At 39.5% G+C, this 144,179-nt stretch overlaps 2 protein-coding genes and 1 non-coding gene across 3 annotated transcripts; 1 reads left to right on the top strand and 2 right to left on the bottom strand.

The window, feature by feature from the left end:
* Nucleotides 1-30,183: 30,183 nt before the first annotated feature.
* On the bottom strand, nt 30,184-70,899 carry LOC101122120 (phosphatidylcholine transfer protein-like). The gene is made up of 6 exons (XM_042255243.2): nt 70,687-70,899; nt 40,490-40,604; nt 36,837-36,916; nt 35,018-35,189; nt 34,008-34,075; nt 30,184-32,908 (listed from the first exon to the last, which is right to left on the bottom strand). The coding sequence occupies exons 1-6, from the start codon at nt 70,816-70,818 to the stop codon at nt 32,855-32,857; spliced, it is 621 nt and encodes a 206-aa protein (XP_042111177.1). The 5' UTR covers nt 70,819-70,899; the 3' UTR covers nt 30,184-32,854.
* Nucleotides 70,900-83,269: 12,370 nt separating this feature from the next.
* LOC114112509 (U6 spliceosomal RNA) lies at nt 83,270-83,376 on the top strand. The gene has a single exon (XR_003587879.1). It is a non-coding gene; the product is annotated as a U6 spliceosomal RNA (small nuclear RNA).
* A 12,301-nt stretch (nt 83,377-95,677) lies between these two features.
* On the bottom strand, nt 95,678-135,071 carry LOC101121870 (phosphatidylcholine transfer protein-like). Its single transcript, XM_004013164.6, has 6 exons — nt 134,902-135,071; nt 104,156-104,270; nt 101,608-101,687; nt 98,958-99,129; nt 98,014-98,081; nt 95,678-96,902 (listed from the first exon to the last, which is right to left on the bottom strand). The coding sequence occupies exons 1-6, from the start codon at nt 135,061-135,063 to the stop codon at nt 96,825-96,827; spliced, it is 675 nt and encodes a 224-aa protein (XP_004013213.5). The 5' UTR covers nt 135,064-135,071; the 3' UTR covers nt 95,678-96,824.
* Between the last annotated feature and the right edge of the window lie 9,108 nt (nt 135,072-144,179).

The raw sequence follows: 144,179 nt of genomic DNA, 5'->3' as shown, positions 1-144,179 counted from the left end.
TGGGGACAGGGATTGTCCACACCTCTGCCACCCAGTGCTCCTCAGCTGAGCCATGTGTGGGAACAGATGTCCAGAGAAGATGTAGCAGCTAGAGGAGCAGGTGAAGCTGATCTCTGTGTTCTGAGTGAAGTAGTTGATGCTGCAGAAGTGGCAGCCCATGGTGCAGCTCAAGAGCCGGAGATTCATAGGCACCCCGCAAAGCCGTGGGGGGAAGTGAGCTCTGCCTGGACCTCCCTGAGCCCCCCAGGAACCCAGTGGAATGTGGGCACCTGGGTCCAAGAGCAGGGCTTGGGCATGCCGGAAACTGAGGCAACTTGCTGCTAAGGTTGCTGTGCTAGATATTCAGCTCAAGAAAATCCTCCAGGAACCACTAGCAGCTCATGCATGGCAGGCTGACCTCCAGCCTCAGACCTGGCCACCCCCAAAAGCCCAGTTCCTGCAGACACCGTTGGGGTGGCGGAGGGGCCGAGGGAGGTGGAGATGGTGACCAGCACAACTGCTGAGTCCCCTGCAGAGTGGCCCCAGAGTCTGCAGCCCTATGGGGCAGGGCCTGGCAATGTTAGCAGGGCTGAGAGTCCCACTGGGTAGTCATAAGGTGGTGGAGACAGTAGGTATGCATCGCCCACTGCACACACCAGCAACATCCACCTGGTGAAGATCAGCATCACAGAGCACAGCTGCCGTGTGGTGGCAGGCGAGTCACAATTGGCTGGGTCAGATAGTGGAGGGTCCTTTCTTATTCCTCTGAGTGCTGGGTTCTAGCCCCAGCCCTAAGTCCTTCAACCAGCTCTCAGAGCCTTGGTCTCTTCATCTGAGAAAAAAAGGACAGTTGTGCAGTTGACTCAGTGCCTCTAGCAACCATGTGAAGAAACTGGGTGTCTGTTAAGTGAATGTGCTTATGTCTAGCACATTGTAACTGTTTAGAAAACAGGAGATATTTGGGGAGGTCCCCAACGCTGTTGGTTGCTGGGCAAAGAATCATCTCTGTTTGTTCAGTAAGTGGCAGGAACCAGTCTTAGATCATGAAAAGGAAGTGTGTTGTTCATGTAACTTAGTTACAGCTTCAGGCAGAGTTGGATCCAGGCTTACAGTACAGTCAGGATTCTCTGACTCCCTCTCTTTCTTCCTCTGTGCACCCTGGAGGTTCTCAGACAGGCAAAAGTGTCTCCACCACTCTGGACATCTGTCCCTGCAGCTCAGTAGAAAGGGAGCCACTCAATCCAGATAGCACCAATAAAATTCCCAGAGGTGGTCCTTCTTAACTGGCTTGGGTCATATGCCCATTACCAAGCTAATCACTGTGTGTCTCTCACTGACCAGGCTAAGGTCCTCGGGTAGAAGAGCCCCACCCAAGTCCTGAGGGAGGAAGGGAGTGCTCCCTGGAGGAAGTGCTGAGTCCTCATGCCAGGAAAGGGCATGTGGAATGTGCAGAATGGCAGCCGCCCCACCACTGCCACCCTGAGGCCCCTGGGAGAAGCTGCCAGAATGATTCATAATTACAGCTGCTCTTTATTGAACACCAGCCTTGTGCTAAGGGCTCTGGTAAGTGTTCCACCCATGGAGGAGCTATGCAGTCAGACAACCTGGGTTCAAATTCCACTTCTTACTGTGTAACTCTGAATAAGCACTTCATCTCCCAGGCCTCAGCTTCCCTATTTGTGAAGTGATATATTAGTGCATACAGTAAGCACTTAGTCAGTGCTTGTTGCTATTTCCATTGATCATTTTTCTTTTTATCTCAGGTTACAGCTCAGAGATTTATTCAGCAAGCAAAGGAAAGTACACCCTCCAGGCATGGGGCGGGCAGACCCCAAAGGAAAGAGGTCTCAATCTGTCTTGGCTTTCTCTTTTTATACATTTTGTTTCCTCTCCCCCCCCCAATCCCCCCCCCACCCCATCCAGTTTATTGATCATTTTAAGGTCACATATTTATAGCTGAGAAAACAGACTAGAGGAGAAGTTTTACTTGCCCTGTATCACACAGTCAGGATTCAAGCCCAGGCCAGCCAGACCCCCCAGAAGGATTCAAAGGTGGGGCCTGGATCCTCACCCCAGACTTGAATGTCAGGCCAGAGCCCATGGAGGGACCAGAGGGCACAAGCTGGAGGGCAGGGAACAGCTCTGTTTTCTTGATTCCCCTGCTATTCCTGGCCAGCTCCAGACTCCACCCTTCTGTTCTGTGTTTATGCTAAACAATAAACACCCAGCCCTAAGACTCTGGCCCCCAGCCACAGACCCCACCCGGCCCAGCTTCAGAATTTTTGAGAGTCAGCCTCCATTCCAGACTTGCCTCCCAGGGCAGCCATGGGGCCTCCTGCCTGCAGGGTACACAGACATGGCTATACCCCGACCCTGTGCAAGCTGGTGTCTCCAAAAATTCAATCTTTGGTCCCACTTAACTCCCTCTTGCTGTAACCAGACCCAGTCTATGCCTTGCTTGGGAAGAACAGTTCAGTTCAGTTCACTTCAGTCGCTCAGTCGTGTCTGACTCTTTGTAACCCCATGAACTGCAGCAAACCAGGCCTCCCTGTCCATCACCAACTCCCAGAGTTTACTCAAACTCATGTCCGTTGTGTCCGTGATGCCATCCAAACATCTCATCCTCTGTCATCCCCTTTTCCAGCCTTCAGTCCTTCCCAGCATCAGGGTCTTTTCAAGTGAGTCAATTCTTCACATCAAGTGGCCAAAGTATTGGAGTTTCAGCTTCAACCTCAGTCCTCCCAATGAATATTTGGGACTGATTTCCTTTAGGATGCACTGGTTGGATCACCTTGCAGTTGAAAGGACTCTCAAGAGTCTTCTCCAACACCATAGTTCAAAAGCATCAATTCTTTGGCACTCAGCTTTCTTTATGGTCCAACTCTCATATCCATACATGACTACTGGAAAAACCATAGCCTTGACTAGATGGACCTTTGTTGGCAAAGTAATGCCTCTGCTTCTTAATATGCTATCTAGGTTGGTCATAACTTTTCTTACAAGGAGCAAGTGTCTTTTAATTTAATGGCTGCAGTCACCATCTGCAGTGATTTTGGAGCCCCCAAAATAAAGTTTGTCACTGTTTCCACTATTTCCCCATCTATTTGCCATGAAGGGATGGGACCAGATGCCATAATCTTAGTTTTCTGAATGTTGTTTTTTTAAAATTAATTTATTTATTTTAATTGGAAGCTAATTACTTTAGAATATTGTAGTGATTTAGCCAACTTTTTCACTCTCGTCTTTCACTTTCATCAAGAGGCTCTTTAGTTCCTCTTCACTTTCTGCCATAAGAATGGATGGCATCACTGACTCGATGGATGTGAGTTTGAGCAAGCTCTGAAAGTTGGTGATGGACAGGGAAGCCTGGCATGCTGCAGTCCATGGGGTCACCAAGAGTCGGACATGACTGAGCAGCTTAACCAAACTGATATTATAATACAGTGGAAATGAATTTGAAAATGTAGATGAAATGGATTCTTTTCAAGAAAAATACAAATGAATAAAATTAATAAAAATGAGTAGATATAAATAGACTAGTAGCTTTGAAGAAAATAGTAAAAGTTGTAAACAAACCTCCACTCCCCCCCCCAAAAAAAAAAAAAGAATGGTGTTATCTGCATATCTGAAGTTATTGATGTCTCTCCTGACAATCTTGATTCCAGCTTGTATTTCTTCCAGTGCAGCATTTCTCATGATGTACTCTGCATATAAGTTAAATAAGCAGGGTGACAATATACAGCCTTGAGCAGAACAGGCATGTGCTAATTCACTTCAATATCTTCTCATCCTCCAAACATGTATTGAGTACTTGCTATTTGTCAGACTCTTCCAGGCACTGGGGACACAGCAGTGAACAAGACAGATAAAGACCTTAACAACAAACAAGAGACCACTGGAAGCAAGTGAAGAAATATCATTCAAAGAACACATGTTTGAAGCAAATAAATCAAGGGCATGGAATGGCTGGTGTTTGCATGGAGTTGTGGTCTGGGTTCAAATTCTGGTTTCCATGTACTCAGGCTCTGTGCCTTCTCTGTGTGGCATTTGCAAATTAGTGGTCCCGGCAGTCTGATGTCACCAGATCAGTGTAAGTTTAAAAGCACCAGTTGGTGCTGAATGTTCAGCACGGTACCAGGTGCTGGAGGTGATCAAAGTTTAGCTGTTGGCTCTTTGAACCAAGATGTGAAAGGAAAGAAACAGCCAGATGCCTGCTTGACAAATGCTTGGACTACTTTTTCTTTCAAGTCAGTAAGCTCAATGGATAGATCAAATGTAGGAGGCAGGGAGGAGCCCAGCCTTTCTTGCTGCAGCCAAGGGCAGGGGAGGTGACTGGCAGGCTTCCCCTCAGGCTGGCAAATGTGGGTGGGTAAGACAGAGGCCTGGAGACCCTACAAAGTTTCCTTCACCCTTTATCTCTCAAAGGCACCGCAGAGAGAGAAGGGGCAGTGGGATGCATGCATCCATGGGGTCTCTCCAAGGCTTTGACATTTCTCATGATTTTGTTTGAAACATTCCTATGAAAGCAATTCTTTGTGGAAATTTTGAAAAGTACAGAGGATTCTAGAATACAAAGTAAAGTGTCCATACCCCTTCCCCCCAACCACCAAAAATCCCAAAATCAAAAACCTTGAATCTAATATTCACTGAAACACAATCTTTTTCTCTCTAAAATAATCCTAATTTCTACCAAATATAGCAAAATTTTGATGAATATTTTTTGCAAAAGAATTCTGGTTTCAGTACTTGGCCTGATGAGCTACAGAAGTGTAATTGATCATACAGGCTGTTTTAAAACTGGTTTTGTGGGAATCTTTTACAGGGAAACTCAAGAGTGAATTTTTTAAATGTTTATCAAGGCCAGGAAAGCCACACTAAAGGCTTGTCACAGATTTCACTTGAGATAACTACAAATTTGGGCAAATTCCTCCATGTTCAAGGTACCTCAAATGCTTTAGGATTCTTGTACGTGTTGGGAGATGAACCTCCTAATTTACATGATTTTTAAAGTTGTTGGGAACCTAAGAGTTTCCAATCAAAGGAAAGATCAGTTACATAAAAAAGACAAAACTTTTGATTCTGCTTACAAAAGGATAATTTACCAAATTGTTGTAAGTCATAATTAGCTTGAGAGGAAATCTCTCTTTATATCTAGAAAACACAGATTAAAAGTCAGTAATATTTCACACAGAAACCATAAATTTATAATGACATTTCAGTTCCCACAGTCCTATATAAGTGATCCTTTTGGTTAATAACTTTATAAAGCCATCAGATTTTCCATTAGAATTCTTTAATTTCTTATTCAGTTCAGTGGTACGATCAGAAAGTTGTCAGAATCTTGTACCTGTCAAAAAGTCCTTGCTAAGTGTCTTCTTTTCTTTTCTTTGCCTTTTTAAATTTTTTATTTTTTTTTAATTTTTATTTTTACTTTATTTTGCTTTACAATACTGTATTGGTTTTGCCATACATTGACATGAATCAGCCACGGGTGTACATGAGTTCCCAATCCTGAACCCATCTCCCACCTCCAAGTTCAGTTCAGTTCAGTTCAGTTCAGTTCAATCACTCAGTCATGTCCAACTCTTTGTGACCCCATGAATCGCAGCCTGCCAGGCCTCCCTGTCCATCACCATCTCCCGGAGTTCACTCAGACTCACGTTCATTGAGTCCGTGATGCCATCCAGCCATCTCATCCTCGGTCGTCCCCTTCTCCTCCTGCCCCCAATCCCTCCCAGCATCAGAGTCTTTTCCAATGAGTCAACTCTTCACATGAGGTGGCCAAAGTACTGGAGCTTCAGCTTTAGCATCAGTCCTTCCAAAGAAATCCCAGGGTTGATCTCCTTCAGAATGGACTGGTTGGATCTTCTTTAAGTCCAAGGGACTCTCAAGAGTCTTCTCCAACACCACAATTCAAAAGCATCAATTCTTTATCACTCAGCCTTCTTCACAGTCCAACTCTCACATCCATACATGACCACAGGAAAAACCATAGCCTTGACTAGACGGACCTTAGTCAGCAAAGTAATGTCTCTGCTTTTGAATATGCTATTTAGGTTGGTCATAACTTTTCTTCCAAGGAGTAAGCGTCTTTTAATTTCATGGCTGCAGTCACCATCTGCAGTGACTTTGGAGCCCAAAAAAATAAAGTCTGACACTGTTTCCACTGTTTCCCCATCTATTTCCTATGAAGTGATGGGACCGGATGCCATGATCTTCGTTTTCTGAATGTTGAGCTTTAAGCCAACTTTTTCACTTTCCTCTTTCACTTTCATCAAGAGGCTTTTTAGCTCCTCTTCACTTTCTGCCATAAGGGTGGTACCTCCCACCCCATATCATCTCTCTGGATCATCCCCGTGCACCAGCCCCAAGCATCCTGTATCCTGTATCGAACATAGACTGGTGATTCGTTTCTTACCTGATAGTATACATGTTTCAATGCCATTCTTCCAAATCATCCCTCCCTCTCCCTCACAGTCTAAAAGTCCATTCTATACATCTGTGTCTCTTTTGCTGTCTCTCATACAGGGTTATCATTACCATCTTTCTAAATTCCATATATATGTGTTAGTATACTGTATTGGTGCTTTTCTTTCTGGCTTACTTCACTCTGTATCATAGGCTCCAGTTTCATCCACCTCATTAGAACTGATTCAAATGTATTCTTTTTGATGGCTGAGTAATACTCCATTGTGTATATGTACCACAGCTTTCTTATCCATTCATCTGCTGATGGACATCTAGGTTGTTTCCATGTCCTGGCTATTATAAACAGTGCTGCGATGAACATTGGGGTACATGTGTCTCTTTCAATTCTGGTTTCTTCAGTGTGTATGCCCAGCAGTGGGATTGCTGGGTCATAAGGCAGTTCTATTTGCAATTGACTTTTGCAAAAGCGTCATAATAAAACAATAACTGTATGAATGACTATTTAAGAAGGTGCAGTTGAAGACCTGTTCACAACGCATTTGACAAAGAAACCTGCTTACTGCTGTGACATACAAGATTTTCAGATAATGACTAGAATTATGACAGATAATATTTTACTAGGAAATATGAGAGTTTTAGGAGTTCCATTTAATTTCTAAAATATCTAGATTGATAACATTTACTCATATAATATAACCTAAGGAGATTTATTACTCATTTGACAATGCTTCTCATGTAATTTAACATAGCAAATACACCTAGTTAGTTTAATGTCTCTCTTTGGGATGTTTCAAGTTCCTTTGAAGCATTCTAAAATCAGCTAGACTGGACAGTTACATGTAAAAGAATGCAACTGGGACACTTCCTAACACCATACAGAAGGATAAACTCAAAATGGATTAAAGACCTAAATTTAACTCCGAAATTATAAAACTCTTAGAGGAAAACATAGGCAAAACACTCTATGACATAAATCATAGCAAGATCCTCTATGACACATCTCTTAGAATAACAGAAAAAATTTTTAAAATGGTACTTAAACTTAAAAACTTTTGCACAGAAAATAAAACCATAAATAAGATGAAAAGATGAACCTCAGAATGGGAGAAAATAATTGTAAATGGATTTCCCAAACATACAAGAGTTCTGCTCATGAAGTTATACAGTTCAATATCAGAAAAACAAATAACCAAATCAAAAAGTGGGCAAAAGACTTAGACACTTCACCAAATAAAACATACAGATGGCTAATAAATACATGAAAAAATGCTCAACATTGCTTATTATTAGAGAAATGCAAATCAAAACTACAATGAGGTATCACTTCACACTGGTCAGAATGGCCATCATCAAAAAATCTACAAACAATAAATGCTGGAGAGGGTGTGGAAAAGAGAAACCTTCCACTGTTGAGAGGGCAAATTGGTACAGTCACTATGGAGAACAGTATGGAGATTCCTTAAAAAACAGGGAATTGATCTACCATATGACTCAGCAATGCCACTACTTGGCATATATCCTGAGAAATTCACAATTTTAAAAGACACATGTACCCCAGTGTTCACTGCAGCACTATTTACAATAGCCAGGACATGGGTGCAACCTAGATATCCATTATTGGATGAATGGATAAAGAAGTTGTGGTACATATATACAATGAAATATTAGTCATAAGAAAGACCGAATTTGAGTCAGTTGTAGTGAGGTGGATGTATCTAAAGCCTGTTATACAGAGTGAAGTAAGTCAAAAAGAGAAAAATAAATATTGTTTATTAGCACATATATATGGAATCTAGAAAAATGGTAGTGATGAACCTATCTGCAGGGCAACAATAGAGACACAGACATAGAGAACAGACTTATGGACACAGCAGAGGAAGGAGAGGGTGGAACAATTATTATATATATATATGTGTGTATATTATATATATGTGTGTATAATATATATAACCACATGTAAAATAGACAGTTAATAGGAAGTTACTGTGTAACACAAGGAGTTCAATCTGGTGCTCTGTAATAACCTAGAGGGGTAGGCTCGGGTGGGAGGGAGTTTCAAGAGAAAGGGGTCATATGTATACCTATGGCTAATCCATGTTGATGTATGGCAGAAACCAACACAACAATGTAAAGAAATTATCCTCTAATTAAAAATAAATGAATGTATTAAAAAATAAAATTAGCTAGAGATCAAAGGAACTTCATTAGATTTTGATTTGTGAAATTTGTCAAAGATACCAAAAAGTTGCAAAACACTTGCTCAAATAGGATCACAGATCACTGTGAATCAATACTTATTCACTTAACCAACCAAAGTGACAAAGATTTCAAAGCAAAATTAGAAAGCTCTAACAGATTAGTGTTGTTGTTTAGTCCCTCAGTTGTATCCAACTCTTTTGCTATGTCATAGACTGTAGCCCACCAGGCTCCTCTGTCTGTGGAATTTTCCAGAAATGATTACTGGAGTGGTTTGCCATTTCCTCCTCCAAGGGACCTTCCTGACACAGGAATTGAACTTACTTCTCTGCATTTCCTGCATTTCAGGCAGATTCTTTACCATTGAGCCACTGGGGAAGCCCCAACAGATTACTGGTTAAAGGTAAAATAAGCTTCATAATCTGTTATCAAAAGCAGATCAATATTTTAAGAAAACTGTTCTCTTAACAGAGGAAAAAAAAAAAAATTCTGGTTTTGCACCAGCCTACTTCTAAAATTTACTCAATTGAACTGATTCTAAGTTTTCTCTAGCGGTCCAGTGGTTAAAAATCTGCCTGCCCATACAGGGGACATAGGTTCAATCCCTGCTCCATTAAGATAGCTCCTGCCCATGGGGAGATACCTCCTGCCCATGGGGACGACTAAGCCTCTGTGCCACAACTACACAGCCTGCACTCTAGAGCCCATGAGCCTCAACTATCAAGCCCAAGTGTCACAACTACTGAACCCCGTGCACCCGAGAGCCCACGCTCTGCAACAAGAAACGCCACTGCAGTGAGAAGCCCGTGCACCACATCTTGAGAGTAGCCCCCGCTCACCACAGCTAGAGAAAGCCTGTGTGTAGCAGGAAAGACACAGCGCAGCTAAAACTAAACATAAATGAATTAAAAAATTATTTGAAACTTAACTAATTCTGACCATGTGCAAAGCTCTTTTCTCAGAGTTCCTTTTCCACAAACCTTCCATAACTTTCTGCACCCATATTACTTTGTCACTTATTTTTTTATATCCAGAAACTACTAGCTCGAAGACTATATTACTTACTTTTCTCTTAATAAAATGTAACTCCATTCCTCATACCTTATTTATGAAAACACACATCCTACTTTGCTACTGTATACTGAAATATTTCTCTAATTTTTTCTAGTAGCTTTAATGGCATATTTTAAATTCGAATCCTCAACTCTTAGAAACATTAATTTCCAGTAAAAACTAAGACATAAGCAATTATGAACTGTTTTTTACATTAGCATTCCATAGACAAGTAATCATAAATACCAATAATAATTTCTAAAAACATGTGCTTTCTTATAAAAAATTTCAGTATAGCATTAAGCATATTTATTAATGGTACTAAATACCTTTAGTTTGTTTGTAAAAGGAAACCAATTGTTCAGTAATTAGTGTTTCAGTGTCTTATCTTATTTGGAAATGACCTTGCTATACCATAAACTTCTATCATTTAGCTTAATTTAGCACGACTCTAAGATTTCAAGTTACCAAAATCTGTAGAGGTTATTTTTAACTAAATACTCCTAAAGCATAATTATTCTTAAAGAATTCACACAACTGTTACCTCATTTAGAGATAATTTACTTATAAAAATTTCATCATACCAAGTTTTTTTTTTCTAGAAAATTTGGAACAGATATAATAAGATCTTATTTGACCTCTATTAAACCTAGGAAAAATAAAAGTATTATATAGAAAGTTGATGACTCTAAAAACATTCAAATATTAATTAAATCAATAAACTTTAACTTTAATACAGGTACTAATTTAATACCAACTATTTCACAGTTCATATGAACCTAAAATTCATTCTGTCCAGTTTTCTTTCATATTTCTTAGAGTTTACGCAAGCACTTAATTCCCTTTAAGTCAATTGTGCATGCTAAGTTGCTTCAGTTCTGCCCAACTCTTTGCAACCCTGTGGACTGTAGCCCACCAGGCTCCTCTGTCTATGGGATTCTCCAGGCAAGAATACTGGAGTGGGTTGCCATGCCCTACTCCAGGGGATCTTCCCAACCCAGGGACTGAACCCTCATCTCTTATGTCTCCTGCATTGGCAGGCGGATTCTTTACCTCTAGCAACACCTGGGAAGCCTTTAAGTTAATTAAGTAAAACTAATTTACAAATTAATTTTTATAATATTGCACACATAGATATAAAGACAGACCCAACCAGAGATTTCATAGCTTCATTCTGTAAACCTAGTCATGAATCAATATTACAATATAAAATTCTCTACTTTATAAATAGCAATTAGAATATGTTAAATTTTAAAAGTCCTCTTTCCCTCTTTTCTAGTCCCTTAGTTTCTAGATAAGATAAGCATTCCTGAGAAGTGTGGTAGAACAAAACATCTCAAGGCGCAGGGAGGGAAAAGCAAGTTCTCCTAGAAGGATTTGTTCCCTCAGAATCAGGATTCTGAAAAAGATGTTTAATCAGGCCAGCTTTCTCCAGCAACTTGTACAAAATAATGAAGCCGATATCATCCACTTTCAGGGCAAATTTATCCTTTGCTTCCCAATTGAGTAAGTAAGAGTTTTGTATGTACGTAAACCTAACTGAGTATTAGTCAGAGGCTGGTTTTCTAGCACCCTGCATCTCTCTATTTGATAAGCTTCATTCCCATTTTACAGTTGAATTTGTTTGGGAATAAAAGTTACTAATGAAATTGTGTGATGAGCTGGTGTGCTGCTTATGAGCTTAACTCCATTAACCATTACCCCAGAGTTATTTCGCTTCCCCTTAAAGTGCCTTAGTTTCTTCCTTTGGTGCTTAGATATTGGTTTCATCATGGGTGCTCAGATCACTGAATGGCCAGTTCTTATTCATCCCTAGATGATCAAGTCTTTTTTATTAATGAATGAATTTCCCTATGGTACCACTGCAAGGTATGAGGACTCTGCCTCCAGCACACTCTTGTAAATTTCTCAGTTGGCTTGAAAGCCATAATTAACTGGGAGGAATCTTGTCACTCTTATTTGGAAAGAAACTAACATCTAATACTTCACTTTATCCCAGTGAATTCTGTTAAGGCACCCAAATTGAGGAAATGCATCAGATCAGCCTCTCTTACCACTCTGTCCCAGGTCATTCGGGGTCTTTAACCTGAGCAAACTAATTTCTTTCAACTGGGTAGGCAATTTCCCCAGTGTCTATCAACTGCTCCCCTCCCCCCAGTACCTTTCAACTGGGGGCCAGATACCTGTTATAGACCACCAAATAGAACTCAGGGTCATCAACAGATACGAGAGATGCAAGAACCAGGAGAGACTCACTCTAAATTCATCTGAACTCTCTGAGGAGGTGGATGGGCACAGGAGGTCTCTATTGGTACCAACCTCTGGTTATTCATAATGTTCAGAAGAAGGCAAGAAGTCTGCTCTGGGTCTCTGTTGATTGCCAAAGTTGTCAACAACAACAAAAAAAGCACAGTGTGAGAGCTGTTAGTTAAGTTTTACTTGAGACAAAATGAGAACTATAGCCCAGGGTTCAACCTCTCGGATATCTCCGAGGAACTGCTCTGATAAGTAGGCAAGGGAGGTCAGTATATATGTGATTTTAGTGAAGAGGGATACATGCAGTCAAGCAAATATTTTGGCAGAGGGTTTCCACTAGTCTCAGGAAGATTGCTGCTATTCATGTGGAGCAGATGGATGTCCAATAATAGTTTTAGTGATTTTCTAGTTCCCAACCCAGGGATAGAACCCAGGTCTCCTGCATTGTAGACAAATGCTTAACCGTCTGAGCTACCAGGAAAGTAGATATAAGAAAAAGCAAGAAATTGGGCTAATAAAATCTTCTCCTGAAAATAGACAACTATGCAAAAATCTGTTTTGCCAGAACTTCCCAGAGCACTGAATGCTTCATTCTTAATTTCTGCCTCAAACTCCTTTCAAGGTCTATTGAAGGTCAGTGACTGCAGTAGCTGGGGACTTCCTTCTTGTAGTGCCAGCTGGCGAGTGACAATTTTTAGTTGGCAATAGAAAAGAAAAGATTTATTTTATGGATGAAGGAATGTTTTATAGTAATTTAATTGGCTCCTATTGCTGAACTACTTCTTGGTTAGAAGTTTGGGCATATAACCAGATTAAAATGAGGGAATTTTCCACTGTTTTTGTAGCACCATTCAATTGTCCTTGTAAAATAGGTTTTATTTACCAAATATTATCCTAGATCACATGAATCTGGAATACATTTGGGTTAGTTTCTATATTTCTGATAGTACACTTGATTTGTATATTTCTTGTAGAACTTCAAGTCAATTAACTGGAGCCTTTAAAAATAACTTTGGAAATATCATTCAGAAGTACAAAAAACTTACTATAGCATATAGATAGAAAAAGAAATAAACAAGCATAATAATATGAAACTCAGTGGTTTATAGAAGAAGACTTGAGTCCATTGTGATTCTGGAAGAGGGAATAAATTAAGGTTATCTGCTCAGATAGTTTTTTACTAATATTTCTGAGTGAGACTTTGAAGATGTTTCCTACTCCTAATTATCAAAATGGACTTTTTTCTCTCCTTTTTATGAGATTCCTTTGTATTCTAGAGAAGACTATGTAGAATGTTTATTTCTCAAAGACACAAAGAAAGAATGGAAGTTGCACCAAGGACTTTTGTTCCTTAAGTTCATAACTTTTAGAATATCTGCAAACATTCTGAGATGAAAACGGTACATTTGGGCATTGGTAAAAAGGACAGGTGGGCTTTGAATTCTTCCTAGAGCCTCCTTTTCAGTTATAATAAAGGCCTGGTTTGTAAGATAATATAGGTTTCTTTAATTCCTCACAGAACTGAGTGACAACTTGAACAATATGGAGGCCAACCCGCCCATCCATCTTTATTATCCTCAATTTGCTTCTTTACATCAGGGAGAAGATCTTCAACTAAGATGGAAATCAAAAGATTCCTAAGTTCTCAACCTAGAGGGGTGGGATGGGGAAGGAGATGGGAAGGAAGTTCAAAAGGGAGGATGCTGCTGCTGCTGCTAAGTCACTTCAGTTGTGTCCGACTCTGTACGACCCCATAGATGACAGCCCACCAGGCTCCCCTGTCCCTGGGACTCTCCAGGCAAGAACACTGGAGTGGGTTGCCATTTCCTTCTCCAATGCATGAAAGTGAAAAGTGAAAGTGAAGTTGCTCAGTCGTGTCCAACCCTCAGCGACCCCATGGACTTCAGGCTTCCAGGCTCCTCCATCCATGGGATTTTCCAGGCAAGAGTACTGGAGTGGGGTGCCATTGTCTTCTCCATTAAAGGGAGTGTATGTATATATATATATGGTATATAATATATATATGGTATATAATATATATATGGTATAATGGTACATATATACACACACACACACACACACACCATTCATGTTAAGGTTTGACAGAAAACAACAAAATTCTGTAAAGCAATTATCTTTCAATAAGAAAATAAGTTATATATATATATATATAATTCCTATGTTCTTGATTTAGAATTGTATGTCTTTGGAGCATTTTGGTAAGTCCATTCACAAAGATTTCAGAGTTTTTCTTGCCCTCTTGGTGTAAAGTTTCATTTTAGCTTAGTAGGGAAGGCTTAAAAACAAATTCCCATCATGCACTTATTATCAGCTTCAAATTTGGCCAGTTTCCTACAAGAGAGCCTACTTAAAAAAAAAAAGAAAGAAAGAAAAACCCTGCCAAATACATTGTCATGTTTGAGCTGGACAAGCAGTACATATTTCTGGTAGTATTGAACATTTCCCTGAGAACAAGAGAAGTCCCCAAAGAGAGTGCAAAAGACATTATCCTCCCAAGATCTAGAGCAAATCCCAAGGGTAAGCAAAGTGAAGAAAGGGCTGAGAGCTGGCAACAGGGACAAAACCACAGCTGCACATGGAGCACAACCCACATTCCTTCCAAGTCAAACATTTTGGGGATCCCAACCTGGCTTTTGCTAAGCCAAGTTCTCATAACAAAAGTTAGGCAAGCAAGAAGGAAATGACTGTCTTTGAGGTAGAAGGGATCTACAATGAATGAGGACACAAAAGCAAATTTGAGAGTCACAGTTCAAACATCTAATACATTTAAATGTTTTCTCCCTGTCAATCTAAATTTGGAAAGGAAGGGAGAAAGTGCAATTTAACCTTGCTCTGTTAAATAAGCACCAGAGGTGGAGATAGAGATGAGAGAGCTGACTTTGGTAGGAACCCTCACCTGTGCTGTCTGAAGGCTCTGGAGTAAGAAGGATGTCCCAGTGGGTCCCATCCTGATCACTGAACATTTTTAGAGAAGGAGAAATCATTTTTCCTCTACTTTTTATCATTAGATCACTTTTGTTCTAGAGAACATCATAAATAAGAAAATCTGGGGTAAAATTTCTCCCCTGTGGCCACCAAGATCAAGATTATTTTTGGTAAAGGGAGCTTATATGTCCAGCTTTAAAGCAAAAGTTTATTCTCCTGAGGACTCACATTGGACTCAGCCCAACTTGAATAAGACCCCGTCTGACTCTGGACTGACTCCAGTTTCTAAGCTGGACCAAGTCCAATCCGAGACCTAGACCAATTTCTAAGTCAGATTTAGTCTCTTTCTGGACAACTTTGGGGCCCCAGTCCAGAGAAACAAATGCTAAAATAAAGTATGAACGCTCATGTAAAACTGCAGAGCTAGAATTTGAGAAGGATCTGCTCACCACTTCCAGAAGCAGTGGGAGAGCAGTGAGCTCAAAACCTCAGCAGACATCCAAGTATCCTTACTTTGCTGCTGGGGTCCTTTTGGCTCAATTCATTCTTCTGACACCAGAGCTGTTAAAAGATAAACTGAAGAATATTAAGATTTTTAAGAGTTTTTTTGAGCAAAAATCAATTAGAACTGGCAGCATCCACCCTAGCAATAGAAAGGAGCCCCAAATGATACTTTCAGCCCCTGAGGAGAGGCAGACCCTGAGGAATACAGATCAACCTCCAAAACACCAGTTCTATGCTTTTTAGGCCCCTGACATTTGCTATATGCCCCTTCATGGATCAAAGTCTTGTCTTGCATAAGGGACTCGCATAACTCAATGAAGCTCTGAATCATGCCATGCCATGCAGAGCCACCCAAGACAGGTGAAGAGTTCTGACACAGTGGAGAATTCTCACAAAATTTCATCCATTAGAGGGAGGAAAGGCAAATAACTCCAGTATTTTTGACCAAAGAACCCTATGAGTGCCATGAAAAAGCAAAAAGATATGACAATGGAAGATGAGTTCTACAGGCATCAGTAAGGTATCAGAAAGGTATCAGTAAGGACCTAACAGAAGCAGAAGAGATTAAGAAGAGGTGGCAAGAATACACAGAAGAACTATACAAATAAGGTCTTAACAACCTGGACTCCCACAATGGTGTGGTTACTCACCTAGTGCCAGACATCCTGGAATGCGAAGTCAAGTAGGCCTTAGAAAGGATTGCTACAAACAAAGCTAGTGGAGGTGATGGAATTCCACCTGAGTTATTTGAAGTCCTAAATGATGATCCTGTTAAAGTGCTGCTCCCAATGGCAGCAAATTTGCAAAACTCAACAGTGGCCACAGGATGGGAAAAGGTCAGTTTTCATTTCAATCCTAAAGAAGGGCAATGCCAAAAAATGTTTAAACTACAACACAATTGCACTCATTTCACGTGCTAGCAAGGTAATGCTCAAAATCCTTTAAGCTAGGCTTCAGTGTACACAAACCAAGAACATCCAGATATACAACCTAGATACATTCACTGGATGATAGAGAAAACAAGGGAAATCCAGAAAAAAATAAACAAAAAAGCATATGCTTCATATACTATAGCCTTTGACTGTGTGGATCACAACAAACTGTGGAAAATTCTGAAAGAGATGGGAATACCAGAATAAGCACTTTACCTGCCTACTGAGAAACCTGTATGCAGGTAAAAAAGCAATAGCTAACACTAGACATGGAACAGATGGACTAGTTCAAAACTGGGAAAGGAGTATGTCAAGGCTGTATATTGTCACTCCGCTTAGTTAACTTCTATGCAGAGTACATCATGTGAAATGCTAGGCTGGTTGAAGCACAAGATGGAGTCAAGATTGCCAGGAGAAATATCAACAACCTCAGATATGCAGATGATACTACTTTAATGGAGAAGGTGGAACCTCTGGATGAAGGTGAAAGCAGAGAGTGAAAAAGTTGGCTTAAAATTCAAGATTCAAAAAACAAAGATCATGCCATCCAGTGCCATCACCTCATGGTAAATAAAAGGGGGAAAAGTGGAAACAGTGAAAATTTTATCTCCTTGGACTCAAAAATCACTGTGGATGGTGACTGCAGACATGAAATTAAAAGATGCGGCACAAAGACAGACATATAGATCAATGGAACAAAATAGAAAGCCCAGAGATAAATCCACACACCTATGGACACCTTATCTTTGACAAAGGAGGCAAGAATGTACAATGGAGTAAAGACAATCTCTTTAACAAGTGGTGCTGGGAAAACTGGTCAACCACTTGTAAAAGAATAAAACTAGATCACTTCCTAACACCGCACACAAAAATAAACTCAAAATGGATTAAAGATCTAAATGTAAGATCAGAAACTATAAAACTCCTAGAGGAGAACATAGGCAAAACACTCTCAGACATAAATCACAGCAGGATCCTCTATGATCCACCTCCCAGAATTCTGGAAATAAAAGCAAAAATAAACAAATGGGATCTAATTAAAATTAAAAGCTTCTGCACAACAAAGGAAAATATAAGCAAGGTGAAAAGACAGCCTTCTGAATGGGAGAAAATAATAGCAAATGAAGCAACTGACAAACAACTAATCTCAAAAATATACAAGCAACATCTGCAGCTCAATTCCAGAAAAATAAACGACCCAATCAAAAAATGGGCCAAAGAACTAAATAGACATTTCTCCAAAGAAGACATATGGATGGCTAAAAAACACATGAAAAGATGCTCAACATCACTCATTATTAGAGAAATGCAAATCAAAACCACAATGAGGTACCACTTCACACCAGTCAGAATGGCTGTGATCCAAAAATCTGCAAGCAATAAATGCTGGAGAGGGTGTGGAGAAAAGGGAACCCTCCTACACTGTTGGTGGGAATGCAAACTAGTACAGCCATTATGGAGAACAGTGTGGAGATTCCTTAAAAAATTGCAAATAGAACTACCTTATGACCCAGCAATCCCACTTCTGGGCATACACACGGAGGAAACCAGAATTGAAAGAGACACATGTACCCCCAATGTTCATTGCAGCACTGTTTATAATAGCCAGGACATGGAAACAACCTAGATGTCCATCAGCAGATGAATGGATAAGCAAGCTGTGGTACATATACACAATGGAGTATTACTCAGCCGTTAAAAAGAATTCATTTGAATCAGTTCTGATGAGATGGATGAAACTGGAGCCGATTATACAGAGTGAAGTAAGCCAGAAAGAAAAACACCAATACAGTATACTAACACATATATATGGAATTTAGGAAGATGGCAATGACGACCCTGTATGCAAGACAGGGAAAGAGACACAGATGTGTATAACGGACTTTTGGACTCAGAGGGAGAGGGAGAGGGTGGGATGATTTGGGAGAATGACATTCTAACATGTATACTATCATGTAAGAATTGAATCGCCAGTCTATGTCTGATGCAGGATGCAGCATGCTTGGGGCTGGTGCATGGTGATGACCCAGAGAGATGTTATGGGGAGGGGAGGTGGGAGGGGGGTTCATGTTTGGGAACGCATGTAAGAATTAAAGATTTTAAAATTTTAAAAATAAAAAAACTAATAGATTAAAAAAAAAAAAAAGAAATTAAAAGATGCTTGCTCCTTGGAAGATGGAGAAAAATACCATGTTCATGGATCAGAAGAATCAATATAGTGAAAATGAGTATACTATCCAAAGCAATCTACAAATTCAATGCAATCCCTATCAAGCTACCAGCGATATTTTTCACAGAACTAGAACAAATCATTTCAAGATTTGTATGGAAATACAGAAAACCTCGAATAGCCAAAGCAATCTTGAGAAAGAAGAATGGAACTGGAGGAATCAACCTGCCGGACTTCAGGCTCTACTACAGAGCCACAGTCATCAAGACAGTATGGTACTGGCACAAAGACAAAAATATAGATCAATGGAACAAAATAGAAAGCCCAGAGATAAATCCACACACCTATGGACACCTTATCTTTGACAAAGGAGGCAAGAATATACAATGGAGCAAAGACAATCTCTTTAACAAGTGGTGCTGGGAAAACTGGTCAACCACTTGGCAAAGAATGAACTAGAACAGTTTCTAACACCACACACAAAAATAAACTCAAAATGGATTAAAGATCTAAATGTAAGACCAGAAACTATAAAACTCCTAGAGGAGAACATAGGCAAAAAACTCTCCAACATAAATCACAGCAGGATCCTCTATGATCCAGCCCCCAGAATTCTGGAAATAAAAGCAAAAATAAACAAATGGGATCTAATTAAAATTAAAAGCTTCTGCACAACAAAGAAAAATATAAGACAACCTTCAGAATTGGAGAAAATAATAGCAAATGAAGCAACTGACAAACAACTAATCTCAAAAATATACAAGCAACTCTTGCAGCTCAATTCCAGAAAAATAAACGACCCAATCAAAAAATGGGCCAAAGAACTAAATGGAGATTTCTCCAAAGAAGACATACAAGATGGCAGAGGAATGGGACGGGGAGACCAGTTTCTCCCTCACAAATTCCTCAAAAGAACATTTCAATGCTGAGCAAACTCCAAAAAACAACTTCTGAATACTGGCAGAGGACATCAGGCACCCAGAAAAGCAGATCATTGTCTTCAAAAACAGGCAGGGAAAAATATAAAAGATGAAAAAAGAGACAAAGAAGGTGGGGAGGAAGCTCCGTCCCGGGAAGGGAATTTTAAGAAAAGAGGTTTCCAAACATCAGGAAACACTCTCCCTGCGAGCCTTGGAAGCACAGAGGGCAACATAACAGGAAGGGAAAATAAATAAATAATTAAAACCAACAGATTACAAGCCCAACAGTAACTCCCCCAGCAGCAAAGCAGCACAGACGCCTGCATCCGCCACTAACAAGTGGGGGCAGGGCAGGGAGGCACCGGGAAGCGCGGGCTGCAGTGTAAGAATCGGGCAGGAATGCCCCACGCGTAACCAGAATGAACTTACTTGGGCTAGCAAACCAGACTGTGGGATAGCTACCACGTGAAAAGCTCGAACATAAGACACTGCCAGGACCGCGCACAGAACAAAGCACAGAATGGAAATAGCTGGCTGCAGTCCATCCCCCGCCGGGGACAGGCAGCCAGAGCCGTAAGGGCTGGAAAGGGGCAATCGCAGCCCAGGAGAGACTTTACCTACCAAGCTGCAAGCAGCCTTCTTTGCTAAGACTTCTGGGGGTGCTGGACAGTCACCATCTACCTCACAAGGGGCGCCAGCGGTACACCCAGAAAACTGAGCAGCAGAGACATGAAAGGTGACAAGTCACAGTGACTGCGCTCACCAAACTCCTGAGCTACTCGGACCTGGGAAGGGCACAAAACGCAGTCCCAATCGAATCTGCGCCTTTGAGGGCTACCTGAGCGCTGAACCTGAGCAGCTTAGACTGGGGAGGTGCATGCAGCCTAGGGCCAGCCTCAGACGGTTCCCGGCTGAGCATCGTAGAGCTGGAGCGGTTTGTGCACCGTGAGCAGGGACAGGCCCAGCGGAGCTGAGACACTGCGTGCACACAACAGTGTTATTTGTTTGCAGCATCCCTCCCTCCCCACAGTGCGACTGAACAAGTGAGCCTAAAAAAAAAAAGTGTTCACCACCGCCCTCCCGTGTCAGGACGGAAATCAGACACTGAAGAGACCAGCAAACAGAAGAAGCTAAACAGAGGGAACCACCTTGGAAGTGATCCCACACTGCCCACAACACCAGAGAAAGGGCCAGATATATCTTTACTATTTTTACGCTCATTCTTTCTTTCTTTTTTTTTTTTTTTTTTTTTTTTTGCATTGATGCTGTTGTGGGGTGGTTTTTTCTTCTTTTCTTTTTCTTCTTCTTTTTTGTCCTAACTTTTTAAAATTGTTAAGTCCTGTATTTCTCCTCTAATTTTTATTTCTATAACTTACTATTACTTTTCAAAAAAAAAAAGACTTTTTTAAAGTAAACACCATATATAGTATTTGTGTGGTTGTTGTTGGTGTTTTTAATAATTCTTGTGGCTTTGTTTTTTTGTTTTGTTTTGTTTTCTTGTTTTTTTTTTTTTTCTTTTCCTTCTTCTTCTTTTCTTTAATATGGTATTTTTGAAAATCCAACCTCTACTCTAGATTTTTAATCTTTGCTTTTTGGTTTTTGTTGTCAATTTTGTACATTAAAAAAACCCAAACTTCACTACCCAATTTTACCTGAGAGTGAGATTACTGGCTTGACCACTGTCTCCTCCTTTGGACTCTCCTTTTTCTCCACCAGGTGGCCTCTGTCTCTTCCCTCCCCCTTCTCTTCTCTATCCAACTTTGTGAATCTTTGTGTGTTCCAGACGGTGGAGAACACCTAAGGAACTGGATATTGGCTGGATTTATCTCTCTCCTTTTCATTTCCCTCTTTTATCCTCCTGGCCACCTCTGTCTACTTCCTCCCTCTCCTTTTCCCTGTATAATTCCGTGAATACCTCTGAGTGGTCCAGACTGTGGAGCACACATAAGGAAGTGATTATTAGCTAGCTTGCTCTCTCCTCTTTTGATCCCACCTCATCTCATTCCAGTCACCTCTAACTCCCTCTTCTCTTCTCCATGTTACTCAGTGAACCTCTCTGGGTGTCCCTCAATGTGGAGAAACTTTTCATCTTTAACCTAGATGTTTTATCATCGGTGCTGTATAGATGGAGAAGTCTAGAGGCTACTATAAAAACAAAACTGAAAACCAGAAGCAGGAGGCTTAAGTTCAAAGCCTGAGAACATCAGAGAACTCCTGAATTCAGGGAACATTAATCAAGAGGAGCCCATCAAACACCTCCATAACTACACTGAAACCAAGCTCCACCCAAGGGCCAACAAGTTCCAGAGCAAGACATACCACGCAAATTCTCCAGCAACACAGGAACACACTGCTAAGCTTCAATATACAGGCAGCTCAAAGTTATTCCAAAACCATTGATGTCTCAGAACCCACTAATGGTCACTCCATTGCACTCCAGAGAGAAGAAACCCAGCTCCACCCACCAGAACTCCAACAAAAGCCTCCCTAACCAGGAAACCTTGACAAGCCACTGATACAACCCCACCAACAGTGAGGAAGCTCCGTAATAAAGAGAACTCCACAAATTCCCAGAATATAGAAAGGCCACCCCAAACACAGCAATATAACCAAGAGGAAGAGAGAGAGGAATACTCAGCAGGTAAAGGAACAGGAGAAATGCCCACCAAACCAAACCAAAGAGGAAGAGAGAGGGAATCTACCTGAGAAAGAATTCCGAATATTGATAGTGAAAATGATCCAAAATCTTGAAATCAAAATGGAATCACAGATAAATAGCCTGGAGACAAGGATTGAGAAGATGCAAGAAAGGTTTAACAAGGACCTAGAAGAAATAAAAAAGAGTCAATATATTATGAATAATGCAATAAATGAGATCAAAAACACTCTGGAGGCAACAAATAGAATAATGGAGGCAAAAGATAGGATTAGTGAACTAGAAGATAGAATGGTAGAAATAAATGAATCAGAGAGAAAAAAAAGAAAAATGAATTAAAAGAAATGAGGACAATCTCAGAGACCTCCAGGACAATATGAAAAGCTCCAACATTCGAATTATAGGAGTCCCAGAAGAAGAAGACAAAAAGAAAGACCATGAGAAAATCCTTGAGGAGATAATAGTTGAAAACTTCCCTAAAATGGGGAAGGAAATAATCACCCAAGTCCAAGAAACACAGAGAGTTCCAAATAGGATAAACCCAAGGCAAAACACCCCAACATACTAATCAAATTAACAAAGATCAAACACAAAGAACAAATATTAAAAGCAGCAAGGGAAAAACAACAAATAACACACAAGGGGAATTCCATAAGGGTAACAGCTGATCTTTCAATAGAAACTCTTCAGGCCAGGAGGAAATGGCAAGACATACTTAAAGTGATGAAAGAAAATAACCTACAGCCCAGATTACTGTACCCAGCAAGGATCTCATTCAAATACAAAGGAGAAATCAAAAGCTTTCCAGACAAGCAAAACCTGAGAGAATTCAGCACCACCAAACCAGCTCTCCAACAAATTCTAAAGGATATTCTCTAGACAGGAAACACAAAAAGGGTATATAAACCTGAGCCCAAAACAATAAAGTAAATGGTAATGGGCATACTTATCAATAATTACCTTAAATGTAAATGGGTTGAATGCCCCAACCTAAAGGCAAAGACTGGCTGAATGGATACAAAACAAGACCCCTCTATATGCTGCTTACAAGAGACCCACCTCAAAACAAGGGACACATATAGACTGAAAGTGAAGGGCTGGAAAAAGATATTCCACACAAAAAGAGGCCAAAAGAAAGCAGGAGTGGCAATATTCATATCTGATAAAATAGACTTTAAAACAAAGGCTGTGAAAAGAGACAAAGAAGGCCACTACATAATGATCAAAGGATCAATCCAAGAAGCTTTAACAATTATAAATATATATGCACCCAACATAGGAGCACCGCAATATGTAAGACAAATGCTAACAAGTATGAAAGGGGAAATTAACAATAACATAATACTGGGAGACTTTAATACCCCACTCACACCTATGGACAGATCAACTAAACAGAAAATTAACAAAGAAATGCAAACTTTAAATGATACAATAGACCAGTTAGACCTAATTGATATCTATAGGACATTTCACCCCAAAACAATGGATTTCACCTTTTTCTCAAGTACTCATGGAACCTTCTCCAGGATAGATCACATCTTGGGCCATAAATCTAAACTTGACAAATTTTTTAAAAATCTAAATCATTCCAAGCATCTTTTCTGACCACAATGCATTAAGATTAGATTTCAATTACAGGAGAAAAACTATTAAAAATTCCAACATATGGAGGCTGAACAACACGCTTCTGAATAACCAACAAATCACAGAAAAAATCAAAAAAGAAATCATAATATGCATAGAAACGAATGAAAATGAAAACACAACAACCCAAAACCTGTGGGACACTATAAAAGCAGTGCTAAGAGGAAAGTTCATAGCAATACAAGCATGCCTCAAGAAACAAGAAAAAAGTCAAATAAATAACCTAACTCTACACCTAAAGCAACTAGAAAAGGAAGAAATGGAGAACCCCAGAGTTAGTAGAAGGAAAGAAACCTTAAAAATTAGGGCAGAAATAAATGCAAAAAAAAAATAATAAAAGAGACCATAGCAAAAATCAACAAAGCCAAAAGCTGGTTCTTTGAAAGGATAAATAAAACTGACAAACCATTAGCCAGGCTCATCAAGAAACAAAGAGAGAAAAATCAAATCAATAAAATTAGAAATGAAAATGGAGAGATCACAACAGACAACACAGAAATACAAAGGATCATAAGAGACTACTATCAACAATTATATGCCAATAAAATGGACAATGTGGAAGAAATGGACAAATTCTTAGAAAAGTACAACTTTCCAAAACTGAACCAGGAAGAAATAAAAATCTTAACAGACCCATCACAAGCACGGAAACTGAAACTGTAATCAGAAATCTTCCAGGAAACAAAAGCCTAGGTCCAGACGGCTTCACAGCTGAATTCTACCAAAAATTTTGAGAAGAGCTAACACCTATCCTACTCAAAGTCTTCCAGAACATTGCAGAGAAAGGTAAACTTCTAAATTCATTCTATGAGGCCACCATCACCCTAATACCAAAACCTGACAAAGATGCTACAAAAAAAGAAAACTACAGGCCAATATCACTGATGAACATAGATGCAAAAATCCTCAACAAAATTCTAGCAATCAGAATCCAACAACACATTAAAAAGATCATACACCATGAACAAGTGGGCTTTATCTCAGGGATGCAAGGATTCTTCAATATCCACAAACCAATCAATGTAATTCACCACATTAACAAACTGAAAAATAAAAGCCATACGATTATCTCAATAGATGCAGAGAAGGCCTTTGACAAAATTCAACATCCATTTATGATAAAAACTCTCCAGAAAGCAGGAATAGAAGGAACATAACTCAACATAATAAATGCTATATATGACAAACCCACAGCAAACATTATCCTCAATGGTGAAAAATTGAAAGCATTTCCCCTAAAGTCAGGAACAAGACAAGGGTGCCCATTTTCACTGCTACTGTTCAACATCATTCTGGAAGTTTTGGCCACAGCAATCAGAGCAGAAAAAGCAATAAAAGGAATCCAAATTGGAAAAGAAGAAGTAAAACTCTCACTGTTTGCAGATGACATGATCCTCTACATGGAAAACCCTAAAGACTCCACCAGAAAATTACTAGAGCTAATCAATGAATATAGTAAAGTTGCAGGATATAAAATCAACACACAGAAATCCCTTGCATTCCTATACACTAATGAGAAAGTAGAAAAAGAAATTAAGGAAACAATTCCATTCACCATTGCAACGAAAAGAATAAAATACTTAGTAATATATCTACCTAAAGAAACTAAAGACCTATATATAGAAAACTATAAAACACTGATGAAAGAAATCAAAGAGGACACTAATAGATGGAGAAATATACCATATTCATGGATCGGAAGAATCAATATAGTGAATACGAGCATACTATCCATAGCAATCTACAAATTAAATGCAATCCCTATCAAGCTACCAGCGATATTTTTCACAGAACTAGAACAAATCATTTCAAGATTTGTATGGAAATACAGAAAACCTCGAATAGCCAAAGCAATCTTGAGAAAGAAGAATGGAACTGGAGGAATCAACCTGCCAGACTTCAGGCTCTACTACAAAGCCACAGTCATCAAGACAGTATGGTACTGGCACAAAGACAAAAATATAGATCAATGGAACAAAATAGAAAGCCCAGAGATAAATCCACACACCTATGGACACCTTATCTTTGACAAAGGAGGCAAGAATATACAATGGAGCAAAGACAATCTCTTTAACAAGTGGTGCTGGGAAAACTGGTCAACCACTTGGCAAAGAATGAACTAGAACAGTTTCTAACACCACACACAAAAATAAACTCAAAATGGATTAAAGATCTAAATGTAAGACCAGAAACTATAAAGCTCCTAGAGGAGAACATAGGCAAAAAACTCTCCAACATAAATCACAGCAGGATCCTCTATGATCCACCTCCCAGAATTCTGGAAATAAAAGCAAAAATAAACAAATGGGATCTAATTAAAATTAAAAGCTTCTGTACAACAAAGAAAAAATATAAGACAACCTTCAGAATTGGAGAAAATAATAGCAAATGAAGCAACTGACAAACAACTAATCTCAAAAATATACAAGCAACTCTTGCAGCTTAATTCCAGAAAAATAAACGACCCAATCAAAAAATGGGCCAAAGAACTAAATAAACATTTCTCCAAAGAAGACATACGGATGGCTAACAAACACATGAAAAGAAGCTCAACATCACTCATTATTAGAGAAATGCAAATCAAGACCACAATGAGGTACCACTTCACACCAGTCAGAATGGCTGCGATCCAAAAATCTACAAGCAATAAATGCTGGAGAGGGTGTGGAGAAAAGGGAACCCTCCTACACTGTTGGTGGGAATGCAAACTAGTACAGCCACTATGGAGAACAGTGTGGAGATTCCTTAAAAATTGCAAATAGAACTGCCTTATGACCCAGCAATCCCACGCTGGGCATACACACCAAGGAAACTAGAATTGAAAGAGACACATACCCCAATGTTCATCGCAGCACTGTATATAATAGCAAGGACATGGAAGCAACCTAGATGTCCATTAGCAGACGAATGGATAAGAAAGCTGTGGTACATGTACACAATGGAGTATTACTCAGCCATTAAAAAGAATACATTTGAATCAGTTTTAATGAGATGGATGAAACTGGAGCCAATTATACAGAGTGAAGTAAGCCAGAAAGAAAAACACCAATACAGTATACTAACACATATATATGGAATTTAGAAAGATGGCAATGATGACCCTGTATGCGAGACAGCAAAAGAGACACAGATGTGTAGCATGGACTTTTGGACTCTGAGGGAGAGGGAGAGGGTAGGATAATTTGGGAGAATGGCATTGTAACATGTATACTATCATGTAAGAAACAAATTGCCAGTCTATGTTTGATACAGGATACAGGATTCTTGGGGCTGGTGCACGGGGATGACCTAGAGAGATGTTATGGGGAGGGAGGTGGGAGGGGTGTTCATGTTTGGGAACGCATGTACACCTGTGGTGGATTCATGTCAATGTATGGCAAAACAAATACAGTATTGTAAAGTACAATAAAGTAAAAATAAAAATTTTTAATCTAAAAAAAAAAAAAGAAGACATGCAGATGGCTAACAAACACATGAAAAGATGCTCAACATCACTCATTATCACAGAAATGCAAATCAAGACCACAATGAGGTACCATTTCACACCAGTCAGAATGGCTGCAATCCAAAAATCTGCAAGCAATAAATGCTGGAGAGGGTGTGGAGAAAAGGGAACTCTCTTACACTGTTGGTGGGAATGCAAACTAGTACAGCCACTATGGAGAACAGTGTGGAGATTCCTTAAAACACTGGAAATAGAACTGCCTTATGACCCAGCAATCCCACTGCTGGGCATACACGCCGAGGAAACCGGAATGGAAAGAGACACATATACCCCAATGTTCATCGCAGCACTGTTTATAATAGCCAGGACATGGAAGCAACCAAAATGTCCATTAGCAGACAAATGGATAAGATAGCTGTGGTACATATACACAATGGAGTATTACTCAGCCATTAAAAAGAATACATTTGAATCAGTTCTAATGAGGTGGATGAAACTGGAGCCAATTATACAGAGTGAAGTAAGCCAGAAAGAAAAATACCAATACAGTATACTGACACATATATATGGAATTTAGAAAGATGGTAACTATAACCCTGTATGTGAGACAGCAAAAAAGACACAGATGTATAGAACAGTCTTTTGGACTCTGTGGGTGAGGGAGAGGGTGTGATGATTTGGGAGAATGACACTGAAACATGTATAATATCATATAAGAAATGAATCTCCAGTCTAGGTTCAATGCAGATACAGAATGCTTGGGGCTGGTGCACTGGGATGACCCAGAGAGATGGTATGGGGAGGGAGGTGGGAGGGGAGTTCAGGATTGGGAACACATGTACACCCATGGCAGATTCATGTGATGTATGGCAAAACCAATACAGTATTGTAAAGTAAAATAAAGTTAAAAAAATTAAAAAGCAGAGACATTATTTGCCGGCAAAAATCCATATAGTCAAAGTTATGGCTCCTCTGGTAGTAGTATACAGATATGAGAGTTGGACCATAAAGAAGGCTGAGCACTGAAGAATTGATGTTTTCAGATTGTGGTGCTAGAGAAGACTCTTGAGAGTCTCGTGGACTGCAATGAAATGAAACCAATCAATCCTAAAGGAAATCAACACTGAATATTCTTTAAAGGACTGATGCTGTAGCTCCAATACTTTGGCCACCTCATGCTAAGAGCTGACTCATTGAAAAAGACCCTGATGCTGGGAACAATTGAGAGCAGGAGAAGAAGCAGGCTACAGAGGAGGTAATATTAGGATAGTATCAAATAACTGAATGGATATGAGTTTGGGCAAACTCCAGGAGATAGTGAAGCACAGGAGAGCTTGGTATGCTGCAGTCCATGGGGTCAAAAGAGTTAAACATGTGTTAATGACTGAACAACAAGAAGTTTACTGTTTGCTCAGGTGTTCTCAGTTTCCCATGTAACCTCAAGTTTCAATGCTGTGTAGGACTGTCTTCCCTGATTCAGAAATCTTGAATGCCAAAAGAACCTTAATTTTTTTAATGAGAGCAATCTTAGTGACTTAAAAAAAATCTCCTACCTAGAATGTCAGTATTCTTAGTAATCTCAGTGTTTTTAGCAGATCATCAAATACTGTTTAAATATATAGTTTGCCTGATAGCATTTCATGTCAACTCTCTACTCAAAGGCTATAATTTCAGTACTTGTCTTTCAGTGACAAATGACTGGCAACTTGACCTCAAGTACATGAGACATTCACACTTACTTTACCTAAAATTAAATTCCAGCCACCTTACTGATAGTGGTATTTCAATGACACATTTATGAAGTAATTGTTAATTTGCATAGTTCTATCCATGTGACCACAGTGACTATAGCAGGGATTGACATATGCTTTAGAGGGAAACATAGGATGGTTCTGGATCTACTGGAAAGAAATGCTGTCTTTTGTTGACTTGGCATGAACCTGGGAAGATGCAGGCCTACCCTTTGCTAACAGAATTGATCCTGCCAGCAAAAACAGCCTAACATTAAAGAAAGCTTAAAGAACAGAGTTGATTCCAAATGCCAGTTTGAGCACCCATAAACCCCTACCTGAGACCACTCTATATTTGATCTTACATGTAAGTGCGTCTAAAATATCTTTTATATTCAAGTATGTGAGCTAGATAGGATGTGACTTGTGAAGAGACTAACAGATGCATTCACACAAAAGGAACAAAACAGGAAGGAGACTGAAGACAGGACAAGTATAAGTCACTATTTATTTGGTATTCAATGCACTACCCCTTCTAAAGAGAAAAGACAAAATCTAAGGTATCCCATTAATATTTTTGCTGCTTCTGGGAATTAATTGCTGAAATTCTATGCCCATTAATCAAAGTGTAGTACCATCACACACAGTAATTAAAATGTTACCAAATATTTTAAGACTGTCCCTTTGTACAGACTATCTTTCCTTCCAAATTTCAAGAGAAAATTAGAAAATCGGAAAGTCTTCTGGTGGTGGGAGAAGTGGACAACTTAGGTAGAATTCCTGAGAAAAAACTATAGAGTCAACCACAATACTAATTCAATAATAAGGGAACTATTATCCCTTTCCAAGGCTAGAATGCTGAAGTGGTTTGCCATTCCTTTGTCCAGTGGACCACATATTGTCAGAACTCTCCACCATGACCTGTCCTTCTTGGGTGGCCCTGCATGGCATGGCCACCTGCCTGGGTCCAACCCCAGTGGATCCAGGGAATTCGAAGTGGGGACAGAGTCGGAGTCTGGGAAAGGACTATTAGAAATATAAAGAAATTAGGAAAGAATAGTGTAGTAGGAAAATTAGTGGAGAAAAGAGGCTGAATAACTTGGTTTACGCAGAAAACTAATAAAACCTCAAGACAAGAGGTTTGCATCATCTATGTCAGGCCACCGGCGCCCACTTGAATAGCAGAGGGTGCCCCACCTTGGGCTCCCTCTCGAGTGGATCTTAGAAGCCAGGGCAAGTAAGTAGACTTGGTGAGCTTCCGCACTCCAGATGGGAATTCAGCCGGAAAAGGGGAGGAAAAAAACAACATGGGGGAGCCCAGCATTGGTGCAAGACTCACGACTTTATTTTCAAAAGCAGCTTATATACCCCAAGTTGTGCATAAAGAAATAATGGAATATGCAGAGTTATGCAGGGGCAGTAGTCCTGACCCTCATTGAGACTAGGCTTTCTTTTTGCATACCTTCCAGTATACAAAAGGTCTCAGGTGGTTTACATTATCTTCTGGCCAATAGGCCTGTTAACATTTTTATGGCTTCTTCCTGGATAAATGTCTATCAACAAGAAAAACTCTTTTTCCCTAGAAGAGTTTTTTCTTTACTCTGCATCACCCTCAAAGTACTAAATAAAGTTACATTCCTGTAGAACAAAGGTGAAATGGGTTACAACAAAGAAAGTACTTAACTCAAAGATCTAATGTTGCTAATACCAGGTCTACTACCTGTTTTTTCTATATACCAACTATATCTACAAATAAAAGATATGAAAACTTGGCAGCAAGTATTGGCTCAACAAATGAAACCTTTAATCAGTCCTATTCTAATGATTTTGACTCCTTGGAAGCCCCTACATTCCTAGGATGTTTTAAGCTTCCTGAGCCTCTCGCAGTCGGGAGGCCACAAACAATCACATGAGCAGCTGTAAGAGTCTGGCAGCCAGGCTAGAAAGCCATCAGAGGGGCTTTTGGATTGAAACACTCTTATTATGCCCAGGAGATTTATTATCTAAAAGCTCTAAATTAACTTTTTCCAGAAAAAGGTGGTGGGCGGACAGCCCCCTGTTAATGTCAGAAGAGTAGGTGGAAAGCATAACACGGAAAAGCAGGCAGACTCTGGTTTTGGGGGGTGGATGCTCAGGAAATTCTAGGGGGAACCCCTGAAGCCTGATCACACCCTTGCATTCTGTCAGGCTTCTTTCCTCATGACCTTTGCCATGGGCGGGATTTCTCACACTGGCTCCCGGCAACCACCTGAGAAGGTGGTTCAGTTTCACTGAGTTACATAAGACTGTGATCCATGTGATCATTTTGGTTAGTTTTCTGTGATTGTGGTTTTCATTCTGTGTGCCCTCTGATACATGAGGATAAGAGGCTTGTGGGGAAAACTGGGACTTGTTCTGGTGTACAGGGCCACGCTCAGTAAATCTTTAACCCAATTTTCTGCTGGTAGGTGAGGCTGTGCTCCCTCCCTATAGTCTGGCCTGAGGCAGCCCAGTCCTAGAGTTTGCACTCTTTATGGTAGGCTATAGGCTCTATGATAGGGGTAATGGCAGCCTCCTCCTAAGGACTTATGCCAGTATGCCTGCCATGCCTCCCAGGACTGCTGCTGCCAGTGCTCCTAAACCTGCAGCAGGCCACTGTCAACCCAGTGAGATATCCAGACAATACATTAAAAAGCAGAGACATTACTTTGCCAACAAAAGTCTGTCTAGTCAAAGCTATGTTTCCTATCCAGTAGTCATGTACTGATACAAGAGTTGGACCATAAAGAAGACTGAGCACCAAAGAATTGATGCTTTTGAACTGTGGTGTTGGAGAAGACTTGAGAGTCCCTTGGACTGCAAGGATATAAAACCAGTCAATCCTAAAGGAAATCGATCCTGAATACTCATAGGAAGGACTGATGCTGAAGCTGAAACTCCAATACTTTGGTCACCTGATGCAAAGAGCCAACTCATTGGAAAAGACCCTAATGCTGTGAAAACTGAGGGTAGTAGGAGGACAGGGACACAGAGGATGAGATGGCTGGATGGCATCATTGACTCAATGAACATGAGTTTGTGCAAACTCTGGGGGATGTGTGAGACAGGAAGCCTGGCATGCTGCAGTCATGGGGTTACAAAGAGTCAAACACAACTGAGCCAACTTAACAACAAAAACAATTATCCCTCCAACATCTCCAAACATTCTAGAAGAGAAATTCATTTCTTGCCTAAAAGAAAATTTATTCAATGCTGTGTGTAAAACAGGTTAGTTTCTTTTAACTGCCAGAGCTGTCTTGATACCTCAATGTTCAGAAATTCAGAGCTAATGAGGTACAGACAGCCTTCTCCAGTGGCAGAGAAAAACCTAGACACCAGTATTGAGATAACTGTCATCACACTATACATGTAGTCAGGTCTGCAACATTTTTCAAAATGATTTGAAATCGAAACTGCTCATGATCCTCTACAAATAGAAATGGGGAGAGGCTTAGTAGATTATTGTCTCAAATCAGGCAAATCAAGTCAGCAAAGCAAAAGGGAAATGGACATGAGTCTTCCATTCTTTCTGTACTGCGAGTCAACTCTGAAGGTAATGCACCTGCAACAAGAAGTCACCCTCTTGTGTTGCAAAAACTCACATGTGGGAAGGAGACAACTTGCTCAGGTCAGTCACTCTTAGGCAGTGTTACCACTCCTCCACCAACCATCCCCCGAGAATGCAACAATGGAATGACTGGGTTCCTTCCTGAGGATTCCCCTTTTAAAAACTAAACAATCAAGGGTTTTCCAAATCTGATCCACATTCTACAGTGAAACAAGGCAGTGTGTCCCAGAGTGGGGTGAATGGGAAAGGAAGCTAGGCATCAGGCTGGCACACTTGGGCACAAGGTGCTGGAGAGGGTGCAGGCTTCTGAGATGGAAAAATGACAGGCATGCTGAGCATCATAGTTGTGGCACTTCCAGGGACATCATGCATGAACAAAAAGCTTCCAAATCTCTCTTAGGTTCTTCTCTAGTACCTCAGACAGGCATCCTCCAGGTCAGCCAGGAAGCCAGGAATTCCATTCTGCAAAGAAAAGGAGATTGTCATTACTCTGTCCTCACAGCAACTACTCTTGATTCTCAGGATGTGGCAAAGGTGAAGGAAGATGCCTTGGGGAATAATAAATATGACAATAGGGCTCCTGATAAGATTTCAACAGAAGGTTGTGACTGATGATGAAAAAGGTAAGACTCGGGGCACAGGTAAGGTAGGGGCCACAGTTGTCAGACCTTGCATGTTTTAGCTTTTGCTAGTAGAAAGCTATGACAATTCTAAGACACTATTTTTGAAAAGAAAAAGAAAAACTCAGGAAATGGGACTGGGCTGGGCTGTGTGATTCTTCCAAAAAGACGAAAGAAAGAACTTGTTTTACAAAATTAGAATTTGGTAAGAATTGGGAGCAAGAGGTGGGATATGTCACCCCTTAGGTAGTGTTGAACATTGCCCAGACTTTCCCCAAATGTTGTTTTGGTCACTCCTTCTCTACATTGTGGAAATATCCATTCCCGTTTTTTCTGGAGGTAAGATACTGATAGCTTCCCTAGATTACATAGTCAGAAGTAGGGACCAGAATTCAAACTATGATGTGTTTTATTCAAGTTTGTGTACTTTTTCACTCTCCCTGGGAATTGGTGAGCCCACCAGCCCATAAGTAGGACCTCATGAATGGTCTCCATGGGTGATCTGCATACCACTGAAGTCCCTTCTCCTTATAGAAAGAAAACACAAAAATGAAACTGGAGGCTTCCTCAAGCTTGAACATATCTCATTGTCTCCCAAGCCATGTTGGCCTAACTCCTCCATAAGCAGATACAGGGTCCACAAGCACCCTTGTTCCTACAAGGAGCAGGTTATTGCCCAAAGGTTCCAGAAAGTGATGCTGGCAGGATCTTGGTGGGAAATTAGTAGGGGAGATGATATTCCAGGTTAAGATTTTGGTCTTTTGTCCCAACCTCAGTCCTGGGTGTTGGCAACCCCAGTCCTAACCAGAGTCAGTCAAACATGCTGCTTCGTAAAACAGCATCATGAGGCCTGAGATTGCACGTCTCCTCAGTCAAACAGCCCCACAGGATAAGTCAACATTTGTCAAACACACTTCCCCTCCTGCCTCTGGGGGTCTCACCTTGACAACCAAGTTGATGATCCAGGATGGAATACGGCCACCAGGGTTTATGAAGCAATAAATTAATACTAGAGAGGGAAAGAAAGGACAATTCAAAAGGAGGAAAAATACAGCAGCAAACATCCAGGTTTATATTCAGGCCAAGAAATTAAGGAGGGAGGTAGCACACAATTTAAGTGGACTCTCCCATCTCCTTTATGGGAGACTTATATACACACTTTGGCAAACAGTCAAGGCACATTCTGCTGCTATTTATTAAACCCATGGCAAGTGCTAGATGGGGAGGGCATGGCAATCCACTCCAGTATTCCTGCCTGGAGAATCCTCATGGACAGAGGAGCCTGGTGGGCTACAGTCCATAGAGTTGGACATGACTGAAGTGACTTAGCATAGCACTGCATAGCATAGCATAAGTGCTAGATATTTGGATATATATCTCACTTCGTTATTCCTCTCAATTATCTTAATTATAAAAGTTGATAGGGGGTAATGCATCCAAGGTGGCAGATCTAACACACATCAGAACAACTGTTCAGATTTTACTGCAGTCTCAAGGCCACACCCATTCCAGTCCAGCAGGTGGCCACATGAACCCCTCCCAGATTCTCTCCTGAGTATGGAACTCAAGGCAGACAGGTCCTGAGTCCTTTAGTTTTGCTGAGTGAGAGGTACCTCCTCAGAGATGATCCCATTAGCCTTCCTGCTCACCTCCAGCCAGAATGTGCAGTACAAGGGCAGCCTGAAGTGAATTCCTAACCCTTTTGGTTCACTTCGATGTTCTGATTTCATTCGGACAATGCAAAAGTAAGTAAAAAATAGATTGATCAGATTTAAACATCCACGTTGCATTGTAGCCAAACTTCAGGGGTGAACTGAATCTCCTCTGTTTCCTTGGAGCCCATGCCACGTTCTCTGACCTCAGGGAAAACGCATCATGCATTTTCTGAGCCTCACAGTCACCACAGCCTTCACAGGGTGCACCAGCACACCGACAGCTGCCTTCTTTTTACCTTTGCTCCGGTTACTGCCATCACTCTCCATGGCCAGCTTCACCTGGCACTGCCTCACCCGGATGAATCCTGACCTCTCTGGAAACTGTGGCACTGAGGTGCCCTTGGCGAGGACCACCTGAATCTTCCGCCCTCTGAAGTCCAGTTCTCGCCGCTGCTGCACATAGACGCACTACACTGCCAGTCAAGGCAAGACCATCAAACCTCTCAGATGGATAAAAGGAAAGCCCACCAGTCAGAAACAAAAGGCAGTTATTTTGTTGCCTCCACTTGGTGTTTGCTCCCTTAAACTGCCAGTTCACTTCCTGCTTGGTCTGCCTAACTTCCCTGCAGAGCCCTGTCGCCTCCCACCTGGTGTTCTCTTTTCATAGCAGGCTTGGTGTATTTACTCAGTTCCCAGCTGGTGTCTGACTCTTTGTGACCCCATGGACTGTAGCCTGACAGGTTCTTCTGTCCATAGGATTTCTCAGGCAAGAATACTGGAGTGGGTTGCCAGGTCCTCCTCCAGGGAATCTTCCTGAGCCAGGGCTCAAACCCACAGCTTCTGCATATCTTGTACTGGCAGGCAGATTCTTCACCACTGAGCCACCTGGGAAGCTCAAGAGCATGCATTACCTACCTGTCAATGATTCCTTGCTGCTCTAATTATGAGGGAAACCCACTCCTCCTTTCTCCAATAAAGCAATTAGATCTCAGAGGATTGGTCATTTATCAGCTGTTATCCTGGGTAACTTAATTTTTCTGAGATTCAGCTTCACTTCACTTCCCTGGTGGCTCAGAGGATAAAGCATCTGCCTGCAATGCAGGAGACCCGGGTTCGATCCCTGGGTTGGGAAGATCCCTGGAGAAGGAAATGGCAAACCACTCCAGTATTCTTGCCTGGAGAATCCCATGGACAGAGGAGCCTGGCGCGCTACAGGCCGTGAGGTCGCAAGGAGTCGGACATGACTGAGTGACTTCACTTTCACTTTCACTGTGTAAGAAAACAGAGTAACACTGCCTGTAGACAGTCTTGGTGGGGGCATTGGAGAAAGACTGGAGCAGACTCTCACTCAGGAAACAATGGGGTCATTGCTCTCTGTCCTCCCCTTAAGCCCTAATCATTGACCTCTGGGCACAGAGGATGGCCAGGCAAGCTTATTTACACCTGGTGACCACAGAAAGATATGTAGATATACAAATATTAGTAGGCAAATGTCCTCAATGGTTCTGGTTCAGGTTCACCAAGAGTAATATAATCATTTCATCTCAATAAAGATTCACAGACCAGCCACTATGTCTATGGCACTATTACAGGGAAGGTAATTCAATTTAAAAAAACTGAACAGGAAACACACACACACACACACACACGAGGCCCAGAGCCAATGCTGGGGGAGGAGGGGTGGTGGAGAGAGCTGGAAATGCGGGGCCTGAGTTCCATCCCCGAGTCGGCTGCTAACCACCTGACTGTGCGCCTCAGTCATCTTAACTCTCTGGGTCCCAGCTTCCTCCTCTACAGACTGAGGGAGTGTATTGAATACTCTTGAAGAAAAGTTGTTTTCAGGCCCCCAAATCTGTGGTACAAGGATTTTCTAGGTAAATTCTCAGGAAAGTATGAGCTGCCTTCCCACAATTATAGATGCTCCATGTCATCAGACCCAGAAATCACACTGAGATGTCTGAAAGCTACACAAGAAGTAGCAGCTTTAGTAGATGCTTATGCAGGAGACAAAGACAATGTTGTCCACACCTTCTGGATATACTGCCATTGGGTCATGGCCATGGGGAACAAAAACACTTAGAAAGCTGAATAATAGTATGTGTTCAAAAAGGATACATCTCTGTTGGACAGTAAAAAAGGGAACACCATTTTCATGTAGATCACTGTTTCTCCATTGCATTCTGTTTCATAGGCTTCTATTAGACAAAGCAAAACAAAAAAACAACACAAAAGACGTTATTGCATCTGGCAGTCCCTTTGGCTTCAATTAACAAGAAGATTTGATATGACAACCTTGTAGGGTGATAAACCACTAACTCACGAGGCATTGAATTTTAGAGAAAGTCAGGTATTTAGAACAACTGAAATCTTGTTGTCCAGGGACAGTGTCTGGTAGATTGAAAGACACAGTAAAAATAAAAGAACCCAACAAAACTTGTTCATTGTATAGCACAAATAGCATTCTAAGACAGAATGCAGTGAAACAACATTGGGCATCCAAAAATAAATTTTCAAGTTCTAAAATCTTGGTAATCATCAGGTGTCACTACAGTGCCAATAATTTTTCTGTTGTGACCTTTCTTCTCATCTTCAATTTTGTGACATATTACAGGTGTCCTGGAACTGAGCAACCCAGTTTAGAAATGAAGTTTCCAGAGAGGTTACTGTTCTTCCCAAAAAGCTAGAAAGTGGCTAAACTATGTTAACTGTAAGATTTTTGCCTCTCTCCCATGTTGCTTTATGTCACAGTTACAGGGACCAAATCTCCTTAATATCCACCATGCTACTGTGTGCAAATAGCATCAGCTCTTGGAGAGAGAGAGCAAAGCGACGCTATGAAGTGCACAGCCTCTGTGCTCAAGCTGTGTGGGAAGATTCCAACTAACCATTTAGAGAAGGAGCCAAGCCTAAGTTTCTGAAGGGAACAAGAAAATCCCTTGAGAAGGTGCTGACAGCACAGAAATGTATTATCTAATTCAGCTTTTGAAAGAAAGAAAACCTATTAGAAGGAGACCACAGAGTAAAGAATTTATCAGTCCGTTACTACAAGAGGTTGAAGATGACCTTGAAAGGAAGAGAATGAGTAGACATCTGCTGCTTTTACCTGCTCAGCTATGACTCTTGCACCAGAATCTCATTCTCCTTCAGGGCATCACCTTTTGCCTCCTTCTCCACTATGTGGTTTAAGCAGGACTGCTCAGTTCAGTTCAGTCACTCAGTCATGTCTGACTCTGAGACCCTATGGACCGCAGCACAACAAGCCTCCCTGTCCATCATCAACTCCCGGGGTTTACTCAAACTCATGTCCATTGAGTCAGTGATGCCATCCAACCATCTCATCTTCTGTCCTCGCCTTCTCCTCCCGCCTTCAATCTTTCCGAGCATCAGGATCTTTTCAAATAAGTCAGCTCTTCCCATCAGGTGGCCAAATTATTGGAGTTTCAGCTTCAACATCAATCCTTCCAAGGAACACTCGGGACTGATCTCCTTTAGGATAGACTAGTTGGATCTCCTTGCAGTCCAAGGGACTCTCAAGAGTCTTCTCCAACACCACAGTTCAAAAGCATCAATTCTTCAGCGCTCAGCTTTCTTTATAGTCCAACTCTGACACTGGAAAAACCATAGCTCTGACTATGCAGACTTTTGTTAACAAAGTAATGGCTCTGCTTTTTAATATTCTGTCTAGGTTGGCCATAACTTTCTTTCCAAGGAGTAAGTGTCTTTTAATTTCATGGCTGCAGTCACCAACTGCAGTGATTTTGGAGCCTCCCAAAATAAAATCAGCCCGTTTCCACTGTTTCCCAATCTATTTTCCATGAAGTGATGGGGCCAGATGCCATGATCTTAGTTTTCTGAATGTTGAGCTTTAAGCCAACTTTTTCACTCTCCTCTTTCACTTTTATCAAGAGGGTCTTTAGTTCTTCACTTTCTGCCATAAGAGTGGTGTCATCTGCATATTTTAGGTTATTGATATTTCTCCCAGTGATCTTGATTCCAGCTTGTGCTTCATCCAGCCCAGGGTTTCTCATGATGTACTCTGCATATAAGTTAAATAAGCAAGGCGACAATATACAGCCTTGACATACTCCTTTCCCAATTTGGAAGCAGTCTGTTGTTCCATGTTCAGTTCTAACTGTTGCTTCCTGACCTGCATACAGATTTCTCAAGTGGCAGGTCAGGTTGTCTGGTATTCCCAGACTGACTCAGTGTTCATTTCAAGGCTGGGAAGATCAGCAGAACGTGGTCACAGTGATTAGTTCAGGGAAGGCATATGTGGACAGAATCCTGGCTTGCCACTCTAGCAAGTTTAGGCCCAAAAGCTTCTCAGGTAGCTTATAGAAGATCTGGGAGGACCACAGTTAGGTTAAGAACCTCAGGATTATTCCAGAAAAGTCAAAGTACTGCAGCCTCTGGACCATCCTCCATAGTGTGGACTGTTGATAGCAAGTACCACACATCAGAGGCCCTGTAAATGGCTACAGCACATGACTGAATCACAACTGGTAGGGAGATGGACAGAGAACATCCGGCTTCTCCCTCAACTATATGGCACCACCATTACCCATAAAGTAAGAGTATTTGAAAACAGTCTGTGGCCCTAAACCATGACAAACATGCCAAAGGAAATAATATATGATCCAGGCTGAGGCGAGAAGAGCCAATCCTGAGACTCTGGATGCCATCAGTAGGAAAGTTCCTATTCCTCAGGAGTTGTGTACCTGGTTAAAATGTAAGCCTGCATCTTCTGGTGGCCTCTCTGCATGACATAGAATCTGCCTGAGAATGTGGTCAATACAGAAGGAAACAGAGTCAAGCTGGAGAAATGAACTATTATGTGTAGCTATCGTGGAAGCCAGACAACCATGGATTTTCTATGTCCTGAACCAATACACACTTTTTCCTTTCATTACACTGCACTTTGTTAGCTTTTCTTCCTTGCAACCAGGATTCCTTACCGCAGCAAGTGCCTGTCAGGGTTTCTGGCCCCTGAGCTAGCTGTATCTGTTCCACTGTGCCTGGAACAGTAGAGGTCACTCCCTACTCTAAGTGCCAGAAAGATCCCCTATCTAATGCCACTCATAATTCTCCATCATTTCTGGGAAAAATAAGAAGTGTAGCTAGGTGACCAGCCTAGGCCCTTGGGTCTCTGGGCTCTCCTCCCAGCCTAATTCCAGATTCTGCTACCCCAACAAATCCAAAAGCATCCAACTGCTCACAGATTTAAAAAAAATAAAAAATTCATGTTGTTTCATGACTTCCTCATTTTACTCATACTGTTCCCTGGGCCAAATGTCCTTAAACCACTCACACTTCACTTTTCACCTCACCATGTATATATATGCTTGCTATTTATAAAACTTTGATTCAATTTGTTAAACAAAGCTCAGACACCACTTCCTCCAAGAAGCCTTCCATGCTTTTCCAGGTGTATGTGTGTGTGTGTGTGTATGTATATGTATATGAATATGTGTGTGTGTGTGTATATATATATATATATATATATATATATATGTATATGTATGAGATGACAACAAACTTGTAGTAAGTTCAAACAGGAGCAACAGGACAGTGAATCTATTAAAGTATAAAAAGGAAGTCCTAGAAATATTGAAGGCATATTTCAGCACAGCACCTCAGATATTTAAGCCAAAATTTAAAATGAAACATAGTATAACAGAAAGTAAACCTATTGATCTCTGCTGGTTAGAGAAAATAGCAATAGATCCTACCTTCTAATTGCTTTTTTTAAAGGAATACATGTCACTCACCTGTAACTTGTGGGATCCGCCGTTTTATATAGCCTAAATTCGTAAAGGTATCTGCAAGTAGATCTGGTGGAGCTCTCAGAGTACCAATGAGCTTATACTCATAAAGTCCAGTTGGCTGTAAAATGAGAACAGATAGAAACAGCCTATTGATTCCCAAGTTGCTATTACACAGCATATGAAAAATAGTTGCTTGTGCCATCTCACTACTGGGCATCTCCTCTGCAGTCTTGGAAATGCAATGGTGGAAAAACAGGTGAAGATCTTGCTGATCTTGCTGTCATAGTTCTATTTGTTCTTTGCCACAGGTGCTGGTGATAGCTATCCAGGTAATTTAAGTAGGATAAAAGAAGGTTATGTGATAAATGGTGTCTAGTTTTGGGGGGCTGGTGGTTTGTTGCATATCACCAGGTGTTCAGGGAATGTCTCTATGAAGGATTTATCAGAAGAGTTTGTTCTGAGTGTTAGAAGGAGCTGGCCATGGGAAGATGAGAAAAGCCCATTCCTGGTAGAGAGAAGGCCCACAGGCTGATGGATTGATTGTCTTACTCAAAGAACAGAAAGTCAGGGAGACCACAGAATTGTGATGGGGGAAAGTGATAGGAGCTGCTCTCAGAGAAGTAGTGGGGGCTGGATCCAGAGGGCTTTGTGAACCAAGGCAATGGGCAAAAAGATTTTATTCTAGTAGCTATGGAAAGCCAGTCCATAACTTAAAATAGGGAATTTATTTTTTTAATAGTTCTTGCTTCTTGGTAGAAAATAGAGCATAAATGAGTAAGGATATGGGTTAGAAGACCAGTACAATGATCCAGAGAAGAGAGGTTGATGATTGGCCAGAGCAGTAACAATAGTGATGGGGAAAAGTCAGTAATTTGGGGAAACATTTTGGAAGTAATGTCAACAGAAATTGCTGACAGGTTGGCTGTAGAGACAGAGATAGCTAGAACAAATCTTGTAACATTTGCTTAAACAACCAGGTAGATGGGAGATTCATTTTCTGAGAGAGAGAAAGCTTGCAGAGGTGGTGATCTGAGGGCTGACCAAAAGTTCTATTTTGAGCATGTTGAGTTCGAAGCGCTTATTAAACACTCATGTGGAAATGTCACATAGGCAGAGTTCAGACTATTTTAGATAACCATGGGCCATAATGAAACCCAAAACATTATTGTTTTACCAATTCCAAGATGGAATTTTTCAGCAACTGCTTTTTTTTCTCTATAAAAAACTTGCGTATTAAAGAAATAAATTTTTTAAGAATGAAAAAGGTATACATGTAGCTAGAGAACAGATTTGTGGATAGAACAGAAGAAGGAGAGGGTGGCACAAATTGGGAGAGCAGCATTGAAACATATATATTAACATATGTGGAATAGAAAGCTAGTGGAAGCTGTTGTATAACACAGGGAGCTCAGCCTAGTGCTCTGTGACAACCTAGAGGGATGGGATGAAGTGGGGGAATAATGGAGGAGATGTATAAGAGGGAGGGGATATATGTATGCACGGCTGGTTCATGGTGTTGTATTGCAGAAACCAATACAACATTGTAAAGCAATTATCCTCCAATTTAAAAATTTTTTTAAAGATAAAAAAAAAAAAGAACAAAATGGGGGAAGAAACGCCAGCTTCAAACCATGCTGGTCCTTTTTATTCAGAAAAAAAAGATTATTTCTAAATTTCTAAGTACAAGAGATTTTCTTTGTTTTCAAGCCATATTCTGTGAGGATGTAGGCTGGAGGGGATACACTTCACTCTCTGTACAATGGCAGCTAATTCCTGACACCCCTGCCAAAAGGTTTATTGTACAATTCCTGAACCTCTTAGCAAAGTGTTCTGTGTTAAGATTAAACTAATGACTAAATTCCGATACAAAAACAAACAAACGAAACAAAGATGAACCTTTTAAATGTACCTATACTTCCAGATGCTAACGCAATCCTAATGGCTAACCAAAGATGAATGAACCTACATCCTTGAACACTGTTCCAAGAACATATATGAAGTCAAGGTGTAAACGTGAAAATCTTTCTAGAGATCCTGAGGCTTCAAGGGTCTCCTGACTTAGGTGGCATAACAATAATTCTCAGTTTAGGAATCTCAGATGTCTATGAAAGTACCTGGCAAAAAATGGAAAGTAAAGTTGAAACTGAATTCATAAGGATGTTTCAGCTCTAAGAGTATGTGGCATTATACCAAGACTTTTCAATCAGCAAATGAGAAACTGATAGGTCTGACCTCCATGTGTGCTGTGCTATGGATGCCCCACAGGAAGAACAGGATTCAAGGGAAAAGTCCTCCTTCTCCTTCTGTCTCCTCCCATCAGCTTCACAGATGGGAAGAGGATGAGGCTTTATACCCAGCACACATCTACACCCATACACATTTTAGTTAGCTTGGGAAGACAAAGAATTAGCTTCTGTTCAAGAATAGTGTGGCCCCATTTTCTATACACAGTGAGCAAGAAAGATAGCTAGGTATAGAGATTATGATCTCCCCAACTTCACATGAATCAGCTTTGGTTATCTGGATAAATGAAGACAGACTGCTTCCTGGAACTAGTTCCCATCCCTCCTGAATGTATTGATAATTTTAACCCTTAGTGACTTCAGTCCTGTCATATTACAGAAAAGAAAAAGCCCTTGAGGAAGAGAAAAACAAAACAGTGTGATTTATGTGAATACCCAAGAATGAACTATTATGACAACTTTCTTTAAAAACTCCCTTCATGGCAGGACTGAGAAATGCCAGAACACCAGAGGACAAATTGTGGGATGACATCTTTCCTTGTCCATCAGCAAAATGTTCTTTACAGGTATTTAGAAGCCTCATCCAAATTCTTGCGTCAAAGACTCATTTCCTTTGAAAGAGGACATATTCACAACTTCATTTTGTCTTTGAAACAATAAAGTGAATTTTTACAACTATAAAACTAATTCATATTCATTAAGAAAAATTATAAAATCTGAAGAAAATTTAAATAACATGTAATGCTAAAGTCCACAAATATCTAATTGCAATATATGATATATTGCTTCTCTTTTGAAAACTTTTTATTGAAGTACAGTTGATTTACAATGTTGTATTAAATTCTGTTTAGTAAAGTGACTCAGTTATAGATATACATACCTTCTTTTCTATAGTCTTTTCCATTATGTTTTAATGTATCACAGGATATTGAATGTAGTTCCTGGGCTATACGGTAGGATTTTGTTGTTTACCCATCTTATATGTAAAAGTTTGCATCTGCGAGCCCCAAACTCCCAATGCATCTCCCCCAGGCAACCACAAATCTGTTCTCTATATCTCTTAGTCAGTTTTTGTTTCATAAACATGCTCATTTGTGTCCTACTTTAGAGTCTATATATAACTGGTAACATATGGTATTTGTCTTTATCTTTCTGACCTGACCTTCACTCAGTATGATCATCTCTAGGTCCATTCTTGTTGCTGCAAAGGGCATTATTTCATTATTTATAATGGCCCAGTGATGATTATATATATACATTTACATATACACACCACATCTTCTTTATCCATTAGTCTGTCGGTGGACATTTGGGTTGTTTCCATGTCTTGACTATTGTAAACAGTGCTGCTATGAACATACAGATGCATTTATCTTTGTGAATTATAGTTTTTCTGATTATATGCCCAGGAGTGGGATTGCTGGATCATATGGCAAATCTATTTTTAGTTTTTTGACATCCTCCATAATTTTTTCCATGACTGCATCAAATTACATTGCCACCAACCCTGTTAAGAGGTTCCTTCTTCTCCACACTCTCTTTAGGATTTATTATTTGTAGATTTTTAATGATGTCCATTATGACTGATGTAAGGTGGTACCAGTGTTGTTTGGATTTTCATTTCTCTAATAATTAGTGACGATGAGCATCTTTTCATGTTCCTATTGGCCATCTGTATATATGTTCTTTGGAGAAATGTCTATTTAGGTCTTCTGCTCATTTTTTGGTTGGGTTGTTTGGTTTTTGGTTTTGGTTTGGTTTTCATCATTTCAGAAGTTAAGTCATGTCAGTGGTATCATTTGCAAATATTTTCTCCAAGTCCATATTTCATCTTTCTGTTTTGTTTATGGTTTCCTTAGCTGTGAAAAATCCTGTAAGTTTCATTAGTTTCCATTTGTTTATTTTTGCTTTTATTTCCATTGCCTTGGAAAACTGAACTAAGAAAACATTGTATACTTTAAATCAGAGAATGTTTTTCTTCTTCTAGGAATTTTATGGTGCCTTGTCTTATATTTAAGTTTTAAGGTATTTTGAGTTTATTTTTGTGTATAGTGTGAGGATATATTCTAACTTCCTTGATTTACATGTGGCTGTCCAACATTCCTAACACTGGCTTGCTAAAAAGACTGCATTTTTCCCATTGCATATTTTTGTTTCCTTTACCAAAGATTAATTGTCCGTAGGTATGTGGTTTTATTGATGAGCTGTCTATTCTGTTCCATTGACCTGAATGATTTATTTACTGTAGCTATGTAGTATTGTCTGAAGGTTATGCCTCCTGCTTTGTTCTCTGTCCTCAGAATTGTTTTGGCAATTCTTTGTCTTTTATGTTTCCATATGAATTTTAGAATTATTTGTTATAGTTCTGGGAAAACTATCATAAATATGTTGATAAGCATTGCATTAAATCTGTATATTGCTTTGGGTAGTATGGCCACTTTAACAAAATTCTTCCAATCCAAGAGCATAGGGTATCTTTCTATTTTTTTAATCCTATTTAATTTCCTCTATTGATGTTTTATATTTATCAGTATGTAAGTCTTTCAACTCCTTGGTCGTGTTTATTCCTAGATATTTTACTTTTCTGGTTCATAATTTAAAGCTTTTTTTTAAAATCCCCTTTCTGATATATGACTGCTAGCATAAAGAAATGCAACTGATTTCTGTATGTTCATCTTATATCCTGCTACTTTGCTGAATTCATTTGCAAGTTCTAATATTTTGCTGTGAAGTCTTTAGTGTTTTGTATATGGGGTATTATGTCACATGCATATAATGACAATTTTATCTTTTCCCTACCATTCTGAATTATATTTTATTCACTTTTCTTGTCTGATTGCTATGGCTAACACACGTCTTCAATAATATGTTGAAGAGAAGTGGTGAGAGTAGGCATCCTTGTTTTGTTCCCTATTTTATTGGGAAGGCTTTCAACTTTTCACCATTGATTTTTATGTTGGCTGTAGGTTTGTCATAAATATCTTTTATTATATTGGGACTTGTTCCCTCTATATTCACTTTCATAAGGGTTTTTATCATGAATTGATGTGAAATTTTATCAAACTCTTGTTTTGCATCTATTAAAATTATTATGTGGTTTTGTCTTTTCTTTTGTTGATGTGGTATATCAGATTTATTTCTATATGTTGTGCCAGCCTTGTGGCCCTAGGATGAATCCCGCTTGGTCATGGTGCATGATTTTTTTATATGTTGTTCAATTCAATTTATAAATATTTTATTAAGCATTACTGCATGTATATTCATCAAAAGATATTGGTCTGTAATTTTCTTTTTTGGTAGTGTCTTTGTTTTGTTTTAGTAGCAGGGTGACGGTGGCCCTATAGAATGCCTTTGGGCATGTTCCTTTCCCTTCAAACTTTAAGATGAGTATCAGAATGACCAGTCTAAATTCTTCTTTGTGTGTTTGGTAGAATTTGCCTGTGAAGCCATCTGGTCTTGGACTTTTATTTGCACAGATTTTTTTTTTTTCTAATTAAAGATTCTGTTTCACTTCTAGTGATTGGTCTGTTCAAGCAATCTATTTCTACTGGATTCAGTTTTGGTGAGCTGTACGCTTCTAGAAAGTTGTCAGTTTCTTCTAATTTGTCAAATTTGTTGGCATATAATTGTTCATAGTCATATATATACATATATATATTTCTTCAGTATCAGTTGTTTTTCCTCTTTCACTTTTATTTTATTTATTTGGTCTTCTTTCTTTTCTTCTTCATGAGCCTGGCCAGAGGTTTATAAAAATTTTTTTATCCTTTCAAAGAACCAGGTCTTGGTTTTATTGATTTTTCCATTATTTTTATCTCTATTAATTTCTTCTCTCAACTTTATTAACTCCTTCCTTAAGCTTCCTTGAAGTTTTGTTTGTTCTTCTTTTTCTAATTATTTTAGATGGTGAGTTTGACTATTCACTTGAGATTTCTTATTTCTTAAAGAAGGCCTGTATCAATACGAGCTTTTTCTCTGAGAACTATTTTGCCACATCCCATAGTGTTTGTATAGTTCTGTTTTCATTGTCATTTTCCTTGAAGTATTTTTTAGTTTCTTCTTTGATTTTATAATTTAAACACTTTTTAGTAGCATGCTGTTTAGTCTCCATGTAATTGTTTCTTCCCTTTTTCGTTTTTCAGGGATTGATTTCTAGTTTCATGTCATCCTGGTCAGAAATGATGCTTGAAATAATTTCTATAACTCTTAAATTTGTTGAGGCTTGTTTTGTGCTCTAGCATGTGGTCAGTTGTAGAGAATGTTCCCTGTGCACTTGAAAAGAATGTGTATTCTGCTTTTTTGGAATAATACATATTTCTTTTAAGTAAATAAATAATTCTTTGTAACACATGTTACATAATGAAAGTAACATGTTATAAATGGGTGGTGTTCTAATTTTGAAAGTGAAAGTCACTCAGTCATCAACAAAGATCATGGCATCTGGTCCTATCACTTCATTGCAAATAGATGGGGAAACGATGGAAACAGTGACAGACTTTATTTTCTTAGCCTCCAAAATCACTACGGCCAGGAAATTAAAAGATGCTTACTCCATTGAAGAAAAGCTATGACCAACCTGGATAGCATATTAAAAAGCAGAGACATTACTTTGCCGACAAAGGTCCATATAGACAAAGTTATGCTTTTTCCAGTAGTTATGTACGGGTGTGAGAACTGGACTATAGAGAAGGCTGAGTGCCAAAGAATTGATGCTTTTGAACTCTGGTGTTGGAGAAGACTCTTGAGAGGCCCTTGGACTGCAACAAGATCAAACCACTTAATCCTAAAGGAAATCAGCCCTGAATATTCATTGGAGGGACTTATGCTAAAGCTGAAACTCCAATACTTTGGCCACCTGATATGAAGAACTGACTCATTAGAATAGACCTTGATGCTGGGAAAAATTGAACGCAGGAGGAGAAGGGGACAACAGAAGATGAGATAGTTGGATGGCATCACTGACTCAATGGGCATGAATTTGAGCAAGCTCCAGGAGTTGGTGATGGACAGGGAGGCCTGGCATGCTGCTGTCCATGGGGTCACAAAGAGTTGGATATGACTGAGTGACTGAACTGACTGACTGTTCTTATTTTAAAGAATATAATTTTAAAGCTATAGAAAGATCATGCCTAATTTATTTTCATTAGTTATTTCTGTTTCCAAACAATTTTACAAATGTGAATATTGTGAAATAATTATTCCATATAAGCCTGGTCCATAATTATATTTTTTTCATTTTGAAAGCGATGTTTTATTAGAGATAAATTTTAGAGTAGAGGACATTAATATTTGAAGTGTCTTTATACATTTCATAAATCTTTAAGATAGTTGTTTCCTCTATACAGTCACCAGTATCAAAGGAGCATATCATCAAGATTGAGTACCATTGTTTGTACCAAAGAAAAGACAATATTATTTGGGCAATGTTTTTAGTATTGATGTGTAAGTCTCTTTCAAATTATATAAACTCTTTCAAACTGGTTGCTATACTTGTCAACTATATTAACACTTCAATGACTTCAAACAAGTTTACTCAAGATGTTCTTGGCTTTTCCTAAAGCTCCTCCAGAAAACCAGTTCTAAGAATGGTTCATTTTTTCTTAATTTAAAGTAAAACATATTGCATGGCTTTCTATATTCCATTTATAGGGTATTTCATTTGCTATACTTCATATATCTAGATAATTTTTCAATAGTAGAGAGTCAGTGACTATAAAATGTATAATACAATTAATAGAAGAAATAAAATATTTGTTAGAGCACATACTATATTTCTTAGAGAGAAACCTTATGGTCCTATGCATAGTTAATAAATTTTCTGGTTTCCTACGCAGGTAGAAGTGGCTATATGGCACTTCCTTTCTGTTTTGAATATACACATGATATCTACAACTGCAAAAGCTATTTTGTGACAAGAGAAAAAAGGATGGGGACTAAAATGATTTAAAGAGTTTTCCCAGCCACATTGATAAGCTGATCCAAATCAGAAACTGGTGACCTTTAAACTACTTGTTAGCTAGAAAAACAAACCTCTCTTTGATTGTCATTTTTAATTCAGTTTTATTTTACTTGCACCGATAAGCAATTCTAATTATTGCAAGTGGACCTTACTGGTGATGAATTTTACTTCAGTTCTGTGATCCTGGAAAACAGTAGTTAAGAAACTCTTACTCACCCTTTGTATTAAAAAAAAAAAAACAGTTTACCACTAAAAAGTCACCTTTCCCTCATGATTTGGATGAGAGTCATATACACACCCCTTGTTCACTTGTCACAAGGCCAGACACAATGCTTCTACATTCCCTTTCCATGTCCCATTAGTGATCAGCTAAACTGCCTACTCTACTGACCAGTAGGGTCAAAATGCTTGTTAACTGAACTAAAGTGTCTGTCCTCCCTCCAGAACCCTAAACTTGGCCCAGCCTCGGTCTGAGCAGCATCACATCCAGCCACCACTGAGAATAGGTTGGCTCTAGGGTAAGAAATTCTCTGTTACATTTTCCAGTTATATCACCTCATTTCACTCCCCACATGTGGCTTCAACCTTGCTGACTTAAAAAAGACCTTTCTGCCTCACTCCTGAGATACTCTGAAGTTGATGGTCAAAGCACTCTCCCTACTGTGGTAATCCCCAAACCCTTGGCAAATAATCGTTTTGAATGAAAGTCCTCTTACTAAGTGAAAGTTTTTTTTTTATTTGACTTTAAAATACACTGTCAAATACTTTAAATATAAATACTCTATTAAAATACTTAGAGAAACACTGCTGCCTATAGTACATTTATTTATCCTAAGAAGAATAAATTATGTAAGAGGTAATATGTTTATATATGAGAAATGTCCAAATGTCATAAAGCATGCATTTGACATTTGCAATTCCTGCATGGGAGTAATTTCTACAGAGGAGTAATCCCCACTGTTCCTACACCCTGACCTCGAGAAAGGCATCACTCATTTTCTTCAATTATGGTGTTTATCTGTATTTACATAACTAACTACAAGATAGCCTTGATAAATCACATCTCTCTAATCCTGTCAATATGTACTTGAGTGTACATTGAATTTCCTTTGCCTCTCCTAGAAGGGCCCATTTCCATTCTCCATGGGCCAGGAAGCCTCTCAAATCTACCACTGTGGCAGCTATCCAGCACCGACTTTCTATGGCATGTAACAGGCTCAGAAGGTATGAAAAGTAAACATTTTTCATTAAGGAAAATCACTCCTAATGGCAGGTGTCAAAGCTGCAGCTGCTATTGGGAAGTGTGTACCATGACAATTAAGAAGAAAGACAGCTGACTAAATCTGATTCAACATTTGATATCTCTCCAAAAACACATGGCAAATTTAATCCTGAAGGACTGCAGAGAAATAGATAAAATAACACTGATAGTTAATGTTTACTGCATCCTTACTGAATACCTTACCCTGGGTTAAGTGCCTGACAGGGTTCACTCCACTTAATGTACAAAATGAAAACATGAGGTATAGACCATTAGTAAACTCAATTACAGACAACAAAAAAGAGGTTTAAAGAAGTTCTGAGAAATTCCCAGAAAAGTTAATTCTGTAGAGATAAGTAGCTTGGTGTTTGTCTGGAAATGGAAATGGGAACAGCAAGGGACTGCAAATGAGCAAGACATTTCTTTGGAGGTTACACAAATGTTCCAAACTTAAACTCTTGTGAATGTTGCATAACCCCATAAATTTACTAAAAATAATTGAATTGTACACTTTAAATGAAAAAGAATTTATAGGACTTAATAAATCTGTAAGGCTTTTAATTATATTATGAAATTCACCCAATGTTACACAACTAAGGAACCTGACTTGAAGTTCATTAGTTGCAACAGAACCTGGACTTGAAGCCAGTGATGTGATGGCAGAGATCAAAGTGTGTTATCCTGTCTTCAAAGAGTCACTGACCTCTCCCAACATATTATTAGTTAATTAATAAGCAGCTGGACTGCACACAGCCATAGCCAGGGCACCTTATAATTTATCATTTCAACCATAACTTTTTCAAATAATAGGGGTGTTATTATATTTTTCAACAGGAAAAGGGTAAGCTAAGCCTAAGGTAGATATGTTGGGACACAGATCACACTAGCTATAGTTCACAGCCAGCCAAACACCATTTAATTTATTAGGTGCTTCAAAATGTATCTTCAAATTGGATCCCTGTACAAACTTGGCAGAGAAGGATTTCTCTCCACTTTATAGACTGAGCTAGGGTTTTAGGTTCATAAATCCTTAACTTACAGAGCAACTTGGTATCAAAACTACCCTTTAAACTGGGGGTTGCTGAATCTGCCATGTTAGCTAATACTGAATAGTCCTTAGTCTAAGAAAAGCTTTTACATTTTATGTAGTTACAAAAGTCTGTACAAAATAACCATCATTTTGCCTTTTAGCCTGTAAAGCCTAAAATATTTTATATTTGGCTCTTACAGGGGAAAAAAAGACAATCTTGGCTTTAGATGATTGTCACCATCCATTCTAAAACAACAACCCAGGAAAGCTCTGAATTACTAGAGTCATGTTGCAATTCCACATATAGGAGAGGAATATTTGTGTCATAAGTCCAAATATATTATATTTTATTTTGAATCACATAGAAGGTTATTATTTAAGTTCAGGCTGCCCTTCAAGTAGATCTGTCAATCTTTAGCAAGCTATACAAGATAAATACCAAAAATCTTAAATATATCATATAAAAAGAGAAAAATAAAATCTTGAAAGAAGCCATGGAAGGGAGAATGGGGGATTACTTTATCAGTTGAGGAATACAGATGGAAATTATAGCAGATATCCCATCAGAAACCTGACAAAAAAAAAAAGAGTGGAGTGAAATATATAGCATTTTGAAAGAAATAAGCCAATTATATGCCAATAAAATAGACAACGTGGAAGAAATGGACAAATTCTTAGAAAAGTACAACTTTCCAAAATTGAACCAGGAAGAAATAGAAAATCTTAACAGACCAATCACAAGCATGGAAATTGAAGCTGTAATCAGCAATCTTCCAGCAAACAAAAGCCCAGGTCCAGACGGCTTCACAGCTGAATTCTACCAAAAATTTCGAGAAGAGCTAACACCTATCCTACTCAAACTCTTCCAGAAAATTGCAGAGGAAGGTAAATTTCCAAACACATTATATGAGGCCACCATCACCCTAATACCAAAACCTGACAAAGATGCTACAAAAAAAGAAAACTACAGGCCAATATGACTGATGAACATAGATGCAAAAATCCTCAGCAAAATTCTAGCAATCAGAATCCAACAACACATTAAAAAGATCATACACCGTGAACAAGTGGGCTTTATCCCAGGGATGCAAGGATTCTTCAATATCCACAAATCAATCAATGTAATACACCACATTAACAAATTGAAAAATAAAAGCCATATGATTATCTCAATAGATGCAGAGAAGGCCTTTGACAAAATTCAACATCCCTTTATGATAAAAACTCTCCAGAAAGCAGGAATAGAAGGAACATAACTCAACATAATAAATGCTATATATGACAAAGCTACAGCAAACATTATCCTCAATGGTGAAAAACTGAAAGCATTTCCCCTAAAGTTAGGAACAAGACAAGGGTGCTCACTTTCACCATTACTATTCAACATAGTTTTGGAAGTTTTGGCCACAGCAATCAGAGCAGAAAAAGCAATAAAAGGAATCCAAATTGGAAAAGAAGAAATAAAACTCTCACTGTTTGCAGATGACATGATTCTTTACATAGAAAACCCTAAAGACTCCACCAGAAAATTACTAGAGCCAATCAATGAATATAGTAAAGTTGCAAGATATAAAATCAATACACAGAAATCCCTTGCATTCCTATACACTAATAATGAGAAAATAGAAAGAGAAATTGAAGAAACAATTCCATTCACCATTGCAACGAAAAGAATAAAATACTTAGGAATATATCTACCTAAAGAAACTAAAGACCTATATATAGAAAACTATAAAACATTGGTGAAAGAAATCAAAGAGGACACTAATAGATGGAGAAATATACCACGTTCATGGATCAGAAGAATCAATATAGTGAACATGAGGATACTACACAAAGCAATCTATAGATTCAATGCAATCCCTATCAGCTACCAATGGTATTTTTCACAGAGCTAGAGCAAATAATTTCACAATTTGTATGGAAATACAAAAAACCTCGAATAGCCAAAGCAATCTTGAGATACAAAAATGGAACTGGAGGAATCAACCCACCTGACTTCAGGCTCTACTGCAAAGCCACAGTCATCAGGAAAGTATGGTACTGGCACAAAGAAATATAGATCAATAGAACAAAATAGAAAGCCCAGAGATAAATCCACACACATATGGACACCTTATCTTTGACAAAGGAGGCAAGAATATACAAGGGAGTAAAGACAATCTCTTTAACAAGTGGTGCTGGGAAAACTGGTCAACCACTTGGCAAAGAATGAAACTAGAACCCTTTCTAACACCATACACGAAAATAAATTCAAAATGGATTAAAGGTCTAAACGTAAGACCATAAACTATAAAACTCCTAGAGGAGAACATAGACAAAACACTCTCTGACATACATCACAGCAGGATCCTCTATGACCCACCTCCCAAAATACTGGAAATAAAAGCAAAAATAAACAAATGGGACCTAATTAAAATTAAAAGCTTCTGCACAACAAAGGAAAATATAAGCAAGGTGAAAAGACAGCCATCTGAATGGGAGAAAATAATAGCAAATGAAGCAACTGACAAACAACTAATCTCAAAAATGTACAAGCAACTTATGCAACTCAGTTCCAGAAAAATAAACGACCCAATCAAAAAATGGGCCAAAGAACTAAATAGACATTTCTCCAAAGAAGACGTACAGATGGCTAGCAAACACATGAAATGGTGGTCAACTTTACTCATTATCAGAGAAATGCAAATCAAAACCACAATGAGGGACCATTTCACACCAGTCAGAATGGCTGCGATCCAAAAGTCTACAAGCAATAAATGCTGGAGAGGGTGTGGAGAAAAGGGAGCCCTCTTACACTGTTGGTGGGAATGGAAACTAGTACAGCCACTATGGAGAACAGTGTGGAGATTCCTTTAAAAACTGGAAATAGAACTGCCTTATGACCCAGCAATCCCACTTCTGGGCATACATACTGAGGAAACCAGAATTGAAAGAGACATGTGTACCCCAATGTTCATTGCAGCTCTGTTTATAACAGTCAGGACAAGGAAACACCTAAATGTCTGTCAGCAGATCAATGGATAAGAAAGCTGTGGTACATGTACACAATGGAGTATTACTCAGCCATTAAAAAGAATATATTTGAATCAGTTCTAATGAGGTGGATGAAACTGGAGCCTATTATACAGAGTGAAGCAAGCCAGAAAGAAAAACACCAATACAGTATACTAACACATATATATGGAATTTAGAAAGATGGTATTGATAATGATAACCCTGTACGCGAGACAGCAAAAGAGACACAGATGTATAGAACAGACTTTTGGACTCTGTGGTAGAGGGAGAGGGTGGGATGATTTGGGAGAATGGCATTGAAACATGTATAATATCATATATGAAATGAATTGCCAGTTCAGGTTCGATGCATGATACTGGATGCTTGGGGCTGGTGCACTGGGACAACCCAGAGGGATGGTACCAGGAAGGAGAAGGGAAGGGGGTTCAGGATGAGGAACACGTGTATACCTGTGGTGGACTCATGATGATGTATGGCAAAACCAATACAATATTATAAAGTAATCAACCTCCAATTAAAATATATAAATTTATATTTAAAAAAAGAAACAAGCCACAGACCTAGTGTTTTATATCCAATAACACTGTTCTTTAAAACTGAAGAAAAAACAAACAAACAAAATAACTTTTCAGGCAAATAAAGACTGAGCAAGCAGCAGATCACCTGCTCTGAAAGAAATGCTTAAAGTAGTTTGTCAGGGAGAAAAACAATGGTTTGGGTCAGGAACTCAGATCTACATAGCACAAAAAGTGCCTGTTTTAGTCTTACAGCTTCTAGAAGGCATGGACTTTGTCTTGTTCATCAGGCATTACTGGAGCTCAGCAAAATACTGGCATACAATAGTCCCTGAAAGACTGGTTGGCTAGACCATGAACCAATATTCTGGAGTTTTTGTCTCACTAGAGTATATTCAGACAACCCAAAGGCAGACACAGAAAGATGTCTTTCCTACACTAAATGCCAGGATAAGGAAGCTGTACTATGTTTTTAAGCCTTTTTATATCTTAACAACACATTAAAACTCCCAGGCTAAAACTCAAAGTTTTATATTCACACAATTCTCCCTTTCTTGCAAAAATATATTCATCTGCATGGTTTCCATGGAGAGCAAAATAGTTTGCCAAAATAGTGTCTGGAGTGGTGAGCTTGTGAAGTAACAAAGTACCCCCACTGGAGAGCCTGATAGAATTCTCCTTCTGCTCACAGTTGATGATTTTGATGTTAAAGGCAGGTTAGAAGACCAAACAAGAACCATTTTCTATGTGACATTGTCCCAGTTCTAGCCCTGATTAGCCCATGAATTGGTGTAATAATATGTCTGCTGCTGCTGCTAAGTCGCTTCTAAAGATCCAGAATATCCAATTCCTTCCTACAGGTCATCTTACCTGTCAAGGTTTCCAAAGGCCCAGTGATAATAAAAGTTCTTGTTGATTAATAGCCACCTGGTGTGATCTTCATGCAAGGATGTAGTAAAAGACAGAGTGGCAACACAAAGCTATACCTGCAGACAAATGTGGGGAATCCTCTCAACTCACTCACTTCATTCCCTCAAAGCTACATCTTGGGACCAGCATCTTCATACTGCCTTGTACCGCACCCTCCTCCTGAGAGAGAACCAAGGCTCTGACATTTCTATCCAGTTGTATGCTCAGGGATGTTGGAATAGGACAGAAAGAGACACACAGAGGGAGGTGGCCTCAATCAGTAGCAGGAAGTAAGAGGCTGCATATGATTTTCAGTTTTAAGCCCTGGAGACCCTACTCATGAGTAAATAGGGTCCATAAGTGTCCTGCATGGAAAAAAAAAAAATTGTTCCGTGAATCATACTGGTACACAGAAGGGTGAGAGAAGGGAGAAGAATAGTCCCATTATCCAGAAGTAAAGAAGACAATGATACTATCAGATTATGATTCTACCTGGAGAATGAGAGTGGAAGCTTCTCTTTCATGGAGGTAAATGGCAACTAAATATCTGCTTCCCTCTGAAAGGCCAAACTTCCTCTCATCCCAGCCTGGAGAACCACAGAGTTTTCCCAGAGAAGCCAGGCTCCTAATAGTTAACAGCATAGGAAAGAACAGTCCCTGGGAAAGTGCAATCTGCTCCTCACCAAACTTACTGATTAAAAGATCTATGAAAGGATAAAAACAGCTTTATCTCACAGTGAAAGACATCTTAAAAAACATAAGAAGTCAAACCATCAGCCAGATCTTTGTGTTTTGCTGCACTGAAGGTCTTGTGGGATCTTAGTTCCGCTATCAGAGATCAAACCTGCGACCTCAGCAGTGAAAGCACGGAGTCCTATCCCCTAGATCCCCAGGAAATTCCCCAGATCTTTTTACACCAACATTTCCCTGGCCTAAATCAATGATGTGCATGCTGCACACGATCTGCATGCTGGTTTCACGTGATCTGCTGTCATGTCACCATTTCTACTGGCATGGGAACCAGCCTAAAGCTCCCGGGAGAACTGGCTGCAGATCCCTGGTAAAACTTTTGTGAGTGACTCGTGGTCCTACTCTGCCAGGAGAACTTCTCAACATTGTTCAGGGAATGTCATGCACTACCAACTGGTGACTATTTTAAAAATCAGTGAGAGTGAGTCTAAAGTGGATGTTGCCTTTGTCTTAAGATACTCTTACTTTTGTGCTTATCTTTCAGTTCCCACTGTTTATCAGCTCCCACCTCCAAATTCAGAACCCTTTTGAGAACCATGCAAGATGCTCCTCACACATCAGTTGTCCTCAAATCTGGTCCCTGGACCAGAAGTTTCAACATAAGTTGTTCAGTTGCTCCGTCATGTCCAACTCTTCATGACCCTATGAACTATAGCATGCCAGGTTTTCCTGTCTTTCACCATCTCCTGGAGCATGCTCAAACTCATATCCATTGAGTTGGTGATTCCAACCAGTCATCTCATCCTCTGTCTTCCCCTTCTCCTCCTGCCTTCAATTTTTCCCAGTATCAGGGTATTTTCTAATGAGTTGGCTCTTTGAATCAGGTGGCCAAAGTATTAAAGCTTCAGAGTCAGTATCAGTCTTTCCAATAAATATTTAGGACTGATTTCTTCTATGATTGACTGGTTTGATCTCTTTGAAGTCCAAGGGACTCTCCAGAGTCTTCTCCAACACTACAGCTCAAAAATATCAACTCTTCAGTGCTCAGCCTTCTTTATGGTCCAACTCTCACATCTGTACATGACTACTGGAAAAACCATAGCTTTAACTGTACGAACCTTTGTTGGCAAAGTAATGTCTCTGCTTTTTAATATGCTGTCTAGGTTTGCTTTCCAAGGAGCAAGCACTTTTTAATTTCATGGCTGCAGTCACCATGTGTAGTGATTTAGGAGCCCAGGAAAATAAAATCTATAACTGTTTCCATTGCTTTCCCATCTATTTGCCATGAAGTGATGGGACTAGATACCACGATCTTCATTTTTAGAATGTTGAGTTTTAAGCCAGCCTTTTCACTCTCCTCTTTCAGTTTCATCAAGAGGCTCTTTAGTTCCTCTTCCATTTCTGGCATAAGGGTGGAGTCATCTGCGTATCTGAGGTTATTGATACATCTCCTGGCAATCTTGATTCCAGTTTGTGCTTCATAAAACCCAACATTTTGCATGGTGTACTCTGCATTGAAGTTAAATGAACAGGATGACAATATATAGCTTTGACATTCTCCTTTCCCAATTTGGAACCAGTCCACTGTTTTATGGCTGGTTCTAACTTTTGCTTCTTGAGCTGCATACAGGTTTCACAGGAGGCAAGTAAGGTGGTCTGGCATTACCATCTCTTTAAGAATTTTCCAGTTTGTTGTGATCGACACAGCATGGGAAATGAGTGCAATTATCTGATTGTTAGTGAATTCTTGAGTACTACCCTTCTTGGGAACTGGGATGAGGATTAACCTTTTCCAGTCCTGCGACCACTGCTAGGTCTTCCAGATTTGCTGACATATTGAATGCAACACCTTGATAGCATCATCCTTGAGGGTTTTGAATAGTTCTACTGGAATTCTGTCGCATCCACTAACTTTATTAACAGAAGTGCTTCCTAAGGCCTACTTTACTACACTCTCCAGAATGTCTGGCTCTGGGTAGCTGACCACACCATTGTAGTCATCCGCTTCATCTGGATCTTTATTATACAGTTCTTCCGTGTATTCTTCCCATCTCTTCTTGATCTCTTCAGCATCTACTAAGTGTCTACTGTTTTTGTCCTTTATCGTGCCCATCTTTGGACAAAATATTCCCCTGATATCTCCAATTTTCCTGAAGAGATTTCTAATCTTTCTCCTTCTGCTGTTTTCTTCCAGTTTTATACACTGTTCATTGAAGAAGGCCTTCTTTTCTCTCTGTGCTGTTAGCACATGTTTAGTTTAATATACCTCTGTGTTAAGTTTAATATGCCTTTCCCTTCCTCCCTTGCTTGGCATATCTCTTCTTATTTTTAGCTATTTGCAAGGCTTCCTCAGATAACCATTTGCCTTCTTGCTTTTCTTTTTCTTTGGGTTGGTTTTGTTCACTGCCTCCTGTATAATATTATGGACTTCTGCCCATAGTTCTTCAGGCACACTGTTTACAAGTTCTAATCCCTTGAATCTATTTGTTACCCCCACTGCATATTCATAGGGGATTTGATTTAATTTGTGCCCACTGGCCTAGTGGTTTTCCCCCACATCCTTTAGCTTAAACCTGAATTTTGCTATGAGAAACTGATGATCTGGGATTTTCCATTCTATTTTTAGTATAAGTTGACAACTGGCTAAAAATAGAATGGAAAATGGAAAACAGGAAGAAGGAGGAGAAAAAAAGCAAAACGTGAACTCCTTAACCACACCCACTGAATTAAAATTGGGAGTTTAGTTCTACTGTGAATTTTAACAGGCCCTGCAGGTGATTCTGATGCACTAGCATTTCAACATACACAAAAGTAGGGAGGACAGAATAATCAACCTCTATATGAAAGGGGAACTTTTTAAATGGACCATCCCCCCTAAGCTCTACTGCATCTCAATTAAATCTGGATTCTAAGTAAAGTTTGGTGATGTCCTTAGAGCTCCCTAGACAATTCTAATGTGCTTGAGCTTTGAGAAATAGTCTCTAGTCCATTTCTCCTCCACATATTTGCATGACACAATCTTTCATTTTACTTCTATTTCCACTCAGTTGTTACCTCTGGAAAGGGGGCTTTCCAGATTCCCTTTATCTAGAGCATATCACATCACTCCTAGATACCCCCATCCCCACCATAAAATCTCTGTATCCCTTCATCCCACTTTTCTTTCTTTGTAGCATTTTTTCAACTGCCATTTCATTATATACTGATAGCTTACAGTGAACGATGTTGGATTTATGATTTCCAAAGAAGAAGATTTAGTTTTGGAATGAGAAACCAGGCTTGGCCACTCTGGGCTCTTGTGTGGCAGAAGATTTATTACAATGAAAGGGACAGAGAATGCTTCTGACATAGACATCAGAAGGGGGAGGAGAGTGCCCCCCCTCACTAGTCTTAGCAAGGGAGCTATAAGCTTTTTCAATTGGCTATTACAATAAATCAAAAGAATTTCTCAAGTTTGTAAATATCTTTCTAGACCCACTCCCACAATGTAAATTTAAGATGACAGGATTAGAACTAACAATAGAAAGATCTTATGAGACTCACTCCATGAACAGTATGAAAAGGCAAAAATGATAGAAAACTGAAATATGAACTCCCCAGGTCTGTAGGTGCTCAATATGCTAATAGAGATCAGTAAAGTAACTCCAGAAAGAACGAAGAAATGGAGCCAAAGCAGAAACAAAGCCCAGTTATGGATGTGACTGGTGATGGAAGCAAGGCCCAGTGCTGTAAAGAGCAATATTGCATAGGAACCTGGAATGTTAGGTCCAAGAACCAAGGCAAACTGGAAGTGGTCAAACAGGAGATGGCAAGAGTGAGCATTGACATTTTAGGAATCAGCGAATTAAAATGGACTGGAATGGATGAATGTACCTCAGATGACCATTATATCTACTACTATGGGCAAGAATCCCTTAGAAGAAATGGAGTAGCCATCATAGTCAACATAAGAGTCCGAAATGCAGTACTTGGATGTGATCTCAAAAACGACAGAATGATCTCTGTTTCCAAGGCAAACCATTCAATATCACAGTAACCCAAGTCTATGCCCTGATCAGCAATGCTGAAGAAGCTGAAGTTGAGGGTTCCATCCATGAAGACTACAAGGGTTTCTAGAACTAACACCCCCCAAAAGATGTGCTTTTCATTATAGGGGACTGGAATGCAAAAGTAGGAAGTCAAGAAACACCTGGAGTAACAGGCAAATTTGGCCTTGGAGTACAGAATGAAGCAGGGCAAAGGCTAATAGAGTTTCCCACGAGAATACACTGGTCATAGCAAACACCCTCTTCCAACAACACAAGAGACAACTCTACACATGGACATCACCAGGTAGTTAACACTAAAATCAGATTGATTATATTCTTTGCAGCCAAAGATGGAGAAGCTCTGTACAGTCAGCAAAAACAAGACGAGGAGCTGACTGTGACACAGATCATGAACTCCTTATTGCCAAATTCAGACTTAAATTGAAGAAAGTAGGGAAAACCACTAGACCATTCAGGTATGACCTAAATCAAACCCCTTACAATTATACAGTGGAAGTGAGAAATAGATTCAAGGGACTAGATCTGATAGACAGAGTGCCTGATGAACTATGGACAGAGGTTCATGACACTGTACAGGAGACAGGGATCGAGACCATCCCCAAGAAAAAGAAATGCAAAAAAGCATAATGGCTGTCTGAGGAGGCCTTACAATTAGCTGTGAAAAGAAGAGAAGTGAAAAGCAAAGGAGAAAAGGCAAGATACACCCATTGGAATGCAGAGTTCCAAAGAATAACAAGGAGAGATAAGAAAGTCTTCCTCAGTGATAAGTACAAAGGAATAGAGGAAAACAATAGAATGGAAAAGACTAAAGATCTCTCCAACAAAATTAGAGCTACCAAGGGAAAATGTCATGCAAAGATGGTCTCAATAAAGGACAGAAAAGGTCTGGACCTAACAAAAGCAGAAGATATTAAGAAGAGGTGGCAAGAATACACAGAAGAACTATTCAAAAAAGATATTCATGACCCAGACAATCACGATGATGTGATCACTCACCTAGAGCCAGACATCCTGGAATGTGAAGTCAGGTGGGCCTCAGGAAGCATCACTAAGAACAAAGCTAGTGGAGGTGATGGAATTCCAGTCGAGCTATTTCAAATCCTGAAATATGATGCTGTGAAAGTGCTGCACTGAATATGCTAGAAAATTTGGAAAACTCAGCAGTGGCCACAGGACTGGAAAAGGTCAGTTTTCATTCCAATCCCAAAGAAAGGCAATGCCAAAGAATGCTCAAACTACCGCACAATTGCACTCATCTCACATGCTAGTAGAGTAATGCTCAAAATTCTCCAAGCCAGGCTTCAGCAATACATGAACTGTGAACTTCCAGATGTTCAAGCTGGATTTAGAAAAGGAAGAGGAACCAGAGATCAAATTGCCAGCATCTGTTGGATCATCAAAAAAGCAAGAGATTTCTAGGAAAACTTCTATTTCTACTTCATTGACTATGCCAAAGCCTTTGACTATGTGGATCACAATAAACTGTGGGCAATTCTGAGAGAGATGGGAATATCAGACCACCTGACCTGTTTCTTGAAAAATCTGTATGCAGGACAGGAAGCAATGGTTAGAACTGGACATGGAACAACAGACTGGTTCCAAATAGGAAAAGGAGTACGTCAAGGCTGTATATGTCACCCTGCTTATTTAACTTCTATGCAGAGTACATCATGAGAATCACTGGGCTGGATGAAGCATAAATTGGGATCAAGATTGCAGGGAGAAATATCAATAACCTAAGATATGCAGATGACACCACCCTTATGACAGAAAGTGAAGAAGAACTAAAAAGCTTCTTGATGAAAGTTAAAGAATAGAGTGAAAAAAGTTGGCTTAAATCTCAACATTCAGAAAACTAATATCATGGCATCTGGTCCCATCACTTCATGTCATGTATATGGGGAAACAGTAGAAATAGTGCAGATTTTTTTTTCCTGCTCCAAAATCACTGAAGATGGTGATTGTAGCCATCAAATTGAAAGATGCTTATTCCTTAGAAGGAAGGTTATGGCCAACCTAGACAGCATATGGAAAAGCAGAGACATTACTATGCAACAAAGGTCCATCTAGTCAAGGCTATGGTTTTTCATGTATGGATGTGAGAGTTGGAGCACCAAAGAATTGATGCTTTTGAAATGTAGTGTTGGAGAAGACTCTTGAGAATCTCTTGGACTGCAAGGAAATCCAACCAGTTTACCCTTAAGCAAATCAGTCCTGAATATTCCTTGAAAGGACTGATGTTGAAGTTGAAACTGCAATACTTTGGCCACCTGATGCAATGAACTGACTCATTTGAAAAGACCCTGATGCTGGGAAAGATTGAAGGCAGGAGGAGAAGGGGACGACAGAGGATCAGATAGTTGGATGGCATCACTGACTCAATGAACATGAGTTTGTGTAAACTCCAGGAGTTGGTGATAGACAGGGAGGCCTGGTGTGCTGCAATCCATGGGGTCACAAAGAGTCAAACATGACTGAGTGACTAAACTGAACTGAACTACCAAACTCACTCCCATAATATAAATTTTAAGATAACAGAATTAGTCACAAGGTTTTCACGAACGGGAACTGTCCTAAACACTATACATTGTTGTTATATAATCTTTAGTACAGAGCTAAGCTGAGTTATTTTGCTGTGTATCATCACCTCTGGGCTTAAAGAAATATGTTTTATGTGACTAAGACTAAGGAATGTAGAAGAAGAAGAAAAAAAAGTTTGCCCTTTTCTCTTCCTTTGAATTTCAGACCCCTATCTCCTCTTCGAGAGCCCCCGACCCTCTCTCCTCCTCAAGGACCCCAGACTTCTTATCAACTTATCTAGAAATTGAGTCTTTCATTGCTATGAGTTTATTCTCATCATCAAATATGCTTTATTGTTCATTCATTGAAGCAGCAGCTCTGACTTCCTGCTCTGAGGCAGTGCCTGCCAAGGCAGACTACCTAGGAGGCATTTGATGAGTATCTCCTGAGTAAATGGCAACCCACTCCAGTATTCTTGCCTGGAAAATCCCGTGGACAGAGAATCCTGGCAGGCTACAGTCCAATGGAGTCTCAAGAGTCGGACACGACTTAGCAACTAAAACACCACCACATCCTGAATAAATTCATGAGAGAGTGAAAGTGTGGTGGAGCAGAAATGACTATCTGACTGTAACCCATGTTCTTCCCCCAATACCACTTGGAATAGCATGTAGCAGCTTCGCATTAGTTTTGCTTAGTTTGGGGAAAGAGAAGATACTTCCAAATTGAAGCAAGCTTTATATTTCGGTACTGAGTTTATCAAAGTAGACTGGTTCATATCTGGTTACTAGTTATGAGGTCTTAAATGGCTCACTTAACAACCCTGGGTCTAATACCATCTGTAAAGTAAGAAAAGAAGCCTATATCTGTCTATCTTCTAGAATTACTAAGAGAGATAAATGAAAACATATGCAATAGCATTTTGTATATTAAAACACCATGTAAAGTTATTACCATTGGTAATAGTAAGTTATTACCATTACAACATGGAGAGGAAAAAAAAAGGAAAGGTGAGAACAGGGAAGCTGAAAAAAGAAAAGAAAGTAAAAGAAAAGTGAAAAGAAAATGTGATGGTATTGGACAGAATGGTTTCTAAGATTTTCTAAGTCTAAAATTCTCTGATTCAATAGAAAGAGAAATTAAAAATATTATCAAAATGTTGTCTATCAAAGTAGCTATTTGTCCAAGAATAAGGTTCAGTAATATTTGTATCTACTCAAACCACAATCGGTTTTACTTTAAAAATATATATATATATATATATATATATATATATATATATATATATATATATATGTTACATTGCAAACCCTTTCAAATGCCTCTACACTTATTTTAGTCTTTTTAATTCATGTAAAAGTAGCATTCTTACAGCATCATTTAGCTCATGATCACATCTCCTTGTGGCTTCTTAGCTAATTGTACATAACTATACATGATCCCAACTCATTGCAGATTATTCCCTAGGAATACCCATCTTGGTTCTACTGGATAAAGGCCGCTGAAAAGTCTGAGAAGGGGGACTCTCTGATTCTTCTCAACCTACAAATTCCAAATAATAAACCCCTGATGAAGCAGATGATATGATTTGTATGTAAGCCATGATGAACTGCCTTTATCATGATCAGGACATTCATCCATTGACTATCCGCCTTACTCAGCAAACATTTGGCAAGAACTTTGATGACAAGGGTAGCCTACTGCAGCAAACTCCAGCAATCCAACAAGCCTTCTTGGATTACCTGTCTCAGCCTCCCCTTATAGGTCTTACATTAACAAAAATGGGGAGAGACAGTAAAATCAAGGGACTCATTACAGCAGGAAATCTTTTGATGATTATTGAGAAATAAGATGATTGACATGGCTATTGATGGTTGGAAGTAAAGATCCTAATGTAGACTTTCAAAAGTCAGGTGGTATAATCGTTTTCACAATATTGATTCTTCCTACCCAGGAAAGTGGAATATCTCTCCATCTCTTTATGTCATCTTTGATTTCTTTCATCAGTGTCTTATCATTTTCTGTGTATAGTTCTTTTGTCTCCTTCATTTCAGTTCAGTTCAGTAGCTCAGTCGTGTCCGACTCTTTGTGACCCCATGAACTGCAGCATGCCAGGCCTCCCTGTCCATCACCAACTCCCAGAGTTCACTCAGACTCACATGCATCAAGTCAGTGATGCCATCCAGCCATCTCATTCTCTGTCGCCCCCTTCTCCTCCTGCCCCCAATCCCTCCCAGCATCAGTCTTTTCCAATGAGTCAACTCTTCACATGAGGTGGCCAAAGTACTGGAGTTTCAGCTTTAGCATTATTCCTTCCAAAGAAATCCCAGGGTTGATATCCTTCAGAATGGACTGGTTGGATCTCCTTGCAGTCCAAGGGACACTCAAGAGTCTTCTCCAGCACCACAGTTCAAAAGCATCAATTCTTCGGCACTCAGCCTTCTTCACAGTCCAACTCTCACATCCATACATGACTACTGGAAAAACCATAGCCTTGACTAGACGGACCTTAGTTGGCAAAGTAATGTCTCTGCTTTTGAATATACTATCTAGGTTGGTCATAACTTTTCTTCCAAGGAGTAAGAGTCTTTTAATGTCATGGCTGCAATCACCATCTGCAGTGATTTTGGAGCCCCCCAAAATAAAGTCTGACACTGTTTCCACAGTTTCCCCATCTATTTCCCATGAAGTAATGGGACCGGATGCCATGATCTTCGTTTTTTGAATGTTGAGCTTTGGGCCAACTTTTTCACTCTCCACTTTTTGTCTCTTTAGGTAAGTTTATTCCTAGATATTTAATTCTTTTTGTTGCAATGGTGAATGGAACTGATTCCTTTATTTCTATTTCTGATTTTTCATTGTTAGTATGTAGAAATGCAAGTGATTTCTGTGTATTGATTTTGTATCCTGCAATTTTGCTAAATTCACTGATTAGCTCTAGTAATTTTCTGATACTATCTTTAGGGTTTTCTACATGCAGTATCATGTCATCTGCAAACATTGAGAGCTTTACTTCTTCTTTTCCAGTCTAGATTCCTTTTATTTCTTTTTCTTCTCTGCTTGCTTTAGCTAGAACTTTCAGATGTATGCTGAATAATAGTGGCAACAGTGGAGACACTTGTCTTGTTCCTGATCTTAGGGGAAATGCGTTCAGTTTTTCATCATTGAGAATAATGTTTGCTGTAGGCTTAACATATATGTCCTTTACTATGTTGAAGTAGGTTCCTTCTATGCCCATATTTTGAAGTTTTAATCATAGATGGGTGCTGAATTTTGTCACATGCTTTTTCTGCATCTATTGAGATGATCATATGGTTTATATCTTTCAACTTGTTAACATGGTGTATCACATTGATTGATTTGCATATATTGAAGAATCCTTGCATTCCTGGAGTAAACACAATTTGATCATGGTGTATGAAATTTTTGATGTGTTGCTGAATTCTCTTTGCTAAAATTTTGTAGAGGATTTTTGCATCTATGTTCATTAGTGATATTGGCCCGTAGTTTTCTTTTTTGTGTTGTCTTTGTCTGGTTTTGGTAGCAGGGTGATGGTGATCTCATAGAATGAGTTTGGAAGTGTTCCTTCCTCTGCAATTTTTTGAAAGAGTTTTAGAAGGACAGGCATTAGTCCCTCTCTAAATGTTTGATAGAATTCTCCTGTGAAGCCACCTGGTCCTGGGCTTTTGTTTTTGGGAGATTTTTGATCACAGCTTCAATTTCAGTGTTTGTAATTGGGTTGTTCATAATTCCTATTTCGTCCTGGTTTGGTCTTGGAAGATTGAACTTTTCTAAGAATCTGTCCATCGCTTCCAGGTTATCTGTTTTATTGCCGCATAGTTATTCATAATAGTCTCTTATAATCCTTTGTATTTTTGCATTGTCTGTTGTCATCTCTCCTTTTCATTTCTAATTTTGTTGATTTGATTCTTCTCTCTTTTTCTTGATGAGTCTGGCTAAAGTTTTGTCAATTTTGTTTATCTTCCCAAAGAACCAGCTTTTACTGTTATTAATCTTTACTATTGTTTCTCTCATTTCTTTTTCATTTATTTCTGCACAGATCCCTATGATTTCTTTCCTTCTACTTATTTTGGGTTTTGTTGTTGTTGTTGTTGTTGTTCTTCTTCTTCTTCTTCCAGTTGTTTTAGGTGTAAATTTAGGTTGTCTATTCATTTTTTTTCTTATTTATTAAAGGAGGGTTATATTGCTATAAACTTCCCTCTTAGGACTGCTTTTTCTGCATCCCATAGGATTTAGGTTGTTGTGTTTTTAATATGATCTCTATCAAATGACCAATGGCATTTTTCACAGAACTAGAACAAAAAAATTTCACAGTTCATATGGAAACACAAAAGACCCTGAATAGTCAAGGAAGTCTTGAGAAAGAAGAATGGAGCTGGAGGAATCAACTGTCCTGACTTCAGATTATTCTGCAAATCTACAGTCATCAAGACAGTATGGTACTGGCACAAAAACAGAAATATAGACCAATGGAACAAGATAGAAAGCCCGGAAATAAACCCATGTGCCTATGGGTACCTTGTTTTTGACAAAGGAGGCAAGAATATACAATGGGGCAAAGATAACCTCTTCAATAAATGGTGCTGGGAAAACTGGACAGCTACATGTAAAAGAATGAAATCAGAGCACTTCCTAACACCATAATAAAGATAAACTCAAAACAGATTAAAGATCTAAATGTAAGACCAGAAACTATAAAACTCTTAGAGGGAAATATAGGCAGGACACTCAATCAAAGCAAGATCGTCTATGACTCACCTCCTAATATAAATAAGAAAAAAGAAAACAAGTGGAACCTGATTAAGCTTAAACTCTTTTACACAGGAAAGGAAACTATAAGCAAGATGAAAAGACAACCCTCAGGATGGGAGAAAATGATAGCAAATGAAACAACTGACAAAGGATTAATTTTTAAAATATACAAGCAGCTCATACAACTCAATACCAGAAAAACAAACAACCCAATCAAAAAGTGGGGAAAAGACCTAAATAGACATTTCTCCAAAGACATACAGATGGATAACAAACACATGAAAAGGTGCTCAGCATCACTCATTATTAAAGAAATGCAAATAAAAACTACAATGAGATATCACCTCACACCGGTCAGAATGGCCATCATTAAAAAGTACAAACAACAAACGCTGCAGAGGTTGTGGGGAAAAGGGAATGCTTTTGCACTGTTGGTAGGAATGTACATTGATACAGCCACTATTGCAGACAGGATGGAGATTCCTTAAGAAACTAGGAATCAAAGTACCACATGACTCAGCAATCCCACCCCTAGGCATACACCCCGAGGAAACCAAAATTGAAAGAGACACATGTATCCCATTGTTCATTGCAGCACTATTTACAGTAGCTAGAACATGGTAGCAATCTAGATGCCCATCAACAGATGAATAGACAAAGGAGGTGTGGTACATATACACAGCGGAATCCTACTCAGCCATGAAAAGGAACACATTTGAATCAGTTCTAATGAGATGGATGAGCCTAGAACCTCTTATACAGAGTGAAGTGAGTCAGAAAGAGATAGATAAATACCATATTCTAATGCATATTTACGGAATCTAGAATAACAGTACCAAATAATTTATTTACAGGGTAACAGTGGAGAAACAGATATAGAGAATAGACTTACAGACCTGGGGAGAGGGGAGGAGGGGGCGAGATGTATGCAAAGAGTAACATGGAAACTTTCATTGTCATATACAAAGTAGATAGCCAATGGGAATTTGCTGTAAGGCTCAGGAAACAAACAGGGGCTCTGTATCAACCCAGAGGGATGGGACAGTGAGGGAGATGGGAGAGAGTTTCATAAGGGAGGGAATATATATGTATACCTATGGCTGATTCATGTTGAGGTTTGATTCATGTTTGACAAAAAACAACAAAATTCTGCAAAGCAATTATCTGTCAATAAAAAATAAATAATTTTTTTTAAAGTTGGGTGGATCATTGAGACCCTCTGCTTGTCCCCCAATATTAGTAAACTTTAAACAAGTCTACTCTGAGTACGCTATTGGAGGAATTTATAAAGAAGGCAAAGATTGCAAAAACCTGATTTGGAATTTTATAGATAATAGTCTGGTATGTTAATTGAGGTAGAGATTGCCAGAGGGGCAAGGCTCTTCTGTTTGATCTCCAATCAAGGACCTGGAGACCAAAAGACATACCTATATGCATAGGTAAAATGGCTGCAAGCAGGGAAGTGCATGGCTGTGGAAAAATGACATAATGTTAACAACATACATGGTAGGTGAAACCACACAGATCTAGAAGACAGAAAAGGGCAAAGGCCTTTAGAGGAGATAAGTGCAGGCCTAGAGAGAGTATGGGATAAGCTGAATTCACTTTTGGTTTGGAGTGGTATTTGGAAGGCAAGACTTACTAACTGGAGATTAGAGGGAATTCTCTTCCAGGAGGAAAGTGAAGGATAGACTTTACTTGGAAAGAAAATGAGGCTCTAGCAAATGGGTCAGGTAGCATATAATACTAGATGTGGACTAAGGTTGTAGGAAAGGGCTTGCACCTGATACAACAGGGCCTGTTGATATTTAACACAAACGGAAATCAAGGTGGCATGGTACAGTGGCCCTCCAACCTAGCTGCTAAAGCTCAAGGGCACACTTATAGGACCATATGGCCTCCGACATCTGGAAGTTCTCTGGAAAGACTTGCAGCTTGCATCAATGTACCATGACTGCTCTCATGCCCAGGACAGGTGGAAATAAGACTTATATTATAGTTGATAGGGATAGGAACCATTCTGAATACCCATCCTCCCCCCAAGAGAGAGGTGGGCCTTTCTACATATCAATACACAATGGAAATAATACACAGTACAAAGCCAGACACTCTGTCTCAGTTCAGGGGATGAAAGCCACAAAAATAAAGGAGCAAAAAGCCTTCTGGGGGAGGTGGGGGGAATGGTCAGTGTTGACTAGAGGGCAGAGGGAGATGGGTTAGTCATGGGAGATATAGCACCTAGTTCCACATGCATAGCCCACCTGACAGCAGTTGCCCTGTTTCAGAGTCAATGAAAGAGCACCTTTATGGCACAAGTCTGGAGTTAGACAGCCAAGTCACTCTTGAGAAATCAATTTAACTGTTTCACATATTCATTTCCATATAAGCAGAAAGGTGACAATCCTAGTACTTTATGTTGGGATTGATTTGAGGATTGAATAAGTCAGTGTCTGCAAAGCATTTGAACAATGCCTGGAACCTAAGAAAGCATACAATACATTAGCTATTATAGTCACTATTAGTATCAATAATTCTATAATCAACAGTGCCACAGGCAGGGGATCGATTGATCACAGCCTCTCTCTTAGGTGCTTGACTGAGCTCTACAATGTAGGATGGAAGGGATAGAGTGGGGGAAGGCCAAAAAGCTAGTTAGAAAGTCATTGGATTTCTTCATGCACATCGCCCTGCACATCCATTCTCTGAAAAGTTCAGTCTCTTCTCTGCTGCTGCTGCTAAGTTGCTTCAGTCATGTCCAACTCTGTGCAACCCCATAGACGGAAGACCACCAGGCTCCCCCATCCCTGGGATTCTCCAAGCAAGAACACTGGAGTGGGCTGCCATTTCCTTCTCCAAGTCTCTTCTCTACCTGTATTTAAACCTAAGATATGCTATGCCATGCAAACACCACAGGCATCAGCCAAACAGAGTGGTTCCATATCTTTTGCAGGCAAGTGCATGGGGCTGAGAATCAGGCACCCACACATGTTAAGTTTACCATTAACCTCTCTTACAAACCACTTGCCCTTGTCAGGCAGGCCTCAGATATGAGAATAAATTCAATTGTCCTCTCCACCCACTACGACCCAAAAGTGGCAAAGCCAGCTGGAGGCACCACCCAAGTGCTTGTCCCTCCTGGCTCCAGAAGGTGTCTAGGGCCCAGACAGGCTGCAGCTTTCCAGTATCCCCTGTGTGCTGCCACCCTAGCGGCCTGCAGCAGGCCAACGCCTACCCTGTTTAGCTTCTGGTAGAAGGTAAAGCCCCTGGATTCCACCTGCCAATTCCAGCCTGATAGCCTGGGATTCTGAAGTTCCGCACAAGCCTCCTGGAATTGCTCCTCAGAAAAACTCCTGGCAGAGGCCATTCTTCCATAGCCACAATTTTTCTGCCTGCAAGGGAGGCCACACACAGCCTTAGTATGTGTTAAGGATCAGGGCAGCAGTGTGGCCAAGCATGATTGGCAGGAACCAAAGAAGAGATAGGGTAGAAGACGGACTTTATCTATGCACTTGCTGGCAATGTAGCCCACTTTGCTAAGTTAAGAGACATCTGGTTCTCTAAACAAGCTTCTGAACTTCACTTTCACTTTTCTCCCAGATTCCTTCTTCCCATTCACAAATTTGTGCACCAAAGTTTTTTGTTTTTTTTTCAAGGAACCATTAGAACAGGGATGAAAGAAAAAAACTGGAAACATTAAAAGGACTGGTGATTATATGAAATCTATCCCATATTATGGATGCACCAAAGAATCTAGAGTTGTGGTTCCCAGGAAGTTCCCAGAGGAAGACTAATGGGGTCTTGAATTAGCCCCAGAGAAGCCACTCCTGTTTTCAATGCCTTGACCTTCTTCAGGAAGCTGGGATAAATATAAAATCCAGATCTGTCTATTTCTATGATCAGGGACAAAGTGATCTACAGAATATTTAACAGCTAATAAATGTTGACACCAAAAGCATCTGTCACTATCATGAGGTAAGTCCTATTATAGATTATCCCCACTTGAGATTTGGAACTTTTTACTGATATCTTCAGTATTATCAGCTGGGGATGGAGCAGTTATTAGCTTGAAATGAACACCGATGTGAGACAAGGGACAACTCCAGAGGCATTAGAAGTCAGGTCATGCCCAGTTTTGCTAGGGCTGTATCTGTCTCCATCTTTAATTTCAAAATGGCTTTCACAGTGAATTGCATCTGGAGAGTGGAACAAGAGTTAGACTGGTGGAAATTGACCAATCTAACAAGCCAGGTGGACACAATATCCAAGGTCTTGTTCACAGCAAGAATATCCAGAGTAGTAATTAGATAACTAGAGCGAGAATCTTGACTAGTAAACTAGAGGTGTAATCTCATTTGGAAAAGGAGAGGGCATCAGAATTGCAGTTCTGGATTGCAGCCTGGGTGCACGTAGGGGAAAAAGGTAGAAGTGAACTGCAACACAGATGTACACAAGTCCTCCGAGTAACCAATCTTGCTAGTACACCTCAAAACAAATTAGCGGCAAGCAGCGTAGGAGTTCCTCAGTCATCTAGGGTCATGAATTTGGGGTCAAGGGTAATATAATACCAACCTGGAATGGGAGTGGTGATACATTATTCATCTTCATCAGGAAAAGGTAAGAAGCTGACCCTGTACCTGGGGAGCATCAGCAGAAGCAGCTGTGACCAGGTGGGAACTCAGAAGCAGTGAAAGCAAGGCTGGGGCTAAGGTAGCACTGAAAAAGCTATAATACCTGTTAACCTGTCCACAGTGAGTACTATAAGGTGCTCTGTCCATAACTGCAGGGACTAGAATCCACTAAAAATGACTCTTCCTACCATAAAGAATTTGTATATGACATTGACATGCAGAAGTAGAAGAAAGACGAGACTGGGAAATAGCTTTTTGCCTTGAAGTAAAAATACAAGGCTCCTGGTTATTTCTTTCATGAGATTCTATTTTGTATCTTAATTTTCAAATTTTACTTTCTCGAGCATAAAAAAAATCTGATGATGAGAAGATAAAGAGACGGAAAGAAATGATCATGAAGGAAATTTTACCTCCATATTAATGTAAGCATTTCCCAAGCTCTATTTTTCAGTTATTTGGGGGAAAACATTTTAAAAGATGCATCTATTTGTTTTTCCTTCTCAGAAGATGCAACTTTGAGCACAAGATATTATTTTAATGGTAAAGACAATGTATTCTATCCAAGATAACAGTGGAGGTCGATGTTAAAATTTTTCAGCAAAATAGACTAAATATTTGTAGTACTAGGCTTAAAAGTCTGACAGGGAATTAAGCTGCATATAGGAGACCAACTCAGCAACTGACTTTTAGGAACAAATAATTTAATATTATATCTCCCAAATGATGATGTTTTTCTGTTTTCTTTACCCATTGCAAAGTGAACTCCAGGAGGGCAAGGAATTTTGTCTGTTTTATTTACTGCTGATGATTCAGCTGGTAAAGAATCCAACTGCAATGCAGGAGACACAGGAAACTTGAGTTTGATCTCTGGGTCAGGAAGATCCTCTGGAGAAGGAAATGGCAACCCTCTCTGGATACCCTCTTTGCTTCTAGAACTTACGCCCAATACTGATATCATCTTCCATTTCACCTCCTTACCAGTCTCAACTGATTGTATAATCTTTCTTAACACACTATTGACAAAAGACTTATTAATGCCACAGGTGTTAGTTTCTGAAAAATAAAAAGATTCCAGTTAAAAATGTGTTAATTAATGACCATTGCTTTCCCCAGGTTCATATCTTAAAACTCATATGATTCATGAAGTCCTCTAAATGCATTCAGTATATATAGATTACATAAAATCTTTAATAGTAATTTTATGTATTTAGTGTGTATAATATAAAATCTTTAAATATGCTCCCTTCACCTCTCACTTACAAACTAAGATTGCTGTTATTTATGTTTTATGATTTCTCATGTAGACTTTGCCAAAATCTTGATAGCTCAAGAATGGCAAATGCTCAGCTTATGCCTTCTTTTCCCTACTTACACTAATGACAAGTTAGTTTCCTTATTACTAGACTTTCCTGCTGAGTCCGGATGAAGTTCTGAAGCCCTTCTCAAAGCAGCATTTCATAGAGAGAGTACTAGACTTGATAAACAAGTGGAATCCCATCTGTCCTCTCCTCTCTGTCCTCCTCCACCAGATGGTGTGTAGATAGTATAGATTGTCCCAGCATCTGGCCCTGGCTGTGGGGACTCAGTGTAGACGGCAGTATGGTTCTGCAGGCCAAGAGAGAAACCAGAGGCAAGGGTGGTGTTTCCTCAGAATGCTGTTACTACTTGTATTTGCTTAAAGCCCATGGTCTCCCCCTGTATTGTACCTGTTAAGCATCTTACATTTCACTCCCTGTCTGGGTGGAGGGAAACCTCTTTGCAGGTTGGGTGACAGTGGTGGCCTCACTGTGACATGACTCTGATTGCTGAGTCTACAGCAAGATGCTGTTGTTGTTCTCCTCCAGACTTTCATGAAATATTGACATAAGTCAATACCTGGCTTATTCTTGATTGTCTTAGCTCCAGGAGTCTCTATTGCATTTTTGGTGTTTTCTTATAGTGCACCTCAACACAGCTGACTCCAGAGATATCAAGAAAGAGAGGTGGACATTGATTATAAAAGTCCTGCAGGGTATGTAGTGGTAGTGTGTATGCCCAGGTCACTCAAGATGGCTGTTCTCTTGCTCTTTGTACATGCCCTGCTTAAGAGTCCATGCTTTGACTACACCATACTCACAAGAATGTGCTTGACCCCTTGCACGAAAGATGCATCACTACAGGAAATCTGATCATGTCACTTCCATGTTTAAAAGTATATGAGGATCTCTTGCTTACAAAAGAAGGTGACAGCTCACTAATGGAGTATATAAGGCTTTATACAATCCAATTCTAATGGAAAAGTTCAGACTAACTTGTTCTTACCGACACAAGTCCTCTAATTGTTCATGGCAACACATTCTATTTCTACAATCTGAAAGTCTTTTACGTTTCTTTTATGTTTCTTTTGTTTATGTCCTTACTTTTACCAAAATTCCCTTCCTCATTCATCACAAGCCTGTTGAACTCCTATAGATTCTTAATCTTTCCTAAATTTCTCTAAACAGAATGTTGATTCTTGCTCTGAATCTCCAAGAAATTCTTTTTAACCTTTAATATAGAATATGGGGCTTTTCATTATTATGTTCTTAATTATTTACATACATGACTAGAAGATCATTCCAAGTAACAACTGTATCCTCATTCAAGGCAAAAATGTCTGGGTGTCCAGTTAATATATCTTAAAATAATACATTCAAGGCTATCCTCTTTTTTTCTTTGTGAAGAGTTTGTGACAACAATGTTTGCTTATTTCTCTTTGCTCATTTATTTTACAAATACATTATATATATATGATAAATATCTATCTATATCTATATCTATATATATACTATGTGTTAGTCATGAGCAGCATCCATGACAGAAATCTGCAGTTCAGCCAAAACCTCGCATTGTATCTAAAGCAGGAGAAACTGAGTGAGAACTTTAAGTGGCCTTTGTGCTGACATTTCAGTCTGCTGTGCTCCTCCCAGGGGTGGAGAGACAGAAAATGAAGCATTTGGCTCTCGAGCAGTATGGCACAATTCTTGGCTCGCATTGATAAATATTGATCTTATACAAATTCCTCAGGAGAGGCAATTGATGGTTCTTTGAGCAACACATACAAAGTCCCCACTCTCTTTTATGCAAAGACATAAATCATTTGTGAATAGAGCCCAACATCTGTGAATAAGTCCAAGATGACTGATAATCAGAGATTTTTCTCATTTGAGCCCAAACCTAAATTTAAGCAAGCAGTCGGACTGCATGAAGTTACAATGCCCTTTTGTTCACCCTGACGGCTCAGAGATTAAAGCGTTTGCCTGCAATGTGGGAGACCTGGGTTCGATCCCTGGGTCAGGAAGATCTCCTGCAGAAGGAAATGGCAACCCACTCCAGTATTCTTGCCTGGAGAACCCCATGGATTGAGGAGCCTGGTGGGCTACAGTCCACAGGGTGGCAAAGAGTCGGACACGACTGAGCAGCTTCACTTTGTTCACTCTATCTTGAGGGATGCATAATACATTTGCAAGGGTAAACATCACATGCTTCCAAGTAAACACCATTAAGTGTGACTACACATCTGTGTCTTTAATAAAACTGAAGGCAAAGGATAGCTCTTTAAAGATCTCATGTCATGATCACTCAATTTAAGTTTCAGTTGCTGATGGGAAGTGGATTGTTAGTGTATGTCTGTGTGTAAGATTGTGCAGAATTCCTTTTCTTTGACTACAGTTGAATCACACCTTGGTTTTCATCTGGAAAGTGTGCGTAGCACAGTGAAGAGTATGTGTATGGTGAGAAGTTATTGAGATTAAAAACCAAAGGGCAGCAAACACTGGTTTTCAAGGCTCTAGGGGTGAGATTCCTAGAAGGTTGTTAATCCTCTGGGGACTTAATCACAGAACGGACAGGAGGAAGATAAAGAGAGACTGACAAAAAGTTTGAGGTCACTTGGCAGGAGCTGGAATTTGTCATTCAAGTTCACACAAAGGGTCAAGATGCTGACTTCTTTGAAGAAATAAAAGAATACAAATTATGCTTCTTGGTACCCTTATTTATGTGGCTTTCCTCAACTGGGAATGTTTTTTGCCCTTCCATTAAAACTTTTCACATTTTCTGCATTTTTGTCAGTTTTGTTCACAGTTTAAAAGGCATATAACCTGTGACAGAAGAAATCCTACTTTTAGGAATTGATAGAAAAATCTTTAATGAGGACTCATATATATATATATATATATATATATATATATTCACACACACACATACATATATATTGTTGTTATTCAATTGCTAGGTCATGTCCAACTCTGCAACCCCATGACTTACAGTATGCCATGCTTCCCTGTCCTTCACTGTCTCATGTGTACTTCTCCTCTTGTCTGGGTATACACACAAGAGAATTATTGCAGAAATATTTAAAGCAGAGAAAACCACCTGAAAGCCCACAACACGAAAGTGATTAAACAAATTACAGAGCATACCTAAAGAAATGAAATGCAGCAGTTTAAAGTGTAGTAGGTAAGTATAAGATTGGAGGCAGGAGAAGGGGTTGACAGAGGATGAGATGGTTGGATGGCATCACTGACTCAATGTACATGAGTTTGCGTAAATTCTGGGAGTTGGTGATGGACAGGGAGGCCTGGCATGCTGCAGTCCATGGGGTCGCAAAGAGTCAGCCATGACTGAGTGACTGAACTGAACTAAAGGTGATAGAAAAATTTACCTCTTCTGACACCAAATTTATGAACCAAATCATCTAACAACACATGAAAGGTATGAGTTACTAAGAATTTTATTTTTCAAAGGGTAAAGGAAGAAGAAAGCTTGAAGGGATATTAACTGCTTAATTCAGATTTTTTGTAAAGAAGGAAATGATGTTTATGTGCCTGGTGTATAAGTTCAGAAAGTAGCAGAAGTGTGGTAGATGCATTTTAAATATGGTAAGTGATTATGTACATAATTTTATTTATTTTTTAAACAGCTTAGAGTGTTAATATTATCCCATTTTAGGGATGCAGAAAATCGAGGCTCAGAGACATTCAGTGATTTGTCAAGGGGCACAGAGCCAGTTCATGCTAGGCTCCTACTTTGAGTCATAGTCCATCTTTACTTTGAGTGTTCTTTATGTTATGTAATAATTTTACCAGGAATTCTGGGGGACAGAGGCTGTAGCATCCTGAAGTTCATAAAAAGCAAGTAAAGCTATCTAAGGAGTTTAAAAAAGAGATATGCACAATTCCATGGCTTGTGAAAGACAAGTAAAATTTACCCCAAAACTTTATTATGAAAAATTTCAAATATATATATAAAAGTAGAAAGAAATATGGGGCTTCCTTGGTGGCTCAGCAATAAAGAATCCTTCTGCCAGTGCAAGAGACATAGATTTGGCCCACGGGGTCAGGAAGCACCTCTGAATAAGGAGCCACGCTGGGATTCTTATCTGGGAAATCCCATGGACAGAGGAGCCTGGCAGGTGGCAGTTCAAGGAGTTACAGAGTCAGACATGACTGAGGGACTAAACAAAAAGAAAGAAATATACAGTGAACAACCCAACTATCCACCACAGAAATTCTACAGTTAGCATTGCACTGTTTTTGCATTATCAAGATGAGTACTTAAAAAAAAAATAAAATTCTGAATATAAAAACTTAGAAATTATAGTATTGTCTAATAAACTGTTCTAAAAATGTGAATAATAAGCTTAAGTTCCATGAGGTCAAGAATTACGTTTGTTTGTTGATCTCTGTGTATTCAATGTCCAGCTTGGCTCTTGGCACAGAGTTGACCCTTGATACATCTTTATTGAATAAATGGGTGACATAATCCCAGTGAGTAAAAAGTGGGCTTTACAGCTAAAAAAGCTAATATAGTATGCCTTCTGATAAGTTAATGAGAGGAAAAAATGTCATATAGATTGAAGAAATAGCAGTTCACCAGGGATAAATATATCAGAAGATTGACAGTTAAGTTAAAACAGGAATTAACACCTGATGCGAAGAGTTGATTCATTTGAAAAGACCCTGATGCTGGGAAAGATTGAAGGTGAGAGAATGGGATGAAAGAAGATGAGATGGTTGGATGGCAACACCAACTCAATGGACATGAGTTTGAGTAAACTCTGGGAGTTGCTGATGGACAGGAAGGCCTAGCATGTTGCAGTCCATGGGGTCACAAAGAGTCAGACACGAATGAGCAACTGAACTGAACTGAACTGGTCTTTCTGCACAGACTGACATTCTTCAAAAGGGTGTGAGAGGTTAAAACTAACATGGTAAAACTCAGTAGAGACTAGTGTGAAGTCTTTAATTCTGAAATAGAGGAGTGTGCCATTGCTTGGCAGAGTTTAATATTTAAAATATGGACAAGGAGTAGCACACTCCATTACTAAGTTGATTATTATGAGCTGGTTGTATAAATATATGGTTAAAAAAGATAAATCAGACAGCACTAACAGAAAAATAGAGTACAAGGAAGAATAGTCCCACTGTACTGTATTCCTCTCACACTGGCAGCCGTATAGTGCTATTGAATGAACTCTAACATATCTACTGGAATAGAGGAGGGAGTTTTGGTAATAAAACATAACAACATTATTGGAGATTAAAGTCATTAGAGAAATGATCATTTTAGACATAGGAAATGAGAATATGGGCTGATGTGCTAAAGATCTTCAAATACTTGAAGGGCCAATGGAAAGGAGGTAGAGATAATAGTTTCAAGATGGGAGCTAAGTTGACTACGTATACATATACATATGTGTATGTAAAATATAAATATAGTCATATTTTATACAGACATCACTATATACAGAAGTATTTCAACATAAGAATTGTTATCCTTTGTGGTCCAGAAACAGACAGCAAATGGATGGAAGCTTGCAGAGAAAGCTCGAGGTCAGGACTCTTTAAAGAACTCAGTTGTAAAAATGGAGCAACATAGATGATCCATGTTCAGAGGTTGTCTATCTTGGTGTATCTTATGAGAGTAGGAAAATAGCCAGGTCAAAATAACCACCACTGACAGTGCACACACATACAACAGGGGTAGAGGACTCTGTCTTGAGATAAGAAGAGTGACTGTGGGAGCTTCAGGCAGACACACAGGTTCATCAGTCTGGTGATGCAGGAGATGGTTCCTGGGGGTCTGGTTAATGGCATATGAGCCTGCCCCCCTCCTTCCCAGTGGAAGCCAGGAGAAAGTGAGCCTCAGCAGTAGCTCCCACACCTCCTCTAAGGAAGCAGAGAGTTGAAATGGAGTCTCAATGGCAAGGTGAACACCAAATGAGGAAACATCAAGCATCCATTAAAAGTCTACAACGTGAAATAAATTTATTTTCTACATCTATGGGGGATGGATAAATTCGAAGACTGAGACTGACACATACACCCTCCTATATATAAATTATGTAACTAACAAGGACCTACCATATAGCACAGAGAATGCTACTTATATTCTTGTAGTGGCCTCCATGGGAAAAGAATCTAAAAAAGAGTGTATGTATAACTGATTCACTTTGTTGCACACTTGAAACTAACACATTAAAAATCAACCAAACTTCAATTAAAATTTAAAATATACTAAAGTAAAATTCCCATGCTTAAACTCCAAAAAACTCTACAGCATACAAAATACATTTAATAACCAGATATTATACCCACAAAAGTAGAGTTAACAGAACAATTAGAACTGGGTTTGTGGAACAGAATTGATATGTTCTTTATTATTTCTGAGAGCAAAACTAAGGCCAATGGCGATATCTACCAGTCTATCTACATCTATTTAGAAATTTACTGACCTAGATACCAGGGAATCTGTAATCACTGGACCTGGTATATACCAGCCCTGTAATAAGTATTTGATGAACATATCTAAGCAGCATTGGGGCAGATATATATTCATCTTATTTACCAAGAAAATGACAGAAATGGTGTTCATTGGATTTTCATTCTAGCAGGGAAGCCAGCTAATCAATAAATATGTAATATAAAAGTAAGCAGCAATAATTTTCCATAAGGAAAAATGAAGATGAGCAAGGATATAGAGGATAATGGGGGATCCGTTTTGCTGGCCTTCTTGGTTCAGGAGGCAAGAGACTACTATAAACAGGGAGACACTTGAGCAGAGACCTGACTGTAGTGAGTTGCCTATCATTAAGTAGCCAGAATTTATTGACTATAAACAACATTTCTTATCTCAGAGTTTCAGTGTGTCTGGAGCCTGGGTGTGGTTGAGCTGGTCCTGGTGTCTGGCTCAGCGTCTCTCAAGGCTGCAGGCAGGGGTCCTCTGGGACTGCAGTCCTTGCAAAGCCAGACAGCACAGAGATGGATTCTCTTCAGTCTCACTCAGAAGACTACTGGAAAGACTCAGTTCCCCCCAGCCTGTTGGGCAGAGGGTCTCAGCTTCTGACTGGCTGCCAGTCAAAAGACCACACTCAGCCTCTCCAGACAGCAGCTCCCAAATGGCAACTTGCTTCATCAGAGGAAGCAAGAAGCTCCAGAGAGAGAAAATGAGCAAGAAGGACATCACAGTTTTTCATAGTCTAATCTCTGGATGACATTCCATCACTGTTGCTCTTCTTTACACCAATTCTAGCATGGTCTGCTCTTTATAAGCAAGTCGCTAGGTCCTGCTCAGACAAGAAGTGTTGGGGGTGGAATATGGTGAACGTGATCCTGACTGTACCCAGGGAGCTGTGGTGGAGATTCTCCTAGAGCCCTGGGATATTCAGGGAATGCAGGGTCTAACTCCTCCTGGAGAATAAACAGGCTTAAATTGCTGAGTCCTTCTTCCTAGTTATCTGGATGAGTTAATTCCAGCTCAGATCTGCCAGCTGAACTCTTCCCTGGCCAAGCTTCTCTACTTAGAAAATCTGCAGGCCTCACCCAGTGATGTCAGGAGGTGTGTGTGCCCATCAGTCCTCCCCTCTCATGAGATGCGAGTGCTCTGACTTTGCATCAGGAAACATCTGGTTGATCTCCTAGTCCTCCAGCAGATTGCTGGATGTTTCATAAATTAGTGGAATATAATTGGATGGGAAGACATGGAGCTTTAGTGATTATTCAACCCTGCCAGCATGTTATAAACCAAATGAGACGTGAGAAAACAGTCTCCTTGCACACCCTCTCCAAGGACCCAGCACCTTGGCTGCACAGGCACATTTCCTAGCTTGTGATGGAAAGCAAATGCTATTTACAAGAGCCTGAAGTAGCTGGAAGCAAACAGGAGCTCCTATTTGGATGCTTTCAGCAATCCAGCAATTATTCAACACCAGCCTGAAATTAGGCTCCTAAGAAAGAGTTTATTCACGGTCCCTAGGAAAATGAAACTCCAAGTTCATTGGTAAGCAGAAACCATGACCACTTAGAAACAGATCTGGTCCCTCCTAAGCTTTCATAGAAGAAAAGTTGCTGTGTATCCTTCACTGAGCTCTAAGTACCATTTTTGGCCTGCTTGGTTTTCACTGGCTTCTTCTCAGTTTATGAACCACTAGAGAGGAATTAAGTAAAATAGGTAGGAGAAAATGGGTTTAATAACAGCTCCCCTCCCCCACCAAGCTCCACACCTGTCCCTGAGAGAATCAGATTTCCTTAACTTACAGCATCCTGACCTGAAAATGAAAAACTATTTTCTTGAAGTGTTTTGCCTCTCTCTTCCCCCATTCACACCAATGATAACTTCGAATGTGTCAAGTTCTAAACAGTCATTATACATCCTCCAAAGGTATTCAAACAGAATGCAGAATCATTTTTTAATTTTTAATCGATAAAACTAAGCAAAAAATAACTAAAATGCAAAAAACAATCTATTTGTTTAAAGTTCTAAAAGTTCATTGTTCTAAGAGCTCACTCTTTTATTAAGAAATAAGTGGAACATGAGATAAAGTTTTAATTTTTATATCCATCTTTCTGCCATAAGGTCAGATGGAGATCCTAGGGCTTTTAGGGTGTTGTTCCACTTTTGATTCATTCATTTATTCATCAGAGAGTTGAAAATTGTGTGTGTTCTATATATGGAGTGTATAGCTGGGCACAAAATAAAGTTCCCTGCTCTATTACAGTCTTTATACCTACAGCTGTGTTAGGATGAAACATTCTAATGAGTGAAATGTTCAGAGTGTGCTTGGCATTTTGAAAGTGGTAAGTAAACCTTCACTATTATTACTTACTTCTGTGCTTTGACTGAATCTAGTTCTTTTACTTTCTCAAATTGTAAAGGAAATTCTCTGTGTTTTGACTAATGTTTATCCAAATTCAACTTTATCACAGGGATTTGACTCACACAATTATGTAGACTGGGAAGTCCCAAAAAGATTGTGGAAATACTTGCTGCACAGGCCTTCTCTAGTTGTGGTGAGTGGGTTTACACTTCATTTGCAGTTCACATGAGCTTCTTATTGCTGTGGCTTATCTTGCTATGGGTTTCCCTGATGGCTGGGTGGATAAAGAACCCGCCTGCAACACAGCAGACACAGAAGATACGAGTTCAGTCCCTGGGTCTGGAAGATCCCCTGGAGGAAGAAATGGCAACCCACTCCAGGATTCTTGCCAGTAAAATGCCATGGATAGAGGAGCCTGGTGGGCTACAAAGTGTCTCAGTGAGTCGGACCTTTGTTGCAGGGCATGAACTCTAGAGCACACAGGCTTCAGCAGCTGTGGTGCACATGCCCAGTTGCACAGAGGCATGGTGAATCTTCCTGGAACAGGGATAAAACCCATGGCCCCTGCGTTGTCAGGAGGATTCTGAAACACTGGACCACCAGGGAAGTCCAGCTTGCTATCTTTCTTGCTACAGATTCTGCGATAGAGATAATACAAACTTATATGAATTTCAGCAGACAAAGGTAGAATAAAAGTATTTAATGCTGAAAAATCTAAAAATATGCTTATTTAATTAAGCTAAACTAAAACTAGCTTTATTTGACAAGTGGACACAAAGCTTTATGGTGAATCTTGCTTTTCTTTTAGTGATAGAGCGCAATGCTACACACCATGACTTACATTGTCATACTCCTTTATGTCTATTTTTCAAAATGATCCTCCATTGAAAGGGGAATCTTAGGGATGCAGAAAACTTTGGATTTGTTTTTGGCCCAACCTTCAAGAGACCTTAGAGCAATGACTGCCTTAAATTATGTAGGATACAAGAGATGGTGGTACAGTTGCTTATCAAAAATGAGAACATTTTATTTAACATTTTTAGTCTGAAGGTGTTGACAAAAAATAATACAGAGTGCTCGCTTCGGCAGCACATATACTAAAATTGGAATGATACAGAGAAGATTAGCATGGCCCCTGCGCAAGGATGACACTCAAATTCGTGAAGCGTTCCATATTTTTACAGAAATCCCTTGCATTCCTATACACTAATAATGAGAAAGTAGAAAAAGAAATTAAGGAAACAATTCCATTCACCATTGCAACAAAAAGAATAAAATACTTGGGAATATATCTACCCAAAGAAACTAAAGACCTATATATAGAAAACTATAAAACACTGATGAAAGAAATCAAAGAGGACACTAATAGATGGAGAAATATACCATGTTCATGGATCGGAAGAATCAATATAGTGAAAATGAATATACTACCCAAAGCAGTTTACAAATTCAATGCAATCCCTATCAAGCTACCAGCCACATTTTCACAGAACTAGAACAAATAATTTCAAGATTTGTATGGAAATACAAAAAACCTCGAATAGCCAAAGCAATCTTGAGAAAGAAGAATGGAACTGGAGGAATCAACTTGCCTGACTTCAGGCTCTACTACAAAGCCACAGTCATCAAGACAGTATGGTACTGGCACAAAGACACAAATATAGATCAATGGAACAAAATAGAAAGCCCAGAGATAAATCCACACACATATGGACACCTTATCTTTGACAAAGGAGGCAAGAATATACAATGGAGTAAAGACAATCTCTTTAACAAGTGGTGCTGGGAAAACTGGTCAACCACTTGTAAAAGAATGAAACTAGATCACTTTCTAACACCGCACACAAAAATAAACTCAAAATGGATTAAAGATCTAAATGTAAGATCAGAAACTATAAAACTCCTAGAGGAGAACATAGGCAAAACACTCTCAGACATAAATCACAGCAGGATCCTCTATGATCCACCTCCAAGAATTCTGGAAATAAAAGCAAAAATAAACAAATGGGATCTAGTTAAAATTAAAAGCTTCTGCACAACAAAGGAAAATATAAGCAAGGTGAAAAGACAGCCTTCTGAATGGGAGAAAATAATAGCAAATGAAGCAACTGACAAACAACTAATCTCAAAAATATACAAGCAGCTTCTGCAGCTCAATTCCAGAAGAATAAATGACCCAATCAAAAAATGGGCCAAAGAACTAAATAGACATTTCTCCAAAGAAGACATACGGATGGCTAACAAACACATGAAAAGATGCTCAACATCACTCATTATCACAGAAATGCAAATCAAAACCACAATGAGGTACGACTTCACACCAGTCAGAATGGCTGCGATCCAAAAATCTGCAAGCAATAAATGCTGGAGAGGGTGTGGAGAAAAGGGAACCCTCCTACACTGTTGGTGGGAATGCAAACTAGTACAGCCACTATGGAGAACAGTGTGGAGATTCCTTAAAAATTGCAAATAGAACTCCCTTATGACCCAGCAATCCCACTGCTGGGCATACACACCGAGGAAACCAGAATTGAAAGAGACACATGTACCCCAATGTTCATCGTAGCACTGTTTATAATAGCCAGGACATGGAAACAACCTAGATGTCCATCAGCAGATGAATGGATAAGAAAGCTGTGGTACATATACACAATGGAGTATTACTCAGCCGTAAAAAAGAATTCATTTGAATCAGTTCTGATGAGATGGATGAAACTGGAGCCGATTATACAGAGTGAAGTAAGCCAGAAAGAAAAACACCAATACAGTATACTAACACATATATATGGAATTTAGGAAGATGGCAATGATGACCCTGTATGCAAGACAGGGAAAAAGACACAGATGTGTATAATGGACCTTTGGACTCAGAGGGAGAGGGAGAGGGTGGGATGATTTGGGAGAATGACATTCTAACATGTATACTATCATGTAAGAATTGAATCGCTAGCCTATGTCTGACGCAGGATGCAGCATGCTTGGGGCTGGTGCATGGGGATGACCCAGAGAGATGTTATGGGGAGGGAGGTGGGAGGGGGGTTCATGTTTGGGAACGCATGTAAGAATTAAAGATATTAAAATTTTTTTAAAAAGTAAAAAAAAAATAATAATAATACAGAGCATGAGAGTTGTGAGTTAAGTTTTTCGGGGGGGAGGGGCAAAATGAGGACTATAGCCCTGGAGAAAGTTATTCAAATCACTCTGAGGAACTGCTCTGAAGAGCTTGCGGAAGGGGAGGTCAGCATGTCTGTGATTTTAGTGAAGGAGGATACATGCAATCAAGCACACATGTTGGCAGAAGGTTCCTGTCAGTCACAAAAATGTTGCTATTCGTCATGAGGATCAGATGTGTCTATTAAAGACTTCAGTGATTGTCTAGATAGAAGAAGATGAAAGAAATTGGACTGATGAAATCTTCCTCTGAAAATATCTGGATATCTGAAGGCCTGTTCTGCCAGAATTTCTCAGTAAGAAAGAGTGCCTTATTGCTGACCTCCACCCTGAACTCCTTTCAGGCTGTGCCGAAGGTCACCAACTGCAGTGGCTACTGATATCTTACTTGTAGTGACAGGTTGCAAGTGCCAAGTTTTAATTGGCAGTGCCTTCTCATGGTCACAAATTGGACCATAGCCTAGGAGGCATTTCATGATTATTTTGTGTCAGAGTGCTAGGATTGCTTGTTCCTAGGTCAGGCCAAGATTTCATTCTTAGGCCTCTCAGGGTGCTATTGCTGGACTAGGCCCTATCGACCACTGCCAAGTCTCAGGACCACCTGTCTTACTAGTGCGTCATGGTCCAGAAAACGACTCCCCCTGGTTGCTTCTTCCCACATTTGAAGTTACACTATTACTATTATTGATCTTATATAAAACTATATGTCCTGTCAACTGCTTCAAGTCATCTAATCATTATTTTATCAGAGTACGAAATAGGCAGAATATAAGTAATAGAGTTAGTAGTATTTGTAAGGTTATAAGTAAGAATTCAAGATAAGAACTTCCATTAGGTGCTACCCAGTATATCCACAGCTCATCTGACTTAATATATTCAGTACCAACCCTTATCTTTGAAGGAAATGATATTTTGGCATTGTTCATAAAGCTGCTGCTGCTGCTAAGTCGCTTCAGGCGTGTCCGACTCTGTGTGACCCCATAGACGACAGCCCACCAGGCTCCCCCATCCCTGGGATTCTCCAGGCAAGAATACTGGAGTGGGTTGCCATTTCCTTCTCCAATGCATGAAAGTGAAAAGTCAAAGTCAAGTCGCTCAGTCGTGTCCGACTCCTTGCGACCCCATGGACTGCAGCCTACCAGGTTCCTCCGTCCATGGAATTTTCCAGGCAAGAGTATTGGAGTGGGGTGCCACTGCCTTCTCCAGTTCATAAAGCACCCAGTCACATTTCTTCATACTATTAAGCTGGTCACACTTACTATTGTTTAACTGTTTCCAACAGAAGGGGGAGGATCTTTTATATTTATGACAATGATCACAGCAGCTATGATTAATTGGCCAAATGAGAGAATCTCATCCAGTAATATCAATATCAAAAGACCTATAGCTTCTTCCTTCTAGAATAATTTCCCAAGGGTCATCCATTTAGAGCCTTGAGTGGAGAAATCCACTAAAGTTAATCTAGAAGTATTGGAAATAAGCAATTGGCCATAAACTCAACAATTCAGCTAACTTTATCTGTACATAAGATCATGAAATACATTCATTTCATATGCAAGTACGAGCAATTATCAGTCTGCAGACCTGCTTTGGCAACTTAGATCACCTGTCTACTTCTTCCTACCACCCTGTCTGGTAGTTTGCCCTCTGTGTGAACACTGTTTTAAGGTGATTTTGAGATCAGTAACCTGAGTATAGTCCAGTACATTGTAAGGTCCCTCTCTAAGTGAAAGCAGTAACCAAAGCATCAATTTCCTTCAGATGAAATATGCCTGAGCTAGTGAAGAGTACCTGATAAGAATCCTTCCATCTTCCCTGGTGGCTTAGACAGTAAAGCGTCTGTCTACAATGCGGGAGACCTGAGTTCGATCCCTGGGTCGGGAAGATCCCCTGGAGAAGGAAATGGCAATCCACTCCAGTACTATTGCTTGGAAAATCCCATGGACAGAGGAGCCTGGTAGGCTACAGTCCATGGGGTTGCAAAGAGTCGGACACGACTGAGCGACTTCACACATACACACAGGTTGGAGATGGTCCTTTAAATCATGCCTTTTCCAGCATGAATAATCCTTTGGTTGCAGGTCATGGGGCATCTGATCTTCATTCAAAGACATACTAATGAATGGCACTTCAGAAACAAACTAGAGTGTCCTTTTAATAATTCGACTAAAAGTTACAACAATGTAATAGCAGAGCTATGTGGGAAGTGATTCTTGGTAAATAAAGATTTCTATTAACACAACTTGAATTTACTATCCACATAAACATAATCTTTTTCTCCCTAAAATTACCCTCATTTCTACCAAAACAAGACTAGTTTGTTTGCAAAATAACTCTGGTTTCAATAAACTTGGCCTGATGACTTATACACATGAGAACATACAGGCCTTTTGAAATAGGTTTTGCTAAAACCTTTTATATGGAAATTCAGACTGAATTTTTTTTTTTAATTTTAGTTTTTTATTTTTTAAATTTTAAAATCTTTAATTCTTACATGCATTCCCAAACATGAACCCCCCTCCCACCTCCCTCCCCATAACAACTTTCTGGGTCATCCCCATGCACCAGCCCCAAGACTGAATTTTTAAAAGGCCTCCTAAAGCCAGGAAAGTCATGCCAAAGTCTTGTCACAGATTTCACCTGTGTTAACTACAGATTTGAGTCAATCTCTCCCTTTTCAAGGGCCCCAAATACTTTGAGATTCCTGAACGTGTTAGGAGGTTGCTTTCCTAACCTGGTTGATTTTAAAAGTTTCTGTAAACCCGAGTTTCCAGTCTCTGGAGGGATCAAGGAAAGAGAAAAGATAAACATTTCAATTCTGCTTAAAAGTTATAATTCACCAAGTTGCTGTAACTCATAATTAGTTTGAGGGCGAGAGTCTTTTCCAGATAAGTCTTTTATAAAGTCTTTTTTATAAGTCTTTTATAAAGACTTTTATAAAAGACTTATCTGGAAAAGAAAGATTGAAAGTAAGTAATACTTTAGATAGAAACCATAAATTTATAACCATATTCACTATTTCACACAGTGCTATATAAATAACCCTTTTTGTTACCAGTTTTAAGAAGGCATGGTTAAAGACCTGCTCACTGCACAACTGACAGACGAATTTAGTTACAGCTGTGACATACAACATTTTAAGATAATGACTTAAATTATGACTGATAAATTTTTTTGTTGTTTGTTTTGCCATACATTGACATAAATCCACCATGGGTGTACATGCGTTCCCAGACTGATAACATTTTACCAAGACATACCAGATTCTTAGAAATTCCATATAATTTCTAGATTAATAACATTTATTCACACAATAAGAAGATTTTTTACTTATTTGACAATACTTCCCATGTAATTTAGCATACCAAATAAACCTAGTTAGTTTATATCTCTCTTTGGGATGTTTCAATGGTCCTTTGAAGTAACCAAAATTTGGCTAGAGGCCAAAGAACTACAATAGAATTTGATCTGGGAAATTTTTCATCAAAAATATCAAAACGGGATCATAGTTCACTGTGAATCAGTGTTTATTCATTTCACTAAAATGACAACCGAAGATTTCAAAGTCAAAATAAGGAAGTTATAACAGATTCCTGGTTAAAGGGAGGAGATCAGTATTTTAAGAAAACTGTCCTCAGCAGAGAAAAAAACAAATTCTGCTTTTATACAAACTTACTTTTAAAATTTACTCAATTAAATTTATTCTAAGCCAATCATTTCCATGCACAAAACTCTGATCTCAGGGTTGTTTCTCTCAAATCTTCCATAAATTTCTGTATCCACGTTAGTTTGTCTTTTTTTATTTTTTCCAATCTGAACAACCAGCTCTAAGACAAAATTACTTTCTTTCTTTTTTTTAACATAATGCAGTTCCACTTCTATCTTTTTATTTATTTTACTGAAAACACACATCCTACTTTGCTATTGTATACTGAAATGTTTCCATTATTACTTCTAGCAACTTTAATTTCATATTTAAATTCAAATCCTCAATTCTGTAAACCTTAATTACAAGTGAAAACTAAGAAGTAAGCAATTATGAACTTTTTGCATTAGCATTCTGTAGATTGGCAAACATAAAACCAGTATTTTTTTTTAATATGTGCTTTATCATAGAAAATATCTCAGTGTGGCACCAAACATATTTTTAAATCACCCTAAATACCTTTAATTTTTTGCAAAAGGAAGCTAGTGTTCAGTAATTAATGTTTTGGTATTTGTCTTATTTGGAAATGACCCATTTAATGAACTTTCATCATTTAACTTAATTGATCACAATTCTTAATTTCAAGTGCCTAAAATCTGGAGAGATTGTTTATTAATTTTCTATATAAGTGGAGTTGATTTACAATGTTGTGCTAGTTCAGGTATACAGCTAATTGATTCATATGCTTCCATAGTAGCTTATATGGAAAGATATGGAGTATAGTTCCCTCTACCATATAGGAAGTCCTTGTTGGTTTGAGAGATTATTTCTAACTAGGTATTCCTAAAATGTAATTATTCCTAAGGAGTTTACTCAGAAGCTCTTATTTATATTTAATTTACTTACAAAAATGTTGTCATATGGTAAGCAATTTTTCTTTTCTTTATAAGCAAATGTAATTTTATTAAGGACTTTTTTTAAAATTTCTCAATAACAGTTAAGTTCTAACATTGAGAAAGAGTTTGACATTTCACATGAAGCAACCACAGGCAATAATTTTTAAATTTATTTATTTTTAATTTAAAAATAATTGCTTTACAATATTGTGTTGGTTTCTCCCAAACATCAACATGAATCAGCCATAGCTTTATGCATGTCCCCTCCCACTTGAACATCCCTCCAATGTTTATTGCAGCTCTATTTACAATAGCCAGGACTGAGCCTAAGGTAAATACATAGATCATTAACTAACTTAAGAAAAACATTAGCTCAAGGTTTGAGAAAAGTTAAGTTCAGGTGGAAACAGGTATTGTCATGACAACACAGAATTTTAAAAGAAACCTCCTTTAAATTTTGTACAGAGAAAGAGGAAAAAACTTCTGACACTTGCAGTCTATTTCCTCCCACTTGGGGGCCCCTAGAAGCAACCTAGATATCCATTGACAGATGAATGGATAAAGAAACTATGGTACATATATACAATAGAATACTATGCAGTTATAAAAAGGAACACATTTGAGTCAGTCCTAATGAGGTGGATGAATCTAGAGACTATTACACAGAGGGAAGTAAGTCAGAAAGAGAAAAAAAATAATGTATACTAGATGGGCTTGATAAAGGACAGAAATGGTATGGACCTAACAGAAGCGGAAGATATTAAGAAGAGGTGGCAAGAATAGACAGAAGAACTGTACAAACAAGATCTTCATGACCCAGATAATCATGATGATGTGATCACTAATCAAGAGCCAGATGTCTTGGAATCTGAAGTCAAGTGGGCCTTAGAAAGCATCACTACAAACAAAGCTAGTGGAGGTGATGGAATTCCAGTTGAGGTGTTTCAAATCCTGAAAGACGATGCTGTGAAAGTGCTGCACTCAATATGCCAGCGAATTTGGAAAGCTCAGCAGTGGCCACAGGACTGGAAAAGGTCAGTTTTCATTCAAATCCCAAAGAAAGGCAATGCCAAAGAATGTTCAAACTACAGCACAATTGCACTCATCTCACATGCTAGTAAAGTAATGCTCAAAATTCTCCAACCCAGGCTTCAGCAATACGTGAACCGTGAACTCCCTGATGTTCAAGCTGGTTTTTGAAAAGGCAGAGGAACCAGAGATCAAATTGCCAACATCTGCTGGATCATGGAAAAAGCAAGAGAGTTCCAGAAAAACATCTATTTCTGCTTATTAACTATGCCAAAGCCTTTGACTGTGTGGATCACAATAAACTGTGGAAAATTCTGAAACAGATGGGAATACCAGAACACCTGACCTGCCTCTTGAGACATCTGTATGCAGGTCAGGAAGCAACAGTTCGAACTGGACGTGAAACAACAGACTGGTTCCAAATAGAAAAAGGAGTACGTCAAGGCTGTATATTGTCACCCTGCTTATTTAACTTCTATGCAGAGTACATCATGAGAAACACTGGACTGGAAGAAACACTGGACTGGAAGAAACACAAGCTGGAATCAAGATTGCCGGGAGAAATATCAATAACCTCAGATAGGCAGATGACACCACCCTTAATGGCAGAAAGTGAAGAGGAGCTAGAAAGCCTCTTGATGAAAGAGAAAGAGGAGAGCGAAAAAGTTGGCTTAAAGCTCAACATTCAGGAACTGAAGATCATGGCATCTGGTCCCATCACTTCATGAGAAATAGATGGGGAAACTGTGGAAACAGTGTCAGACTTTATTTTTTGGGGGCTCCAAAATCACTGCAGATGGTGATTGCAGCCATGAAATTAAAAGACACTTACTCCTTGGAAGAAAAGTTATGACCAACCTAGATGGTATATTGAAAAGCAGAGACATTACTTTGCCGACTAAGGTCCATCTAGTCAAGGCTATGGTTTTCCCTGTGGTCATGTATGGATGTGAGACTGAAGAAGGCTGAGCACTGAAGAATTGATGCTTTTGAAACTGTGGTGTTGGAGAAGACTCTTGAGGGTCCCTTAGACTGCAAGGAGATCCAACCAGTCCATTCTGAAGGAGATCAACCCTGGGATTTCTTTGGAAGGAATGATGCTCAAGGTGAAACTCCAGTAATTTGGACACCTCATGCGAAGAGTTGACTCATTGGAAAAGACTCTGATGCTGGGAGGGATTGGGGGCAGGGGGAGAAGGGGATGACAGAGGATGAGATGGCTGGATGGTATCACGGACTCGATGGACGTGAGTCTGAGTGAACTCCGGGAGTTGGTGATGGACAGGGAGGCCTGGTGTGCTGCAATTCATGGGGTCGCAAAGAGTCAGACACGACTGAGCGACTGAACTGAACTGAACTGAACCACATAATCCCAAAATATCATGCTTTCCTTCTGTATGGTGGTGATCACAGTTTCTCATTACTGTAAACTGTGTGCATGTCCTCTGTAGTCTGCTCATTCTCTACCAGAAGAATTAATCAAACTTTGTGAACTCCACTGCCTAGCACTTAACCTGGCGCATCAGGTAGAGAACTTGCAAACTCACTCATAACATGCTGCCTCGTTGTTGCTCCGTTATTTTATCTGAGGAAATGGAACATGCATTATATGTATCCAAGCAGACACGCAAAACCCCATACACCTAGATTAGCAGTACAAACAGCTTTTCTGAAATCCTCCCATTTTTGTGGTTCTAAACTCTTAGAACCTAATCAGACAAAGTGTGTTCATATTCTCAAAAAAAAATTATTCTTCCTTGTAGTTGCAGAGTTGTGTACAAAATTGAACTTTGGTGAAGGTAGCCCTGCTTACATGTTGCCTGACTTCCTTTTTTCACCACCACTTCTGGCTCCTGCACTGACTCTGCTCTCACGAGGTGCATGGTGCACTCACATTGGAAGGCATGTTGACAGCAGCATGGGCCAGGTGCATCAGGGCGATGGGCATGGATGTTCCCTTTTTCTCCAATTAAGTTTCAGAGCCTGATGCTCTACCTTAGAAATTAGGTTTGGATGTGGACTACTGAGAGTGCTGTCTCACAGTGGGAGTGATTCAGAGTGGCAAGGCTTACAGCCTCTTGCAGAGCACCTCCATGACAGTGCTGGAGGGACGCTGGAGATGGTGGAGAACCATGGGGGGAAGTGAGCTGGTGTTAGGAATGACTATGCTTTATTGGGTCACTGCTCAGCCTTAAATTCTTCAAACTTCACTCACATTCTGGCTAGAAAGTCCAAAATCCTTGCCGTAGCTCTCATGATCTATAGCTTCACTGCCTCCTTCTTCAGCCACATGTGAGCGATGTCTTCCTCCACTCTCATTGTTCAGATCCTTTGGAAGTTCCTGCAACTGGCTCTTCTGCTTAAGGAATTTTATGGAAATGGTTCCTTCCATGTGGAAGAGTCTTCTTTTCCAAACTTTATCCAGGCAACTCCAACATGTTCTCTGCAACCCCTCAGATTTGGTTAGTGCCCCAGGTCCCAGGTTTAGACTCTAACCCACTTTATTTGCCCTTTCTCACAATTTGTCATCTTTCAACAGCTTCTCCACTGTGTCTTCCTCACTAGATCATAAGCTCCTTGAGAATGGACCCCAAGCCCCTTTTTATCCAAGGAGCTACCATGCTGTCCCCTGGACAGATGGATGCCAGACCATTGAGAAATACCTGTGAAGTGAATACAGATCTCAAAGCATTTCAAGATAATTCTCTGAGCCAACTGGGTGGTACCACCAGAAACGTGAGGATTGAATGGGCTCTTCCTGCTTTCTCTCTTTCAAACCCAGCTGATAAGAAGGAGTTTTGAAGAGCAGGCCCTCGAGGTAGGGATCCTTGGTGAGGAATCTCAGCCAGGAGCCAGGCCAGCATGCTCAATGTAACATAGCAACATTTTCATGAAGTGATAGTCTACTGGAATTCCTCAGTTCCAAGGTCGTCATTAACTTTAAACTGTTATGCAGTATGAATAATTAGACTGTGGGAAAAAATTAGCACTGAGAGTAGTTGCTACTTTAGTCATCAAAATCCTGAAATCCTGACTAATCTCAGCTGGACTGTCTAGACAGGAAGAATTTTGTAACATTGAAGTATAACCTATAGCCACATCAGAAAAGTCACCCCATTATAAGCAAAGGACTGGAGCACTTTCAAAGAAAGACCCTAGAGATCCTGAGGAATCAAGAACCCCTAAAATGATGATGTGGGGAAAATTGCCTTGAATTAGATTATTAGATATTAAAATGGCATTTCATGTAATCAAATCTAACCTCTGTATCTAGATATGTTTTGCCTTCTGGATATGTGTGGTCAGTCTCCTTCAGACCGTTAAAGCCCCTCATTAGATACCATTTGTGTGCCTAGGATATACTCACTTAGGGGTCAGTAATCTAAGAGAAAGAAGAGTTTGTACTCAAAAAGATCTTATTATCTACTCAGAGGGACAGATGAAATAGGTGAAACAAAGAGTTAGAAGAATGAGAATATAATTATAACATTAAATTCCAAATGATACATTCAGCCCCTGCAGCAAGTCACATTATAAAAATCTAGCTCAAACTCCAAAGTGCCAGTTCCAAGTTTTTTGGTCCTCTGGCATTTACCGTTTGGTCAGGGGTTCTATGCTTCCCACTATTTGGTACTATCTTCTCCAATTTAGTAAACTTGAATGCCAAAGGGTTTTAACTCTGCTAATTATAGCAAACAGTGATTTTAAAAGCTGCCTTACCTAGAAACTTGGTGGAGAATCTGCCTGCAGTGCATGAAATCTTCCTGCATTGGGAAGATCCCCTGGAGTAGGGAATGGCCACCCACTCTAGTATTTTTGCCTTGAGAATTCCATGAACAGAGGAGACTGGCAGGCTACAGTCCATGGGGTCACAAAGAGTTGTCAACTAATGCTTTCACATACACTTTCACTTTCACATGTAGAAACTCAGCATTCTTAGTATTCTGTGTTCTTAGCAGATTATCAAACACTGTTAGTTTGCATGATACCATTTCACATAGATTCTCTGCTGAAAGACTATAATCCTAGTGCTTGTATTTCAATGACTTTATATATAAATAGTCAACTTGACCTCTATTACATGAGACATTCAGATTTGCTTTACCTAAAATTAAATTGCAGCTCCTCTGTCCATGGAATTCTCCTGGGAAGAATACTGACTGATGTGGATAGCCATTCCCTTCTCCAGGAGATCTACCCAACCCAGGGATTGAACTCGCATCTCCTGCATTGTAGGCAAATTATTTACCATCTGAGCCACAAGATAAGCCCTACTGATAGTGCTATTTTACTGATAGTGCTATTTTAATGATACATTTCTGAAGTATTCACTTATTTGAAGGATTCTATTCACATGACTAATCACCAGGACAGGGATTGGTGCATGGTTTAAAGGGAATCATGGGATGGTTCAGGATCTACTGAAAGATTTTTATTTTTTTTTGACTCGTTGTGAACCCAGGAAGATGCAGGTCTTTCATTTTCTATTAGCAGTGATCCTGCCACCAAACCTGGCCCCAAATCAAAGAAACCTCAAAGAACAGAGCGGATTTCTGTCAAGTACCTGTATCAACCACTACCTGAAGCCACTCTACACCTGACTTTGCATGTAAGTGAGCCTAAAATTCTTTTTTATGTTCAAGTCCATGAGTTAGGTTGGATTTCACTTGCAAACCAAAGAGACCTAACAGTCTCATTCATAGGGAATAAGGCAGAAAAGAGACTGTAGACAAGACAAGTATAAGTCACTGTGTATTTATTTGATAGTCAACACACCTCCTTTTCCAGAGAGAAAAGACACAGTCTAAGTTATCCCATTTTAATAAATCCCATGCTTCTGGAATTATATCCTGAATTTGTATTTCCAGTAATCAAGATTTGATACCATCACACAAAGTGATTAAAATTTTTCCCTGAGATTATAAGGCTGTGCCTTTGTCCACAGAATAGCTTTCCTTCCGAAATTCAAAAGAAAAGTAGGAAAAGGGAAGTCTTCTGTTGGTGGGAGAGGCAGATAATTTAGAATTCCTGAAAAAAGGTGTAGAGTCAACCACACCACTAAGTCATATTTCCCTGGCTGTGAACACTTTCAACATGTCCAAATGTTATAGAAGGAAATTACACATAAAAAAATTAATCTCAATGCTGCGTGCAGAGCAAGTTGGCTAACGCTAACCACCAGAGTTATCTTAATGCCTCATTGTCCAGTAAAACATGGAACTAGAGAGGTACAGGCAGCCTTCCCCAGTGGCATGTGGGAAAGAGAAAAATCTAGGCATGGATGATGAGACAAAAACTGTCTCACACTATAGGCATAGTCAGGGCTGTTTCAAAATGCTTTGAAATCAATACAGCTCATGATTTTCCCCAAGTAGGAATGGGGAGAGGTTTAGTGGATTATTATCTCAAATCAGCAAAGCATAAGGCCAATGGACATACGTCTTCTGGTCTTGGCACACTGAGAGTCAGTTCTGAAGGCAAAGCAACTGCAACAGGAGATCACCCTCTTGAGTTGCAATGACCCGGGTGTGGGGAGGAGCCGGCTCATTGGGATCAGTCACCACGAGGTGGTGGTATCAATCCTCCACCCATAACACCCTAGAATGGCATAATGAAATGACTGTGCTCCCTAGAGGACTCCCCTTTTTTAAAAATAAACAATCAAAGTTTTCCCTAACATCACCCACATTCAACAGTGAAAGAAGGCAGTGGGTCCCAGGTGGGGATAGCGGGAAAGGAAGTGGGTCTCAGGCAAACACACTTGAGGACAAGGTGATGGAGAGTGTGTGGGCCTCTGAGGATGGAAAAGAGAGAGGGAGGCTGAGTGTCAGCGCTTGCGGCACCTGCAGACATCATTCTATGGACATCACTCCAAGGACACAAGGCTCACAAATCTCTCTCTTCGGCTCTGTGGTACTTCAGACAGGCATTCTCCAAGTCTCTGAGGAAGCCAGGAATTTCACTCTGCAAAGGAAAGAAAACTGTCACTTCTATGTCCTCACAGTGCTCACTCTCGATTCTTCAGGAAATGGCAAAGATAACAAAGATGGCTTTTGGAATAATAAATGTGACAATAGGGCCCCCAAGTAGATTTCCACAGAATGTGGCCACAGATGATGACACAAGTTAAGACACAAGGCACTGGTAAGGCAAGGTGGCCACTGTTGTAAGACCGCGTGTATTTTACTTTTGCTAATAAAAAGCTCAGATATTTCTGAGATATCATATTTTGAAAGAAAAAGGAAGATAGGAGGTGGGATTTGCTTGGGTTGGGGGACTCTCCCAAAAAAGTGAGAGAAAGGACTTGCTTTACAGAATTAGAAAATGGTAAGGATGGGGGTGGGCAGGGGGATGAAGCAGGATATGTGATCCTTCAGTTAGCATTGATCATTTCAATCTTCCCAAATGTTGTTTTATTTCATCCTTCTCTATAGAGTGGGGATTTCTATTTTTTGGAGGGGAGAAACTGATGGCTTGCCTAGATTGCAGAGTCAGAAACAAGGTCAGGATTCAAAATATCTTGTGCTTAATTCAAAGCCTATGTGCTTTTTCATTCCCCCAGGGAACTGGTGATCCCTCCAGTCAGTAAGTAGGACCTTACAAAGCAGAATGAATGGCAGGCATAATTCCAGGTCCTAGGCAGTCTCTAGTGATCCGGGTCAACTGAGGCACCCGCTCCTCAACAGAAAAAGAAAACAAGAACAAAGCTGGAAGTTTTCCCAGGCTTGGACATGCCTCACTGCCTCCCAAGTCAGCTTGGCCTAACGCCTCCATAAGCAAATACAGGGCCCGCAGGCACCATTGTTCCTACAAGGAGCAGGCTATTGTCTGGAGGTTCCAGAGAGTGATCCTGATGAGCTCTTGGTGGGCAAGCAGGGAGGGCTGCCATTCCAGGTAAAGACTCTATGCCTTTTGTCCCGGCTGCTGTCCTGGGGGTTGCAACTCCAGTCCTAACCGGAGTCAGTCAAACAAGTTTCCTGAGGCCCGAGATAGCGCATCTCTCCAGACCGACGGCACCACAGGCCAAGTTAACATCTGCCAAACACACCTCCCCTGCTGCCTCCTGGGATCTTACCTTGGTGAAATTGTTAAGGATCCAAAACGGAATTTGGCCACCTGGGTTATTGAAGTAATACATGAAAACTAGAGAGGGAAAGAAAGCACAATTTACAAGAAGGAAAAATAGAGCCAAACCCCTGGAAATATCCAGGCTTATATTCAGTCCAGAAATTAAGGAGGGAAGCAGCACTGAATTCAAGTGAACTCTTGCCTCTGCTTTGTCTGATGGGAGACTTACATATATACATTTAGGAAAACAGCCCAGGCACATTCTGCTGCTTTTTATTAAAGGCATGACTAGTGCTATTAACTGATGCTTATTATCTATATCTAAATGGGATATATCTCCCATTTAATTATTTCTCTCATTAACTATCTCAATTGTAAAACGTTGATAAAATTGTAAACCAGTTTATAAATGATAAAATGTGTAAAGTGACATGTAAAGGTGGCAGATTTAACACATGTCAGAACTAAGTTCAGAATTTACTGCTGCCTCAAGGTCACATCCATTCCAGTCCATTAGATGGCTGCATTGACCCCTCACAGCCTCTTTCCTGAGGCTGGAACTCAAAGCAGACAGGTTCTGAGTCCCTGGGTTTTTGCTGAGGAGGAGCTGCTTCCCCAGAGGTGGTCCCACCAGCTCTCCTGCCCACCCCTGTCCAAGTTGTGCATACACAGGACCTTCCTGAAGTGAGTTTATAAACCTTCTGGTTCACTTGGATGTTTTGATTTCATCTGGACAATGGAGTCAGTAAAGAATGGACTGATCAGATTTAAACATCCACCTTGCATTGTAGCTACACTTCTGGGGTGAAATGAGTCTCATTTGATTCTTTTGCACCCATTCTCAGTCTCTGAACTCACCAAAAGAGCATCCTGCATTTGATAGGCCTGCAATCAGTGTGGCCTTCACATGGGTGGCCCAGGCAGGTGCACCAACTTATGCCCGGTATTTACCTTCACTCCTCCAAGAGTCATAGCTCTGGATTGCCAGGCTCTGCTTGTACTGCTTCACCCGGATCATGCCCGACTTCTCTGAAAACCATGGCACAGAGATGCTCTGGGCCAGGATCACGTGGACCTTCCACCCTTCAAAGTTCAGGTCTCGCCGCTGCCGCACATAGACACACTACACCACCAGTCAAGGCACAACATCAAGTCCAGCATCTCATACGAGTCAGAAGCAAAGGGACATGATTCTGTTCCTCCACTTAGTGTTTGCTCCCTTATACTGTTACTTCACTTCCTGCCCTACCTACACTGTAAAACCATGGCTCCTCCTACCTGGTGTTCCCATTTGAGAGCATGCATTGAGGGAAGCATCACTACAAACAAAGCTAGCGGAGGTGATGGAATTCTAGTTGAGCTATTTCAAATCCTGAAAGATGATGCTGTGAAAGTGCTGCACGCAATATGCCAGCAAATTTGGAAAACACAGCAGTGGCCGTAGGACTGGAAAAGGTCAGTTTTTATTCCAATCCCAAAGAAAGGCAATACCAAAGAATGCTCAAACTACCACACAGTTGCACTCATCTCACATGCTAATAAAGTAAGGCTTAAAATTCTCCAAGCCAGGCATCAGCAGTACGTGAATCGTGAACTTCCAGATATTCAAGCTGGTTTTAGCAAAGGCAGAGGAACCAGAGATCAAATTGCCAGCATCCACTGGATCATGGAAAAAGCAAGAAAGTTCCAGAAAAACATCTATTTCTGCTTTATTGACTATGCCAAAGCCTTTGACTGTGTGGATCACAATAAACTGTGGAAAATTCTGAAAGAGGTGGGAATACCAGACCATCTGACCTACCTCTTGAGAAACCTGTATGCAGGTCAGGAAGCAACAGTTAGAACTGTACATGGAACAACAGACTGGTTCCAAATAGGAAAAGGAGTACGTCAAGGCTGTATATTATCACCCTGCTTATTTAACTTCCCTGGTGGCTCAGAGGATAAAGTGTCTGCCTGCAATGCAGGAGACCTGGGTTCGATCCCTGCGTTGGGAAAATCCCCTGGAGAAGGAAATGGCAACCCACTCCAGTATTCTTGCCTGGAGAATCCCATGACAGAGGAGCCTGGCGGGCTACAGTCCACAGGGTCGCAAAGAGTTGGACACGACTGAGCAACTTCACTTCACTTCAGAGTACATCATGAGAAATGCTGGGCTGGAAGAAGCACAAGCTGGAATCAAGATTGTCAAGAGAAATATCAATAACCTCAGATATGCAGATGACACCACCCTTATGGCAGAAAGTGAACAGGAACTAAACAGCCTCTTGATGAAAGTGAAAGAAGAGAGTGGAAAAGTTGATTTAAAGCTCAACATTCAGAAAAAGAAGATCATGGCATCTGATCCCATCACTTCATGGTAAACAGATGGGGAAACAGTGGAAACAGTGGCTGACTTTATTTTGGGGGGGCTCTAAAATCACTGCAGATGGTGATGGCAGCCATGAAATCAAAAGATGCTTACTCCTTGGAAGGAAAGTTATGGCCAACCTAGACAGTGTATTAAAAAGCAGAGACATTACTTTGCCAACAAACGTCCATCTATTCAAGGCAATGGTTTTTCCAGTGGTCATGTATGGATGTGAGAGTTGGAGTATAATGAAAGCTGAGTGCCGAAGAACTGATGCTTTTGAACTGTGGTGTTGGAGAAGACTCTTGAGAGTCCCTTGGACTGCAAGGAGACAGTCCATCTTAAAGGAGATCAGTCCTGGGTGTTCATTGGAAGGACTGATGTTGAAGCTGAAACTCCAGTACTTTGGCCACCTGATGCGAAGAGCTGACTCATTTGGAAAGACCCTGATGCTGAGAGGGATTGGGGGCAAGAGGAGAAGGGGACGACAGAGAATGAGATGGTTGGATGGCATCACCGACTCGATGGACATGGGTTTGGCTGGACTCCGGGAGTTGGTGATGGACAGGGAGGCCTGGTGCTGCAGTCCGTGGGGTCACAAAGAGTCAGACATGACTGAGCGACCGAACTGAGCTGAACTGATTGCAGCCCCAAGTCAGCGGCTCACCACCTGTCTGGTCGCCTCTGTCACCTTAACTCTCTGGGTCCCCACTTCCTCCTCTGTAGCCTGAGGGAGTGTATTGAATACTCTTTATGAAAAGTTTTTTCAGGTCCTCAACTCTGACACAATAACATTTCCTAGAAACATTCTCAGGAAAGTGTGAGCTGCTGCCCACAATTACTGATGCTACATATAGTCAGGCCCAGAAGTCACACCCTGAGGTCTCTGAAAGCTACACAGGAAGCAACAGCTTTAGCAGCTGCTTGCACAAGAGTAAAAGACAGTGTTGTCCACAACTCCTGGCCATGCCACCATTGGGTGATAGCCACGAGGCACAGAAACACTAAGAAAGCTGATCAATGTTACACCAGGATGGGCTTCCCTAGTAGTGCAGATGATAAAGAATCTGCCTGCAATTGTAGTCCAATCCCTAGAACCAGAAGATCCCCTGGAAAAGAGAATGGCTACTTACTCCACTATTCTTGCTTGGAGAATTCCACAGACAGAAGAGAATGGCAGGCTACAGTTCATGGGGTTGCAAAGAGTTGGACGTGACTGAGGGACTAACATTTCCCTTTTGCAAAGGATACATCTCTGTTAGACATGGGAAAAGGGTACTTCATTTGCCAATAGACTGCTTCTTCTCCATCGACTTTTATTTCACGGAGTTCTAACAACAACAACAAAAAATCAAATGACGTTATTCAACCTGGAAGTCTCTTTGGCTTCAATTAACAAAAAGTTTTGATATGACAATCTTGTAGAGGATGATAAACCACTAACTCAGAAGGCACTGACTTCCAGGAAAAGTCATTATCACTGAAAGCTTATTGCCCAGGAATAGTGTTTACAAGACTTAAAAACACATTTGAAATAAATGAATCCAACAAAATTCATTCATTGGAAGCTACACACATTCTAAGGTAGAATGTGATAATAAAAATAGGCTTCCAAAAAATAAAATTTCAAGTTATTAAATCATGGTAACCATTGGACGGCACTGCAATACCAATAGTTCTGCTGTTGTGACTTGACTCCTCACCTTAAATTTATTGACATATTACAAGTATCCTGGGACCCAGCAGTGCAGTTTAGTGTTTACAGTTATTTAATGGAAGTTTTGGAGAGGTTAGTGTTCTTCCTAAACAGGAAGGAGCTTAACTATGCTAACACTATGCTACTTGACTCGCTCCCATTTTGCTTTATACTACAGAGATAGGAAGCAAATCTGCATAACGTCCACCATGCTATTGTATGCAAATAACATCAGCTCAAGGAGGAGGATAGAAAAGGGATACTATGAAGTGCACAGCCTCTGCCCTCAAGCTGTGTGGGAAGCTTCTAACTAAACGTATAGAGGAGTCAAGCTAAGACTGCTGAAAGAGCCAAGAGAGCCCCTTGAGGAGGTGCTGACAGCAGAAATGTGTTTCAATTCAGCTTCTGAAAGAAATACAACCTATTAGAAGCAGACTATGGAGTAAAGAACTTATCAGTCCATTACTACAAGAGGCTGAAAATGCCCTTGAAAGGAAGGGAAGGAGGGGACATCCGTTGCTTTTGCCTGCTCTGCTATGACTCTCCCCTTCTTGCACCAGAATCTCTTTCTCCTTCAGATCATTGCCCTTCCCTCCTTCTCCTCAATGTGATTTAAGCAAGACTGACTCAGTGTTAATTTCAGGGCTGGGAAAATGAGTCAAACATGATCACAGCAATTAGTTTAGGGAAGGCATGTGTGGATAGTCTTGGCTTGCCACTCTAGCAAGTTTAGGCCCAAAAGTGGTTTTGTAAAGGCTCTCAGGAAGCCCAGAGAAGATCTAGGAGGAATAGAGTTAGATTAGGAACCTCAGGATTGCTCCAGAGAAGTCAAGCTACTGCAGCCTCTGGACCCTACTCCATAGTGCAGACTCTTAATGCCAAGTACCACACATCAGAGGCTCTGCCAGCGTCTACAGCACATGACTGAACCACGACTGCTAGGAAGATGGACAGAGAATGTGTGACTTCTCCCTTCAATTAGTGGGCATCACAGTGAACCCTAAATAGTAAGGGTATTTGGTAACATTAAATGACCCCAAACCATGGCAAATATCCCCAGGAAATAAGCACATGATCCATGCTGAGGCAATAGATGCCAATCCTGGGAATCTGGATGCCATAAGTAGGAATGTTCCTGTCCTCCTGTGATTGTGTACGTGGTTAGAATGCAAGCCTACATCTTCTGGTGGTATTTCTGCCAAGACACAAGAATCTGCCTGAGATTGTGGTCAACATGAAAGAAAACAGTCAAACTGGAGAAATGAAGTACTGAATACAGCTGTCCTAGAGGCCAGATACTCATGGATTTTCAATGCCATGAAACAGTAAACTTTCCTTTCCTTACACTGCCATTTGTTAGCTTTTCTTACTTTCAAACAAAATTCTTGACCACAGCAAGGGTCTGTCAGGATTTCTGTGCCCCTCAGCTAGCTGTGTATCTATTTCACAGTGACTGAGATGGCAGAGGCCATTGCTCACTCTAAGTGGGAGAAAGATACCTTATCTATTCCCCCTATAACTCTCCATCACTTATAGGAAAAATCTAAGAAGTATAGCCAGGTGGCCAGCCTAGGCCCTTGGGGCTAATTCCAATTCTGCTACCACAACTATGCAAGAACACAAAACTGCTCATAGTTGTCTTCCTTTTTTAACATTTCATGTTGTTTCAGGTCTTTCTCATTTTACTAATGCTGTTATTTGGGCCAAATGTCCTTATTCCACTCACCCCCTCACCTCTCTCTTCCCCATACGCATACATTCTTGACATTTATAAAACTTTGATTCCACTTCTAAAGCAAAGTTCAAACATGACCTCTTCCAAAATACCTTTCATGAATATCCAGGTATATATTACCAGGTACGTATACCTGGATATTCAGGTGTATATATACGAGATGACAACAATCTTGCAGGAAGGGCAAAATATCACATTTAAGCCCAGCACTTCAGATATTTAAGCCAAAATTTTAAATGAAACATAATATAACTAAATTTATTGCGTATATAACATAATATAACTAAACCTATTGCATTCTACTGGCTAGAGTAAATAGGAATGGATTCTACTTTCTAATAGTTTTTTTTAGATCAGGTGTGACTCACCTTGGACATACTGGTCCCACTGTTTTCTATAGTCTAAGTCCATATAGACATCTGCAAGTAGATCTGGTGGAGATCTCACAATACCAGAGACCTTGTACTCATGAAGTCCAGTCAGCTATAAAATGAGAGCAGACAGAAATAGCCTATTGATTCTCAAGTTGCCATTACACAGCACATTAAAAATTGTTGTTCTTGCAACGTCATTCCTGAGCACCTCCTCTGTAGACTTGGTGATGCAATGCTGAAAAAGCATGTGAGGATTCTGCTCTCATCACCTTTGCCACTGGTGGTAACAGCTACCAGGGTAATGTAAATAGGATAAAAGAGAGCTATGTGATAAATGGTGTCTAGTTTTGGTGGGCTGGTGGTTCATCTTATACTGTCTGGCGTCCGGGAAATGTCTCTATGTTGGACTAATCAAAAGAATTTTTCTAAATAGTAGAAGGAACCAGCTATGGGAAGATTAGGAAAGCGCATTCCTGGTTAGGAAAGGGCCCTCAGGTTGATTGATTGTCTTGCTCAAAGAACAAAAAGTCACAGGGTCCCGAGAACTGTGATGGGAGACAGAAAGAGAAGCAGTGGGGGCTGGGTCCAAAGGGCTTTGTGAACCAGGTAAAGGCATAAGAGATATTATTCAAATTGCTATGGAAAACAAAGAATTAATTAAAACAAGGAAATAATTTTTTAAAACATGGTTCTTGCTGCCTTAAAATAGATCATAAGGGGGCAAAAAGATGGATTAGAAGACCAGGGCAATGATCCAGAGAAGAGATGTTGGTGATTGGAAAAAGAGGTAGCAGAAATGATGGGGAGAAGTGATTTAGGGATACATTTTGAAGTAATGTCAACAGGAATTGCTGACAGACTGGCTCTGGGGACAGAAAGAGCAAGAATTTTAAAAAAATCTTATAACATTTGCTTAAACAACCAGGTAGACAGGAGATCCCTTTTCTGAGATAGCTACAACTTGCGGAGGTGGTGATCTGATGGCTGTGGGGTAACCAAGACCTTTACTGTGAGAATGTTGAGCTTGAAATGCTTACTAAATATCCATGTGGAGGTATCATATAGGCAGCTAGCATCCAGGCTTCAAACTACTTTAGATAACCACAGAGAATAATGAAATTCAAAATATTGTTTTACCAATTCCAACACAGAATTTTTAACCAAGTGCTTCCTTTTTTCTATAAGCAACACATTTGTAGAAAAGAATGAAAGGGGGGAAGAAATACCAACTTCAAACCATACTAGTCCCTTTTAATCAGAAAAGGGCCATTTCTAGATTCCTAAGTACAAAAGATATTCCTTGTTTTCATGTTAAGCCATGTTCTGTGAGGATGTGGGCTGGAGTGGATACACTCCAGTCTCTGTACAATGGCAGCTAAGAATTCCTGACCTTCAGCTTGACTAAAGACTATATTGTTAAGGTTAAACTAATGACTTAATTTGGAGAAGGCAATGGCAACCCACTCCAGTAATCCTGTCTGGAAAATTCCCTGGGCGGAGGAGCCCATGGTGGGCTGCAGTTCATGGGGTCGCAAAGAGTCGGACACGACTGAGCAACCTCACTTTCACTTTCATTCATTGGAGAAGGAAATGGCAACCCACTCCAGTGTTCTTGCCTGGAGAATCCCAGGGACGGGGAGCCTGGTGGCTGCCATCTATGGGGTCGCACAGAGTCGGACACGACTGAAGCGACTTAGCAGCAGCAGCAGCAGCAATGATTTAATTAATTTCAGTGCAAAAGCTAATGAACTAAACAAACAAAGTGAACCTTTTAGATGGACTCATACTTCCAGTTGCTAATGCAATGTTACTGGCTAATCAAACATGAATGAACCCATGTTCTCAAGCACTGTCCCAGGGACTTCTGTGAAGTCAAGGGGTAAACATGGAAATCTCTCTAGAGATTCTGAGGCTTCAAGGGTCTCCTGACTCAGGTGGCATAACAATAATTCCCAGTTTGGGAATCTCAGACGTATGTGAAAGTACCTGGCAGAAAATGGAAAGTAAACCTGAAACGGAATTCATAAGGAAGCGTCAGCTTTAAAAGTAAATGGCTTTATACCAAGTACTTCCAACCAGCAAATGACAATCTGGTAGGTCTGACCCCCTTACATGCTGTGCCATGGATGCCCCAAAGAAGGGCAGTTCAGTTCAGTTCAGTTGCTCAGTAGTGTCCGACTTTTTGCGACCCCGTGAATCACAGAATGCCAGGCCTCCCTGTCCATCACCAACTCCCGGAGTTCACTCAAACTCATGTTCATTGAGTCGGTGATGCCATCCATCCATCTCATCCTCCGGGGTCCACTTCTTCTCCTGCTCCCAATCCCTCCCAGCATCAGAGTCTTTTCCAATGAGTCAACTCTTCACATGAGGTGGCCAAAGTACTGGAGTTTCAGCTTTAACATCAGTCCTTACAAAGAATACCCAGGACTGATCTCCTTTAGAATGGACTGGTTGGATCTCCTTGCAGTCCAAGGGACTCTCAAGAGTCTTCTCCAACGCCACAGTTCAAAAGCATCAGTTCTTCGGCGCTCAGCTTTCTTCACAGTCCAACTCTCACATGACCACTGGAAAAACCATAGCCTTGACTAGAAGACCTTTGTTGGCAGTAAGGGCAGGTCAAGGTAAAAATATCTCCTTCTCCTCCTCCCTCTCCCCTCCCTCTCAAGGATGGGAAGACAGTGAGAGTTTATAGACAACACACATCTACACTCACACACACTTTAATCAGCTTTGAGACAGAGACAATTAGCTGCTCTTCAGGAATAGTGTGGCCCCATTTTCTACACACAGTGAGCAAAGGGAATAATTATGTATAGAGATTATTATCTTCCCAACTGCACATGAGTTAGCTTTGATTATTTGAGTGAATTAAGGCAAACTGATTCCTCTAGGAGTGTTTCCCTTTCCTCCTAAATGTGTTGATAATTTTAGCTCTTAGTGACTTCAGTCCTGTAATATCACAGAAAAGGAAACAGAAAGCCCTCTAATAAGAGAAAAATAGAATGTTGTGATTTATGTCAATACCCAAGAATGAACTATTATGACAACTTCCTTTAAACATTCCCTTCATGGTAGGACTGAAAAATGCCAGAACACTGAAGAAACCAAATGCTTAATGACTCCTTTCCTAGTCTATCAGCAAAATGTTTTTATCAGGCACTTAGCAGCCTCACTCAAATTTGAATCAATGCACTTTTTTAAACCATTATTTCTTTTAAAAAATAAATTCAGCAAACACAATAATATTTTCATTCTGTCATTGAAAAAATAAAGTGAATTTTTATAATTATAAAATAATTCATAATCATTAAGAAAAATTATAAAATGCCCAAAATAACAAAGTTAAAATGGCATGCAACTCTATAGTTCACAAACACCTAATTGCAATATTTGACATATTTCTCCTTTTTTCAAAATATTTTATTGAAACAGTTGATTTACAGTGTTGTGTTAATATCTGCTGTACAACAAAGTGACTCAGTTATAATATATACATATATTCTTTTCCATTGTGATTTATCACAAGACATTGAATATAGTCCCCTGAGCTTTACAGTAGAACTTTGTTGTTTATCCATCATGTATACAATAGACTGCATCTGCTAATCCTAAACTCCCAATCCTTCACTCCCGAATCCTTCCTCTCCCTCTTGGCAACCACAAGTCTGTTCTACATTTCTTTTAGTCTGTTTTTGTTCATAAATATGTTCATTTGTTTCATACTACGGATTTAACATATAAGTGATATCATATGGCATTTGTCTTTCTCTTTCTGACATTTTCACTTAGTAGGGTAATTTCTAGGTCCATTCAAATTGCTGAAAATGGCAGCATTATTTCATTGCCAGCAACAGTGTAAGAGGTTCCTTCTTATCCACACCCTCTCGATCAGTCATTATTTGTAGATTTTTAATGATAGCCTTTCTGATTAGTGTGAGGTGGGACCTTGTTTGGATTTGCAGTTCTCTAATAATTAGTATCATTGGAAGGACTGATGCTGAGGCTGAAACTCCAATACTTTGGCCACTTCATGAGAAGAGTTGACTCACTGGAAAAGACCCTGTTGCTAGGAGGGATGAGGGGCAGAAGGAGAAGCGGACGACAGAGGATGAGATGGCTGGATGGCATCACCGACTCAAGGCACATGAGTTTGGGTGAACTCCGGGAGTTGGTGATGCACAGGGAGGCCTGGCATGCTGCGATTCATGGGGTTACAAAGAGTTGGACACAACTGAGCAACTGAACTGAACTGAACTGAATAATTAGTGATGATGACCATCTTTTCAAATGCCTGTTGGCCATCTGTGTATCTTCTTTGAAGAAGGTCTTCTGCTCATTTTTCTATTGGGTTGTATTTTCTTGTTATTGAACTGTAGGAGATGTTAAATTAAGCCTTGTTAGTCATATCATTTACAAATATTTTCTCACAGTCCATAGGCTGTCTTTTTGTTTTGTTTATGGTTTCCTTTGCTGTGCAAAACTCATGTCTAATTAGGTCCCATTTGTTTATTTTTACTGATATTTCCATTGCCTTGGGAAACTGACCTAAGAACACATTGGTATGACATGTCAGAAATTTTTTGCCTCTTCTAGGAGTCATATGGTATCTTATCTCATATTTAAATTTTTAAGCCATTTTGAGTTTATTTTTGTGTATGGTGTGAGGGTATGTACCTACTTCATTGATTCACATATGGCTGTCCAACTTTCCCAGCACCACTTGCTCCTTACCAATTGTATGTCCTTGCTTCACTTATCAAAGATTAATTGTCCATAAGTATGTTGGTGCATTGTTGGACTCTCTATTCTGTGCCATTGATTCATATGTCTGTTTTTGTGCCAATACCATATGGATTTGACTACTGTGGCTTTGTAGTATTGTCTAAAGTCTAGGATGGTTATGCTTCCTGCTTTGCTCTTTGTCCTCAAGATTGTTTTGGCAATTCTGGGTCTTTTATGGTAACATATGAATTTAGGGATTATTTTCTATAGTTCTGTGAAAAATGTCATGAATATGTTGATGGGTATTGTATTGTGTTGATGGGTAAATCTTTATATTGCTTTGGATAGTATGGCCATTTTAACAATATTAATTCTTACAATCCAAGAGCATGGGATACTTTTCTATTTCTTGGAATTGTCTTTAATTTTCTTTATTAATGTGTTACAATTCACAGTGTATGTCTTTCACCTCCTTGGTCAGGTTTTACCTCCTAGATACTTTACTTTTTTGCTGCGATTTTTGCATTCTCTTTCTGATAGTTCAAGTTAGCAGAAAGAAATGTAACAGATGTATGTATGTTAATCTTGTATTCTGCTACCTTACTGAATTCATTTATCAGTTCTAACAGTTTGTGAAGTGAGTCTTTATGGTTTTCTACATGCAGTATCATATCATATCGTATCATTATATATGAACATATATCATATATAATGATAATTTTACCTCCTCCCTATCATTTTGAATAGGTTTTATTTCTTTTTATTGTCTGGTTTGTATGTCTAAGACTTCCGATACTATGTTGAAGAGAAATGGTGAGAGTGGTTATCCTTGTGTTGGTCCAGATTTTAATGGAAAGACTTCCAACTTCTCACCCTTGGTTATTATATTGGCTGTGAGTTTGTCATAAATAACTTATTATGCTGAGATATGTTCCCTCTATACTGACTTTCACAAGAGTTTTATATAAATGGATATGAAATTTTACCAAATTATTTTCTTGCATCTATTGAGATGATCTTGTGGGTTTTGTCACTTTTGCTGATGTGATGTACCATACTGATTGATTTGCATGTTGAAACATCACAGTGGCCTAAGACGACTTCAACTTGGTTGTGGTGTATGACTTTTTTATTGCTGTTGTAATTGATTTATTAATATTTTGTTGAGAATTTTTGTATCTATATTTACCAAAAATATTGGCCTGTAATTTTCTTTTCTTGTAATATCTTTCTCTGGTTTTGGTATCAGAGTGATGGCTTAATAGAATGTTTTGGGGCATGTTCATTCCTCTTCAAACTTTTGGAACCATTTGAGGAGATTGGTATAAGTTCTCTGTGTGTTTGGTACAATTTAACTGTGAAGCCGTCTTGTTCTGGACTTTTGTTTGTAGGGATTTTTTAAATTATAAATCCTATTTCACTTTTAGTGGTTGGTCTGAGCATGCAATCTATTTCTTCTTGATTCAATTTTGGCGGGGTGTATGTTTCTAGAAAGTTGTCTCTTTTTTCTAGCTTGTCAAATTTGCTGGTATATAATGGCTCATAGTGTGTGTGTATATATATATATATACATATACATATACATATTATATATATATACATATATATATATACATATACATATATGTATATATAATGGTTGTTGTTGTTGTTGTTCAGTTGCTCAATCATGTCTGCATGCAACCCCATGGACTGCAGCACATCAGGCTTCCCTATCCTTCACCATCTCCCAGAACTTGCTTAAACTCGTGCCCATTGATTTGGTGATACCATTCAACTATCTCATCCTCTATCATCTCCTTCTCCCCCTGTCTTCAGCCTTTCCCATTATCAGGGTCTTTTCCAGTGAGTCAGCTTTTTGTATCAGGTAGCCAAAGTATTGGAGTTTCAGTTTCAGCATCAGTCCTTCCAGTGAGTTTTCAGGGTTGATTACCTTTAGGATTGACTGGTTTGATCTCCTGCTGTCCAAGGGATTCTCAAGGGTCTTCTCCAACACCACAGTTTGAAGGGATCAATTCTTTGGTGCTCAGCCATTTTTACTGTCCAGCTTTCCCATCTGTACATGACTACTGGAAAAACCATAGCTTTGACTAGATGGACCTTTGTTGACAAAGTAATGTCTCTGATTTTCAATATGATGTCTAGGTTTGTCATTGCTTTTTCTTCCAAGGAGAAAGTGTCTTTTAATTTCATGGCTACAGTCACTGTCAACAGTGATTTTGGAGCACAAGAAATCCAAATTTCTATGGTATTGATCGCTGTTTCTAGCAATCTATGTTATTAATTGTTATCTCTCCTCTTTCAGTTCTTATTTTGTTTTTGATCTTGTTTTCCATCTTATCTTCTTGGTGGGTATGGCCAGAGGTTTGTAATTTTTTTTACCCTTTCAAAACACCAGGTCCTGGTTATATTGATTTTTCCTGTTTCATAATCTCTATTTTATTGTTTCCTTTCTGATCTTTATCATCTCCTTCCTTCTGCTGCCTTTAAGTTTTGTTTGTTCGTTTGCTTTTCTAATTCTTCTAGGTTAATGCTAGATTGTTTAACTGAGATTTCTTATTTCTTAAAGAAGACATGTATCACTATGAACTTCCTTCTAAGAACTGGTTTTCCTGAATCCCATAGATTTTATATCACTGGGTTTTCATTATCATTTGTCTCAAGGTATTTTTAGTTTATTCTTTCATTTCATCATAGCAAATTTAAGATGCTTGAAATAATTTCTATACTCTTAAATTTGTTGAGGCTTGTCTTGTGACCTAGTATGTCATCAATCATAGAGAATTTTTCAAGTGCACTTGGAAAATAATGTGTCTTTTGCTTTTGGGGAAAGTAGACATGTTTCTTTTAAGTAAATAGGTAGCTCTGCATGTTGCAAAATGGAAGTAATATAATATAAACAGGTTACGCTGTTTTAAAGAATGTTACTTTGAAGCTTGGAGAGATAACACCTAATTTATTTATTAGCATGAATTATTTCTGTTTCCATACACTTCTACAGATGTGAAATATTTTTAAAATAACTATATAAACATGGACAATAATGACAATTTTTCCTTCAGAAAGCAGGAAGTTTTAGTAAAGATATATTTTTAGGGTAAATGATACTAACATTTTGTCTGTTTATAGTTTTTATAAACGTTTACAAATGTTTAAGGAAATTGTTTTCCATTTTTATATTCTCACCAGTAGCACAAGAGCATCTTATCAGTATTGGGTACCACTGTTTCTACAAAAACATTTAATAGGAAAAGAGCATAAACCTTAGTTTTATTTGGTCAATGTTTTTAGTATTGATGTGTAAGTCTCTTGCAAAGTATTGATATGTAAGCTCTGCAAAACCTGTTGAAGATACTTCATATTAACATTTGATACCTCATATTAACATTTCAGTGACTCCAAATAAGCTTACTTAAGGGGTTCTTGGCTTTTCCTAAGGCTCCTCCAAAAGACCAGTTCTAAGAATGGCTCAACTTCTTTATCTAAAGAAAACACATTGCGTGATTTTCTAATACTCTATTTATTGGCTATTTAATTCCCTACACTTCAAATAGTTAATGAATTATTCAATAGTAGAGAATCAGTATGAAGTGTATAATACAATTAGCAGAAGAAACAATATTTGTTAGAGTATATACTATCTTTCTTGGAAGACTCTGATGCTGGGAGGGATTGGGGGCAGGAGGAGAAGGGGAAGACAGAGGATGAGATGACTGGATGGCATCATTGACTCAATGGACGCGAGTTTGAGTGAACTCCAGGAGTTGGTGATGGACAGGGCAGCCTGGCGTGCTGCAGTTCATGGGGTTGCAAAGAGTCGGACACAGCTGAGTAACTGAACTGAACTGATACTATCTTTCTTGCTAGAGAATCCCTATGGCCATGTGCATAGTTAATAACTATCCTGGTCTCCTATGCCGGTGAAGGCAAAAATGAGAGTCATTCAGTCGTGTTCGACTCTTTGCCACCCCATGGACTATAGTCCATGGAATTCTCCAGGCCAAAATCCTGTAGTGGGTAGCTGTTCCCTTCTCCAGAGGATCTTTTCAACCCAGGGATCAAACCCAGGTCTCCCGCATTGCAGATGGATTCTTCACCAGATGAGGCACCAGGGAAGCCCATATGACACCTCCTTCCTGTTTTGAATACACACAGGATCTTAACAACTACAGCAGCTATTCTGTGGCTAAGAGACAGCAAAGAGGATGTGGACTAAAACGATTCAGCATTTTACTAGCCATATTGATCAGGTGATCCAATGCCAGCAACTGGTGACCTCTAACTACTTATTAGGTGAGAAAAATAAACCTCATTTTATAAAATCATTGTTAATTCAGTTTTATTTTACTTGTAACTAAAAAGCAATCCTAATGATTTTGAGTAGTCCTTACTGACAATGAATTTTTCTTCAGTTCTGTGATCCTGGAAAAGAGTAGAGGTATGAAACACTCTCTTTGTGTTCCAGAAAACAGCTTACCACAAAAAAAAGCCACCTTTCTCCTCATGATTTAGATGAGATGCACACACACACACACACACACACATGTCTTATTCACCTATCACAAGGCCAGACACAGCACCTCTAAATATCCTTTCATTGTCCCATAAATGATCACCAAAACAGTTTACTCCAATGATCAATCACAACAAAATGCTTGATAACCAAACTGGTTAAACGTATTTCCTTCCTTCAGGTCCCTAAGCTTGATTGAGCCTCAGCCTGAGCAGCGTCTAGATGCTTCTAAAAATAAACTGGTTTCAGGCAACAAAAATCTCTTTTCTTCTATTCCTGCTTTCTGGAGAGTTTTTATCATAAATGGATGTTGAATTTTGTCAAAGGCCTTCTCTGCATCTATTGAGATAATCATATGGTTTTTATTTTTCAATTTGTTAATGTGGTGAATTACATTGATTGATTTGCGGATATTGAAGAATCCTTGCATCCCTGGGATAAAGCCCACTTGGTCATGGTGTATGATCTTTTTAATGTGTTGTTGGATTCTGATTGCTAGAATTTTGTTGAGGATTTTTGCATCTATGTTCATCAGAGATATTGGCCTGTAGTTTTCCTTTTTTGTGACATCTTTGTCAGGTTTTGGTATTAGGGTGATGGTGGCCTCATAGAATGAGTTTGGAAGTTTACCTTCCTCTGCAATTTTCTGGAAGAGTTTGAGGAGGATAGGTGTTAGCTCTTCTCGAAATTTTTGGTAGAATTCAGCTGTGAAGCCATCTGGACCTGGGCTTTTGTTTGCTGGAAGATTTCTGATTACAGTATCAATTTCCGTGCTTGTGATGGGTCTGTTGAGATTTTCTATTTCTTCCTGGTTCAGTTTTGGAAAATTGTACTTTTCTAAGAATTTGTCCATTTCTTCCACGTTGTCCATTTTATTGGCATACAACTGCTGATAGTAGTCTCTTATGATCCTTTGTATTTCTGTGTTGTCTGTTGTGATCTCTCCATTTTCATTTCTAATTTTATTGATTTGATTTTTCTCTCTTTGCTTCTTGATGAGTCTGGCTAATGGTTTGTCAATTTTATTTATCCTTTCAAAGAACCAGCTTTTGGCTTTGTTGATTTTTGCTATGGTCTCTTTTGTTTCTTTTGCATTTATTTCTGCCCTAATTTTTAAGATTTCTTTCCTTCTACTCACTCTGGGGTTCTCCAACTCTTCCTTTTCTAGTTGCTTTAGTTGTAGAGTTAGGTTATTTATTTGACTTTTTTCTTGTTTCTTGAGGTATGCCTGTATTGCTATGAACTTTCCTCTTAGCACTGCTTTTATAGTGTCCCACAGGTTTTGGGTTGTTGTGTTTTCATTTTCATTAGTTTCTATGCATATTTTGATTTCTTTTTGATTTCTTCTGTGATTTGTTGGTTATTCAGAAGTGTGTTGTTCAACCTCCATATGTTGGAATTTTTAATAGTTTTTCTCCTGTAATTGAGATCTAATCTTAATGCATTATGGTCAGAAAAGATGCTTGGAATGATTTCGATTTTCTTAAATTTATCAAGTTTAGATTTATGGCCCAGACAAACCCACAGCAAACATTATCCTCAATGGTGAAAAATTGAAAGCATTTCCCCTAAAGTCAGGAACAAGACAAGGGTGTCCACTTTCACCGCTACTATTCAACATAGTTCTGGAAGTTTTGGCCACAGCAATCAGAGCAGAAAAAGAAATAAAAGGAATCCAAATTGGAAAAGAAGAAGTAAAACTCTCACTGTTTGCAGATGACATGATCCTCTACATGGAAAACCCTAAAGACTCCACCAGAAAATTACTAGAGCTAATCAATGAATATAGTAAAGTTGCAGGATATAAAATCAACACACAGAAATCCCTTGCATTCCTATACACGAATAATGAGAAAGTAGAAAAAGAAATTAAGGAAACAATTCCATTCACCATTGCAACGAAAAGAATAAAATACTTAGGAATATATCTACCTAAAGAAACTAAAGACCTGTATATAGAAAACTATAAAACACTGATGAAAGAAATCAAAGAGGACACTAATAGATGGAGAAATATACCATGTTCATGGATTGGAAGAATCAATATAGTGAAAATGAGTATACTACCCAAAGCAATTTACAAATTCAATGCAATCCCTATCAAGCTACCAGCCACATTTTTCACAGAACTAGAACAAATAATTTCAAGATTTGTATGGAAATACAAAAACCTCGAATAGCCAAAGCAATCTTGAGAAAGAAGAATGGAACTGGAGGAATCAACTTGCCTGACTTCAGGCTCTACTACAAAGCCACAGTCATCAAGACAGTATGGTACTGGCACAAAGACAGACATATAGATCAATGGAACAAAATAGAAAGCCCAGAGATAAATCCACACACATATGGACACCTTATCTTTGACAAAGGAGGCAAGAATATACAATGGAGTAAAGACAATCTCTTTAACAAGTGGTGCTGGGAAAACTGGTCAACCACTTGTAAAAGAATGAAACTAGATCACTTTCTAACACCGCACACAAAAATAAACTCAAAATGGATTAAAGATCTAAATGTAAGATCAGAAACTATAAAACTCCTAGAGGAGAACATAGGCAAAACACTCTCAGACATAAATCACAGCAGGATCCTCTATGATCCACCTCCCAGAATTCTGGAAATAAAAGCAAAAATAAACAAATGGGATCTAATTAAAATTAAAAGCTTCTGCACAACAAAGGAAACTATAAGCAAGGTGAAAAGACAGCCTTCTGAATGGGAGAAAATAATAGCAAATGAAGCAACTGACAAACAACTAATCTCAAAAATATACAAGCAACTTATGCAGCTCAATTCCAGAAAAATAAACGACCCAATCAAAAAATGGGCCAAAGAACTAAATAGACATTTCTCCAAAGAAGACATACGGATGGCTAACAAACACATGAAAAGATGCTCAACATCACTCATTATTAGAGAAATGCAAATCAAAACCACAATGAGGTACCACTTCACACCAGTCAGAATGGCTGCGATCCAAAAATCTGCACGCAATAAATGCTGGAGAGGGTGTGGAGAAAAGGGAACCCTCCTACACTGTTGGTGGGAATGCAAACTAGTACAGCCACTATGGAGAACGGTGTGGAGATTCCTTAAAAATTGCAAATAGAACTACCTTATGACCCAGCAATCCCACTTCTGGGCATACACACCGAGGAAACCAGAATTGAAAGAGACACATGTACCCCAATGTTCATTGCAGCACTGTTTATAATAGCCAGGACATGGAAACAACCTAGATGTCCATCAGCAGATGAATGGATAAGAAAGCTGTGGTACATATACACAATGGAGTATTACTCAGCTGTTAAAAAGAATTCATTTGAATCAGTTCTGATGAGATGGATGAAACTGGAGCCGATTGTACAGAGTGAAGTAAGCCAGAAAGAAAAACACCAATACAGTATACTAACACATATATATGGAATTTAGGAAGATGGCAATGACGACCCTGTATGCAAGACAGGGAAAGAGACACAGATGTGTATAACGGACTTTTGGACTCAGAGGGAGAGGGAGAGGGTGGGATGATTTGGGAGAATGACATCCTAACATGTATACTATCATGTGAATTGAATCGCCAGTCTATGTCTGACGCAGGATGCAGCATGCTTGGGGCTGGTGCATGGGGATGACCCAGAAAGTTGTTATGGGGAGGGAGGTGGGAGGCGGGTTCATGTTTGGGAATGCATGTAAGAATTAAAGATTTAAAAAAAATAAATAAATAAATAAATAAATAAATAAATAAATAAATAAAAAAAAAAAAAAAAAATAAAAATCACAAGCGGGAAAACAAAAAAAAAAAAAAAAAATCTCTTTTCTATTCTCCACTCAGGCCACCTTCATATCACTTCCCCACACATGACTTCAGTTTTGTTGACTCTTGTCTGTAAAAAGTACCTTTCTGCCTCACTCCTGAGACACCCACAGATTTTATGGTCAAAGTATTCTGCCTCAATGGACATGAGTTTGAGCAAGTTCCAGGAGATGGTAAAGGACAGGGAAGCCTGGCATGCTACAGTCCATGGGGTCACAAAGAGTTGGACATGACTGAGCAACTGAACAGCAACAATAATTCTACTTACTACAATAGCCCCCTCAACCCTTGGTAATAATCCTTTGAATGAAAGTCTTTCTTTATTAAGTCCAGGTTTGTTTTTTATTTGATATTATACTAAAGTACTGTTAAAAACTTTATATATAAATACTCTAAATATCAACATACTTAGTGAAACACTACTGACAATTGTACAGTTACTTGTCCTAAAGCAGAATAAATTCTATAAGAGCCAATGCATTTACATATGACAAATATCCAAATATCATAGCGTTTGTATATGACATTTGCAATTCCCACATGACAGTAATTCCTACAGAAGAGTAACCCCTACTGCCCCTATACCCTGCCACTTGACCTGGAGAAAGTCATCTCTCATTTGCTTCAATTTTGGTATTTATCTGCATTTATATCACTAATTACAAGACAGCCCTGATGAAGCACATCTTTCTAATCCTGTCAATACACACCAAGTGTGCACTGAATTTTCTTTGCCTTTAATAAAAGAGTTCATTTCCATTCCTCGGGTCCCAGGAAGTCTCCTCAATCCACTACTTTGGAAGATTTCCAACACTAGCCCTCTGAGGCAAGAGTAACAGATTCAAAATGTATGAAAAGCAAACATTTTTTCATCAAGGAGAATCACTCCTAATTGCAGGTGTCAAAGCTGTAGCTGCAACTGGGAAGTGTATACCATGACCGTAAGAAGAGAGACAGGTGACTAAATCTGATTCAGTATTTGATATCTCTTCAAAGACACACAGCAAGTTTAACACTGAAGGACTGTAGAGAGCTGGCTAATATAACACTAATAGCAAATGCTTATTGAGTACTTACTAAATACCAGGGACTGGGCTGAGTGCTTTACAGGGGTTACCCTACTTAATCTGCACAATGAAAACATGAGATGTGGACCATTAGTAAACCCACTTAAAGACAACAAAATTGAGGTTTAAGGAAGTTCTGAGAAATTCCTAGAAAAGTTAACTCTGTAGATACAGGAAGCAGCTTGCTGAGACTGGGAATGGGAACAAAAAGAGATTACAAATGAGCAAGACATTTATTTGGAGGTCACATAAATGTTCAAAAATTAGACTGTGGTGAATGTTGCATAACTCGATAAATTTACTAAAAACATTGAATCGCAGACTTTAATGTATTTTATGCTAGTTAATAAATCTTCAAAGCTTTTAAATATATATATATATATATATGTTATGAAAATTACCCAAGTCATAACACACTTGACTTGAAGTTCATTAGTTACAACAGAACTTGGACCTGAAGCCAGTGATGTGACAATAGAGTTCAAAGTTTATTATCCTGCCTCCAAAAGTCACTGACTTCTCCCAAAATATTATTAGATAAATATTAGGTTGGGACAAAAGTAATTGCTGTTTTGCACTGTTGAAATTTTTCCTTTGATATTGGAATACATTCTTATATAAATGTGGTTATATTATACATCATTTTAATATGCATTTCTCGCTTTATGTTGTTTGATAATGACTTATTACTTGCTGTTTATTTTATATTTATTTTAGACTAGCAAAATGATGTTAGACCAAAAACAAATTAGAGTGATTTTCTTATTCAAGTTCAAAGTGGGTCATAAAGCATTGGAGACAACTCACGACATTAACAAAGAATTTGGCCTAGGAACTACTAATGAATGTACAGTGCAGTGGTGTTTCAAGAAGTTTTGAAAAGGAGACAAGAGCCTTGAAGATGAGGAATGCAATGACTGGCCATCAGAAGTTGACAGTGACCAACTGGGAGAATCAATGAAGCTGATCCTCCTACAACTGCACAAGAGGTTGCCCAAGAACTCAGTGTTGACTGCTTATGATCATTCAGCATTTGTCACAAATTGGAAGGTGAGAAAGCTTGGTGCTTCAGGAGCTAATCATGGAAAAATTGTCATTTTAAAGTAATTTTCTCTAATTCTATGCAGCAACAATGAACCATTTCTCAATCAGATTGTGACATACAATGAAAAGTGGGCTTTATAGGACAACCAGTGACAACTAGCTCAGTGGTTGAAATGAGAACAAGCTCCAAAGCATTTTCCAAAGCCAAACTTGCATGAAAAAAGGTCATGGTCATTGTTTGGAGGTCTGCTGCTGATCTGATTCACTGTAGCTTTCTGAATTCTGGAAAAAACACTGCATCTGAGAAGTATGCTCAGCAAATAGATCAGATGCACCAAAAACTTCAATGCTTGCAGCTGGCATTGGTCTACAGAAAGGGTCTAATTCTTCTCCATGACAACTCCTGACTGTATGTCACACAACCAATGCTTCAAAAGTTGAATGAATTCATCTATGAAGTTCTGCCTCATCTGCAATATTCATCTGACCTCTTGCCAACCAACTACCACTTCTTCAAGCATCTCAAAAACTTTTTGCAGGGAAAATGCTTTCACAACCAGCAAGAGGCAGAAAATGCTTTCTAGAGTTCTCTAAAACCTGAAGCTTGGATTTTTATGCTATAGGAATAAACAAACATTTCTTGCTGGCAAAAATGTGTTGATTGTAATGATTCTTATTTTGATTAATAAAGATGTGTTTGAACCTAGTTATAAAGATTTAAAATACATGATCTGAAACCACAATTATGTTTGTGCCAACCTAATAATAATCCATTGAAATACACAGTTATAGCAAGAGTAATTTATATTAAAAAACAAAAACCTGTCACCGTTTTCCAAGGCCCAATGATAATAAAAGCTTTGGTTGATTAATAGCCACCTGGTATGATCTTCATGCAAGGATGGGGTTAAAGACAGGGTGGCAGCACAAAGATATATATATATATATATATATATATATATATATATATTTAATTAATTTATTTTTTATGGAAGGATAATTGTTTTACAGAATTTTGCTGTTTTCTGTCAAATCTCAACATGAATCAGCCATAGCTATACATATATCCCCTCCTTTTTGAAACTCCTTTCCATCTCCCTCCCCACCCCACCCCTCTAGGTTGATACAGAGCCCTTGTTTGAGTTTCCTGAGCCATACAGCAAATTCCCATTGGCTGTCTAGTTTACATATGGTAATGTAAGTTTCCATGTTACTCTCTCCATACATCTCATCCCCTCCCTCCCCAGGTCCATAAGTGTGTTCTCTATGTCTGTTTCTCCATTGTTGCCCTGTAAATAGATTTTTCAGAACCATTTTTCTAGATTCTGTATATATGTGTTAGAATATGGTATTTATCTTTTGTTTTCTGACTCACTTCACTCTGTATAACAGGTTTTAGGTTCATCCACGTCATTAGAACTGATTCAAATGTGTTCCTTTTTATGGCTGAGTAGTATTCCATTGTGTATATGTACCACAACTTCTTTATCCATTCATCTGTTGATGGGCATCTAGGTTGCTTCCATGTTCTAGCTATTGTAAATAGTGCTGCAATGAACAATGGGATACATGTGCCTCTTTCAGTTTTGGTTTCCTCAGGGTATATGCCTAAGAGTGGGATTGCTGGGTCATATGGTGGTTTTAATCCCAGTTTTTTAAGGAATCTCCATACCATCTTCCATAGTGGCTGTATCAATTTACATTCCCACCAACAGTGAAAGAGCATTCCCTTTTCTCCACATCCTTTCCAGCATTTATTATTTGTAGCCGTTTTGATGAGGGCCATTCTGACCAGTATGAGGTGATATCTCATTGTAGTTTTGATTTGCATTTCTCTAATAATGAGTGATGTTGAGCATCTTTTCATGTGTTTGTTATCCATCTGTATGTCTTCTTTGGATAAATGTCTGTTTAGGTCTTTTTCCCACTTTTTGATTGGATTGTTTGTTTTTCAGGCATTGAGTTGTGTGAGCTCCTTATATATTTTGGAAATTAATCTTTTGTCAGTTGTTTCATTTACTGTTATTTTCTCCCATCCTGAGGGCTGTCTTTTCACCTTGCTTATAGTTTCCTTTGCTGTGCAAAAGCTTTTAAGCTTAATCAAGTCCCACTTGTTCACTTTTGTTCTTATTTCCATTACTGTAGGAAGTAGGTCATAGAGGATCTTGCTTTCATTTATGTCATTGAGTGTTCAGCCTGTTTTCCTCTAAGAGTTTATAGTTCTATCTTACATTTAGGTCTTTAATCCACTTTGAGTTTATCTTTGTGTATGGTGTTAGGAAGTGTTCTAATTTCATTCTTTTACATGTAGCTGTCCAGTTTTCCCAATATCATTTATTGAAGAGGCTGTCTTTGCCCCATTGTATATTCTTGCCTCCTTTGCCAAGAATAAGGTACCCATAGGTGCATGGGTTTATTTCCGGCCTTCTATCTAGTTCCATTGGTCTATATTTCTGTTTTTGTGCCAGTACCATACTATCTTGATGACTGTACATTCGCAGGATAATCTGAAGTCAGGAAAGTTGATTCCTCCAGCTCCATTCTCCTTTCTCAAGACTGCTTTGGCTATTCAGGATCTTTTGTGTTTCCATAAGAATTGTGAAATTTTTGTTCTAGTTCTGTGAAAGATGCCCTTGGTAATTTGATAGACATCACATTAAATCTGTAGATTGCATTGGATAGTATTGCCATTTTCACAATATTGATTCTTCCTACCAAGGAACATGGAATATCGCTCCATATGTTTATTTCATCTTTGATTTCTTTAATTAGTGTCTTATAGTTTTCTGTGTATAGTTCTTTTGTCTCCTTAGGTAAGTGTATTCCTAGATATTTAATTCTTTTTGTTGCAATGATGAATGGGATTGATTCCTTAATTTCTGTTTCTGATATTTCATTGTTAGTATATAGAAATGCAAGTGATTTCTGTGTACTGATTTAGGATCCTGCCACTTTGTGAAATTCATTGATTAGCTCTAGTAATTTTCTGATACTCTCTTTAGGGTTTTCTATGCACAATGTCATGTCTTCTGTAAACAGTGAGACCTTTGCTTCTTCTTTTCCAGTCTAGGTTCTTTTTACTTCTTTTTCTCCTCTGATTGCTGTAGCTAGGACTTCCAGAACTATGTTGAATAATAGTGGTGAAAATGGACACCCTTGTTTCGTTTCTGATCTTAGGGGGAATGCTTTCTGTTTTTCATCACTGAGAATAATGTTTGCTTTAGGGTCTTTACTAAGTTGAGGTAGTTTCCTTCTATGCCCATTTTTTGAAGAGTTTTAATTATAAATGGGTGCTGAATTTTGTCAAAGGCTTTTTCTGCATCTATTGAGATGATCATATGGTTTTTATCTTTCAATTTGTTACATGGTGTATCACATTGATTGATTTGCATATATTGAAGAATCCTTGCATTTTTGAAATAAACCCAACTTGATCATGCTGTATGAACTTTTTGATGTATTGCTGAATTCTGCTAAAATTTTGTAGAGGATTTTTGCATCTATGTTCATTAGTGGTACTGGCTTGTAGTTCTCTTTTTCTGTGTTGTCTTTGTCTGGTTTTGATATCAGGGTGATGGAGGCCTTGTAGAATGAATTTGGAAGCATTCTTTCCTCTGCAATTTTGTGAAAGAGTTTTAGAAGGATAGGCACTAGCTCTTCTCTAAATGTTTGATAGAATTCTCCTTTGAAACCATCTGGTCCTGGGCTTTTGCTTTGGGGGAGATTTTTGATCACATCTTCAATGTCAGTGCTTGTAATTAGGCTGTTCATAATTTCTATTTCTTCCTGGTTCAGTCTTGGAAGATTGAATTTTTCTAAGAATTTGTCCATTTCTTCCAGGTTATCTATTTTATTGCCATGTAGTTGTTCATAATAGTCTCTTATAATCCTTTGTATTTCTTCACTGTCTGCTGAACCTCTCCTTTTTCATTTCTAATTTTGTTGATTTGATTCTTCTCTTTTTCTCTTGATGAGTCTGGCTAAGGGTTTGTCGATTTTGTTTCTTTTCAAAGAACCAGTGTTTATTTTATTAATCTTTACTGTTGTTTCTTTAATTTTTTTTTCATTTATTTCTGCTTGGATCTTTATGATTCTTTCTTCTACTAATTTTTTTTCCTTCTTCTTTTTCCAGTTGCTTTAGGTGTAATGTTAGGTTGTCTATTTGATGTTTTTCTTGTTTCTTGAGGCAGGATTGTATTGCTATAAACTTCCCTCTTAGAACTGCTTTTGCTGCATCCCATAGATTTTGAGTTGTGTTTTCATTGTCATTTGTTACTAGAAATTTTTTAATTTCCATTTTCATTTCTTCAATAACCTATTAGTTATTCAGAAACATGTTGTTTAATCTCCATGTGTTTGTATTTCTTACAGTTTTTTTCCTCTAATTGATATCTAGTCTCATAGCATTGTGAATGGAGAAGAAGCTTGATATGATTTTAATTTTCTTAAATTTACTGAGGTTTGATTTGTGACCCAAGATGTGGTCTATCCTGGAGAATGTTCCACGTGTACTTGGGAAGAAGGTGTACTCTTCTGCATTTGTATGAAATGTCCTGAAGATATCAATGAGATCCATCTCATCTAAAGTATCATTTAAGACTTGTTTCCTTATTAATTTTCTGTTTTGATGATCTGTCCATTGGTGTGAGTGGGGTGCTAAAGTCCCCTACTAATTTTGGGTTATTGTCAGTTTATCTTTATATGTCTATTACTCCTTGTCTTATGTATTCAGGCGGGCATATGTTGGATGCATCAGTTCACTACAGTTCAGTCTTTCAGTTGTGTCCCACTCTTTGCAATCCCATGAATCACAGTACACCAGGCCTCCCTGTCCATCACCATCTCCCGGACTTCACTCAGATTCAAGTCCATCGAGTCAGTGATGCCATCCAGCCATCTCATCCTCTTCTCCTTCTCGTCCCCTTCTCCTCCTGCCCCCAATCCTTCCCAGCATCAGAGTCTTTTCCAGTGAATCAACTCTTCCCATGAGGTGGCCAAAGTACTGGAGTTTCATCTTTAACATCATTCCTTCCAAAGAAATCCCAGGGTTGATCTCCTTCAGAATGGGCTGGTTGGATCTCCTTGCAGTCCAAGAGACTCTCAAGAGTCTTCTCCAACACCACAGTTCAAAAGCATCAATTTTTCAGCGCTCAGCCTTCTTCACAGTCCAACTCTCACATCCATGACCAGAGGAAAAACCATAGCCTTCACTAGATGGACCTTTGTTGGCAAAGTAATGTCTCTGCTTTCAATAGGCTATTTATGTTGGTCATAACTTTTCTTCCAAGGAATAAGTGTCTTACAATTTCATGGCTGCAGTCACCATCTGCAGTGATTTTGGAGCCCCAAAAATAAAGTCTGACACTGTTTCCACTGTTTCCCTATCTATTTCCCATGAAATGATAGGACCAGATGCCATGATCTTCGTTTTCTTAATATTGAGCTATAAGCCAACTTTTTCACTCTCTTCTTTCACTTTCATCAAGAGGCTTTTTAGTTCCTCCTCACTTTCTGCCATAAGGGTGGTGTCATCTGCATATCTGAAGTTATTGATATTTCTCCCAGCAATCTTGATTCCAGCTTGTGCTTCTTCCAGTCCAGCTTTTCTCATGATGTACTCTGCATAGAAGTTAAATAAGCAGGGTGACAATATATATTGATATTCTCCTTTTCCAATCTGGAACCAGTCTGTTGTTCCACGTCCAGTTCTATTGCTTCCTGACCTGCATATAGGTTTCTCAAGAGGTAGGTCAGGTGGTCTAGTATTCCCATCTCTTTCAGAATTTTCCGCAGTTTATTGTGATCCACACAGTCAAAGGCTTTGGCATAGTCAATAAAACGGAAATAGATGTTTTCCTGGAACTCTCTTGCTTTTTCCATGATCCAGCGGATGTTGGCAATTTGATCTCTGGTTCCTCTGCCTTTTCTAAAACCAGCTTGAACATCTGGAAGTTCACAGTTCGCATATTGCTAAGGCCTGGCTTAGAGAATTTTGAGCATTACTTTACTAGCGTGTGAGATGAGTACATTTGTATGGTAGTTTGAACATTCTTTGGCATTGCCTTTCTTTGGGATTGGAATGAAAACCGACCTTTTCCAGTGGCCACTGCTGAGTTTTCCAAATTTGCTGGCATATTGAGTTCAGCACTTTCACAGCATCATCTTTCAGGATTTGAAATAGCTCAGCTGGAATTCCATCACCTCCACTAGCTTTGTTTGTAGTGATGCTTTCCAAGGCCCACTTGACTTCACATTCCAGGATGTCTGGCTCTAGGTGAGTGATTACACCATCGTGATTATCTTGGTCTTGAAGATCTTTTTTGTACAGTTCTTCTGTGTATTCCTGCCACCTCTTCTTAACATCTTCTGCTTCTGTTAAGTCCATACCATTCCTGTCCTTTATTGAGCCCATCTTTGCATGAAATGTTCCCTTAGTATCTCTAATTTTTTTAAAGAGATCTCTAGTCTTTCCCATTCTGTTCTCTTCCTCTATTTCTTTGCATTGATCACTAGGAAAGCTGTCTTATCTCTTCTTGCTATTCATTGGAACTCTGCATTCAGATGCTTATATCTTTCCTTTTCTCCTTTGCTTTTCACTTCTCTTCTTTTCAGTTATTTGTAAGGCCTCCCCAGACAGCCATTTTGTTTTTTTTGCATTTCTGTTTCATGTGGATGGTCTTGATTCCTGTCTCCTGTACAATGTCACAATCCTCAGTCCATAGTTCATCAGGCACTCTATCTATCAGATCTAGGCCCTTAAATCTATTTCTCACTTCCTCTGTATAATCATAAGGGATTTGATTTAGGTCATACCTGAGTATGGATGTGAGAGTTGGACTGTGAAAAAGGCTGAGCACCGAAGAATTGATGCTTTTGGACTGTGGTGTTGGAGAAGACTCTTGAGAGTTCCTTGGACTGCAAGGAGAGCCAACCAGTCCATTTTGAAGGAGATAAACCCTGGGATTTCTTTGGAAGGAATGATGTTAAAGCTGAAGCTCCAGTACTTTGGCCACCTCATGCGAAGAGTTGACTCATTGGAAAAGACTCTGATGCTGGGAGAGATTGGGGGCAGGAGGAGAAGGGGACGACCCAGGATGAGATGGCTGTATGGCATCACTGACTCGATGGACGTGAGTCTGAGTGAACTCCGGGAGATGGTGATGGAGAGGGAGGCCTGGTGTGCTGCGATTCATGGGGTCGCAAAAAGTCGGACACGACTGAACGACTGAACTGAACTGAACTGAACGGTCTAGTGGTTTTCCTACTTTCTTCAATTTATGTCTGAATTTGGTTATAATAAGTTCATTATCTGAGCCACAGTCAGCTCCTGGTCTTGTTTTTGTTGACTATATAGAGCTTCTCCATCTTTGGCTGCAAAGGATATAATCAATCTGATTTCAGTGTTGACCATCTGGTGATGTCCATGTGTAGAGTCTTCTCTTGTGTTGTTGGAAGAGGGTGTTTGCTATGACCAGTGCATTTTCTTGGCAAAACTCTATTAGTCTTTGTCCTGCTCATTCTGTATTCCAAGGCTAAATTTGCCTGTTACTCCAGGTGTTTCTTGACTTCCTACTTTTGCATTCCAGTCCCCTATAATGAAAAGGACATCTTGTTTGGGTGTTAGTTCTAAAAGGTCTTGTAGGTCTTCATAGAACTGTTTAACTTCAGCTTCTTCAGCGTTACTGGTTGGGGCATAGACTTGGATTACGGTGATATTGAATGGTTTGCCTTGGAAACGAACAGAGATCATTCTGTCGTTTTTGAGATTGCATCCAAGTACTGCATCTTGGACTCTTTTGTTGACCATAATGGCTACTCCATTTCTTCTAAGGGATTCCTGCCCACAGTTGTAGGTATAATGGTCATCTGAGTTAAATTCACCCATTCCAGTCCATTTTAGTTCACTGATTCCTAGAATGTCAGCGTTCACTCTTGCCATCTCTTGTTTGACCACTCCCAATTTGCCTTGATTCATGGACCTGACATTCCAGGTTCTTATGCAATATTGCTCTTACAGCATCAGACCTTGCTTCTATCACTAGTCACATCCACAACTAGGTCTTGTTTTTGCTTGGCTCCATCCCTTCATTCTTTCTGGAGTTATTTCTCCACTGATCTCCAGTAGCATATTGGGCACCTACTGACCTGAGGAGTTCCTCTTTCAGTATCCTATCATTTTGCCTTTTCCTACTATTCATGGGGTTCTCAAGGCAAGAATACTGAAGTAGTTTGCCATTCCTTTCTCCAGTGGACCACATTCTGTCAGACTTCTCCACCATGACCCGCCTGTCTTGGATGCATAGATATTTACAATTTTTGTGTCTTCCTCTTGGATTGATCCTTTGATTATTATGTAGTGTCCTTCGTTATCTCTTGTAATCTTCTTTATTTTAAGGTCTATTTTGTCTGATATAAGGATTGCTACTTCAGCTTTGTTTTGCTTCCCATTTGCATGGAATATAGTTTTCCATCCTCTCACTTTCAATCTATATGTGTTTTGAGGTCTGAAGTGGGTTTCTTGTAGACAACATATATATGGGTCTTGTTTTTGTATCCATTCAGCCAGTCTATGTCTTTTGGTTGGACCATTTAATCCATTTACATTTAAAGTAATTATTGATCTATACGTTCCTTTTGCCATTTTCTAATTGTTCGGGGTTGATTTTGTAGATCTTTTTTCTTCTATTGTATTTCTTGACCATATAAGTCTGTTTAACATTTTTTGTAAAGCTGGTTTTGTGTACTCTAGTCTCTTAACTTCTGCTTATCTGAAAAGCTTTTTATTTCTCCCTCAGTTTTGAATGAGATCCTTGCTGAATACAATAATATTGGTTGTATATTTTTCCTTTTCAGTACTTTAAATATATCCTGCCATTCCCTTCTGGCCTACAGAGTTTCTGCTGAAAGTTCAGTTGTTAAGAGTATGGGGTTTCCATTGTATGTTACATGTGACCTCTCCCTTGCTGCTTTTAATATTTTCTGTTTCTGTTTAATATTTGTTAATTTGATTAGTATGTTTCTCTTTAGGTTTATCCTGTATGGGACTCTTTCTGCCTCTTGGACTTGATTATTTCTTTTTCCACACTGAGGACATTTTCAACTATAATCTCTTCAAAAATTTTCTCATATCCTTTCTTTTTCTCTTCTTCTTCTGGGACTCCTATAAATGTTTGAAATGGTCTCAGAGACCTCTGAGACTGTCCTCAGCTCTTTTCCTTCTTTTTACTTTATTCTCCTCTTCAGAAGTTATTTCCACCATTTTATCTTCCAGCTCACTGATTCTTTCTTCTGCTTCAGATATTTTGCTACTGATTTCTTCTAGAGTATTCTTAATTTCAGTAATTGTGTTGTTCATCTCTGTATGTTTATTCTTTAATTCTTCTAAGTCTTTGTTAATTGATGCCTACATTTTCTCCATTTTGTTTTCAAGGTTTTTGATCATCTTTACTATCATTATTCTGAATTCATTTTCAGGTAATTTTCCTATTTTTTCTTCATTTATTTGGACTTCTGTGTGTCTTGTTTGTTCCTTCATTTGTGCAGTATTTCCCTGTCTTTTCATTTTTTTAAGTTATTGTGTTTGAGGTTTCCTTTTCCCAGGCTTCAAAGAAGGTTGAATTCTTTCCTTGAAGAAGGTTGAATTCTTTCTTCCTTTTGATTTCTGTCCTCTAAGGTTGGTCGAGTAGCTTGTGTGAGCTTGGTATAGGGTGAGACTTATGCTGAGTTTTGTTGTTGTTGTTGTTGTTGTTTATTTGTTTTTCCTCTGATGGGCAAGGCTGAGTGAGGCAAAAATTATACTTTTATCTGCAGACAGAAGTAGGGAATCTTCCTCATCCCTCTCCCTTCATTCCCTCAAAGCTACATCTTGAAACCAGCATCTTCATACTTCCTGATACCACACCCTCCTTCTGAAAGAGAACTGGGGCACTGACATGTCTGTCTATCAAGTTGTATGCTCAGGGATCTCCAGGATGAAGGAATAGGGGTGAGAGAGAGAGAAATGTGGCCTTGATCAGTGGCAGGAAATAGAAGGAGGCCACATCAGGTGCTCAGCTTTAAGCTGTGGTGATTTTACCCATGAATAAATAGGCTCTATTAAGTGTCCTGGGTACAGTAACTGTTCCAACAATCATGCTGGTACATAGAAGGGTGGGAGAAAGTAGAATAGTCCTCTCATCCAGAAGTAAAAAAATCCCATGATGCTATCAGATTGTGACCCCACCTTGAGAATGGGAGTGGAAACTTCTCTTTCATGGAGGTAAGTGTGTTCTCACGGCAATTAAATATCTGCTTCCCTCTGAAAGGTCAAACTTTTTCTCAGCCCAGCCTGGCAAGCCACAGAGTTTTACTCAAGAGACCAGGCTTTCAACAGTTTAGTAGATTGCCAGCATAGGCTAGGAAAGAACAAACAGTCCCTGGGGAAAAATGGTCTGCCCCTCACCAAACTCACTGATTAGAAGACCTATGAAAGAACAAACACAGGCCCCTCTCACAGTGCCAGACAGTGGGCTTAAAAAGCATAAGAAGTCAACCATCAACCAGATCCTGGTATTTTGCCACGTTATGTGGCTTGTGGGGTCTTAGTTCCCCACCCAGGGATCAAATCCATGACTTCAACAGTGAAAGTACAGAGTCCTATCCCCTGGACTTCCAGGGAATTCCCAGATCTTTCTTCCCCCCAGATCTTTTTTATACCAACATTTTCTTGGTCAGAGTCAATGATGTGAGCCTCTGCAAACCGACAGTCATGTCACTGTGTCTACTGACATAGGAACCAGCCTAAAGCTCCATCTAGACCTGACTGTAGTTCCCTGGAAAACTTCTGCAAGTGATCTATGACCCTATCCTGCCAGGAGAACTTCTCAGCACTGTTCAGGGAACCACATTCACTCCCAAGTGGCCACTAATTTAAAAATCAGGGAAAGTGAGTCTTAAAGTAGATGTTGCTTTCATCTTAAGACACTCTCTTACTTTCACTCTTACCTTTCACTTCCCACCATTTCTCATCTCTAGGGCCCTCTCCTGACTCCAAAGTCGGAACCTCCTTGAGCACCACGCAAGATGCTCTGCATACATCAATGGTTATCAAAGTCTGGTCCCTGCACCAGGAATTTCTATGTAACCAGAGAACTGGTTAAAAAGAAAATGGAAAAGAGGAAGGAGGAAGAAGGGGAAGGGAAGAAGGAGGAGAAAGAGAGAAATGGGGAAGTGGAAAGAAAAAAGAAGTTAAAAGCAAACTTTGAATCCAGACACACTGAATCAAAATTGGGATTTGGGTTCTTGCTGTGAATTTTAACAGGCCCTGCAGGTGATTCTGGTGCACTAGCATTTCAACATGCACAAAAGTAGGGAGGACAGAATAATCAACCTCTATGTGAGAGGGGAGTTTTTCCAAAGGACCATCCCTTCAAGTTCCACCACAACTCAATTAGATTTGGGCTCTAATTAAATCTTGCTAATGTCCTTCAGTTCAGTTCAGTCGCTCAGTCATGTCCGACTCTTTACGACCCCATGAATCACAGCTAATATCCTTAGAGCTCCCCAAACAATTTTAATGTGCTTGAGCTTTGAGAAACACTCTTTGGTCCATTTCTCCTCCAGATATTTCCAGGACACAATCTCTCATTTTATTTCTATTTCCACTTGATTGTTAGTTCTGGAAGAGAGACTTTCCATATTCTATTTATCTAAAGTACATCACATCACCCCTGGATGCCCTCCACCATAACATCGTTGTATTCCTTCATCCTAATTTACTTTCTTTGTAGAGATCTTGAGCTGCCATTTCATTATATACTATGAGTTTATTATCATCAGTGAATATGGTTTGTTGTTCAAGAAGCTCATTTATTGAACCAGCAGCTCCAAATTCCCAGTCCCTGTATATCTGCAGTGTGGTACAAAGCAGTACCACATGGTAGGCATTTGATGGCTATCTCCTAAGTCAATGAATGACAGTGGGGAGGAGCAGAAATTTTAATCCAATACTATCTGCCTCCAAAATCCATGTTATTCCTGAAGTAGCACGTAGAATAGCACACAGCGGCTTTGCACTAGTTTTGCTTAGCTTGGGGAAAGAGAAGTTACTTCTGAATTGAAGCAAGCTGCATATTTTGGTACTGAGTTCATCAAAGTCGACAGGTTCATATCTGGTTACTAGCTACGTGGCCTTGTATGGCTCACCTAACAACTCTGGATCTTATGCCATCCGTAAAATCAGAAAATAAGCCTGTATCTATCTTCTAATTCTTGAGAAGGATAAATAAAAACTATTATGTAGAAGCATTTTGTATATTAAAGCACCATGCAAAGATACGTTACTACCATTATTACCTGGGCAAAAAAAGTGAAGGTAAGAACAGGGAAACTGATAAAAGGAAAAGAAAATTTTTTAAAAATTGAAAGAAAAATGTGACTGTGTAGGACAGAAAGATTTTGGAAGAGAATTTCTAAGTTTAAAATTCTGAGATTAAATCAGAAAAGAGAAATTTAAAATCTATCAAAAGCAGCAATTTGTCCAAGTTTCAGAATTATTTGTGTCTACTAAAATCACAATCTGTTTTATTTTAAATACAATTTATATTTTTGAGATTAGTTGTTTGTCAGTTGCTTCATTTGCTATTATTTTCTCCCATTCAGAAGGCTGTCTTTTCACCTTGCTTATATTTTCCTTTGTTGTGCAGAAGCTTTTAATTTTTATTAGATCCCATTTGTTTATTTTTGCTTTTATTTCCAGAATTCTGGGAGGTGAATCATAGAGGATCCTGCTGTGATTTATGTCGGAGAGTGTTTTGCCTATGTTCTCCTCTTTTGCCTATGTTCTCCTCTAGGAGTTTTATAGTTTCTGATCTTACATTTAGATCTTTAATGCATTTTGAGTTTATTTTTGTGTGCGATGTTAGAAAGTGATCTAGTTTCATTCTTTTACAAGTGGTTGACCAGTTTTCCCAGCACCACTTGTTAAAGAGATTGTCTTTACTCCATTGTATATTCTTGCCTCCTTTGTCAAAGATAAGGTGTCCATATGTGTGTGGATTTATCTCTGGGCTTTCTATTTTGTTCCATTGATCTATATGTCTGTCTTTGTGCCAGTACCATACTGTCTTGATGACTGTGGCTTTGTAGTAGAGCCTGAAGTCAGGCAAGTTAATTCCTCCAGTTCCATTCTTCTTTCTCAAGATTGCTTTGGCTATTCGAGGTTTTTTTGTATTTCCATACAAATCTTGAAATTATTTGTTCAAGTTCTGTGAAAAATATCGCTGGTAGCTTGATAGGGATTGCATTGAATTTGTAAATTGCTTTGGGTAGTATACTCATTTTCACTATATTGATTCTTCCGATCCATGAATATGGTATATTTCTCCATCTATTAGTGTCCTCTTTGATTTCTTTCATCATTATTTTATAGTTTTCTATATATAGGTCTTTAGTTTCTTTAGGTAGGTATATTCCTAAGTATTTTATTCTTTTCATTGCAATGGTGAATGGAATTGTTTCCTTAATTTCTTTTTCTAATTTCTCATTATTAGTGTATAGGAATGCAAGGGATTTCTGAGTGTTGATTTTATATCCTGCAACTTTACTATATTCATTGATTAGCTCTAGTAATTTTCTGGGTTTTTAGGGTTTTTAGGTCTTTAGGGTTTTCTATGTAGAGGATCATGTCATCTGCAAACAGTGAGAGTTTTACTTCTTCTTTTCCAATTTGGATTCCTTTTATTTCTTTTTCTGCTCTGATTGCTGTGGCCAAAACTTCCAGAACTATGCTGAATAGTAGTGGTGAAAGTGGGCTGACCCAATCAAAAAATGGGCCAAAGAACTAAATAGACATTTCTCCAAAGAAGACATACAGAAGGCTAACAAACACATGAAAAGATGCTCAACATCACTCATTATCAGAGAAATGTAAATCAAAGCCACAATGAGGTACCACTTCACACCAGTCAGAATGTCTGCAATCCAAAAATCTGCAAGCAATAAATGCTGGAGAGGGTGTGGAGAAAAGGGAACCCTCCTACACTGTTGGTGGGAATGCAAACTAGTACAGCCACTATGGAGAACAGTGTGGAGATTCCTTAAAAAATTGCAAATAGAACTGCCTTATGACCCAGCAATCCCACTGCTAGGCATACACACCAAGGAAACCAGAATTGAAAGAGACACATGTACCCCAATGTTCATCGCAGCACTGTTTATAATAGCCAAGACATGGAAGCAACCTAGATGTCCATCAGCAGATGAATGGATAAGAAAGCTGTGGTACATATACACAATGGAGTATTACTCAGCCATTAAAAAGAATACATTTGAATCAATTCTGATGAAATGGATGAAACTGGAGCTGATTGTGCAGAGTGAAGTAAGCCAGAAAGAAAAACACCAATACAGTATACTAACACATATATATGGAATTTAGAAAGATGGCAATGACGACCCTGTATGCAAGACAGCAAAAGAGACACAGATGTGTATAGCGGACTTTTGGACTTAGAGGGAGAGGGAGAGGGTGGGATGATTTTGGAGAATGGCATTGAAACATGTATACTATCATGTAAGAATCGAATCGCCAGTCTATGTCTGATGCAGGATACAGCATGCTTGGGGCTGGTGCATGGTGATGACCCAGAGAGATGTTATGGGGAGGGAGGTGGGAGGGGTGTTCATGTTTGGGAACACATGTACACCCGTGGTGGATTCATGTCAATGTATGGCAAAACCAATACAGTATTGTAAAGCAAAATAAAGTAAAAATAAAAATTTAAAATAAATAAATACGATTTATTTGTTACATTGTAAACTCTCTCAAGTGTTTCTACATTTAAATCTTTTCCAAACATATAATAATAGCTTTGGTATAGCATCATTTAAATCATAGTCACAGCTCACTGTGGTTTCTTAACCAATTGTCCGCAATCCTAGAACCTTATGTTAGGGCTGATATGAGAACTGAATAAGGCAATGCCTGCAAAGCATTTAAACAGTGCCCAGACCATAAGACAACATGTGATGCATTCACTATTACTGTAGCTATTATTATTAATTCAGCAATCAACAGTGCCACTGGAGGGAACTGATAGATCACACCCTCTCAGGTACTTGACTGAGCTGTAGTGTGTAAGATGGAAGGGGTAGAGGGTGGCTCAAGGCCAAGAAGCTAGTTAGGAGCTCATTGGATTTCTTCACACACATTACCCTGAACACCCACTCTCTGGAAACTCCAGTCTCTTCTTTACCTATATTTAAACCTAAGATACGCTCTGCCAAACAAATACCACTGGCATCACCCAAGGAGGGGGACTCCATGTCCTTTGCAGGCAAGTGCATGGGGCTAATAATCAGGCAGGCCCACATTGTAACACTATCACTAACTTCTAACAAACCACGTTCCCCGTTGGGTAGACTTCAGACGTCTCTGAGAATAATTTCAGTGTACTTCTTCACCTCCTGCTTCCACAGTGGCAAAGTTAGCTGGAGGCACCACCCCAGGAGCACTTGTTCCTCCTGGCTCTGGAAGACTCCTGAGTTCCAGACAGGCTGCAGCCTCCCAGGGGTCCCCTGCATGCTGCTACCTTACCTTTTTCAGTGGCCGCTGGTAGACCTTAATGACTGAGGTGACCACAGGTATCTCCCAGCCTGATACCCGGGGACGCTGGAGTTCTGCACAGGCCTCCTGGAACTCCTCTTCAGAGAACCTGCTGGCAGAGGCCATTCTTCCACAGCCACAGCTCTTCTGCATGCAAGGGAGGCCACACACAGGCTTAGTGTGTGTTAAAGATCAGGGCAAGAGTGTGGCCCAGGGTGATTGGCAGGAATCCAAAAAGAGATAGGGTAGAAGGCAGGACTTATCAATGTACTTGGTGGCAATATAGCCCACTTTCTTGTTAAGAGCCATCTGGTTCTCTTTTTAATTTCACTTTCACTTTTCTCCAAGATTCCTTCCTCCCATGCTCAAATTCATTTGTACACCAAAAGTTGCTATTGTTGTGTGTGTGTTTTTTTTTAATAGAGATAAAAGAAAAAGCTGGAAACATTAAAAGGGACTGATGATGATATGAAATCCATCCCACATTCTGGGTGCCCCCAAAAGTCTAGAGTTGTGGATCCCAGGAAGTTCCCAAAGGAAGACTTAAAGGGGTCTTGAATTAGCACAGTGAAGGCCACTTCTGCTTGCAAAAGCCTTGACCTTCTTCAGGAAACTGGGATAAATGTATAACCCAGATCTTTGACCAGGGGGAATGTCTAACAGCTATCATATGTTAACACCAAAAGTATCCCTCACTACCATGAGGTAGCTCCAGTTACAAATTATTCTTGCCTGAGATTTGGGCCTTAGGCTTTTTTCGCTGATGCCTACAGTATTATCAGGTGAGCTGACAAGGGAGCAAGAATTAGCTTGAACATGAATACTGAGGTGAGACAAAGGACAGTTCCAGAGGTGCTAGAAGTCAGATTATGTGCAGTGTCTCTGGGACTGTACCTGTCTTCATCTTCACTTTTTGAAGAGGCTTTTCCAATAAATTGCACCCAGTCAGTGGAACAAGAATTAGACTGGTGGAAACTGACCAATCTAACAAGCCAGATGGACAATCTCCAAGGTCTTTTTCAAAGCAAGAATATCCAGATCAGTAATTAGATCACCAGAGCTAGAATCTGAACTAGCAAACTAGAGGTGTAAACAGATTAGATAAAGGAGAGGACAACAAGGCCGCAGCTCTAAATTGTGGACTTGGTAAATGCAGGGGAAGAAGGCAGAAGAAGTGAACTGCAACCCAAATGTACCCAATCTCTCCTGGTAACCAATCCTGCCAGTACATCTCAGGTCTGATTAGGGGCAAGCAGTATGGGAACTCTTCAGTTATCCAGGGTCCTTGAATCTACTATCTCAAATAATAATACAAACCTGGAGGAGGAGTATTGTTGCATTATTCATCGCTATCAAGAACAGGGAAGGGAGCTCAGCCTCTAGCTAGACAACATCAGCAAAAGCAGCTGTGACCAGCTGGAGGCTCAGAAGCAGTGAAAGCAAGGCTGGGCTCATGCAGCACTGAAAAAGTTGTAGCTGTTAACATGTTCACAACAGGTACCATACAGGAGTTCTGTTGATTATTGCCTAGACTGGAATCCGCTAAAAACATTTCCGGCAAGAATTGTATGACATTAATATGCAGAAATGGAAGGGGAGACTGGGACCCATCCTGTCACCTTAAAGCAAAATGCAAAGCTGATGGTTACTTTTTTGGTAAGATTTTCTTTAATATCTTTATGTTCAAATTTTACTTTCTCATGTATTTCCCAATCTCCATTTTTTAGTCATTTTGGGGAAAAATTTTTAAAGTATGCATCTACGTGCTTTTTCACTCAAAAATTTAGCTTTGTGCATAAGATGCTATGTTAATGGTAAAGACAATGTATTTTATTCAATGGAGGCCAGTGTTAAAATTTATCAGCAAAATAGAATAAATATTTGTAGTACTAGGGCAAAAAGTCTAACAGGGGGTTACAGTTATATGTGGGAGACAAAAATAAATTTTAACCTTCTTTGACCAACTCATCAACTTTCTTTTAAAAACTAGCTATTTAATATTATGGGTTTCCCAAGTGGTTTAGTGGTAAAGAATTCACCTGCAAATGCAGGAAATGCAGGTTCAATCCCTGGATTGGGAAGGCCCCCTAGAGAATGAAATGGAAAGCCACTCCAGTACTCTTGCCTGGGAAATCCCATGGACAGAGGAGCTTGGTGGTCATCAGTCTTTGGCTCACAAAAGAGCTGGACATGACTTAGTGACTGAAACAACAACAATTTAATATCTTCCAAATGATAATGATAATTTTTTTTTAACCATTGGAATGTGAGCCCCAGTAGGGCAAGGGATTTTGTCTGTTTTATTTACTGTAGTCTTTCTAATGCATTTCTTTTTCTTGGGGATGGCCTTGATCACTGCCTCCTGTACAATGTCATGAACTTCCATCCATAGTTCTTCAGGCACTCTGTCTATCAGATCTAACCCCTTGCATCTATTTCTCACTTCCACTGTATAATCATAAGGGATTTGATTTAGGTCATATCTGAATGGTCTAGTGCTTTCCCCTACTTTCTTCAATTTAAAACTGAATTTGTCAATAAGTAGCTCATGATTGGAGCCACAGTCAGCTCCCATTCTTGTTGTTGCTGACTCTATAGAGCTTTTCCATCATATACGCAATCTGATTTCAGTATTGGCCGTCTGGTGATGTACATGTGTAGAGTCTTCTCTTGTTGGAAGAGGGAGTTTGCCATGACCAGGGCATTCTATTGGAAAAACTCTGTTAGGCTTTGCCCTGTTTCATTCTGTACTCCAAGGCCAAATTTCCCTGTTACTCCAGGTATCTCTTGATTTCCTACTTTGGCATTCCAGTCCCCTATGATGAAAAGAACATCTTTTGTGGGTGTTAGTTCTAGAAGGTCTCATAGGTCTTCATAGAACCATTCAATTTCAGCTTATTCAGCATTACTGATTGGGGCATAGACTTGGATTACTGCAGTATTGAATGTTTTGCCTTGGAAAAGAACAGAGATGATTTTGTCATTTTTGATACTGCACCCAAACTGCATTTCGGACTCTTTTGTTGATTTTGAAAGAGGGCTACTCCATTTCTTCTAAGGGATTCTTGCCCACAGGAGTAGATATAGTGGTCATCTGAGTTAAATTCCTCCATTCCAGTCCATTTTAATTCACTGATTCCTAAAATGTCGGTGTTCACTCTTGCCATCTCCTGTTTGACCATTTCCAATTTACAATGATTCATGGACCTAACATCCCAGGTTCCTATGCAATATTGTTCTTTATAGCATCAGACTCTACTTCCATCACCAGTCACATCCACATCTGGGCATCATTTCCACTTTGGCTCTGTCTCTTCATTCTTTCTGAAGTTATTTCTCCACTCTCCTCCAGTAGAATATTGGGCATCTACCAAACTGGGGCGTTCATCTTTCAGTATCATACATTTTTGCCTTTTCGTACTGTTCATGGGGTTCTCAAGGCAAGAATACTGAAGTGGTTTGCCATTCCCTTCTCCAGTGGTCCATTTTTTGCCAGAACTCTCTACCGTTACCTGTCTGTCTTGAGTGGCCCTACACAGCATGGCTCATAGTTTCATTAAGTTAGACAAGGCTGTAGTCTATGTGATCAGTTTGATTAGTTTTCTGTGATTGTGGTTTTCAGTCTGTCTGCCCTCTGATGAATAAGGATCAAAGGCTTATGGAAGCTTCCTGGTGGGAGAGACTGACTGTGGGTGAAACTGGGTCTTGTTCTGACAGAGGGAGCTGTGCTAGTAAATCTTTAATCCAATTTTCTGTTGATGGGTGGGGCTGTGTTCCCTCACTGTTGTTTGACCTGAGACCAACATTCAGTGTCCCTGACCCTGCAGCAGGCCATCCTGACCCACACCTCTGCCAGAGACTCCTGGACACTCACAAGCAAGTCTGGGTCAGTCTCCTGTGGGGTCACTGCTCCTTTCTCCCGGGTCCTGGTGTGCACAAAGTTTTGTTTGTGCCCTCCAAGAGTCTGTTTCCCCAGTCCTGTGTAAGTTCTGTAATCAAATCCCACTGGCCTCCAAAGTCAAATTCTCCGGGGATTCTCAGACTCTTTGCCAGATCTCCAGGTTGGGAAATCTGCTGAGGGCCCTAGAACTTTCTTAACAGTCCAAGAATTTCTTTGGTATAATTGTTCTGAGGCTTGTGGGTCATCTGCTTGGTGGTTCTGTGGTGGGGTTAATGGTGGACTCCTCCCAAAATGGCTTATGCCACAAGCTGTGTGGCCCAGGTAGCTGCACTCAGAGCCCTTGCCCCTGTGGCAGGCCACTGATGACCCATGCCTCCACAGGAGACTCAAACACAGGTCTGGCTCAGTCTCTGTGGGGTCTCTGGGTCCTGGTGCAAACAAGGTTTTGTTTTAGCCCTCCGAGCATTTCTGGCAGGTATAGGCTTTGATTCAAAATGCAATTTCACCCCTCCTACCATCTTGCTGGGGCTTCCCCTTTGCCCTTGGACATGGGGTATCTTCTTTTGGTGGGATCCAACATTCTCCTGCTGATGGTTGTTAAAGCAGCAAGTTGTAATTTTGGAGTTCTCGCAGGAGAAGATGAACGCACATCCTTCTACTCCACCATCTTGCCAGTTAACCACTTGCCAGTGATCAAGACCATGCCCTAGAGAAACAAATAGGAAAAGTAAAAGTGGTTGTCTGAGGAAGACTTACAAATAGCTGAGAAGAGAAGAGAAGCAAAAGTCAAAGGAGAAAATGAAAGATATACCCATTTGATGAAGATCTCCAAAGAACAGCAAGGAGAGACAAGAAAGCCATCCTCAGTGACCAGTGCAAATAAAAAGAGGAAAACAATAGAATGGGGAAGACTAGAGATCTCTTCAAGAAAATTAGAGATACCAGGGAACATTTCATGCAAAGATGGGCACAATAAAGGACAAAAATAGTATGGACCTAACAGAAGCAGAAGAAATACAGATGAGGTGGCAAGAATACACAGAAGAGCTATACAAAAAAGATCTACATCACCCAGATAATCATGATGGTGTGATCACTCACCTAAAGCCAGACATCCTGGAATGTGAAGTCAAGTCAGCCGTAGGAAATATCACTATGAACAAAGCTAATGGAGGTGATGAAATTCTAGTTGAGCTACTTCAAATCCTAAAAGATGGTGCTGTTAAAGTGCTGCACTCAATATACCAGAAAATTTGGAAAACTCAGCAGTGGCCACAGGACTGGAAAAGGTCAGTTTTCATTTCAATGCCTAAGAAGGACATGCCAAAGAATGTTCAAACTACCCCACAATTGCACCTATCTTACACGCTATCGAATTAATGCTCAAAGTTCTCCCAGCCAGGCCTCAACAGTACTTGAACTGTGAACTTCCAGATGTTCAACCTGGGTTTACAAATGGCAGAGGAACCAGAGACCAACTTGCCAATATCTGTTGGATCATAGTAAAAGCAAGAGAATTCCAGAAAAAAATCTACTTCTGCTTTACTGATTATACCAAAGCCTTTGACTGTGTGGACCACAACAAACTGTGGAAAATTATTCTAGATGGGAATACCAGACCACCTTACCTGCCTCCTAAGAAATAAGTATGCAGGTCAAGAAGCCAAAGTTAGAACCAGACCTGGAAAAACAAACTGGTTCCAAATTGGGAAAGGAGTACATCAAGACTGTATGTTGTCACCCTGCTTATTTAACTTATATGCAGAGTACATCATGAGAAGTGCTGGGCCAGATGAAGCACAAGCTGTAATCAAGATTGCTGGGAGAAATATCAATAACCTCATATATGCAGATGACACCACCCTTGTGGCAGAGAGTGAAGAGGAACTAAAGAACCTCTTGATGAACGTGAAAGAGAAGAGTGTAAAAGTTGGCTTAAAACTCAACATTCAGAAAACAAAGATCATGGCATCTGGTGCCATCAGTTCATGGCAAATAGATGGGGAAACAATGGACATAGTGAGAGACTTTATTTTCTTGGGCTCCAAAATCTCTGTAGATGGTGACTGCAGCCATGCAATTAAAATATGCTGGCTCCTTGGAAGAAAAGCTATGCCCAACCTAGACAGCATATTAAAAAGTAGAGGCATTACTTTGCTGACAAAGGTACATCTGATCAAAGATATATATGGATGTGAGAGTTGGACTCTAAAGAAACTTGACTGCTGTAGAATTGATGCTTTTGAACTTTAATATTGGAGAAGACTCTTGAGAGCCCCTTGGACTGCAAGGAGATCCAACCAGTAAATCCTAAAAGAAATCAGTCCTGAATATTCATTGGAAGGACTTATGTTGAACCTGAAACTCCAATACTTTGGCCACCTGATGCGAAGAACTGACTCCTTGGAAAAGACCCTGATTCTAGGAAAGATTGAGGGCAGGAAGAGAAGGGGACAACGGAGGATAAGATGATTGGATGGCATTACCAACTCGATTGACATTTGTTTGAGCAAGCTCTGGGTGTTGGTGCTGGACAGGGAAGCCCGGTGAGCTGCAGTTCATGGAGTTACAATGGACTGAGCCACTCAGCACTTTGTTTTGTTTTTCCTAATGCATAGAATGTAGCTAGCACTCAGTAAATAATGTGAAATAATGAGAGAAACCATTTTGAAATCATTATATCTGCTTATGAACAGCCTCAAACAATTTGTGTTTCAACAAGGACTCAGCTTCTCCCCTGGCATTATTCTTGCCCTCTTGTTACCTACCCAATCTATCAAAAAGGGTTTGGATTTACTGACAACTAGAGGATGGCTCTCTGGTCGTGAGCACTGCAGTATCTTCTGCTCTGATTCTTAAGAACCCAATGGAAAGACCACAGGATGAAAGGAGGCCACAAAAATTCCTGGGAATATTTTAGAATGCACAGAAAGCAGAGAGGACAGTCATTGGAAGACGATTTCCTTTCCAGCCTCTGCTCTTTATCACAGATAGTGTAATGGAAGAATACATTTCTTGCCTTTAGAATTTGCATTCTGTTACTTAAATTGATTTTCACTCTCTAATAAACTCTTATTGTAACCATGTTTTTAGTTAATACCTGCAACAAAATTTCCATTGATGGTGGGTGCCATTGTACCACCTCCCACGAAAAAGTGATCATGCCTGTGGCTTCTGATGTACTTGAATCATTTTAAGCTATTCACAATCACCTTTGTCTGGAAGAGGCACAGTCAAGGTATTGATCAAATATCCTGGAATGTTTTCCAAGATTTCCAGTAATGGGGATTTGAAACGATCCTAAGCATAATTGGTTTGGGTTCCCATTTTCTTCTTAATTGCTGAGCCCCAAAAGAACATAGAATCCATGTGTTTCATAGTTATATCTACAAAACTCATCCAATTTTTCCTTCATAAAATTATCTGACACATTTTTCTTCATGAGCCTAACACCTTCTTTCTCACATCTTATTTCTTGGAAATAAGAAGTGGACAAAGGTAAAAGTAACAGGAATCCATTTCACACACAAGAATGAATCTATAAAATCAGATGCCAAGGGGGAGGGTCAACAGTCTCACTTCTAGAATTATAGCTATGACACATCTGAGGAAGGAGTTGAGGGCGTCTCTAGAACAAATGTCCTTAGAAAGCCAGAGAACAGAGCTAATGGGGGGACAGAATCCTCTCCACCTCTTATCCAGCAGCACTTGGGACCCAACACCTCACCACAGTACCCTGCTAAGAAAGTTGGAAGCAGACTTTTCACTAACTCCTGCAGTTTAGTGGTTAGTTATATTGTAAACACAGGACTTGGAGCACAAGAAGACTGACAAGATCCAAACTATGACCTTTTAATAAGACCCTAACACTCAAAGTGAGACAAAAATGGGTCAATCCTAATTCCTGACTATTATGGTACTACTGATTTTGTGACCATGGGCAAGTTGTCTCTGAACTTAGATGGTTTTTTACTCTAAATAAATACAATAAAACCCTCCTGACCCTAGGGTTAGAATTTAGAGCTTACCACGGTGCATGGCATTAGCATAGCAGTCAGTTAATGTGTGTCATTATTGGTTTTTTTTTTAAATAACAGCATTATTTAAATATCATTCATATATTATACAATTAATGCACTTAAAGTTTATACTTCAGTGACGGGGTATATTCACAGAGTTGTGCAATCATTAGCACGTTCAATTTTAAGGCATCTTATCACCCCAAAAGAAACTTCATATCTGTTAACTCCCAATCCTGGGTGACCACTAACCTACACTTTGTCTCTGTAGATTTGCCTGTTCTGGACATTTCATATAAATGGAATGATGCAATATATGGTCCTTTGTGGTTGACTTCTTTCAATTGATATGATATTCTCAAGGCTCATCCTATATTATGAAGTTATATAAATAAATATAATGTAAAAGCATTTTCTCTCATTCTTTAGGTGGTTTTCATTTTTTGATATATTTTGAAGGAGAAAATTTATCAGTTTTGATGAAATCCAACTTACCTACTTTTTTTGTTGTTGTTCCTTGTGCTTTTACTGCCATATCTAAGAAATCGTTGTGAAATCCAGTGTCATGAAGATTTTCCCCCAAGTTTTCTTCTAAGCTTTTTATAGTTTTAGTCCTAGTATTTAGGAATTTGATCTATTTTGAGGTAATTTTTGTATATGTGTGAGGTAGGAGTCCAAGTTCATTCTTTCCTATGTGTGTAACCAGCTTTCCTAGCATTATTTGTTGAAAAAGTTTGACCTTTTTTCTTCACTGAATCTTTTGCCACTCCCTTGAGACTGTGGTAAAGAGTCCGCCTGCAATGCAGGAGACCTGGGTTGGAAGATCCTCTGGAGAATGGAAAGGCTACCCTCTCCAGTATTCTGGCCTGGAGAATTCCACGGACTGTAGTTGACAGGACTATACAGTCCAAAGAGTTGGACATGACTGAGTGACTGTCACTTCACCTAGAAAATCAACTGATTTTAACTGAGAAGTTTTACTTTTGACTCTCAGTTTTCACCCATTGATCTTTGTTTGCTGCTAAGTCACTTCAGTCGTGTCCAACTCTGTGCAACCCCACAGACGGCAGCCCACCAGGCCCCCCTGTCCCTGGGATCCTCCAGGCAAGAACACTGGAGTGGATCTTTATCTTCATGCTAATACAATACTGTCCTGATTACTGTTGATTTGTATTAAGTTTTTAAATCAGAAACTGTGAATCTTTCAACCTTTTTCTTCTTTCAAGCTTTTTTTCTAATTACAAGTCATCTGCAAATACAGATAGTTTTATGTCTTTCTTTCCTATCTAAATGTCTTTTCTTTCATTTTCTTGATGAATTGCCCTGGTCACATCCTCTAGCACAATTTT

The sequence above is a fragment of the Ovis aries genome, chromosome 11 (assembly GCF_016772045.2).
Source record: "Ovis aries strain OAR_USU_Benz2616 breed Rambouillet chromosome 11, ARS-UI_Ramb_v3.0, whole genome shotgun sequence".
Taxonomy (NCBI): Eukaryota; Metazoa; Chordata; class Mammalia; order Artiodactyla; family Bovidae; genus Ovis; species Ovis aries.
Note: the sequence above shows the minus strand (reverse complement) of the source record. Positions and strands in the feature narration are given on the sequence as shown.

Coding starts and splice junctions, on each gene's coding strand:
- LOC101122120 (XM_042255243.2), bottom strand. CDS start 70,818: ATGGCCTCTGCCAGGAGTTTTTCTGAGGAGCAATTCCAGGAGGCTTGT. Junction 35,190..36,836: donor TTTTACTGTCCAACAGAGAT/GTATCCTTTTTG, acceptor CTGGCAGTGTAG/TGCGTCTATGTGCAGCAGCG. Junction 34,076..35,017: donor TGGCAGTAACCGGAGCAAAG/GTAAAAAGAAGG, acceptor TTCCCTCTCTAG/TATTAATTTATTGCTTCATA.
- LOC101121870 (XM_004013164.6), bottom strand. CDS start 135,063: ATGCAGAAGAGCTGTGGCTGTGGAAGAATGGCCTCTGCCAGCAGGTTC. Junction 104,271..134,901: donor ACCAGCGGCCACTGAAAAAG/GTAAGGTAGCAG, acceptor CTCATTTTATAG/CTGACTGGACTTCATGAGTA. Junction 98,082..98,957: donor TGACTCTTGGAGGAGTGAAG/GTAAATACCGGG, acceptor TTCCCTCTCTAG/TTTTCATGTATTACTTCAAT.